The 144,179-nt window shown below is 43.6% G+C and overlaps 1 protein-coding gene across 1 annotated transcript; it reads right to left on the bottom strand.

The window, feature by feature from the left end:
- Positions 1–30,622: 30,622 nt before the first annotated feature.
- On the bottom strand, positions 30,623–132,961 carry Tbx15 (T-box transcription factor 15). The gene is made up of 8 exons (XM_038311886.1): positions 132,757–132,961; positions 76,409–76,622; positions 72,645–72,746; positions 70,825–70,996; positions 69,661–69,828; positions 59,837–59,901; positions 44,902–44,999; positions 30,623–31,407 (listed from the first exon to the last, which is right to left on the bottom strand). The coding sequence occupies exons 1-8, from the start codon at positions 132,959–132,961 to the stop codon at positions 30,623–30,625; spliced, it is 1,809 nt and encodes a 602-aa protein (XP_038167814.1).
- Positions 132,962–144,179: the final 11,218 nt, after the last annotated feature.

The following is a 144,179-nucleotide window of genomic DNA, read 5'->3' as shown; positions in this document are numbered from 1 at the left end:
TTCAGTGTGGCTGGCTTTATGTTGAGGTCTTTGATCCATTTGGACTTGAGTTTTGTGCATGGTGATAGATATGGGTCTATTTTCATTCTTCTACATGTTTATATCCAGTTAATCCAGCACCACTTGTTAAATATGCTTTCTTTTTCCATTTGATATTTTTTGCTTCTTTATCAAATATCAGGTGTTCAAAGATGTGTGGATTGATATCAGGGTCTTCTATTCAGTTCCATTCGTCCTCCTGTCTGTTATTATACTAACACCGGGCTGTTTTCAGTACTGTAGCTCTGTAGTAGAGTTTGAAGTCAGGGATTATGATGCCTCCAGAAGTTCTTTTATTGTACAGGATTGTTTTGGCTATCCTGGGGTTTTTTTTTTTTTTTTTTTTTTTTTTTTTTTTTTTTTTTGCTTTTCCATATGAAGTTGAGCATTGTTCTTTTGATATCTTTGAAGAATTTTGCTAAGATTTTGATGGGAATTGCATTGAATCTGTAGATTGCTTTTGGTAAGATTTCCATTTTTACTATATTAATTCTGCCTACCCAAGAGCATGGGAGGTCTTTCTACTTTCTGGTGTCTTCTTCAAGTTCTTTCTTCAAAGACTGAAAATTCTTGTCATACAAGTCTTCCATGTGTTTGGTAAGAGTTACTCCGAGATATTTTATGCTATTTGTGGCTATTGTGAAGGGTGTTGATTCTCTAATTTCTTCCCCAGTCCTTTTATCATCTGTGTACAGGAGGGCTACTGAGTTTTTTGAGTTAATTTTGTATTCTTATACATTGATGAAAGTGTTTATGAGTTGTAGAAGTTCCTTGGTAGAATTTTTGGGATCACTTATGTAAACTATCATATCATCAGCAAACAGTGAGAGTTTGACTTTTTCTTTTCTAATTTGTATCCCCTTGATCTCCCTTTGGTGTCTTATTGCTCTACCTAGGACTTCAAGAACTATATTGAATAGGTATGGAGAAAGTGGACAACCTTGTCTTGTTCCTGATTTTAGTGAAATCGCTGGGAATTTCTCTCCATTTAATTTGATGTTGGCTATTTGCTTGCTGTATATTGCCTTAATTATGTTTAGGTGTGTTTCTTGAATCCCTGCTCTCTCCAAGACCTTTATCATGAAGGGATGTTGTATAACACATCAGAACCATCATTCACCATGACCAAGTCGGCTTCATCCCCCAGATGCAGGGATGGTTCAGCATATGAAACTCTGTCAACGTAATCCACCATATAAACAAGCTGAAAAATAAAAACCACATGATCATCTCATTAGATGCCAAAAAAGCATTTGACGAAGTGTATCTTTTTACAGTAAGTCCTGGCCCTCACACCAAACCCTCATTCCCCTGGGGAACACCTTTCTTGCCTACTTACAGGTGGTCTGAGTAACACAAAAGCTCTGCCTGAGGTTGGTAGTGCCACCCCCACATGTGCTGCCAGTGGCTGCCTGTAGCTCTGCCAGTGAGCTTCCTGAGTTCTCCTGTTCTCTGGATCAGAGTGTGTCTGCCAGTAAGCTTCCTGAGTCCTCCACACTCTCTGGCCACAGAGTCGGCATCAGTTCCTAACTTGACCGTAACGTCTCCTGTGTCACAGAAGGCGTCATCAGTGTCTCTGTCTTCCTACAAGACTGGTATTTCAAAACTCTGCTGCCCGGCCTGTCCCAGAAGCGAGGCTGTGTCCTCAGAGTAGGATGAGCAGGTGCCCCAGTTCATGTGAAGCAATTATTCTTTACCATTTTTAGGATGGTATAGCGGTGCCCTTTTCAGTCAATTATTCATGGATAACAACTTAACAGGACACCGTTTCTACTAATCCGCTTTTCTTGTGAGCTCCTCGGAATGATAGTACCCAAGGATACCCAAAGCAAGATACCTCCTTGGGTAATACGTCTGAAAAACATCACATCTTGTTTTATGAAGTCAGAACAAAATTTTGGCAAATAAAGGACCCAGAGATGTCCGTCCATGAAGGCGTTTAGTTTTGCTTAGCACCGCATCAGCCCAAGATAAGCATGGCCCCTGGGGGCCTTTCAATAGTTTCATTTGTTTCACTTTTCTTTAATTTTTTTGAGATTATAATTTTGTTTTGTTTTGTTTTGTTTTTTAGAGCTGGATCTTACTGTGTGTCGCTGGCTGTCCTAGAACTCGCTCTGTCAATCAGACTAGCCTTGAACTCATAGAGATCCATCTGCCTCTGCTTCCTGAGTGTGAGAAGAAAGCCATGTGCCACCATGCCCAACTTGGAATTTTAATTAGTTAATACCGTTTCTTCACACCTTTTACTCCTTCCAAACCTTCGCAAATACATCTTCCTGCTCTCCTTCAAATCCATTGTCTTTTTCTTTAATAATTGTTATTGTATCCAAAATGTATATATTTTTCAAAATATAGCCTGCTCATTCCATATAATGCTACCTGTATTTATTCAGGGCTAACCATTTTTTAATAAATATCTATCCATAGATTCTCAGAAAACAGCTCACAAATGTTTCCCAGAGGAGTAAGGTCCAGAGCACGGCTTTTCTCAGATCCCAGATGTCAGAGTGCTCCACGAGGTATGAGTGATCATCCTTGGCCCAGAACCCTTCCTGAATCATCTGTGTTGGTCACAACCAGATTTTTCTCATTAAAAATAACAATAATTGGCAGTGAGATGGCTCAGTAGGTAAAGGCACTTGGTACCAAACCCCAGAATCCACATAACAGAGAGAACCAGCTCATGTAAATTGTCCTCCAGCCTATATGTACTTCCACGTGGGCACGGTGGCATTCTCATACACCCATCCACCCACCCACCCACACAATATTTTAAAAATGAACATTTAAAGAAACAGATGCTGTGGTTGTGCCTATTGTCTGACATTATCTGAAGCTGAGGTGAAATGTTTGAAGTCAGGAAGGACTTCAGCGAACTCCAGTCTTTTGTATACTTTCCTGTCTCCAGTCTCCCTAATGATTGACCTAAGGGCAAGTTTTCAGCCCTTCCCCAGAGACTTGGAGGCTTGAAAATGTCATACTGGTGTTTCTTAGAAGCATCTTAAAGAAAGAGAAGTTCGTTGGCTCAACATACAATGTACACGTGCCTAGGAGCTTAAAAACAAAAGAAACGGAAGTGATTGAAACAGCAAGTTCAACACAGAAATAAGGTAGATGAAGAGGCCACTCGGGGATGCTTAACTGATCACCACCAAACTAATGAGTGTAAGACATTGCAGCACCACTGAGAACTATGAACAAATGAGGATGTGCTGAGAGACGGGAACGGCGCTAGAACGCCCAAAGGCATACAAGCAGACAACCGAGGCCATACCACTTAATAACATCAAGATTCATGACTCTTTTCCTCCAAGTTGTCACCAGCTTTTATGCCATGAGATGACAGAGCGTCTCTTCGTGCCCATGTCAAAAGCTCAAAGTGGAGGGTCAAACCCAAGCAGGAAAGAAGACAGCGCTGATGAATTTCCCTGCCCAGTCTAAGAGGATCCGTCTGCTCCCTGGAAAGTGGCTGCACTGGGGGCGGGAGGGTGTATATGTGCGCCCCACGGCCTTCCTTGAGACTCACAAAAGATTTTCCAGACAAATGGATATTTGATCCAGCCCTCAATAGCCCTGCCCTTAGGAGGAATCGTACTGGTCACTGGCCCAGCTTAATGTGCCTTGACCGTACCTCATCCAAGCTGCCTTTAGGAGGCTGGCTTGAATCCGAAGCCTGCAAAATATCACGGTGTCACCTGGTTAAACAAAATGGGTGTCAGTTTGTGGGTTTCTGCTGGGCCAAAAACCAGTGTTTCTCCAAGCTTAAAGACAGAAGCGCTGAGAGCAAACCGCCTGAAAACCGACAGCTATTGCTACATATAGCTTGTCAGGGAAAGCAGTACGGTGTTGTATTTCCAATAGCCAACACTCTGAGCAGAAAGCCCAGATGTTGCTGTAAACACACAGGCTGGTAAGAAACTGGCGTAGGCACATCCCAGGCCTCCCTGCACGCTTTCTCAGAAACATTCTGCTTCCCAATAGCTCAAAAGTCACCTATTAAATAACACAAATGACAACATCTGCAAAGCCAGAGCGAGTTTCTGTGGCACCAAGTCCCACAGATACAGGAATTTCTTTTCTACATTATTACTTGAATGATCTCTTTTTTTAAACTTATTCTGCCAAAAAAATTGTTTCTAAGTTCATCTTGTTTGCCCATGTACCAATAATTCTGCTGTTACAAAGACTGGCTTCATGAGTCATATACTTAGGCTACCTCACACTTGATTTGATACTCTGCTGCTATCATCTTGAAACTTTTGATCAATTTGAGCAAGGGACTCTACATTTCTGTTGTCCACTGGTCTTAATATTACATCATGGTCCTTGGTGCAACCCAACCACCACACTCTGGCTTTAGAGGAGTGTTCTTACATTTCCAGTGGGCTTCACGTTGATTTTCTCATTTGATCTTCATGATAAAACATTCAGATATGGGAGAGGTAGAGAGAAGACAAGCCCTTGAAGCTAGGAAAGACTTGCTTCCAACCCGGGCCCTGCAGATGTTATTAGACACATTTGTTGATTTCTCACCCAGAGCAGCTGTGAACGCACCTTTCTCCCCTCCTTTCTTCTAGATTATCTTTGTGTTTTCCAGTTTATGAAGCATAAACATTAAAGCCAAGAGGTTCAGGAACAATATTTTACTCTGGGTCCAGTGAAAATCAAAGTCAAGCTCAGATTAGATATGTATGATTTATGCCTATATAAGCAAAATGAGAGTCATTAACCCAGGAAGTCTGATGTTAACTGGGGAGAAACAGGAAGTTGAGTGGAAGTGTTTTAGAGCACTGTGCCCTCTAAGAAAGATTTGGAAGGGGCCACTGGGGAATTCGTAAGCCAGCCAGTCATCTCTCAGAGGAGTCCCGCGACTCCCAGAATGGTCTTTCCTTAGTTTCTCAGCAGCATCGTTACTCCCTGGAGCAGCTCACTGGAGGTATAAACTTTCAACAGAGACTGTTTTCAAAGGTTGGTAGCTAACCACTTGCTGTCTTCTGCCTGAGTTTGCTGGTCTGTGGTATACATTTCCATGGCCACCACATCTGACTGACTTCACATTGAGTCAGTGGCAAAAAAAAAAAAAAAAAAAAAAAAAAAAAAAAAAAAAAAAAAAAAATCCACCCCATCCATTCTTACTTGCGAGGAATTTATTTAGCCCAACATCCGCCTTTAATGTAAGAAAATGTCTCTTGAGTGAGTACTTTGTTCACCAGCAGATGGGTCTGTGTTGAAACTTGCAATTGTTGGTCTGGTAAAGGGAGTCTGTATGCTGAACAGCCTTTGGTCCTGTCTTTCTGAGGAAGGGAAAAAAATATTTTGCGAAAACTGCTGCCATTGCTCAGCTCCAGGGTCCAGGACAACACCCCTCCACAGCCTCCAGCTGTGAGGCATTAAAGGTGGTCCAAAGAAAACTCTGAAAAAGGTAAGTCTCCATTGCTTATCATGGGCCATGAAATAATTTTAAAGGAAACAAGGGGGAACTGGGGAAGAAAAACCCTTTTTGCTAGCAAAGGATTTTGCATACATTGCATTGCTGATGCATTCCTTGGGAAACGGGTGGGCATGAGGTAGCTGATCTTACTGCCCCTTTTCTCAAAAGATGGAAACTAAAACAGAAAGTCTGAGGCACTTGCCCACATTTTCATAATGTTAAGAAAGGCAGAACTGAAACCGTAGCCTGTGCTCTCTGCCTGTTTCCAGGATACCTGGGCTCCTGGAACATTAGCAAACGCTTCGAACAAGTCACAGAAAATGTTAGGGAACTGTTCTGTCAGGTGGAGGCCTTTTCCCTGCTCCCAACACTTCTTCTTAAGCTTTTTCAGAGTCTCTGGAGCTCAGGTTACATCATCTCTGCCAGCGTTTATGGGATGGAGAAAGAGATCACACGAAACCATGAAGTTTCTTAATCAAGAGTAAGCAGATGTGTGCAGATAAAGAGGAAACGAGATACCTGATCCTATGGAGAACAACTCCAAATAAGAGGATTTTTAAATAAATTCACTTTGTTGTTCGCATCCAATAAGAGTGTAGTGTACATTTTGGAAACAAAACTTATTTGTAATATCCATTTCTCAGTAATCCAAATTTCCCTATTCAGGGCTTGAAGTCTTAGGAGGAGATCAAAACTTTGACTTTCATTTTTAATACTTAACTAAGGAAGATGAATTAAATCAATTGGTATTATTATTATTTTTTATTATTATTATAACAATAAGTATAGGGGAATTTATACTATGTCACTTTGAATGAAAAACATTTGAAAAATCCATTTACAAGCATAGATTATTTGCAAAAAAAATTAAAATGCACCATGCACAATAGGTCAGGCTTGCTCATTAAATGTAGACCTGAAAAGGAAGTAAGGTTAATCTGGTTGAAAACAATAGAATAAAACCAATTTTCTTCTTTTAACACATGGTTATGCTCATTCTTAAGAGTCAGTCCTGGGCAGGTTTTTTATTTTCTACTTCCTCTCTGCCACCACCTCCACAAATTCACACTTACACACCCTACCCTATTTAGACATTTTATTGTGTTTGCATGGTAATTTGTCAGACTATTTCCACACAGGATGCCAAGTGAAGAAATGAATGCCAATGAGAAAAGGTTTAAAGGCACTATGCCTTTTTATTTCCCATCAGAGGACCGAATTTTCTACCCAGCTTGCTTGCATTCCCTCAACAATAACAAGAAAAATTCTTAGACAAAGAGCTCTCTGCGCTAGCTCCTCCTTCCAGAAAATCGTTTCTTCACACCAAGTTTAAAGTCAAATGCTTCAATAAGGTCAAAGGTATTATTATAGCATGTATTCATCACGTGCTTATGAAATCATACACAATTCTATTGACGGTTCTTTATTAAGAGTCAATTTCATATATACAAAAGCATATGACATTTATAAAAGCACCTCCTTTTTGAAGCATATAACTTGTTATCATTTTATTGTTATTGTTATTGCTTTTTATTTATTTTACATACCAACCACAGTTTCCCCTTCCTTCTCTCATCGCTTTCCTTCCCCCACCAGCCCCCTTTCTACCCTTCCTCTACCCACCCCTCTATCTCCATTCAGATGGGGTACAGCCTCCCCTGGGGAGTCAGCAAAGCATGGCATATCAAGTTGAGGCAGGACCAAGCTCCTCTCCCCTGCATCAAGGCCGAGCAAGGTATCTTACCATATGGAATTGGTTCCAAAGAGCCAGCTCATACACCAGGGACAGGTCCTAGTCCCACTGCTAGGGGGCCCACAAAAGACCCAGCTACACACTCATCAGATGCAGAGGGCTTAAGTCAGTCCCATGTTGGCTCCCTAGCTGTCCACCCAGAATCCGTGAGTTCCCACAAGCTCAGGTCAGCTGTCTCTGTGGGTTTCCCAATCATGATCTTGAGCCCCCCATTCTCCATAAAATCCTTCCACCATCCCTTCAACTGGACTCCCTGAGCTTAGCCCAGTGATTGCCTTGGATCTCTGCATGTGCTTCCATCAGTTACAGGATAAAGGCTCTATGATGACAATTAGGATAGTCACCAATCTGATTACGGGAAAGGTCGGTTCAGGCACCTTCTCCACTATTGTTAGGAGTCTTGGCTGGGGTCATCCTTCGTGGGTCCCTGGGAGTTTCCCTGACACCAAATTTCTCCCTAAGAGCATAATACCCCCCATCAAGATATCGCTTTCATTACTCTCCCCATCCATCCCACCCTCAACTTGACCATCCTGATCCCTCATGTTGCCAACCATCCCTTCCCCTCTACTCCCCCCTCACTTCCAATTTACTCAGGACATCTCATCCATTTTCTCTTCCCAGGAAGATCCATGCATCCCTCTGAGGGTCTTCCTTATTACCTAGTTTATCTGGGGCTGGGGATTGTAACTGGTTATCCTTTGCTTTGCATCTAATATCTAATATGCACTTATGAGTGAATACATATTTGTCTTTCTGAGTCTGGGTTACCTCACTCAGGATGGTACCTTCTAGTTCCATCCATTTGCCTGCAAATTCCATGATGTCATCTTTTTTCCACTGAATAATACTCCACTGTGTAGATACACCACATGTTCTTTATCCATTCTTTGGTTGAGGGGCATCTGGGTTGTTTCCAGGTCCTGGCTATTATGAATAATGCTACTAAGAACAAAGCTGAGTAAGTATCCTTGTGGTGTTGTTGAGTATCCTTTGGCTATTATGCCTAAGAGTGGTATCACTGGGTCTTGAGTTAGACTGATTGCCAGTTTTCTGAGAAACTTGCCATACTGTTGGTCAAAGTGGCTATACAAATTTAGACTCATATCAGCACAGGAGGAGTGTTCCCCTTATTCCACATCCTCTCCAGCATAGACTGTCATCAGTGTTTTTGATCCTGGCAATTCTGACAGTTGTAAGATGGTGTCTCAGAGTCGTTTTGATTTCTATTTCCCTGATAGCTAAGGATGTTGAACATTTATTTTAAGTGTATCTTGGCCATTTGAGATTCTTCTAATTGAGAAATCTCTGCTTAAATCTGTACCCCATTTTAATGAGATTATTTGGTATTTTGATGTCTAGTTTCTTGAGTTCTTTATGTATTTTAGATACCAGTCCTCTGTCCAATGTGGGATTGGTGAAGATCTTTTCCCATTCTGTAGGCTTCCCATTGTCTTACTGACCATGTCCTTTGCTGTACAGAAGCTTTTCAAGAGTTCTAATTTATTAATTGTAAATCTCAGTGTCTGTGCTACTAGTGTTATATTTAAAAAGTGGTCTCTTGTACCAATGTATTTAAGGCTATTTCTCACTTTCTCTTCTATCAGCTTCAGTATAACTGGATTTATATTGTGGTCTTTAATCCACTTTGACTTGAGTTTTGGGGCAGGACAGTAGATAGGATCTATTTGCATTCTTCTACATGCTGCCATCCAGTTATGCCAGTATGTATTGTTGAAGATGTTTTTTTCTTTGTATATTTTGGGCTTCTTTGTCAAAAATCAGGTGTTCATAGGTGTGTGTGTGTGTGTGTGTGTGTGTGTGTGTGTGTGTTTGTTAGGATCTTCTATTCTGTTCCATTAATCCACGTGTCTGTTTGTATGCCAATGCAAAGATGTTTTAATTACTATAGCTCTATAGTAAGCTTGACGTCAGGAAGGGTGATACCTCCAGAAGACCCTTTATTGTACAGGATTGTTTTGGTTATGCTGATTTTTTTGTTTTCCCATATGAAGCTGAGTATTGCTTTTATTTGAGTCTGTGAAAAATTGCATTGGGATTTTGATGGGTGTTGCATTGAATCTGTGGATTGCTTTTGATAAGATTGTCACTTTTACTGTGTTAATCCTACCTATCCAAGAGCATAGGAGATCTTTTCATTTTCTGACCTCTTCCCTGATTTTTTTCCTCAAAGACTTAAAGACTTAAAGGTCTTGTTATACAGGTCTTTCACTTATTTGGTCAGAGTTATCCCATGATATTTTATATTATTTGTGGCTGTTGTAAATGATGTTGTTTCTCCGGTTTCTTTCTCAGCCCATTTGTCATGTGTTTATAGGAGGGCTGCTGACTTTTTTTTAACCTTGAATCCGACTATATTACTGAAGGTGTTTATAGCTGTAGGAGTTCCCTGGTAGAATTTTTGGGGTCACTTATGTATACTATCATTTTATCTAAAGATAGTGAAAGTTTGACATCTTTCTTTCCAATTAGTATCCCCTTGATCTCCTTTTGTTGTCTTATTGCTCTAGCTAGAACTGCAAGTACTATATTTAATAGATATATAGAGAGAGGACAGACTTGTCTTGTCCCTGATTTTAGTGGAATCACTTTGAGTTTCTCTCCATTTAATTTGATGTTGGCCATCAACTTACTGTATATTGACATTTTAAGTTTAGGTATATTTCTTGTTATCATTGTTTTTAAGTATAAAAACTTAATTTGAACTGTGCCTGTCTGTAACTGTTTTCCCTTCAGCAGGAGTGAGTTGTACTATTTACCTTGTAGGTGCGCATTGGATATTAAAAGAAATACTTGAGATTGTGAGTTCTTCCAGTACATTTGCTTCATCCATCCTCATGGACATACAACTGGAGTTGGTCCAGATTCCCGTCCTTCAGAAAAGCCATGTGGCAGAGCTGTAGGTAATGAGATATGAGCAGGTGTGGTTCATATCACTTTCAGATTTATTGTCCTGAGCCTGTTCAATAGAAACAGCTCCAAGGACACCAAAGGGAAGAACCACAAAATAAAAAAGTAGCTTTTATATGACTGCCTCCTCAGCCCCTCCAGTCCCCTGATCTATAGTGTATGTAAGATAGGCAATGATAATATATTATATTACATCACTGAGATTTGAAAGCTGTCATCACCATTCCTAACATGGCTGTATATGTTAGGTTGATATGAAAAACACAGTGTCAAGCATAAAAATGTCTATCCATGACCAAAACCACTAACAGTGACCCAGCACTGCTGTTTCCACATAGTCTGACTGAGTCCCGCATATTAATCTGGCCATTTCCACATAGAACTGAATCCACTGCTTCAGGGCACAAGTAACAGAATTACTCCTCTTTTCTGACATTAAATTGAGTTATTTACATATTCTGAACATCAAGCCCTGGTCCATGAATAGTCTGAAAGTTATTTCTCTCACTCTGAAAGTTGTCTCTTTATTCTGGCTACTGTTGCCTAGTATCAGGAATCATATGAAGAAAATCACGCCAGAGGCAATGTTCTGAAGAATTTCTTCCATGTTTCTTTCCTAGCAGTTTCACACATATATTAAAGTGGTTGCTCCATTTTAATGGATATTTTTAACTTGGGAAAGACAGAGATCTTGATTCATTTTGTTGTGAGAAGTTTTGTCAGCATCCTTTATTACAGATATGGTCCTTTTTATACTGTGTGCTCAGGGTATCTTTTAAAAAATAATCAGTTGGTTATAAATATTTGTTATTTCTGGCTCTCTGATCTACATATCAGTTTTATGATAGTTCCATGCTGTTTGATTGTTGTAACTTTGTAATGTATTTTGAAATCAGGATATATGATATGGCTAGCTCTGTCCTTTTTGTTCCAGGTCACTCTGGCTACTTGAAAATCATTTGTGATTCCATATGAACTTAAATATTGTTTTTCCTGTGTCTGAAGGATATGGTGTCTTTAGCAAAAGAGTTTTACCTTCAAGTTTTGGAAGGAGACCACCAAAAGAAATAGAAATAGACTACTTTGTTTTAGGAGACACTTGTATTCCTCTGACCGACAACTCAAGGAGAACTTTCTCATGCCTGTTACTGTGTTTTGTCACATAATACATAACTATTGTAGGGTACATCATCATCCATGTAATGTAACTGTAAACACATACATTTTTAAAGAATATTAATAAAGGATATGTTTCTCTTTGAGTTTTTCAAACATCCTTGGTGTTATTATCTCTTGATGGAGGACTCTCATTGGTTAATAAAGAAACTGCCTTGGCTTTTTGATAGAGCAGGCTTTAGATAGGTGGAGTAGACAGAACAGAATGCTGGGAAGAAGGGAACTTAGGCAGATGTGATGAAGCTCTGGCCCAAGATGGACGTGGGTTAGAATCTTCCCAGTAAACCTCTACCTCGTGGTGCTACACAGATTATTAGAAATGGGTTAACCAAGATGTGAGAATTAGCCAGTAAGAGGCTAGAGCTAATGGGCCAAGCAGTATTTAAAATACAGTTTTCCATGTAATTATTTCGGAGCATAAGCTAGCCAGGCAGCCAGGATTTGGGCAGCAGGAATGCAGCCCGCAGCTCACACTACAATCTCTCTTTCCTCCCTTTCTCCCTCCTTCCTACTCTTCCACATCCCTTCACAGATAAAATCTGCTCCCCATTTTTCAATCACTCCATTCATAGAACCTATCTCCATTATCACCCTGTCAAAAACCTCTTCTCTCCCAGGTTTCCTAGCCCTTTCTAATTTGCTAGCTTTTTCTGTTACTTCGGGCTGCATATTTAAATCTAACTATTAGGAGCTAGAACACATGAATAAGAGAAAACAAGTGACAGTTGTCTTTCTGAGTTACCTCACCCAATATAATATTTTGAGACTCCACCAATTTATCTAAAGATTCGGTGGTTTCTGTCTTCTTTGCAGCTGAATAGAGTTCCCTTGTATATCCCTACAGTTAGAACTGACCTAGAAGCTTCATTTCTGGAGACTGGCTTCATAGTATGGAGAGGTGCTATGTTAAAGGGCAGAAGCAATTGGTAGTTCTGCCCAGCTATAAAGCCTACAGTTCACAACAATGATTTGGCAGGCCAGATGCCACCAATGGTGCAACAGTGGTGCTTTTGTCTTAGGAGTAACCAACCGCTGTCTAATTGGATTTAAAGCCTACTCAATAGGAAGGACTTTGTGCCTAGCACTGTGAACTGAGCCGACCACCTGTGACTGGAGAGGACATAGACTCTTTCCATTTTCATAAACTAGTGTAACTTCTAACTATATTCCAAAGATTCATTGCTGTCATTACCAGAGCTTCACCCAACAAGATTACAATGCCCATGGTGCCAAGATAAACAACTGAGGCAACCATTTCAGAAAGCAGTGTCTGCTTCATTGCAGGTGAACAAATGCTTACCCAGTGGCAGCCTGGGCACTGTGATTGGTTATCACATTGCCTCGGGTTGGACAGTGAACACTCGTCCCACCAGGATCTCTGTGTGGAAGAAGCACATGAAAGGAGATGCGCAGAGTGCAGGCTACTCGTCTGTAGGGCAACTACTACCTATGCACACTACTTCAGAATTCAGTGTTCTGACTTCTGGGATGCTCGGGGGTATGGTATGCCATGCCTCTTATTTAGGAGCACAGAGTGCCAGGTAGGTTGGCCTCCAGGCCATGCCAGCATTTTCTCCTACAATTCATCCTTATCCCCACAGGTAAGTGTAGCTGTCAACCCCTCATCAAAGAACCTTCTTTTTGTAATAGTGGGAGACTCTCACAGAGACACACAACTGCTCAAAATGCAGAGGCAAAGGGACTGTTAGGTGCTCAGTCCCATTTGATACATCTAGAATGCATAAGATTTAAGGAAAATCACAGAAGGAGCAGAAAATTTGGAAAAGCCATAGAAACAGGTTACCTGTTGCCTGATAATATGCCCAAAACATAGCAGGAAAATGCATCTACGAAATCTCATCAATTCGTTGCCTGAATGAAGGAGGCCTGCACAGTGACCACACTGTTAACACACCAGAGTGGATGGAGCAAAATTCCAAAAACTTTTACCTCTGGATGAAGAGGCACAGTTGGTCATGGGCTGGTGTGACAGGAAGAAGCGGTCTCCTCTGAGGATGGATTCCTTCTCAGGTTGTCCAATTCTAAGTGGTCATCCTAGGGATGTGTACATAGAAGCAATGCAAGTTTGGGGTCAATAAGGTGGAGGGGAGGACACAGCAGAGTTAGAGGAAAGGGGGAGAGTAATGGAAACACAATGTTCAAAGTTCTCAAATATGTTTCAGAGAGTATTTCTTCTAATTTGGTGAAGAACAACTTGAGTATTTTTGATGGATCAGGATTTCTTTTAACCTCTGAAAATACTAAATCTTTTTAGCCATGACCATGGAATATCTTTCCATTTATTTGTATAATCTTTAATTTATTTCATCAATGTTTTCTAGTTTTGTTGCAAAGATCTTCTACTTCCCTTGTGGATATTGCTCTTATATATTTTAATTTTGGTAGCCATTGCATATGAGACTGTTCTATTGATTTCTTTTTCAGTAGCTCACTCACTTTTTACATATAGAAAATTGCTTAGTTGTTATTCTACTACTTTATTGAATTTCTTTATTGGTTACAATGTGTTTCATAGGTTATCTAGGGTTTCCTGTATATAAGATCATTTTATTTGCATACAAACACAATTTTGTGCTTTCCCTTCCAATATGGAAGGTCTTTCTATTTCATTCTTGCCTAATTTTTGTGGCTAGGACTAGCAGGGCTAAGATCAATAAAAGTAGTGAAAGCGAACATCCTTCTCTTGTTCTGGATTTTAGAGAAATTCATTCAGTGCTTTGTCATTCAGTATACTGGCTGTAGGTGTGTCAAATATGGCCTTCAGTGTATTGTCCCTTGGTGATTTAGATTGGTCTGCATAACCAGTATTTGAATTTTGTAAGCTTTAATTGTATTGTCATTCAACCACATGTGTTGCGTGTTTTCTTGATGATATATGAACAAATCTCCCTTTACCATAGATAAAAGTACCAATGAAAAACAAAAAAAAATCCCAACCAAGTCTAAGTTGGACAAACAGTGAGTTTACTGGGTTACCTATAGGAATGTCAGAGAGAGATTTTGCAGTCATGGAGACCCAAAGCTCTGATTCATCAAAAACTCTACCTCAGCATGACTGATGATTTACAAAATCTGCTGCTTTGGAATTCTCTGTAGAAAGTGCATGTATCTTTTGACCAATCAGAAAGTTTTATTTCTCAGGATTGTATACTGTTTTCCTGCTCATGGAGAGAAGCCTTGTGAATCCTGTAACTTTCTGAAGTTCCTGATCCTTGTATATTTTGTTAGCTTATGAGTCTCTCTGAGCCCTGCAGGAGGGAATGCCCCAATTTGCAGGAGATTACTATAGAATTTCATGTCTCACTAACTTATCCACAAAATTAATGTCACATTGTATAATTAATCAAGTCACAGAATTCTCCTATTCAATTATAATTTAGTAATATTTTAAGATAGATTTTTGGTGTGTTGCCTAGACTGGCTTCAGCCTTGTTGTGTAGCCAAGGCTGGTCTCCAACTTTCAATTGCCTTGCCTTCAGCTCCCAAGAGCTAGGATTATAGACATGTGGCACTATGTCTTCACAGCTATAATAGTTTTTGACAAAAAAAATAATGGTAGTTTCTTGGAACAACTTTTTCTGAACAATCCTTGACTGACTCCCTAGTAATTATTTCTGTGTTCTTGAAAAATGATCTCAAATCTTGTTCATTAATGTATTCCAGAACATTCCTTGGACTTGACAAGGCTGCATTCTTTCTCCGATTCTTATTTTGAAAACAATGACATCTGTCTACCCTAATTTTTATGGGATCACTCAATAGCTATCATTTCTTAGTGCTACCAATTATTTCCTCATCTCATCTACATATTTAATCAAATAAAGAATTTTTTAATTTAGAGTCTGAGTAGATGGCTCAGAGGTTAAGAGCACCTACTAAGATTAGTTCCCAGCACCCTCAATGAGTGGTTAATTATCTTTTGATGGAGGAGGGTCATCTGTCTATGTGTTACTATCATTGGTTAATAAAGAAACTGCCTTGGCCCTTTAATAGGACAGAAAATTAGGTAGGCAGAGTAGACAAAACAGAATTGTGGGAGAAAGAAAGCAGAGTCAGGCAGACACCTCAGGCAGTCACCATGCCTCTCCTCTCTGAGTTGGACGCAGGTTAAGATCTCTGCTGGTAAGCCACCACCTCGTGGTGCTACACAGATTACTAAATATGGGTTAGTCAAGATGTGGAAGTTAACCAATAAGAGGTTGAAACTAATGGGCCAGTCAGTGTTTAAATGAATACAGTTTCCGTGTAATTATTTTGGGTAAAGCTAGCCAGGTGGCGGGAAGCAGCCTGCAGCTCCATCTACAATCTTTAACTCCAGTTCCAGAGTGTCAGAATCATATTCTGATCTCTATAGATATCTGCATCCACACACACAAACTCTCACACAAACACACACATTAGATGCATAATTAAATGTCAAAATAAAAAGATTTGAATTGAATGATATCTAAAGCACCTTCCATTTAATACATGTACCACTTGCAGCTACCAACAGCTATAACCATGACTACCAATAATTTTAATAATAGATCATGGAAGTTTATTATGAAACTTGCACGCCTACCCAGCTATGCCCAAACACTTAATAACAGATATAAACCATATAACTCTAATCAAATTCCTACCAAAAAAATTAAGATGCATAAAAGAAAACTGGCTAGGGCTACACAGAGAGTCAGGAGGAGGCAAGTGTCAGTCAGGTCTTTGTAACCCTAACACAGATCCTTCTCATAGGCTCACACCTACCATACAAGGTCACGCCTCCCAGATTTTGAATTATGTTATGATTTTAGGGTTGAGATACGCCTGTCAGACTTCGTGAATATTCCTTAGGACATTCCAGCAAAAGATTTCTCGTTTTCCCTAGCTGCACGGTCTCCTGTGTCTTCACTGTAACTTCACCCCCATGCCCACTATTTAGCCTACAACCCCACTGGCCATGCTGTAGGCCTTAGTTTTACTGGGTACTTAGGACCACACCCTGTACTTCTTCTGAAGGGCATCTTTCTTCGATCCATGCTTTGAATTTATTTCTAATATGCGATAATTTCAGTTTTTGAAATTTTAATTTAATTCCATCATTTCCTTTTCCCTGTCCTCCCTCCAACCTGATGTGGTGAGATACAATGATTTCAGCTGAATGTTGACTCTACCACTATTGTCCTTAGCACGCTAGAGTGGTTTACCTGGCCTCTCTGGGCCTGAGTTTCCTAATTGTATGGTGGCAATTTCAACTCTGCTAGGAAAAATACTGGGACTACAATTGTTGTTGTTTGCTAGATGAAGAAAGAAATGCTTGATTATCACAAAGTGCACATTCCGCTTGTGGTTGACTCTTCTGCTCAGCAAGAAGCAGAGCTCCCAACTTGTGGGCGTTATCACATTTCACGCAGGGGTTATAAACATCAGTGGCACAGACCAGAAGAAGCCTGTCCACCTGGAAAGCCCACAACCTTCCTGAAGAGGGAAGACCCACTCGGCTTCTTACAAAGTTGTGGCTGTGCCAAATCCACTTTTTATACAAGAGATACCAGAAATCCAAACTTTGGGGGATAAAGAAACTCTCTATTTAAAACATTTGACCAGTTATTTCCAAGTGTATCACATTGTATCTGCTAACATTGGACCGTCAGTCTGCCCTTTCTGGCGGGAACCCTGAAGCCTGAGCTCTGCTCTCTAGTCATAGGCCAGACTTGGGCCCTAAGCATGCAGTGACCATGGCTACAGATCATCTGAGATAGGTCAGGAAATTTTATCTTATTTATGGGGCAGCTCCAGGCTGGGAAAGCTGTGTGCCTCCTCAGCTATGTGCTGGGGTCACCACTTTTTTGCCACGGATATTGATTTACCACAAGGCTACTCTTGTCGGATCCCCCAGAATCTACAGGTCAAATTCCTGGCCCATCCCAGGATTCCAACCACTCACCGGTGATCTTAGCTATGGTGTCAACTTCTAATGGTCCAGAGATTAAGAACTCGATGACACAGATGACAGGAAAAGCTGCAGCTAAAACAGCCTATGTATGGTAAGAGAAGGAGAGAAGCCTTCCTCCGCCCCGTGTGTCTGTAGAAGAGAAAGGAAGGTTATTGGAGGCAGCATTCTTCCAATCTGTCCATGGCCAAGTCTGCTAAAGTTCACACGATGACCTCTTTGGGGAAGGTGGAGCTAGTAGCAGCTGTTGGGTAAGCCTTAGTAATTTTAAGAGTATGGGAGGGCTGGAGAAGCCTTGACAAGTTGCTAAGAGCCATGTCTATCTATGGAATCCAAATAATTTTCCAGTAGCTTTCATCCATAAAGAGTCGGAGCTAAGGCAAGATAATGTCTACAAAGTCATTAAAATATATATTCAAAATTTTAGCTTGGAAAAAGTGGCACGTGCCTATAATCCCAGGACTTCTTCGAAGGTAGCGTCAGGGTGATCATGAGTTCAAGGTGTTCTTGTACTATATAGTGAATTCTAAGCAAGCTTGGTTTATATAGAAAGATCTCTGAGAAATTATTTTTAATGGGGCTAGAGGAATTGCTCAGAGGTTAGGAGCATTTGCTGGTCTTACATAGGACTCAGGTTTGGTTACCAGTACAGAGATGCTGGCCCACAATCATCTCTAAGCCTAGTTCTTAGGGGTCTGACACCTTCTTCTGGCCTCTGAGAGCACCAGGCCACACATTTAGTGCACATGCATGCAAACATGCAGGCAAAATGCTCACACACAAAAACAGAAATAAGCAAATATTTTGAAAAATCTTTTATATTGAAAAAATTTAACTAAACCAATAAAAACAAATTAAACATTTATCTTCAGAGAAAGAGATAAAATTGAGACAGATTTAGCCAAGCATGATGTCCCATGCCTAAAGGAGAACGCTGGGATTTTTGTTTTTGAGGATGGCCTAGGCTGTAGAATAACACTCTGTCTCAAAAGAGAATATGAAATTATCTATGTAATAAGTAAAACTAATTTAAGAGACTACTCATAGAATAATACATAGTCCGGCAGTAATGACACATGCATTTTATTCCAACACTCAAGAAGCAGAGACTGGCAAATCTCTGAATTTAAAACCAGTATGATCTACAGAGTTCCAGGACATTCAGAGCTGCAGAGAAACTCTGTCTCAAAAACACAAACAATAAATAGATAAAACCATATGCATGCTGTATTTCTTTTTAAATAAAGAACAGATGTAAAGAAATGAACCCCTTATAAATGTATAATATCAAGTCTCCATACTCAGGTCCCAATCACTTCACCTGATGCCCCCCTCACTAGCCTCCAGGCCTCTTTTGAGCCAATGCTTGATGCAAATGTTGTTGTCTGCGGCATGAAGATGGACATAAAACCCAAGTACAAACTCTTGGGTCACCTCACAGAGATGAGGGCTTTTGTTGCATATGAACTTTACCCTTAACAAACTGGGAGGTAGGTTACAACCCCTGTTTTATTGTTGATAAAGGATTAAGCCAAGCACTCAAGTTCAGACTTCTTAAAAAATAGTTGCAGGAGCCTGGCGGTGGTGGTGCACTCCTTTAATCCCAGCACTTAGGAGGCAGAGGCAGGCAGATCTCTGGGAGTTCGAGGCCAGCCTGGTCTACAAGAGCTAGTTCCAGGACAGACTCCAAAGCTACAGTGAAACCTGTCTCAAAAAAAAATAGTTGCAGTGATTTTTGCCTTTGTACTGCTTTCTCTAGTGTGGAAGAGAAAGCACTGCATTTTGTCCAAAGGCTGTAGCTTCTTTTGAAACAAAACAATGCTAATAAAATCTGGGCTTCCAGGGAAAAGTCGTTGGGAATCAAGTAAGAGTGCATGTCATTCTGTCATCTCCTGATCTGTAAAACTGAGAAGACTAAACTCCTTGAGAGTCACTGCCCCGGGCCCTATAGGAGTCTGCTCATTTCTCACTGAGCCAAGTCTGTGAACCTGGTCCTCGGGCCTGCATCCTGGCCTCTTGTTACAGCGGCACTCCGCCCCGCGCTCGGGAAGTCTTTGGAAACAACACTTCTTTTTTAGAGTGAATGGAAAATCTCGGGTTTAAAAATTCTGCAAACTTTGTGCTTTGGGCTTCTTGCAGAGGGTATTTAGGAGAGCTGAAGGAAGTAATGGATGTGCATTTCTGGCTGGAGAAATGACTGAGCGGTTATGGGACTCATTACTCCTCCTGGGGACCCAAGTTCAACTCCCAGCATCCACATGAGAAAGCTCACGACCCTTAAATCTATCTCCAGGGGATGTGACGCCTCTGGCCTCTGAAGTCATCTGCACTGATGTATACAGAAACACACACACATAATTTTTAAATAATAAATTAAACCGTTTTTAAAATAGATGTTTATTAAAGCTGAGAGTTATTCTGTTAACTTGTAATTTTTAACTTTTATGGTACTCGGGATTAACCCAGATACTTGAGCATGCTAAGCTAGTCCACTACAGTCAGACTGCATCCACAGACCTCTTTCGAGAGATAGAGGAAGACATGGTCTGTTAAATTGCCTAAGCTGGCTTTGGCCTCCCTCTGTAGTCCGGATAAGCTCTGAACTTGTGAATTTCCAGCCGCAGCTTCTGTAATAGCTGGGATAACAGGAATTTCATCATGTACCAAGCCCTCAGCTCCTTCCTAATAATACCTACTTCAGAGCAGGGTCCTAGGGGGTAGAAAAAAAGGTACAGTGTGCTCACATGAGGAGGTCCTATTCAAACTGCACACCTGTTGTGGAACTTGGCTCACAGCAATATTGCCCAAGAGATAACCACTTTGATGTATTCACCCCCCGACTATCGGGTCTTCTTTAGCTATTACTCCAAAGAGAGAAGATTATGTCATTGTAAGCATAAAATTCACCTTAAAAACGTTCTACAGCGAAGTTAATAGAATCAAGGTGTGACATCCCCGAGAACAGCCAAGTCACAAAAGAGCTAGTCATACTGAAAGCCAAGTTAAATAACTCATAATTTTGGATTTCTGGGTCCCACTAACAACCTCAAGTACAGGCCTATGAAATGCCTGACAGCCCCTATTGAATCTTGCTTGACTTGGCCCTCACAGGGGTAGCTAGCTCTTCTGTGATTTGGCGTTCCCTGTGGGTCTCACACCTTCCCACAAGTGACCTTTGCACTCTGCTTGGATTTTTCTATGGTAGGCTAAGAGTCCACACACATTCACATTATCAGGCTCCTTGTGGGGAGATGACCTGGCCATCCATAAAATTGTTCTTAAGATAAAAAAAATCAAGATCCAATTTCTCCTCAGGATCCTGACATAATTATGATTCTGAGAACATGGCCAGAAGCAGACAGTGCTTTCTGTAGTCTCTCAGGCTGCACTGCCCTCTTCATGGAGCTAAACCTGAACCTACCTGATAGAGCCTAGTTACTCAGACTGCTAACCTTAGGCCAGCGATGTCATTCCCTAAACATTAGGAGCTGTTTCATTAGATGTGAGATTCCCCGGTTCTGAAACATATAGCATGGTGCAGCAGCTGCGAGTCTTTGGAGCATGACTGCAGATTACTCTATGTGGTCTGTAGGCCCCCAATCTCTTCTGGGTCAATATGAAGTGATCTGGTTTCAGCTACGCGGTGTCATCTCCAGGTAGCCTGACATGAACTCTAAACTGGCCCATGTATGTCCATCATGGCCACATCTATTTCTATGACATCGTTCCTCATTGCAATAGTGAATGTTAGCTGCGGCTGCACTAGATCATGATCTTGAGACTTTAACGGATTGGCTCCCACTTATAAGTATGGCTAGTGTTGACACTTAGATAGGACCTACACCCACATAGAATTGTCACTGTAGGAAGGCTGATTAATTTGTTCCTCAATGGACAACTTTATATACACTCCCTGACCACCAAGCATTAGCCTATCTTATACATAGACAGAGCCCCAGATAACGTCTTTGCCAATCTTGAACTGGCACTTCATATGTGACAGCTCTGCTCAGTTGTACAACCCAGGATGTCCCCGAGAAGAGTACCAGGAGAACAGTGCATCCCTGTGCTTTCAGAAATTCCAGATTCTCTGTCTTTTCCTAGGATGATTTTACCGGGGGTCTTAGTCTTTTTTTTTTCCAAGACAGGGTTCCTCTGTGTAACAGCTCTGGCTGTCCTGGAACTAGCTCTTGTAGACCAGGCTGGGTTCGAATTCACAGAGATCCACCTGCCTCTGCCTCCTGAGTGCTGGGATTAAAGTCACGTGCCACTTAGTCGTCTATAGTACTAAACAGTAGAGGAAACCTTTCTCAGGTCATGATTAAGGAGAATGAGCCTTTCACAACTGAGGTTTAGGGAACCTTGATGAAAAACTGAACGTAAAGCAACATCACAAAGATACAAAACCAGCACTTAGGAGAGGGAACAACTGGTGAAATTGAAACTCTCCCAGACGGCTGCCTATGGGTATGGGAAACGGACTGTGGGTTAGTTTACCTACAGGCTCTGGAGCCCTTCTGAAGGAAAAGATGACTCATTTTCCCCTGGGAAACTAATTGGCTAATGGGAGACCATCTGAAATGCTGGTTTGCTGTCAGGTTTCTGACTCTGTGTGTTTGCTTTCTGAGGGACACTAGAGGCCACTGGCTTGAGCACTGTCACAAGGTTCAAGAAACCCCAGTTCCAGCGACTCGTTTCAGAAATCCTTTAGGAATGTGGCTGCCAAGCAGATTTGACCTTTGGGCAATGGGGAATACACTGCAAGCCCATCTTCCCACACTATTGCTTTGGGATAGCAAGTGTCATCTAAAAACCTAATGAAACAACACCCTATATAGAGGGTGATCCTAACAGCCCAGGGTTGACATCCACATGAATTTCATGATTAAACGGCTTCTGGATGAAAGTGAATGAGAGGTGACTCTTGTTACTATGGAAATTTTCAAGGCACACAACATGAGGTACCAGGGCGATCGTCATCATTTTACCTAAGCAAAAAACCAGTCTCATTTTTATCTGCAGTGCAAGTTCTAAATCAAGACTTCAACAAGATCCTTAGTCTTCCAGCATTGGTATCTCTCACACATAATGTGAGTAATGTAAAATAATAATAACTAATAATAATAATATCAAATTTGGGACTGGGGAGATGATTCAGCAGTTGAGGGCCCTTGCTGCTCTTGTCCTGGAGCTCAGTTCAGCTACCAGCATCCGTATGGTAGCTCACAACTACTTGTATCCCAGTTCCAGGGAATCTAATGCTGTCTTTTTGCCTCTGTGAGCACTGCACACATGTATTATACATAGGAACATGCAGGCAAACACTCACACACATAAATAAAAATAAATTTAAAATTTAGGCTATTAATATTATTTAATAAAGTGATTACTCATAATTAAACAAGATGAGGTGTTTAGGGCATTTAATTGGCATATGATAAGCACACACACACACACATACATATATACATATATATACACATACACACACACACACACACACACACACACACACACACACACATTCTCCTAACTTAAGAAAAGTCCAAGTCTACATTCTATGAATCTTGAGTCTTTGAAATGTTTTAGGAAACAAAGAAGAAACTCCTATGAGAGATATCCTCTAGATTAAATGAATGCCAATGGAGCTCAAGTTGGTTATTCCAGGTTGTACTACAGAGAAGCTGAGAATCTGTGTAGACATTAGACTTAACCTTCATCTCCTGGGTTGACAGGGTCATCAGATTAAATTAGCTCAGGTAAGATTGACTGAAGGTCTCCTAAAACATCCCCAGTGTGTAATTGATATGTTTCTTTTATCCTCGATGCTCAGCTAAGCTCTATTTCTTCCTTCCCTTTCAGTTGGGAGTGGTCATTAGAGTCCCAGCCACTGGAATACACAACAGGTCATCTGCCAGTTCTAGATCTGGCTTCAAAACTCATCCAGACACAAACTTTCATTCATTCTCCATCTATTGGCTGAAATGGAGAGTTAACCATTGTGTGGAAGCTATCAGAGCTATAAAGGGAAAGGTGCCTGGTTTCCAGAATCACTCTGCTACCCTGGAACCCTATGATGGAGCAACAGGAAGGGAAATCAGTTCAAAAAAGGTAAGATTTGAAGGAATCTATTCCAGACAGTTTAAGACAGTTGAGGAAGGATGCACAGTGTGAAAGAGGAGAACTCTATTAATCCTCGTTATGGAGTAAGTACCAAACTCGCCCTCAAATGAGAACCGTGCGAGGTTGCCATGGCAATCCCTTTCCAGGACCATATCCACTCTGGTTTGACAGGGTGAAAATAATACCAAAAGGATTCAACTGCCTTTGGTTTTCTGTGCCTGGGCGGGGCTTGCAGGCGAGTCTAATAAAATCGAACGTGTGAGAAGGAACCATCTGAAGTGGGAAATGCCACTAGGCTCCCCCATAAAAGAAGAGTGCTGTGGGCAGTAAAATGAGCTCAGAAGGAAAACATGATGAATGTTTTCTTGGCTTGAAGAAGCAAAGTCCCCTTTCACCGTCCCACGTGGCTGGAGAGAGCAAGGGGCCCTGTGGAGAGCCTGACTCAGGGAAGGTGGAGGCTGAACTCTCCCTGGAGCCCTGGCAAGGGGCATGGGTGGAGGTGTTAGAGACATAGCTTGACTCCTCCATCACCTCCCAGACACCACAAGTCTTTTTGAGGTTGAGGTTTCCACTCAGACATGGGATGAAAACCTGAGCTTCCCAAGTCTCACAGCCAAGAGACCTCCCATTACAAGAAAAAGGGAATCCAAAGTCACAAAACAACAGGGAGAGTTGATGAAATTTGACCTGTGAGGATGGACATCTTCTCCCTCAACCAGAGCTCATTCATCCCAGTAGTATGTCTCTTCTATGAGTTGCCCACCACCAGAAAAGCTTCTGTTATCTTCAATTTTAACATTCCCACAACGTTTTTCAAAGTAAGATTCAAAATGCCTTTCCCATCAACCTCTCTCTCTCTCTCTCTCTGTTTTGCTTTCTGTAATTCTTGGTTGGGCCTGGGCTGGAGTGCTGTCTTTGTTGCTTGCCAGTTCTTTTGGTTTTTGTCATTTTCAGTTCCCTCAACTATAAAATAGAGACTACAGGACAAATCCTAAGGGGTGATTACAAAGATTAGAGGATATTGCCTTGCATAAGGCATCACATGTAATAAACACTCAATAAAAGTTAGTTTCCTCCTGAAAGCCGGCAGCTTATGTGCTCTTTGCCACAACTTAACACAAGTCCTGTCCCCCTTTCATGTGACGTCTTAACTCCTCAGACAGACTGAAGTCGTCCAAGGTAGAAATTTTCTGCATCCAAAGATTGCATAGACTAGCTTCGAGCGCATTGTTGGCTCTCAAACCATCTTCCTGTAAGTGCACTAACCTGAACAGACAGCAGAGATGACTCTCATTCTCTCCCAAGGAAGTTTGGAAAATAAAGCTGTATTTTGGCCTAAAATAGGTTATCGACACAGATTTGAAAAGTCCTGAAGGCTTTTTCAAGTAATAATACTAGAAAGGCACCTTGGTCTTAGCATAGAGTGGGGAACCCTGATGGCTCCTTGGCCTTGAGAGGGAGGGAGGGGAGGTATGGGTGGAGGGGAGGGGAGGGAAGGGGGAGAAGGAGGGGAGGGAAGGGGGAGGAGGAGGGAAGGAGATGGAAATTTTTAAATAAAAAAAATAATAAACCATAAAAAAATACTAGAAAGGCAGTATAGGAACAAAAAATGTCTGGTTTCGACTGAGCATGTCTTCTAGTGAAGATGCCACTGCCCCCAGCAGGAGGACAAGTAAGCATATGCGTGATATCTGTATTTATGCTGCTTGAGAGTCCTTCTGCAAAGGTCTATGTCCCTGAACAACATTCTCATTCTTCAGTTACTCCCTAACCTCCTGGAACCTTTATCTTCCTCAGAGTCATTAACCAAATCTAAAATTACACTATTCAGTCAGGTCCAGATGCAGTCAATGTCTCCCTTTCAATCCTGGGTTCCTTAAAGACAGGATTATGTCCGGTGGTTCACTCCCGCATTGTACTACCTAAGGCATCATTTGGAAGAATGGTCCTGGAATAAACTTTTCCTGAGTTGAACCAGATGGATGAGTTGAGATAGACATAGGTGTGGAGACCAATCTCCAGTAATTAATGATCATAAGCAAAAGAGGTTTGGGAGAAAGGTACCTGTGGCCAGGCTTCCTTGAAGAGACCATCTCCTGAAGCTTAACGAAGGCAACCCAGTCCAGTAGAGCATCTCTGAAATCATCCGAACTAGAACTAAGAAACTAATCAAATGCTGGCAGCAGTTCACTTGTGCTCTTGGTTGTCAGCCCTCTAAACTCCCACTAATGAGAAAAGTGTTCATGGAAGAAGCTACTGATCTCTAGTATCCAGGAACCTTCTGGGAGGCTAAGGCTATTCCTTGATGGTAGACTGCTTGCTTGCCTGGAATGTGTGAGGCTCTGCATTTGATCTTCAAAACGAAAGGGGGTTGGGAAGAAGAGAAGGAAGGGGAGGGGAATGAAGGGAAGGAAAAGTAAAAAGAAGTTTCTGAATATCTCTGCCTTGATTAAATTGTTTGCATTTAGTTGAAATACTACATTTGTGATTCAAAAGATGTTTTCTTGCCTTTTAAAGTTGATATTTCATTCTTAAAGCCACTATTTTTTTTTTACATCTACAAGGACTCTGAGCTTCTCCTAAGTTCAATTAAGCCCAGTTTTCTTAATGAGTCTTGACCTGACCCTCTTATCCTGGACATCTTCTCTGAATTATAAGCAATTTTTATAGCATTTTTCACACATGAATGAGTAAAAAGGAATCCCTTTCAAGAGAGAAATCGTCGGGGCTGGAGAGATGGCTCAGTGGATAAGATTTACAGCTATACCAGATTGCAGCACCCACACAATAAGCCAGTTATGGTCCCTTGCTGAATGCTAGCCCAGGCAAAAAAAAAAAAAAAAAAAAAAAAAAAAAAAAAAGACAAGCGGTCTAAGTTCAGGGAGATACTCTGGCTAAAAGGAATAATACAGAAAGTGATAGGAAGACATATGATGGGTACATATTGCATCGACGCCTACAATTGCACATGCACATACACTCACACTAAATACCTAAATACACATACGCTTGTTTGGTTTTTACACTTCATTATATACAATGCTGCTAGTTGATACATAAGTTAAATTTATAGTCATCTCCAGCATAATGCTCTATGAAAGAACAGCATATCTTGACTAATTTAACTACCCTTATTGTGAATTCAGCCATGAAATCATTCTGTACTATTCCTGTAAAAACAAATATGGTTGACAGATTCGGCATGAAAATGTTTATGAACTAAGAATCTCTGATAGCCCAGGGTCTGTCCTATGGATTGAGAATTTACAAACAACCAAAATGAGCTTTCCCTTGGGAAAAAAATACCTGAGCAAACTATATCAACCTATTAAAAATACTTTTAAAGAACACTCTATGGGCATTTAAAATATAAAATATAATAATGTTTTATGATTTCATAAAAAGCTAAGAATATATTCTTTTTTATTTTTGAGAAATAATTTAATTATAACATTTATCCTTCCCTCCAACTCCTTCCACATGCTCCTCCCTTCTCTTTTTCAAACTCATTGCCTCTTCAATCACTATTATTATGTACATATGTCTACTATATGCATATACACTCCTAATATAGTCTATTTAGCTCTTCTAATGTTATTGTACTTGTGTTTTTAGAGATGACCATTTGGCACTGGACAACTAATTGGTGTGTTCTTTGCTGGAGAAGGCCACCTCTCCAGTTTCCAGATTTCTTTATTTGCCTAGAGCTCTTTGCATAGGGTTGGGTCCTCATGGGCTTTTCTCCAACTAGTTTGCCATTAGAATATATTATTGACAAATTTTTTAGTTACTTTTTTATTCATTTTATGTATCTTTTGCCAATGTTTAAGTATGTACAGCATATTTATGTATGAAGTTGATAATGGGTAAAGACCCCCTTCAACTAGAGTTTCCAGATGGCTGTGATCTAACATGTGGGTGCTTCGAATCAAACCTGGATTCTCTGCAAGAGAAACACATGCTCTTAACTGCTGAGCCACCTCTCCAGCCCAATCTTGAAAAATGCTTTATCCAGTATGTGTTGTTCTTTCTATTACATCCTCAGGTACAAAGGAAACCCACATCATAGTATAGGCATAAGTGGTATAGGCTATTCTAAAAGAGATAAAATTACAAAGATATGTCTTAGTTAGTGCTCTAAATTTTAGAGTACAAGCAATTGTTAAATTATTATTCATTCTAAATGAAAGCACGGAAATGTCTATGCCAAGTTTGTTGCATGCAATATTACGGTTATTACCTAAGAATTCGGAGGGCACGATGAACAGTGCTTGGTCTGCTAACAGATCAGAAAGAAAGAACCAAATGCTTCGCATGTAGTAAGTTTTGTTCCACCCGTCTGCAGAGAAGTAACTTACAGTTTCCTGATCAAAGGTTCTTTTCGTGTTTTGAGGCAGGCCATGCCCAAACAGCCTAAAATTTGTGGAGATATTGAGTTGGCCATTGTCTCAACTAGCCTGGCAACAATTGGACCCTTAATGGGATTGACTCGCATGCCACTTTCTGAGTTACTTATAAAATCAAAGCAATGATTAAGAATTTGTTCCCTCAAACCTAAATCCAGTTCCAGTGAATGAGTGCTATGGCCAGCATCCCATGCTTCCCACATCCAATACCAGGAAAAAGAGTCCATGGGTAACCAGTTTGACTTATCCAATAGGATGCAGTGCAATGAGGAGGGAAGAACAGATTTTTATGCTCTGATCTGCTGTTTTCTAATCGCATAAGCAGGGCAGGATTCATAGTCCCGTGTCTTATTAAAAAAAAAAAGTCTGTGTCCCCTTTTCCCCATTTATGGATATTGTGGGGCATGCCTGATATGGTATGTGAAAGTTCTTGGGAATGGTATGACCCTTGCACGTCATGGGGCTTTATAAGTTGATCTTATGCCTGACAGTTCAAAGCCCCTCCTCCCATGCTTCAGTGATGCATTCAGAAAGGAACATAAGTTTATTATTAAACATATGAAGCAAACTCCAGCCTCAGAGGCATTCTCACCACAATCTCTGTGAGTATACCTTTGTTTCTGATTCTCCCAATGGCACAATGCTCTGGCATAATGACAAAGTGCTAATTGCACAGGCATTAGAGGGTCCTACCAGGTCTATCACTTGCTAGCTGAGGACCTTTGCCAAGTATTTAATCTTCTGTAGAACTGCTTTCAAATCTACAAATATAATTATTAAAATCACACCCATCTCACAGAATTGTTGGAGGATGAGTCATTATAAAAGAAATCGTCGGGAATGTGGCTGTGAGACCATATTTGTGCAGTTAACATGTAGGTGAACATCCTGTTAAATGTGAAAATCCAGTTCCAGATCTCAGTTCCCTCTCTGACAGCTCGTATGATCCTGGATAATTCACCAATTTTTGAGTAGCTCAGCTACAAGTCATAAAATGAAGATAATATTGACTTTATGATGGCCACATAAAACTCACTGATAACTCATGTGAAAATGTTTGACTGGGTTGCAAGACAGAATGCAAATGCACACAACTGTTATTTAGTTTTTCTATATGAACAAACACACGAGAAACAATTGCAAAGATTTTATTTAGCGGCTTTCTGTGCTTGGCACTCAGAAACAGTTCCGTGCATAAGGGCAAATTTTTATACACCTTTTCTTCATACATATTTTACATACCCTTTTATTGCCCCCTTTTTAATATTCATAATATTGAATACTCCCACTAGGCATATAAATACATTTATCTACAACACCTCAAAACCAAAAAAAAAATCTTAATAATATCTGTATTATCTTACTGGGTATCATTTGCGTTTCCACAACATTTAAAAATTTTAGCTTGCAGCAAGCTTCGCTTGTTTCTTATCATTAAAGGATTTGAAAGGAAAAAGAAAGAAAAAAACAATCCCCAAACTTCAGAATGCAATGAACTATTTGATCAAAATGGAGAGCTCCAGACAGGTAGAAAGGGGGCAGAAGACCCATCTGCAATTCTCTCTGGTGTGTCAGGGTTTCTCTTGTGTGGGACCAGGGGCAGATCATCTAGGTCAGCACCTTGAATCTGGCATTTGAAGCTAAGCCTGTCTTCCGTGACTGTTTTTGATATCACCTGGGAGATAAAGCCATTCTTCATTCTCCACCCCCGTTTCCCTCACCCTGCCAGGCTGCCGTGGAATGGCACTCCCATACGGTGCACCTCTCTCCTGGGTCTTTATGGTCAGAGCTGTGGAATCCAGCATTCCTTGTCCTAACCCTTCTCATTGGTACCCTTGACTAGAAGCTGGGTCCCAACGAGGCTTACTCTCCAGTAACACCATCATTCTTTCTAAAACTTTAGGGGCTAACCAAACCCAAACGATTCTCCTTGGCGAATTCAGTCTCCTCCCTTGTTCACATCTTCTCAGTCTTGCCGTCCGCTTTCCTCTGCTGCTGTCGATTCTCTCTCTCCCCCGCCTCTTCTCACCCTGTCCTTCCACAGGCACTGTTAGGACGCCAGGGATGGCGCACTGAAGGAAGAGAGCCGAAAGTTTCAAAGCAATTTCTCTCAGGAAGCCAAGTCCAGCTGATGTCTTTCCACCGCAGTGATGTGGGGAGGTTCTAGGGTACATGGTTCATTCCAGAAACATGGTTAAGCTGCAAGGGAGAAAGGCTAATGGCTACTGATGACCCAATCCATCTAGGGTTGTATACAGACAGATTGTTGATGTAAGCACCCACTCTGGGCCTCCCTCCATAGAGTTCACCCAGTTCAGAGTCAGTGTAGAGAATGTTTGTGTTTGTAATACTTTGTGTATGCATGTGTGTGCATGAATATAGGCATGTAAGTTTGTGTGTGTGTGTGTGTGTGTGTGTGTGTGTGTGTGTCTGTCTGTCTGTCTGTGCATGAGTCCTATGTGTAACTTTTCTTGGCTGCTACATGCTAGCATCTCCATCAATATTATTATAAAATGATTATTCGTCTCTTCAAGGCCACTCTGTCATACACAATGCTTTTTATAAAACTAAGAGTTTGGGAGGCAGAAGAATGACCACTAAGTTATGGATGATGCACTCCAAGAATCCTTCAGTGGCATCTATTGCTCTTCTCTGTTTTCCTTATCCAGAAAAAAAAAAAACAAAACAAAAACAAAAGCAAACGCACAATTCTTATTTTCCCAAGGCATGGGATTCCCAAAGAGGAAATTCCACCCACAGAGATTCTGGAGTCTTGACTGCCATCACCTCCGTGGTGCTCGGACTGCTCTTTAAACCATGTGTACGGACATCTGGGAGGAGGAGCCTGGGACTGCCCCATACTGGCGCCCATCGCAGGCGTTGGCAGCCTGCTGACTGTTAGCTGCAGGGCTGATCATATGCATGCCGTGTTCCATCCCTGTGGGCAGGTACTGCCTCTCTCCAAAGGCCCCGTTGGAAGGAGAAGAGCAGAGTAAAGTGCTTTGAGATGCGCTCAGTTTTTCTGGGCTTGCAGCTAGCCTGGGGGAGGTGGGGAAATTGTATCCATACAGATTGTAGGGATTGTGCAGGGAGAAGGCATTGTAGGAGCTCTGCTGCATGTGGCTGCCACCAAACATGTGCGGCGATGAGGAGCTGGACGCTGCATTGCCTGCCTGCATGACATACTGAAACTGGGAAGTGGGGAAGGACCCCAACTGGCCACCGTAGGCTTCCATCTTGCTGTTGCTAGGCAACGAGGGAGGTGTTGGTATTCCTGAGATCAGAGATGGAGTCCTCTGAGGCATGAAGGTTTCAGAGGGCTGGGTGGCTGAAGCTGTGCCACTCTGGAGCCTGTTGTAGCCACTGTCACTCAGCCCTGGATAGCTCTGCAAGGCAGCCATGTTGCTTCGGGCACATGGTGGATACTCGGAGAGATTCAGATTACACAGCTGGCTTTCTCGACAGCCCACATTGAAAGTATTGGGGGCCAAATGAAAAGTTGGAGGGGAGCAGGATGGAGATAAGAGATGAGAAGAAGCCGAAGGGGACGGTGTCCCCGTGCTGGAGGTGGTAGGGGAAGTACCTGTGCTGCCCCCTGAAAAATAAAACATAAATTCCATTGATTAAGATTATAGATCAGTTGCTTCCTTTTACATCAGAAGGTGATGTCACATGTCTGAGCACACGTTACAAAGGAGAGGACAAAGGATGACATGAGACCCCTAGTCTTTGCATTTCTTTCTGGTCTTAGTCATACTTTAAAGGTTTAGACCAAACCTTCAGTGCTCAGGTTTTTATATTCTTACCATCAAAGCTGCTTCCTAATAAGACTTTCAGTGATCCTCAGCAGAAGCTACTAGTTCAGCACTTCCATGGTCCAGGCAAATGGGTAAGGTCTACATTTCATCGAGTAACACTTTCCTGTCATGCGATCTTTAGTAGAATACCAAAGCAGGATGCTAACCTTATCAGGACGGAGCATGGTGCCAAGTCAGGACTAAGGCCTGAGAAAGCACAGCAAACGAACCTGAGTTGCGGAACCTGGGACATTATTTTGGAGGTCTGGCATATCATATCAAAGACATGTGATAAGCATAGTTATAAGATGCAGACTAAAGTGAATCAGGACTAACTTAAAACCACAGTCCTGAGGATCTGCTGATCTTTTACAGCCTGCCAAGCCTGGGAGGCTGGAAGAAGAGTTGTACACTGGATACATGAGTGTGGATGTGTATAAAGCCAGATTAGCCATAAACCAACCGAGTGTTAGCTGAACGGATTCGGCTCTCGGCTCTGCACACTAACCCTGCAGCCCCGTGACTCCCCTGGCTTTGATTTTCTTCATCAGAGATGAGGCATCTGGTACGATCAGTAGTTCTGAAGCTGAAAAGTCCTGCCATTTGTAAATGCTGCTATGCCAGGATTCAACCTCTAACCAACTAAAGGAGGGTTTCTGGGCGTGAGAATTCCACATCAGCATCATCTCAAAGCTCCTCTAATGTACAGCCGGGGTGGAAAGCTGATGATATCATGTGAGTTCCTACATCCCAGTGCGCAGACCAGTGCTTCAGAAATGCCAATGATCGTGCGTGTCAGCTGGAGGGCCTATGAAAACAGATGGCGGGCTCCGTTTGGTTTCTGAGTCTGTGTATATGGGGAGGAGCTTGAGGATGTACATACATATCAGGCCCAGAGGTTGTACTTTACAACAGAAAACCTCTACAACTCCTATTTCCAAATGACCCTGTGTCTGCCTCGCAAAAGTCATTAGCCATGTAGATGACAGGCTATACTAAGGGTTGAGGCTCCAATGGACTAAGAATCAATCCAAGCCAACCTTCACCAAAGATGTTCTCCAAATAAGAATGCTAAAGGTAACCTTTGCAAAGACTCATCTTTCTCTGGGGCAGAAAGCATCCACTCTCTACCTCTTTTAGTGGACTTCAAAGGCAATAAGTGCTTGGAGTAGCTGAACCTTCACTGAATTCTAGAATATTCAGCTGCTTTGTCCTCTCTATAATCCTTCTTGATGAATTCCCTTCCATGTACCCATATGGTGTTTCTCCTAATTGTTGAGAAACATGCTCCTTAAAGGGACAACATGTCTTAGGTTTCCAATAACTCTTGTTGAGGCTCGGAGAAACTAAGCATCATTAGAAGGGAAGTATTTTTCAGATGAAAAAGAATAGGACTGCGTTTTGCTTTATTTTAATCTATGAAGAAAACCAGGAGCATTCCAGATGTACTGGGAAAACATCTCTAGTATTCTAGGAAGAGAAGAAGCTGGTAGAGGGGAAAAAAAAAGCCTTGGCCTAGATCATAGGCATATTGGGGGTATTGGTGGTAGAGGCAAAGATTGGACTTTGTTAGGATTTTGTTCAGAGTTAAATTTTATAGCTTAATATTATCTCTTCCATGGTCAAAGGGATTTCCCTCAGTGAACTTTCAGATTCAATTGGCATTTAAAGACAACCCAATCAACTTCAGAGTCATATCAAAAAAAATCTCTTTTCATAACAAAGTCCTATAAAAGAACAAAAATGGTTTTGGTTCTACAGTCTGTGACAGTCTGTGATAAGGCTGGCATTGCCCAAAACTACAAGCAGCTGGTCACAGTGGGAGGAGCTTCTATTTAGTTCACAGCCTGGCCCTGAGTTCTCCATAGAGGCAGGAGAAAGGGCTTGAGCCAGTGAGCCTCATTTTCCCTCCCTCTCGTACTGTAGCTGTGTCTAAGGGTTAACGGAAGTATGAATTGTCAACTCCGAGTGCTTTCCAAGACATCATTTTAATCTAAGGAGGGAGTCCCGGAAGGGGAAGCTTCCAGAAGCAGAAGCAGGCCATCTCATGCTTCCTCCCGCTGCTGAGTGTTCGGACACCTCCCTCCCTCTATATCCTACAGAAAGCTCAGAGATTTCTTCCTTCCTCTTTGAGGCACCCTACATACGCTTTCTGCTTTTCCACCCTAAATGCTACAAACTTTACTGTAGTAGAGTGCTGTGGCCCAAATGGAGAAACTTGACTCCAGCTGTAAAGAGATTAGTGGTTTTACGAGATATGAATATAGTCCTCTGTCTTTGAAAACTAGCCCTGCTCTCCCTGGTCTGGTGTTTATGTGAGCCCTGAGGAGACCGCCTGTTCGGTCCACTGTCTCATCCCTGTTGTAGGTGAGCTCCAGCGGGCACAGGCCTCGCCTCGGCCCTGCAGCCGGAAGTGCAGCATGGAGTCAATGACGCTCTACAACTCTAAATGGTTTTCTCAGATGGCCCAAGATGGAACGAATGGTACTGATTTAAGGCCTCAATTGGTTTCACTACAGAAGAAAAAAAAAAGGAGAAGAAGGGAACTATTAACAAGTTACAGGGGTTTCTGCTGAGCAGATGAGAGGCACATGTTAAAAAGTTTGTAGTCAGCTTGCTTTGGCTTTTAAATGACATTCACTGGAAATGAGACTTGGTGGCCTGTTGAGCTTTAGGGGGGGGGTGGGAACCTCCATATGAGCGAGTGTTTGAAGGAGAGAGCAAGCCTTCCAAAAGAGGGTCACGTTGCTCCCATCCACTTTGAAGAAAGATTGTTATGCACTTAAAGTACTCAATACAGATAAGAAAGTAGTTCTCAGAGTCCACATAGAGAGAGAGGACTGTGGTATTTATTTTGTAGAAAGGCAAACTGAGATACTGAGAGGCCTTTATTCTCTTATGATATAACGGCTTGTCAAATGTTAAACAATATTGGGAGTGCCAGCAAGCGCTAAGTAAGCTAAAGGAGGCAGCCCGCCCTCCCTGTACATTTCATCACTTGGCTAACAGAGACCTCTCATCCCAAAACGTCAGGGCAAGGTGGAAAACCAGGCTGGGCTGATCAGTGCTGCCTCTCAGAGCAAAGCTTGTCCCCCTGATCACGACAATGTCCCTTTTGTTCACCCCCACCTCCTCTGTCCCTGCAAGGTCATGGACTCTCTGAGCATCTTGACATAAATTTGCTTAGTAGACAAATGTGGACTGTAGACATGCAGGAACCTGCTATCTAACAAGGGGCCTTGATTGATTAACGTCTCCTCCAAGCTATGGGCATCGTAGTTATATAAGTAGGAGTTCTAATAACTCCTTTCCGGGGATGTTGTGAGAAATTAAAAAGTAACCATATTTTGGCATATAGACATTAAACGTGCTCTTTCATGGGAGAAGGGGTAAAGAATGGGAAAGAAACCTTGAAGAATGCTCACTCCAATGGTGATGGCTCCCACGTGTTGGCTTCTGTTTGGGGAGAGCATGGCATGTGGGCTTCTAAATACCACTAATGGGCATGACATCATAAGATGTATGTGCCACAGTATTTCAGGCTAAAAGAACCTCTGTGGTGTGAATGATGAGAGACATAGTGAATTGACAGCTCTGGGCCACCTGAGCCATATACCCAAAGGCACTCCAGTTCTCTTTGAATAGTCTGTCCGTCCTCCCTATTCTGTGAGCCCATGATGAAAATGAACTGTTCCATGGCTCTATTTCTTCTCAGATCAAGCAAAGCAGAACTGATTGAATACAAGTAAGTAACCAATGAAGCCTTCCCCCATTGTCCTCAGAGATGCTTCTAAGACAGGATTAAAACATAATGATATTAATAACTTCATATTCTTAGGTAATCCAGAATTCATCTCCACCATCCCTCCCAGCTCCTACATCATAATTAACTCAGGGACCAAAGTGAGGAGGCACACATTAAGATGCATATGCAACATTAACTTATGCCAGTATTCAAGGCTAAGAGCCAAAACAACCAAGAATGCATATTTAGCGGTGAGCCCATATGAGGACAATAACCTAGAAGACACTTACGTACCATGAAGACAAGCTAAATGTGTCCATGGAAATCCTGAATACCAAACCTGCTGACTTTTGCATCTTTAAATTGATCACTTCCAGATTGTAACATGGGGGATTTCACAGACAACTTCCTTTGGAGTTTATTTCGTTGTGCTGTACACACACACACACACACACACACACACACACACACACACACACCCCACCCAATAAGATAAAACCCCATGTGGGTGAAGAAAGAATAAATTTCCATGTAATTAATTACTTGCTCTCCTGGCGAGACTCTTCTCTCCTTATAACCTGATGCCATCCGTCCCTGAAGAGTGCTGGTTCCCAGTGTATTCAGACACGGAAGAGGTAAAACATCAGCCACCCATGAACTGATCCCAGTGCAGAAGCCCAGAGGCCATAAAGTTTAATGAGCATGGCAACTGAGAAATTTCCCTCAGCTGAAATGAGAACTCTTCTCAGGACCCAAATGTGAGCATCACGGTCCTAACGGGAATTGTCTGGGTTCCACCAGAGAAAGATGGAAACCTCCCTCATCCCTTTCCGTAGCTCCAAGTATATTCTCCTTCAAATAGCCTCATCTGCTCACTCTGCTCTGTTCCTGATCCGATGTTGCCCTGTTCCCTGGGCATTCCATCCCCATGTTTTCGCCTCCTTCATTTGCTTTCCATGTTCGTTTTCAGCCTGTCTTGTAACATGCATCTGTTGTTATTGTCACTTCAGCTGCCTCTCTGGGGGAACAAAGCCTGCTTTCTTTCTGGGAAGCCAGCCTTCTTCCACTCCCACACGTCACCTCCAGGAGAGGCGTGTGTACCTGGCCTGGAAAACGCACTATCGTATTTCCCCTACCGCTACAGTAATTGATTCTGAGGGGACCCAATTAGAATCAAAGAGATTTGGTGAGATTTTGCTAAAATCCCTTGATCACGGGCACATGCCCTTTCCCTTTAGAGGGAAAGCAAAAATATCTAGGGCCAAGGATACTCTCTAAGCTATCGCAGGGGACAATTGAAACTAAAGTCACCGTGGAGGAAAGCAGCGTGGAAAGAAATGGGGCGTGTTCCGGCCAGAATCCATAACTTAGGCTTTGCCTAAAGAAACTGCTTGAATCCTTTCTGCTTTACAAGCCAATGAGTTTTGCTTTTATAATTTGCTATTTTTTATATTTACATAAAAATTCTAGTTGATATATTTCTCTGATTCTATGAGGTTTTTTCTGTGAATCTGAAGGTCTGAGAATATTAGGATGATGATGAGGAAGAAGAAGAAGAAGAAGAAGAAGAAGAAGAAGAAGAAGAAGAAGAAGAAGAAGAAGAAGAAGAAGAAGAAGAAGAAGAAGAAGAAGAAGAAGAAGAAGAAATGAGAGTGGAGGGGAAGCTCTGTGGACCCTTTGTCAGGTGGAAGTCATGGGTGAAGCCCATGACCAGCTGTAACAAGGGATTTGAGATTTGAACTGTTGAGTGCCTGACAGATACCTGGCCCAGCTATACACACACACACACACACACACACACACACACACACACGTATATGTGTATATATATATATAATCAGCTACCTGCCTTAATTTCAAAATATGCAGTCTCTTAAATGGTGATCCAAATCAGAGGAGTTCCTGCTCTTCCCTAGTTCTCCTCAGTAAGATCAAATTAATTGCATACACAGGCAGGTGGTTTTCAAAAAGATGACTTTTCATATATGCATATTTATACCAAATAAGGAATGCAGTGTCGAAAATGGAAAAACAGACACTGTTTTAAAAAATAAAAAAAGGTCTAAAAGTTGGCAAGATGGTTCTGCAAGTAAAGGGACTTGCCACCAAGCCGGATGACCTTGACCTGAGTTGGATTACCAGGGCATAGTGACGGAAGGAAAGGACGGACGTCAAAAGTTGTCTTCTGACTTCTGCGTGCACGATGTGGTATAGGAGTGTGGGTGAGTGTACACACAGACACAAGATAAACGTAACGAAAGAATTTTTAAAAATATTTCTAAGTCCACGGGACAGACAAATGCAAGCACAGCAGTGAAGTGGTTACAACAGGAAAGGGATTCTGAACCCTGGAGTAAACTCACAAATGATATGAAGACCAAAGGGGGCAAATTACAATACAAGGTGTTACATTCTTCTGCGAAGCACGGCCAAATAGCTAAAAGATGGAAAGAAAGATGTATTTCGAAAGACAGAAATAAACAACGGCAGCGTCTCAACGGAGTGACGTTGAGAAGCCCAGGATAAGGGAGGGCTGTAGATGACGAAGACGGCGACATCTTCTCCTTCTGGGTCCGTCTCCTGCAGACATCCCTTCACTTTCCTGTTCTTTATGTTCACCAACACGACCACTATGATTTGATATGTGTCTGTATTCTATAATTTTTAAATCGTTGTTAAGATATATATTTCCTCCAACATTTACTTTGTTTTGCTGTTTTTGGTCTTGCTGGGTTTTACTTGTCTGTTTTGCTTTTCCTTTGTCTTTTGGGGGCTTTGTGGGAGGGTTTTTTTTAAATGAGAGGGAGAAAGAGAAAGAACGTGAACTTGGGTAGGAAAGGATCTGGGAGGACTGGGGGGGAAATATGGCTAAAACAGACAATTTCTTTTAAATAAGAACCTAATTTTTAAAAATTAATAATCCTTCTGTTTGGTGTTTAATATAAAGTACATTAACGTCAGCCTTAGTCTCCCTACAGTGCCATGGAATAGTTGAACTTCTTCTCAATCAGGTTTCACCATCCCTTCCCCCACCAACCAATTGTTACTTATAATTCTCTCTGGTTTTCATTAATCTCTTTTCCCTTCAAAATTGAGCATAAAGTTGAGGAATCCCTGACAAGCACATTAACAATCTTCCCCTAGTATAGCACCTAAGAGAGTCTGTGTCCTCATCCCACGGCTACGTGAGTTTCAAAGGTGAACTGGATATAGTGCCTGGACCCAGGAATGTAATCCCAATGGGGAAAGTACTGAGAGAAACATCGGTAAAAGATATTAAACGAAGAGCAAAACAAGTGGGGGGGGGGGGGGGCCCTGTAAGACTTTAGCCAACTGCTACTTGAGCTGAGATTTCCAACAGGGACAGTATGAAGAAAGCAAGTGAGGAATAATGAGCCCTCTAAGCAGCATGTGACCCGGAAGAGCACAGCGGGTGTGAAAAATGAGGGGCCGAGACAATGATTCAGGAGCAGAGGGGAGGTGGGTTAGGCTAAAGGATACAGGGATCCTGTTTGAGCACTTAGTAAGGCCCAGGTGCTTCTGTAAAAAGAAGGGGAGGATTGGGGAGAGCTTGGGGGAATGGGATGGTTGAGATGGAGGAAGGGCAGATATGGGAGCAGGGAAGAAGATATTAATTAAGGGAGCCATTTTAGGGTTGGCAAGAGACTTGGCTCTAGAGGGGTTCCCAGGGGTTCCAGAGGATTTCCCCAGCTAGGTCCGTGGGCAGCAGAGGAGAGGGTGCCTGAACTCTCCTTATCCCATAGCCACACTGATGAATATCTTGCATATCACCATAGAATCTTCATCTGGCAATGGATGGAAATAGAGACAAAAACCCACACTGGAGCCCTGAACTGAGCTCCCAAAGCCCAGATGAAGAGCAGAAGGAGGGAGAACATGAACAAGGAAGTCAGGACCGCGATGGGTGTGTCCACCCACTGAGACAGTGTGCCTGATCTAATGGGAGCTCACCAAGGCCAGCTGGACTGGGACTGAACAAACATGTGATCAGACCGGACTCTCTGAATGTGGCTGACAATGAGGGCGGACTGAGAAGCCAATGATAATGACACCGGGTTTTGATTCTACTGCATGTACTGGCTTTTTGGGAACCTAGTCTGTTTGGATGCACACCTTCCTAGACCTGGATGGGGGGAAGGGCTTGGACTTCCCACAGGCCAGGGTACCCTGACTTCTCTTAGGACTGGAGAGTGAGGGGAAGGGGGAGTGGGAGGAGTGGGAGGAAAATGGGAGGATAGGGGGAGGTGGAAATTTTTAATAATTAAATAAAAAGTTTATCTTTTTTTAAAATATTTATTTATTATGTATACAATATTCTGTCTGTATGTCTGCAGGCCAGAAGAGGGCACCAGACCTCATTACAGATGGTTGTGAGCCACCATGTAGTTGCCAGGAATTGAACTCAGGACCTTTGGAAGAGCAGGCAATGCTCTTAACCACTGAGCCATCTCTCCAGCCCTAAAAAGTTTATCTTAAGGGACCCACTTACCGAATCTCTATTTTAGAGGTCTAGCGGTCTATGTCAAGGGGACAAAAATAAATGTGGCAGCCGAAAAATTTTAAGCAAGTTAGGACATGGAGTTGGTATGAGGAGATGTCTGTTTTGAAACACTGACCAGAAGCACGACGTGCAGAATGTCTTGGAACCGAACAAAGATGCTATGGAGAGCATAATAAGCAGCTGGGTCAGGGATGATGACACATCAAAGCCAAGTGGTGGCATGGGAGATTAGAGATGCGCACAGATTCAAGATCATTGACGATAGGCTATGGGGATGGTGCAGGGAGAAACACCCAGATGACAGGCTGTTGAGGCACCCTTCTCTCAGGAGAGGCTCTTAGGTCAGTTTTGAACACACTAAGCCGAAGTGAGTTTAGGAGAGTGGTCCTCAACCTGTGGGTCTCAGCCTCTTTGGGGTCCGAATGGCCTGTTCACAGGGGTTGCAGATCAGATATCCTGCATATCAGATATTTCCGTTATGATTTATAACAGTCGCAAAGTTGCAGTTATGAAGTAACAAGGAAAATAATTTTATGGTTGGGGTCCCCACAACACAAGCAACTGTATTAAAAGGTTGCGGTGTCAGAAAGGCTGAGAACCACTGTTTTAGGGAGTAAGTGTGCAATTTGTTATCAGCTACGGGGTTGAGTATCTTTGACCTGAAATTCTTGGGGCCAGAAAAATATTCTGAACTTGAAGTTTATTTTTCAGATTTTCAGAATATTTATAAATACTTCTGAGACAGTCCATGAATATAACCCTAAATCACAAAACATTAAATCCATGTTTTGTTTCGCATATACCTACACACATAACTGGAAAGCAAGTGCATGCAGTGTTTTTGATAATTCTGCAGCAGAAGAGCTGCACTGTCCTCCACTCAAAGGGATCTGTGCCGATCAGCCGTCTTCACATCATTGCGATGGCTTCACAGTTCAAAAATTAGTGTCCGTTGAACTATTTTCTCAGTATTTCTTAATATCTTATCTTTATGTGTGTATGTAGGGATAGCATGTGTGCTCATGTGTGTGCAAGTGCTCTTGGAATCAGAATCAGATCTCATGGAGCTGGAGTTATAGACAGTTGTGAGTCACATGACATGGTGCTGCCAAGACCAGTACATGTTCTTAATTGATGAGCCTTCTCTCCAGTCCCTCAATATTTAACTAATAAGATTTTTCAAGTGTCTAATCCCCTCCACTAGCCGCTTCTAACTACTACCAGTCAAATGAATAAAAATCCAGTTACCAACAGGAGCCCTCCATAATTTTAAAGCTTTTACTATTTGAACAACACTAAAATATCCAGCAGTGTTGAAATCTATAGTGAAGTCAACTGGCTCTTGAGCAGAAGAGAGGCTTCTGAAATGCTAGGTCTCCGGGTTTTCACAGAGGGAGGTAAAATACCCGAATCCTTCCTTCCAGCATAACAACTGCCAAATCGCTTGGCTCACCACTCACCAAGATTCAGTTTTATCACACAGATATCTCAACTGCATGCATAGGGAAACCAAGACATAAACATAATTTAAAATATCCATCAGAGAACCATAGGATCACATTGTATTTGGCCATAATAGGCCTGGACTCTTAGTTTTCTGTCTCTATTGCCTTGGTCACCTTCACCATGTGTGAAGGTCAATCCCAGCTCTCAAATTGATCAGACTGAAACACACCTAGTAAAGCACATTTTCAGGTGTCTGTGGGGTTTGTTTCCAGGAACAATTAGGTCATGCTGTTCTGGACCAACTCAGTTATTGACTCTGTGAATGGATTCAAATCCAAATGGGCGATCAGGATGTGGTAGGACCATGCAAGAATGAGAAGGAGCTGGGCGGTGGTGGCGCACGCCTTTAATCCCAGCACTCGGGAGGCAGAGGCAGGCGGATCTCTGTGAGTTCGAGACCAGCCTGGTCTACAAGAGCTAGTTCCAGGACAGGCTCCAAAGCCACAGAGAAACCCTGTCTCGAAAAAAAAAAAAAAAAAAAAAAAAAAAAAAGAATGAGAAGGAATTGCTGGCTTGCTTGCTCTCACAGAGCCCTGTCAAGTTATTGCCTAATTGTGTTTCAAATACATAATCTCGGAAAAACAAGTTCCCACTCATGTCAGACACCTTTGTACAAAGGAAGAGAAAATGAGGACAACCACGATGGTGACCACGAAGGTCTGACCACTCTTTACCACACACTGAGAGTTTATTAGGATTTTAAATACCTGGCCTCATTTAATATTTACAAGAATACACCATGCTGGGCGGTGGTGGCGGACACCTTTAATCCCAGCACTCGGGAGGCAGGGGCAAGTGGATCTTTGTGAGTTTGAGGCCAGCCTGGTCTACAAGAGCTATTTCCAGGACAGGTTCCAAAGCTACAGAGAAACCCTGTCTCGAAAAGCCAAAAAAAAAAAGAATACACCATGCTCTTCAGTAACATGCAGGAAGAAAACCTGAGTGGCCAAAAGGCCAAGAAAGTCAGAGAAGGTCCCAGCACTAGGAGAAAGTGGTTCACACTGTCCAACTTGAGTTATGTTGCTTATTAGGAATTGAAACTGAGTCCTCAAGCAACCGATACGAATGTTCCACAACTGAATTGAGCCCCTAGTCCGTTTTACTTGTGTATAAGTGCAGGGTGCTGATTAACTTGGCTAATGTGACATAAACTTAAGTCAGCTGGGAAGAGAGAACCTCAGCTGAGGAATTGCCACCATCAGATGGTCTGTGGGCATCATGTGGGGCATTGTCTTGATTCATGAGCAATGTGGGCAGTGCCAGCCCTGGGAGTGGTTCTGCGTTAGATAAGGAGAACTGAACATGAGCTTCTGTATGAGCCAGAAAGCAGTGCTCAAGTCTCTACCTCAGTTCCTGCCTCCAGGTTCCTGCCTCGAGTTACCTTCCTCCATAATGGACTAAAGCCTGTCAGCAAATAGGCCCTTTCTTCTCCACATTCCATTTAGTTAGTATGACAGCCGAGAAACAAAATGGGACAGACAGGCTCTCACTAGGTTGTACACGCTGGCCTTGAACTTGCTCAATAACCCCCAGACAGGCTTTTTCACATTTGTGATCTTCCTGCCCCAGCCTTGAAAGCAGCTGTTCCAGGAGGTACCCTGTATGAGTCTGGGCTTTAATTATATCCATCTTGAAAACGCAAAATATTTTAGCAGTGTTGGTCACAAACCAATCCCAGTGTGCAAAGTATTAGCTTCTCCCCTGAGAAGAGCATATGGCGTCAGATATAAAGTCCTGGAATGGACTCCCAATTAACTAGCAATTCAAAGATTAGGCTTCTGTCAATGCTGAGAATTTCCAGGAAAGGAATGAACTCAACCTGAATGTTCTCCCAGGGTCACCTTTTGGAAGAGGAAGACAGGAAAAGGAAACAAGCCAGCCTATGCTCTGGGAGACTTCAGCTTAAGAACCCAGTGAACAGGCCTCAGAACACGGCTGGATTGACACAGATCCGAAATCCTCTGAGCCTTCTGTACACCTCATCAAAGTTTCCCAACCTGAGCTACAAGCGAGGGGACATTGGGAATTTGATTTAAAAAAAAAAAATCACAAACAAGTGGGGCAAAGTCCACATAACCCACCAATGTGGCAGGGCTATTGTTTCGAGCAGACAAAAAAATGGCTAGCTTACACGTAGCAAAGATCTGGGGGGGTGGAGGGGCTCTGAAGAAGCCCCTTCTCATGTGAGGCCTCGTTTAATTCAGCTGAGAACTGAAGCTTCTCACTACAAAACTAGAGGAAAGCTGATGAGGTCTCCGTGAGGAGGAGATGGAGAGATCATGATGGTCGTTTCCAATGGCAATGCCTGGGAGAAGGCCTAGCACTAGTGACAAGGACCCAGTCGCAATCATTATCATAGATAAGTAACTAGCGGGCAGCAGAGTGCTTGCTTAGCAGATTCCTAGTACCGCAGGGAGGGAAGGAAGGAAGGAAGGAAGGAAGGAAGGAAGGAAGGAAGGAAGGAAGGAAGGAAGGGAAGAAGGGAAGAAAGAAGGGAAGGAAGAGAGAGGAAAGCAGGAAAAAGGGAAAGGATAAAGGAAGGGAGGGAGGAAGGACAAGACGAAAGAAAGAACAAAGGATGGATGGAATAAAGGAAGGAAGGATGGAAGGAAGGAAGAGAAATGAAGGAAGGAAGGAAGGAAGGAAGGAAGGAAGGAAGGAAGGAAGGAAGGAAGGAAGGAAGGGAAGAAGGGAAGAAAAAAGGGAAGGAAGAGAGAGGAAAGCAGGAAAAAGGGAAAGGATAAAGGAAGGGAGGGAGGAAGGATAAGACAAAAGAAAGAACGAAGGATGGATGGAATAAAGGCAGGAAGGATGGAAGGAAGGAAGAGAAATGAAGGAAGGAAGGAAGGAAGGAAGGAAGGAAGGAAGGAAGGAAGGACAAGACAAAGGAAAAAACGAAGGATGGATGGAATAAAGGAAGGAAGGATGGAAGGAAGGAAGAGAAATGAAGGAAGGAAGGAAGGAAGGAAGAAAGGAAGGAAGGAAGGAAGGAAGGAAGGAAGGAAGGAAGGAAGGGAAGAAAGAAGGGAAGGAAGAGAGAGGAAAGCAGGAAAAAGGGAAAGGATAAAGGAAGGGAGGGAGGAAGGAAGGAAGGGCAGAACCATGTGTGGTGATTTTAATGAAGAATACTTCCAATAGATTCACTTCTCAGTCTTGCCCACAAGACATGCCTGCTCTTACTATTATGAACTCCAACCCTCTGAAACCATAAGGCAGGCAAACTCTTTCCTTCCTGAAGTTACTTTTGATCATGGTATGTTATCAACAGTAAAGAAAAGGAAATAGCACAGAAATCTATGGCTTTAGGAAGGAATTCTGAATACAAATGGCAGGCTGACTCTGGGCCCAACTCATTTGCTGGACGGGTGGTGCTTTGTTATTCACGAAGCTGTAAGTTTTCTTTGTTCCCAGAGAGTCCATGCAACTGCCGAGTTGGCTTAGGGCCAGCTGTGCCACGCTCAGTTCAGCTCCCCTCATCCCCTGTCCTCGGCAGAGCAGAGGCCTTGCCCAGAGCCTTACCTTGCTGCTTTTGCATGGTGGTGAAGTCCTCAAAAGTCAGGGTGCGTACAGGAGGTCTCCAGAATGCATACGTCTCCATAATGGCTTCGAGTCCAGTTCTGGAACAAGAACAGCCAGAAAATCAACTTGTGAGCAATCGCAAACAATCAGTGATAACTGAAGATGCAAGGGGAGTTGTGTGATAAGGGGCATACTACAGGCACCGGGAGACACACCACCAGGCTACATCAGTCTGGGAAAGTCCAAGGTCTGGATGGCGCTACGTTGCTGGAAGAAGAACAAAGGGAACTAATTCAGCTCATTCACAAGAAAGTCCTTAACCATGATGAAATGTAACTCCTATTTTCCTTCCGAAGAGGTCCAATGGGCATGATAATAAAGTGTATTTAAGGTCAAGGCTATCATGAGTACAGTTGAGCAAAGAGTAGCACCGACTGCTTCTCATGCCGCCACCATTACCTCACCGTGGCTGACACATCCTGCCCCAGAGCCAACTCCACATCCAGAGTGTGGAAGGCTCAATGAAGTTGTCAAGCTGCTGTGACTTCAAAGGTCCTCCTAAGTCAACAGGAGAGCGGGACAGCAGAAATAGGAGGAAGGAAACAAGTGCACTCAAGATTTTACTGTAGTGAGAAATATCCACCCGAAGGAAAAGAGAAAATAGACAACAGGCCAGAATAGTCCGTATCTCCAAATGTTTATCTTTATTTGTAACCTAATAATTAAATGGCTATTGGGAACCCTAAACTGTTAGATTTTAGAAAAGACCAAATATTTTTAAATTACATTTATGTAGAGCTTCTGGTTTAGTCACGTTGTACAACTGTGAAATGGACTGTATGCCTACTATTTCTTTATCATTCGAGTGCATCTTTAAATGAAGTATTGAAAGAACTGCCCTGGGGACTCCAGCATATTGTCATGATATGCAACATCCTCAAAACAGAGTGTAGTTTGGAGCTCTGCTAATAGCTTTGAGTGGCGCTTTTGAGTACTTACTACTTTGAAACTCTGTGTCAGGAAGTGGAGGTTGGGGGACAGTGAAGAAGAAGGGGGATCACAATGGCCTAGTTCTCTTTATGTGATGCCATCGCAACGTGCATGATGTGCCTCTCAGCAAATAGATCTTTCCTAATGAAGAAATTATGCTCTCTGTCCTGCTACCTAAGTAATCCACTTGCTCAGCTCTGTTATATGCTAAGAATAAAGTGAGAGGTTTTATTTTAAGTGAAAACAAATACCTTCTCCCTTTAACTGATGCTAATCCCTCCCCCCCTCCCCCGCCCCGGCATGGCATGCTTCTCAGAGGAGCCACTGATGCATGGACGGTCTCTCTGTGTTGGGAATTTTGCTTTCTGGGTAGGCTTTGCTTGCACATTTCTCTTTCTAAAGGCTTCCCTGGATCCTGGAGGCTTTAAATACACTGACGCTGGCAAACCAAACTCTGTATTTTAAGAAGAGGTTCACAGGAGAGAGCAGTGCATGGTGTTTATTAGCTGTTAATCTGCGAGAAGCAGGAGCAGACTTGATCTGTACCATCAGTCTACATTGGTGCTGAATACAGTTCGTGGGACTATTTGTGGAGAGAAAGAGCTCGGGCAATTAAGGGAGTTCAGAATAATAAGGGGATAGGCAGATAAAGCCATGTTGAGCCTGGGTGGATAGAAGAAATAGATAGGCCCAGCTTAGCTATGACTGCTTTGTCCTGGAATGTTGGCAGCCCACTAGAAGAGCCTAGGGTTCCCTTTAACGGCCCAGGAGGCTCACTGCAGATGGCAAGGGTTTGTTATTCCACCTTCCAGTGTATCTTTTCCAGGGACAAGTGGACAGCATGAGGACAAAAGCTATCTCAAGGACAAAGAACAATCCCTTCTCGTTTCATAATAACGTGGTAGGAAACTGGGAAGTTTCAGTAGTGTCACAGTATAATGGCAACACTGTATTTTTTAGTAAGTAGAAGTAGATTTAGTTTCTTTTTCATAATACTATTTCCAAATGCCATGCATGGAATGAACTATTTTGTTTGTGCAGTCAATTTTATACTATGCTATAATATAATGACTATGTGTCAATTACCAAATTTAACTTTTTAAAAAAAAAAAAAAAGTGATGGAATCATAGATTTTAAACACAGGAAGATTCGGAGACGTTGTGTATTCTGTCTCTTCTGGCATTTTCTTCAGTGGTTTCCAGCCTCTGTCGATGCGTTTCCTTGGGAAGACATTTTGAGTTTTTGTTCAATCTGTTATTAAGCTGCTTCTGACAGTGGGCTGAGATTTCTGGTGTGAATTCCGTCCTCTGGTGAAGTGATGAGAGAGTCTCATACATCGCTGACAAAGCTTCTGGCTTCCACACCCTCCTCTAGGAGACCTTCCTTGGCCTAAGAATCCAGCATGCCATCCACAGACACACCCGCGGCCATCCAGGGGTTCAGAGAGCAAGGGTTATTCTCATGGCAGAGAAGTAGGGATAGCATGTATAACTCCCCAAAAAGTAGTGACAAAAGATACCATTATTAGTCACACTTTATTATTGAACCATATCTTCCATAGATTTTTACTGTGTAGGAAAAATGTAAGCTAAGCTTTAGTATATACGCCCCTATATAGTGTGATAGAAATCTCAAGCATTTATGTTCCTTGATCTGTTTTAGGACTCTGAATATTTCCCTTTTTAGGAAAAGTAATTCTGGCCGGGCACTGGTGGCGCAAGCCTTTAATCCCAGCACTCGGGAGGCAGAGGCCGGCGGATCTCTTGAGTTCAAGGCCAGCCTGGTCTACAAGAGCTAGTTCCAGGACAGGCTCTAGAAACTACAGGGAAACCCTGTCTCGAAAAAACCAAAAAAGAAAAGAAAAGTAATTCTGTTTTTTGCTATATGCCTTATATTCTATTTGTCTCAAACTCTATCAGGCTTCACTGACTAGATCGATGTATTCAAAATCACTAGTAATGTATCTCAGAATTTAGTATGGGGCCATGGCACAATTTAGTAATCCACCTCTTTCTACAGCTCGCTTGTATGTACTTCAAGTGATTCAGACCCAGGGTTTTTCTTTGCTCAAGTGCCTAGCATAATGATTGCTGTATAGTATGTCTCAATTTGTATGCACTGAATTAGTAAACAGGTGTCATTATTTCATAATTTTACCAAGACTGACCATTTTCTCAATTGACACATGTTGGATTAACTAAGTAGAGGAACTAGTTCGTAAGTTTTAACTAGTAGCCATTCTTTTTTCCCGGTTTAAAATTTTTTATACCAACTTGGTATAAAAGGTAAAATCTCTGAAGGTAGAAAGAATTCTCTAGGGCCAAAGTTTGAGGCCTTTTTCTCTGTGTCTGACAGGACTTGTGTCTATTTAGGCCAAGGTCTCAGGAAGGTTTTCCTCTCCCTCTGGCTTCTTTTGTCCTAGACTTAGACTTTTTGACCTTCGATAGAGTCTGAGCGCCCTGACAGAGTTCAGGCACTTCTACACTTGTCTTCTCTAAGAGTCCTTGTCAATGACCCATGAAGGTCTTCAGCTGCTGGGTGACTACTCAGGGAGCATCTTGGGCTAGCGTTAGCTAGTGTGTGTTTGTGCACTGTTATCTTGCCCTAATTTTGTGAATTTTTATCTCTAAGCCTTACAAAACAGACTCATTATTTCATGCATGTGAAAAGCTGTGTTGGGTAGTGTTCAGTTAACACATTCCCCATGGTGGGCCTCTGTGGGCTGTGGCACAGCAGAGACCTGGCGTCATCTCTGTAGCTTCCTATCAGAAACAGCCAAATCGGCAATTGCTCCCTCTTGCTGCCTTTTCCCCGTTAGTCCAGTGACAGCAAAGGCCACATCTAAGCCCCCTTTCTTCAGTCTTTTGGCTGTAACTTCCTCTCTGGTTTCCAAGCTGATTCTCCTTCAACTTGGCCAAGCCAAAGGCTATGCTGAGGGAAGAAGAGGAAGGAGGCTGAGCTGGCCAAAGAGCTCCTTCACAAATGAATGTTGCCTCAAGATCAACTGATCTGGAATTGCAACCAGATTGGAAAGAAATACCCTCCCAATTGCATTTAAAGAAGCGAGGAAGAGAAACGTCTTTTGAAGTTCAGCAAACACCAGACAATTGTAATAATTATCATTAAAATATCTGTGATCATAGTTAGTAATAACTGGACACAGTTTTCACATTATCCTCGTTAAACCTGCTTATTTTCTCTTTATCTCTATTTTTTCTTAAGTTTAACATCTCCCTAAGCTGTGTGACGAGATTATTGTAAACAAGAGAGCGCATGCAATAGATTGAGATGGCTGTTGTTCCTCTCTCAACAGAAGGAAGTCTATGGCTAAAAGTATCCTAAGGTAGCAGGGATTTTGAAAGCCTAAAGGACTGTTCAGACTATAAAAAAGTCTTAGCTGATATAACAGCAAAACAGACATAGAGTTATTGCCCTTAAGGAGTGTCCTGTTCAGTAAAGAGAGGAAGAGAGAAAAAGCAACATGAAGGGCACCATTTTATAAACTGTCAGATACACTGCAGATATAAAAGAGGTGCTGGGAAGCCTTGAGCAAGAAGTATTTAATAGACCTGGGAAACTAGAGGAAGATTCCACAACCGGTCATCTAGTTAACCTAAATATTAAATGACCCTCTCAGCAATCTTCCACTCAGAACAAGAGGGGGCTTTTACAGCAGCGTCAACAATGTGTGCAAAGACTTAGCAGTGTGAAGAAGAAGGTATGTTCTGGGCACTTAACAAACATTCATGGTGTTATTAAAACTGTTTGTGTACAGAGGGGGGTGCGTAAAATGGACATTCAGTCCAAATCTAATTATATTATCTCAATGCTTTTAATCTAGTCTTGCTCCCTTGAGGATAGGTCAAAACTTCCACACTTCCCTCTCTCGCTACTTTGTAGAATCAGCTCTAACCTCCACTTATTTAAGACACTTTCTATTCAGATGTTCTAAAGGATCTCAAATCTGAATTCTACAATTTAAGGACAAACTTATCATGTGAAATTTGGTTTCTCAGTATACAACGGTTCTATCAACACAATGACGAAGCTGTCGTCAATAAGCCTCCTTCACTGGCTTTGGAAGAATGAGAAACCTATGGAAATGTAATCGACTGGAACTGAATGAAAATTGCTCATCACCTGGTGGTCCCGAGAGGTTCCGTTCCCACTGTCCTTCTTAGAGTTTGCATAAGCTTGTAATCGCAGTTCCTGGCATTTTCAATGTCTCAAGAGTAATAAAAAAAAATTGTAACAACACTAAACAGTTTAACTAAAGCAATAAGTTCCTTTGCATTTGACTGGAGTGATCTAGCTTTGTTATTATGCACACCACACAAGGGACAGGTGAACATTCTAGTGAAGAGCATAGACTCTAAATATACATTGCCTGGCTTCTGATTAAGGCACCTTTAGCCAAAACACTTTAACGTCTTCATGCCTCTGTCTCGCTAGTTTTAGGATAGAGAAGTCTGTATTATTTCACATGATTGTGACTTAATAAACACAGCCTGGCTGAAAACGAAACTTCTCAAGGCAAGTGAGAAAGTAAAACAAAGGCCACATCAACATTGCTCCACTTCGAGCAAAAGCAAGCCAGTCATTCTGCTCAAGTGGCAGCCTGGTCTAGCAGATACAGTCCGACTTCCCTGGCATTCCCAGTTCTGTCAGTCCCCTGGCTGGAGACAAAAGGAGGAAGGAGCTCCACGTTCCCTAATTTCACTTCTCATTTCCTCATCAGAAAACCAAAAGTGTGTCCCTCGAGCCCCTGGAGGCCTCATTATCTTGCCGATATCTCCGACGGCAATACACTCGCCATTAAAAAGACAGACGCCACGGTGTTCAATGACACCATCCTTGAGCAGGAGCCATAGATAATAAAACAGTTGCCAACATTCCCTGGCAAGTCCGTATGGCCAGGAGGACAATGGTGGAAACAGTTCATGACAAGGGAGGAGGAACACATAATAAGGCCGAGAAAAGTATTAAATCCCGGTGAAAAGGCTACACCATGAGCCGTGACAGGCAGCTAAGGCTCGGGTGAATAGGAGAAACACAACTGCCAACGGGAGGGTCTGCTGCCAGCAGCTAGAACAGGGCCAGTTACCTTGAACGACAGATGCAACCGTCCCTCTGAAGTCCAACACTGATTGCTTCCCTAGACCTGCTGAATGGCCGAAGTCCCCCACGCCAGGGATAACAAGAAAGTATGCAAAAATCTACAGGGGCCTGTAAGGCTGCCAGGAAAGAGCAGGATGAGGTTGGCTGGGAAACTACAGCCAATGGCTCTTGAGGGGACAAATGAAAACACAGCAATTGAGCATGAGGGGGACACTTGGGATATACTGACAGTTGAGAAAAGGCAAGTGGTCAGCTCATTGGCTCTAAGCTTGCTACTTGAGACTCATGAACAGCGGGGAGCCAGAAGTGGTTGGAGGCTTGGTTTCTGCTGCCTGCCCAGCTGGGCCTGCAGAGGACAGTGGAATCATTCTCTGGACACTGTGACAGGCTGGGTCTGCAAATCCTGAAGCCAGTAGCTCAAAATGCAGATTGCCATCGGTGTGAAGAGAAGCGCTGGGAGCGAACCTCAGCTCCGAGACAACAATGAAGACTGTGGACCTCAGCCAAAAGATGAACTAAGTACTACTATTAGTTTAGACTCTCAATCGATTAGCTGGAAATAACTATAAGATTGAATTCTAGAAAGTCAGTGGCATTTTTTCTTTTTAACTGTTAAACAGCCCTTTCTTCTGTTTAACTTAACAGATAGATAAAGGAGCAGACAAGACATGAGAGATCCAGGTATCAACTGGAATACATCTACTGGTCCCTTCCTCCCAACTCTCCAGGGAAAGCCATTTTAGACCAGCAAAGATGAGCCAGGCTGGGGTTACTGTATAGCTGACTTCTCTTTGTCTCTCCATTCGGTTAACTGGGAAATCCCTCCCTTTACACTCCTCTTTCTACTGAGCATTATGGGCCTGTAACAGAGAAAGGGTCCTGTCCAAAACAAGAAAATCATTCTTCACTCTATAGGCAGGGCCTTAGGACAGCAGGTGCTGAGAGGGCATTTTAGGAAAATCTTTACTCTTGGGTATGTTCTCTATCACTATTCAAGAATGATTTCTTCAGTGAAGAAGTGACTTCACTGAGCATCCTTTTAAACATGCAAGTCTATCCACTCTCCTGCTGCAATGCCTACTATCCCCTGAAATATCTAAAAAGGAACAAAATTTAAAAAGATTTCTACCAAGTAACTCAGAGAAATCATATTGCTGGCTCAGAACATCCGGAGAGCAGAGACAGATCCAGAAGTCCTCTTGCACCCCATCTCTTTCTGCAGGTCCTATGAGGGACAATCTGCTAAAGAAACTACTTTCATGTGTAAATCGGCCTCTGTGACACGTGACCCCTCTCCGACTACTCCTGAGTTTGAAATTAATGTGCCCTGACTCAAACTTCCAATGATGAACTCCACAGAGAAGAACATATCCTCCTAAAATACTACGCATCTCCAAGAGCTACAGAAGGGTCAGTCTACCTGGGACCTGGCATGGGATCATCAGCAGTAACTTCTAGAGTGCCATACCAGCTAGACATAGATGGAGGAAATGACGAGGCTTTCAGTTGCCATCCATACAATGGACCTGGTGGTAAAGATCAAATCCAAGGTCAAAGACAGAATGAAGGGTATTCGTGGAGCACCCAGTCTGTCACCATCTAGTACTTTTGAGAAAACTGTATAAAAGGAGTTCTCACTCCCCAGGTGGATCCTAATTTTAATCTTCTCTTTTTTTATTAATGTTTTGTTTCTGAGGAAGCCTCTGGGAATTCCATAGAATTCACCAAGCAGACTTGGGCCTTTTGTAAAGTCTGGGCAGCCACTTCTAAGAGCAATCAGATGGGATTTGAAAGACCCACACAGAGTTCTCTTCCTCTATTTCCTTGACTTCTCCAAACAAGCAGCATCTGAACAGCTGTCTTTCCCTGTAGCTGAGCAATGAGGGCTCCCAAGGGCAGATGTGTATCCCAAGTCTACTTCTGGGGGGTGAGACAGCAAAGGTGCCGCCTCTCCTCAGCCTCATGACCCTTTCCTTGCCTTTGCTTCATGCTTCCCCAAGGCATATTTCACTTCTCAGATGACTACCAAACCAAACTTCGTTCTGCCTTAATTCTGCCTCTGGAAACTCCTCCTTGTCTAAGACTTGCAGACACTGAAATTCTGTGAGTGTCTTTTCCATGGATATAAGAAACACATGGATAGGGATTAGGCAGATCCTATGTCCCCTGGATGTGTGTGTGTGTGTCTAAGCAATGATGTGGTCAAATCGGAGTCTATCAGAAGTAAACAGGCTCAGACATGTATCTTAATTGCCCTTAGCTTTTTTAACTAGTCACATACTCTTTGTTCCCTCTCTTTCAGCATCTAAACCAAGGCCATGGCTTCTGGTCTCCTTAATTTGCCACCTGTTGGAATGAGGCTTTCTTAGGTTCCTTTTTCAGTGTATCTCCCACTCACCAATACTGTTCTGTAGCCAATTTCTATTTCATTCTATACTCCTGGCACCGTGAGGGAAGGAATACCTAAGAGAATAAACTTGAAAAAAATTACAGGTCTGGATTCTTGACTCAGTCAAGAGAAAGACACAGGATCCTAGCACAGTGGAGATCAAAATACCAATTTCATGGCTGATAAAATTGTCTGCAGATCATGGCATAAGTGTAGGGCTGAAGGAAGCGTTCAGGACTCCTCTGGAAGGTGCTGACTCACAATTCTACAGGCCTCCTCTGCTAGATGTGCCACACAAGAAGCCTGAGATACGCACTCTGCATACAGGTAGGTTCTTGGGGTGGGGGGGCCTCCTTTAGAGCCCAGCCATTAGATCAGCCCCTGGTTCTTCTGAGAAGCAGAAGAACAGGACAGTTCTAGGAGCCAGGAGCCCTTCTTTCCAGAGAGTTCTTTTCTTAAGAAGGTAAGGAATAGCCGCTGGAGTGCTCCATCATTGCTCCGTACCCGTCTGTATATTTCAGAAGAAGCCTATCATCAGGGTCACACTCTTCTGGGACTCGGTGTGAGAGTCTCACAGGCTGGGAGGCACTGCCAGAGGTATCAGTGGAGAGTGAAGTGGGTGGTTGCATCCTCCCCATCTTTCCTCTCCTCCCTTCTCCAGCCTCTGGACTGTGCTGGGACGGATTGAGATCAACAAACCTGAACGTGTTTTGGTTTGAGGTTTGGCAAACTCTGTGACTCCAAAGTATTCCACAAATGTTTTGTGTTCTGCGAAACCAAAAACATTGGCCAAGCACTTTCCCCTCTAATTTTTAAGCCCATGTGTTTTTAAAGGAAATGTAATCCGTATGTTTTAGCAACATTTATATGCAGCTCATCAAGCCCTGCTCCTCCGCATGAGTCATTTGATGTCTAAAATGCATGGGGAAAGCAGGCGTTGAGAAGAACTGTGTTAGCCTGAGAAAGGCCACAGCTGGGATGCTGCTCAGAAGGTGGTACCCTGGTCCTGATGCTAGCGCAGAACCACCAGGTTCTCCATGTTCTCGCCCATCCATCCTTTCCATCTTCATAATGACATCAAAAGTCCTCACCTATATCAGATCCAGCAGTCAACTAGTGAGAACCAAATCACTAGGCAGCTAATGATAGAATTGGGTAATTTTGAATTTCTGAAAGAGGAAAAAACATTCAAAACTTTTATAATTGCCTTAACAAGTCTATTGTAATGTAGTTTCCCAGAGTGCTAGAGAAAAAAGCCACACATCCTTGTCCCATTGTCAGACACCAAGGATGCATCCTCGCTTCACCTGTCAGAAAGGTTAGGCTTGGTTTTGTGTCCCAAATCCGTGTTTCTAGGGCAGATGAAGTAGATGGTGAAGCTGTGAGCAGTAGTCTACAAACACAGGCTAAGAATGCACAGGTGGCTTTATCTGAGACCGAAACAGTTCTGGGTAGTTGAATGATGTTTTTAGAGGAAGGACTCTGCTCTCAGTATCTGTTGAAGGTGAGTTAAGGCAAGGAGAGCATGCTAGCTAGCATCATAGCATGGGATGCCCAGCTCTGAAGCCAGCCAGACGCAGCTGCTCACCAGCACCTCAGCTTTTGCTCCGGGGTGGTGGAAAAGCTGCTTTCCTCCTGCAGGCCTCAAACCTTTTGAAGATGCAAGCTTGAAAATCAGAGAAAAATGAAGGATGAGCCTTTACATGGTAAGTGTTCCTTTGTAGTGAACCGAAACAGTTACTAATGGTCCTTAAAGTAACCTCCGGGGGTGGGGTTAAATTTTTTTTAATTGACACATGGTGTATAGGTGTTTATGTGTTGCGGTCTGATATCTCAGCATGGGCGCACAATATGCAATAGTCAGATCAGGGCAAGATTTCATTCTCCTTACACATTTCATTTCATTCGATCAGGAAGTTTTGACCTGTTCTAGATCTTTATAAAAAATACGATAAACTGTGAGCTTCAGTTATCCTAAAATGCTGCGGCATATTAGAACTTATTCTCTTCTGTATTTCGGTATTTACCATCCTGCTTTTCCTGTCCCTCCTCACTCTCTGCATCTAACTTCCAGTAGTAACTGCTCTGCTTCTCAGTCCTACAAAACTCAACCAGTTTAAGTTCTGCATATGTAACATGCCACTTGGATTTTTGTGATGGTTTATTTCACTTAATTTTCTTCAGTCCCATTGATTCACAAATGACAGGACTCCATTACCCTTTTTTTGTTTTTTAAACGTGGCTTGCAGGCTTTGTATGACAAAAAAAAAGAAAGAATTTTCACACTATAAGAAATAAATTAAGCATTGAGATGGGAGATGGGCTAATGCCCGACTTCAGAGCTGTGCACTATGGTGCTCGCCGTCTGTCCTTGATTTACCCCTAATTCCACTTTGAAGGAGTCTTACAGAGAAGAGGAACCCAGCAAGCATGACAGAAAAATAAGTATATTCCTAAGCAGCACAACATTCTCTAGTCTCCTGGGGGACCTTCCCTCAGGACTTCAGCTAAGAGGGTCTCAAAACTCCCTGGCCGGTGAAAATCCTTCCATATTTGGCAGTTCTCGTCTCTGTGTGGAAGTGGACTCCACTTCCTGAAGCGTAGGTCCAGTGTTGGTCAGCACAGCTACTTTGTCACCCCTGGGCACCTTCCATCCTATGCTGCCGAGACATAGTTACAAACATGTAGGCCCATATTTCGGTATGGCACAAGAGCCATAGGCCCGGCCTGAGGTGGTCACGTAGTTTTGCAGACAAGCTGTCTCAGCCTAACAACAGCCTGGATGTGCTGCTCCTATTTTCTTTTGTTATTAATGTAGATCACCTGAGGAGAGGTGTTGGCTGAAGCTGATCAGGATGTTTGGTGCTCCTTCCTTTCGTAATTTGGAGGATGTCTTATAGAGATGCTAATTCATGGCCTAAGTGACAGCTAGCATACTTGCAAACAGGTAGATGCAGACGTGACAAAAGGCCATTCACCTGGTTACCTAGGAGACAGCCTAATGTATTTTCCCACTCAATTGATGGGATAATATATAAACTGTTTGGAGAATAAACGAGAGATCTTGCCCTTCAAGGATGACCTTGCAAGCTGTGTCTGATTATTCCTCGCAACTCCGTTCCAGTCTAGTTAGGGAAAGTAGTTATCTATGTTGGAGCTCACACGGGCTTCGACACAAACAGGGCCTCGCTCTGGAGCCACAGGTGTCCTCAATAGTCAAACATAACAAACACATATTTCTCTTTACATCTTCTGCAACCCCCCTTCCTGATTCATAGCATTTTGTCGTCGACACTAACCCCAGCCACCCTCTAGAAACAGCTTCGACTCCCTCTCGACCCGACTACATGAAAATTGGCATATTTTTCTTGATTTCTTTGAAACATGGCATGAACATTCCAGACAGCAATCTCCAGGGGTGCATGCCTTCTACTGTAGCTTGCAAGAGTAGGGTGGCTATCAAGAGGAGGCACTGGCTGAAAAATTAAAGTCAAGTTTAGTAAAGTAACTTGACCAAATCCTCCAGATTGCAAGGGCTCCCCTGGAAGACAAAGGAAGGAAAAGGAGAGCAGTACATTAAGCATCTGTAAGAAAATAAACAAATGCTAAACATTACTAGAGACCACCCTCCTCCAAAAGGAAGGAAGCGCGGAATAAATGCCATGGGTGTGTCTGGCCCTGAAGACATATATTTGGGTATAGAACAGAAATTCTTACCCTGGGAGATAATTTTTTCTAAAACTAAAAAGAGCACGACATGCTTATTTTTCAAATGTACAGCTGCTCATGTATGGTGTCACACTTACATACTAGGAGCCTGCAGAACCCTGAAACGCCATCCATGGACTCCAAGCTCCAGGTTTCAAATACCCTTACCATACACAGCCTACCTAGCCTGAGCCTAATGTCACTTTTTAACACTCTGCCATTAACTCGGTCTTCAAGAAGCTCAAAGTGCAGAGTCTTAGGAATGAAGAAAAGGAAGAGGCTTTTGTGACCTGGGCTATGAGTTAATGGTGGGGACATCTGAGATAGAATGAATGTCCGTTTGTTCTTTTCGGGCGACGCTTTGAAGATGAAGGCCTTTGTAAAACGGAAAATCACTTGACCAGGAGCCACTTGTTCACGGGTTCTAGAGTGCTTTCCCATTGACTGTGGCCTAGAACACATTGCTTAATGTTGTCTTCTAAAAACGGGAAGACTGTCTGAATTTTACATTACTCAACGGGTGTGACCTTATGGAGTTTGAGACAAACAAATTCTACGGGAACCTAAATGGCTGATGAACATAAACTAAGAGTTTAGTAAAGAAGCGCTTCTATAAAGCACTTAATGGGGGAAAAGATCACCAGAGGTGGTTTGAGACATATGTCTATGGCATCGTGAGGTATTGCTTGGTGAAGGCACAGTCAGCGAATGTCGTGATGCAGTTCGGTCATCATGTATACATTATAGGATGGCCCTGCACAGATCTAGACATATACGCTCTCCACACCTTTCCTGTAAGGTAGACACCATCACACATGGGGTCTGTTCACGCCGCGGTGCCTGATTAGATGATGCATCCCATATTTCATGGAGTCGTTCTAAATATAAATTGTTGGTGTATCCAAAAGCTGCTGGAGAGAGAATACCAAAGATAATTCCTGACAATCTGCTGGCCAGATGTAAAGCCATCCTTGCAGATTATTAAAGAAGTCTGGTCCTGATGAAAGTCAATCGCGTTGCAATGCCTGCGCTACACCAGACAGACGCGTCACACTCGCTCAGCCTGCATTGTGGGTATCTGATGAATTTGCCTAATTGGAGACTGTGGATATGTCTGGTTCCCCTAGCCATCTCAGATGTCTCCTAATTTTTCATAGATGACAGATTTGTATTTTATGTAGGAAATCATTTAGAGAGAAGAAAGCATTATCAGTCAGAAAACCAGAACAGTCTCTAAGGCATTTGACAACAGGACACAATGATACTGCGAACATCTGCAACTCCTGGAACTGATGGCATGGGTCATAAGGAAAGGTGGCATTCCCCTTCATCACTGGAAACGTCCCTTTTCTGTAACAGATGGAGACTATCATGGAAAACCACACTGACCAAAACACAGAGTTGTGAGACCAAGTTCCAGCTGATACATATACAACCCAACTCCTACATCCAAGGCTCAGGCGTCAGCTTGGAAAAGGGACTGAAAGATTCTAAGAGCCAGAGGAACAGGAAATTTGCTGTGAGAGCATTTCTCCTAGAGATATCAAAGAAGCGACATGCATGAAGTCTCACCAATGTAGCTACCTAAACATGACCTGAAGAAGGATGACACAAATAGGCATGCTAATGGGGAAGAACGGATGCTCACAGCCCTGAATCAAGAACCACAGGCCAGGGGGCTGGAGAGATGGCTCAGTGGTTAAGAGCGCTGCCTGCTCTTCCAAAGGTCCTGAGTTCAATTCCCAGCAACCACATGGTGGCTTACAACCATCTGTAATAGGGTCTGGTGCCCTCTTCTGGCCTGCAGGCACATACACAGACAGAATATTGTATACATAATAAATAAATAAATATTAAAAAAAAAGAAGAAGAACCACAGGCCAATGGCAAATGCAGAGAGAGGGAGATATAGTCCTCCTGCAGAGAGGAGCACATCACTCAGCTACCCAGTATCACAGGGCCAGCATGGAAACATCCATACACATAACATTAGACAGACTGTATCCTCAGCAATGAAACACACACACAAACACACGTGCACGTGTGTGTGCATGCATGCCCATGCAACAACAATTGAAGAGAAGAACGAATTTTAGAGAGAGCAAGGGGAGAGTGCATGGGAGGACTTGGAGGATGGAAAAGAATAAGAGGAAATGATATAGTTATCTCAGAAAAATAGAAAAAGGATTTTTACAAAAGGAACAAAAGAAAGAAACACTCCCCCTTAATAAAGCCAAAAGTGTACATGACCCGGGGGAGTATTTCCTAGGGATAAAATGATTACATTTGTTTTCACAAAGTTCAACTCACAAAGGTAGTAATTTTCTGGAATATTTTATTTTTCAGAAATGTGAAGTACCTGAGACACCACTGCAGCCAATACGGCAACCTTCAGGGACCAGAAAAATATACCAGTCCATCAATAACAATAAGTGATCATGTGACTTGCTTTCCGTGGACTGAATCACACAGTACAAGGTAGGAGGTAAAATAACATGAAGGATTGGTTATGGAAATTTAGGTTGTGTAAGAAAAAAATTGGGAGACGTGTGTTTTGTGGGAGCAGAGTTGGGGATTCTTGAGTTAAGTCACCAATTTCTTGTACCCTGAGTCAACATGGCTGCAGAGTATACAAACCCTCTCTGGAGCCAAGGGCCACCAATGAGATAAGGGAAAAGGAATTCTGAAAAGAAAAGAAGCTTGTGAGTCCCCTGTCCTGCTGGTCTTACCTGTTTCTTCCAGAATCTCTGAATCCTTTAGCAAAGGGATTTCGGTCGATTTTTAATCTGGTGATCTGGAAATAAACAGATAAATATCAATTGTTTTGTAATTAACCAATTTCCTTTTGTGTTGCTCCTAGCCAATTAGCAAAAACTCACTCTATTAATAACATCTGTTGTTTTCATTTCGTTTCCTTTTCGTTAGAGATTTAAATTTCAGTTTGACATAGGGCTTGGGCCTGGCACCCAGATGTGTGACTCGCTTCTTTCTGACAACCAAGACTTGCCCTCTGCGTGACTGGGATCTCACTCCTACTCCCGGTCCTTCTCCTGAACTAATGATAAACACTGTGTGTGTACGGACGCAGGGAAAGGGAATGACTGACGGCGAGGCCCGTTGCTGGTGACATGCAGGAGGCACTTCAGGCGCACTTGTTGGACAGATACTGTGCAAGGGAACAAGTGATGGAGAGATGGTTACATGGATTGACTCAGTCCCGCAAACAACCCACAGTCAGCCTCAGCCTGAGGGAGCCAAATAATTGGCTGCATTTCCCACGTAACCTAACGTGTGCCTTTCCTGCCACCAGAAATTGCACATTTAATGACCTAAAATGTTCGTAGAAACGATGCAAAAAGCACCTCGGTTCTTACCCAAAGTAGGGAGCCTCCTCAAATATGAAACTGCACCTCATTCGGTCTGCAAGACTCATCAACTCATCAGCAAATGAGCAAAAGCCAGCACACACACACACAGACACACACGTGTGCCACCCTCTCGGCCAGGTCCTCAGAATCCTCCTATTAGTACATCAGAGCCCATTGATTCCTCTCTTAGTCCCAGTAAACCCTGACACGGTTAGACATATCTTCCTAATACTTCTAGACTAAAAAAAGCCTGAACAACATATTCCATATGAGCGCTAGTGTTTCTGCTTTCAGTCTTGGCCACGGGAGGCATTTCTGATACCTTTATGTCTGAACCAGATGTAAATGACTTGCTCTACCTAAGACACAGACACTCAGGCTTCCAGAAGCCAGCAAGCCTTATGTCCCATGTTAAAAATTAAATTATACACATTCTTCAAGACCTGGCTCTCTAAGATAAAGATACAGAGCCTCTCGCAACTTCTTGATTCCTCCTAGATCTCAGACTAATTCAAAATTTTGAAATTTCAGGTTAATTTGAAAACACTTTATGAAATTACTTCTCCCATATCTCATTGGGGGTCCTAGGCTCCTGATTCCCAGAGAGTCCTTGGTCCCATACTCTGCAACCACACTGATTCGCAGAAAGAGAAATGGGTAATTTAGTCAGGACTCCCCAAAAGGCACATCTTCCGAATTCTTTATTACACAACCTGAAGGCTAGAGAGCTCAAAAGAATGGAAGAGACTCTGAAAAGCCAGTCTAGAAATATGGAAATCTTGTCCGTTAAAGGCAGACTCCGATTGCTGCTAACTGCAAGCACATTCTCACGAAGACAAGGAAAGTCCTTTCCTACGCCTTCTTCCTTCTCACCTCGTCAGAGAGGAGTTTCCCACAGCCGCAGACTTTAAAATGTCTTTAAAATGCAATGTGAGATTCTCACAAACAGACTCTGACTTGAAAGCGCCAAGCTGGCTTCCAGGTTAGTTTGTTCCCTAAACATTCCTTGCCTCGAGAATGGTGCACTAATAATGTAGCAAAGGCAATTTTACATCTATTTTATAGACAAGAGCAGGAGCCTAGAGGTTCGCCTTTCTGAAGTCCAGTGTCTGCCATGTGAATACTGTATTGAATTTAAAGAGTGCCACTGCTTCTCTGTGGCTGACTTAAAATCGGCTTTCTTCCCCCATAACCCACCGCAATAAACCACACGCCATATTTTCTTTTCAAGTTGAGGTTATAATATTTTATTTTCTCTTTCAAGTTGGCTTATCCTGTCCAACTCATTTATGATAGTGGTTTCTGATATACAATCGCACTGCCGTGTTTGGGGTACCTCCACAGACCCCTGTAAATATAACGACATTCTAGTTCATGGCCTGGGAGAAAGAGTTGAAAATCTGATTCCCACAGCTGAGTGTAGCCAAGGCGAAAGGATCTGTATGGAAATTTAATAGAAAGGGGCCAAAGACGTTGGGGGAAAATGGCACTCCTGTTCTTGTTCCAACAATTTTAATGAGAAGTTTAGAGAGATTTATGAAGAGTGTGGTTGTGACGGTTGCTATTTATCAAATATCTTTTGTGCACTAAAGGTGACAGGTGACACCGGCGACAGTTTGGCGAGTAGTCAGTAGACGGCTGTGCTGCCTCTTTGCTCTCAAAGAAACTTATAATCCAGAAGAACAAAGGGCAGATATGCACAGTGGTAACAACATAAAAACAGATCATGATTAGATCCACAGCAAATTAACCTAAAAATTCTGAAGACTCAGCAAGCTGAAAGACTCCGAGATTTCACCGTAGAGGTAATAGAAGAGCCACCTTGAAGAATATGAACAATTTCATTTTTAAAATTGGTCACAAAGTCCACTGCCCCCTGGAGGACGAGGATGAGCACAAGGTGAATATTCATGAAGAACTTGGAGTCCTCTCTTCCTCGTCCATCAAAGGAGCCAGAGGATAAGTAAACAGTCGGATTGCCTGTGCCTGTTATCCCATTCAGACTGAAACCTAGAGGGTGTTGGTGGAGACTCAGAGAGGCTGGCAGGGTTCATGCTGTATGTATGTATGTATGTATGTATGTGGAGGTGCCTAACAATGACCCAGACATGCTGCAAACTCGGGGCTTAAACAGAATATTTGCGTGAGTCTTGGTGGAAAGCTGGACCAAGAAAGAAACCCAAGAGGCAAGAAAACAAGGTTTCACTTCAGCATTGTTGTCAAAGAGTGTCAATACCAGGGACCGGGCAACAGCCCTGGCAGCTGCTTCAGGACTGCAGTGAGCCCAGAGATGGTAAAGGAACCCACAAGCAGCCATGAAGATATGGAAATCTCTCACTTCCACCCACGTGCACCATACAACCAGAGGCCGGAAGTCCTCTGGGGGAAGAGGAAACTAACCTGTGCACACAAATCAAATCAAGGTATGATAAGAGATATAAACTTAAAATAGAAATGCAGAAAGGCAAAAGCATGTGTCCCTACCCTACTCCATTACAGATGAGGTCCTTTTAGGGAAAACAGCTACACAAAATTTATATACACACATACACAGAGAGGGGGGGGGAAGGGAGGGAGGGAGAGAGAGAGAATGCAGAGAGGAATAAGAGAACATATTAGTGATTTCCAACTCCGTGTCATATTATCTTTTACCAGTGAAATTCAAATATGTCTTCTCATCTCCCTGCCACGAGCCAGTTATATTCTTGACTAAACTTCTCTAAATGGCCTTCAGACTGACCCCTTTCCTTCTACTTCCAATCCAGTCTAAACAGCAGCCTGAGGGATCTGCATCTAGACATTTCTACAGCGTGCTGGTTTTTCCCAATGACTACCCCTGTAGGGAATTCAATCCATCCTCCTTGACCAGTCCTGCAGGGCCAGCAGGCTCTGGCTCCAGCTCAGGCTCCAACGCTAGCACATTCCTCTACCTTTGTCCCCTGGCTCTAGCTGAACTGAACTGAACTGTGGTCCATGCTGCAACGTTCCAAGCCCTTTCCTGAGAGGCCTTGCAGGGTGCTCTGCTCCGTTACTCGACCTTACACAGAGCTGACTTCACACTAAATCTCATGCTAAAGCTCTGGACTCAGGAGGCAACACCCCTGACCACCTCTGACGGCCTCTTCAACTGTGCTATCTTTAAGCCATCTTTCCCCTTAATCCAACTGTTTGTTTTAGCTGTATGTTTGTTACTTACTTACGTGCTTACTGTCTCTTCCCCTGTGTGACAAGGTCTATACATAGTTTAAGCACTGTCTTATCAAGTGGGGCCTAGAATGACATGCATTTGGCGCCCAATGTGATTTTGTTAATGAAGAATAATTGAATGGGTGGTTACGTGGGACGGTTCATCAAACCCAAAAGAAGGATGAGATTGAGCAATTCTTCAGCAAGCCCTGCCTCAACTCCCAGTTCTGTGTTCTGCTTCACAATGACTGTTCGTGTCTTTCCAGCTAGGATAAGGTCTATTAGTATGAAGTGGACGCTGTTCAACAGCAACCATGTTTAAACTCGGTTGTGTGCTAAGAAGACACGGAAAAGGTGAGAGCCGTCAAAGCAGTGTCTTTTGCTGCCCTGATTTTCCTAACCTTACTATTGTTCTGTCTGAGGTATTAAGGACTGGAAGAGAGTAGAGTACTTGTGGGCTTGTCACCATTAATTTTACATTGCCACTGGCTTTTTATTTATTTTTTGCCTAGTAACACGAGCAGTTAATAAATTAAGTATACCTCACTATGCATAATATGGTGTGGACATAAATGGCACAGGCTCCAGAGAGGTAGCATGAAGATGTGTATTTTGATTAGATAAAACCCGGGTCAAAATAGTCTCCCTTATTACTGCTCCTGATTGTTCTTATTTTTTAGCCATACATATTGGCAACTTTTTCATCAAGAATGAAAAGAAAACTGCTTGAGTTGGTGTGTTCAAAATAAAAAAGAAATCCGCCTTGGTCTAATTGCAAAGTAGAGGGAAACTGGCTGGGCCGTGCAGGATATAAGAAGTGGCAGAGAATCCTGTTGGATTTGCTCCCACAAACCTGGCAGTGGTTTCAGACTCCTCTCTGCTCATAGAGCCAATTCTCGCCGAGTATAAGATTGTTACCTGGGGAGAGCACAGCTATGCTTTTCTGAAATCTAGTTTCCTGCCTGAGGAAAAAAAAAGATAAAATTTCAGAAGTCTTTTCCCTCCGAGAAGACAAAGGCCACAGTGGAAATTTCCTGCTAATTTCCACGAGGACATGCTGGCATCAGTATCTTCCAAGAAAAGGGATAGAGTATTGCATCACCTTTATTCCCAGTCTACCAACTTACTCTCCATGAGGAGATTCTGGGCATGGTGTACCATTCTCTTTCACAGATCTGCCAAGTTGGCATTCTGAGAGCAAATATTGGCAATAATAACGTCAGTGTGTTAGGAACTCTGAGAGTCTATAGATTGGAAAGGCCAGTGTGAGGAAGGAATGGAAAGGGGGAAGAAAAACATAAAATATTCCATGAACATAAAAACGTTTAATTCACACTTCACAGCCAAAGGAGCAGATTTCTGGGTGTATAAGGAAACCAATATCAAAGTCATGATGGCTCTCAGGGATGCGGTCACTTACAAGACACATGCCCAAAGCTATACCACCAAACAAATGTAAATACTATTAAATTATGGAAACATCCTTCATCTTAACTCATGGATTCTAGACCTTAGAATTTCATAAACTGCTCTAATCGCTCCTCCAACATTTGAGAAATCAACACTTATGTTCCTATTTTTACTCAATAGAGTGAAAATAACCTGAAAAAAATTAATACCTACCTACTCTACAGGTATCGCTATTTTATAAAGTAAGTAACATTTTGCATCAAAAAGTAGACAGGCCAGAACAGAACAATGTAAGTGAGTGTTTGTAGCTGTATTTTCCAATGAACTGCTTCTCTACAGACACGGACACTGACTCAGACCCAGCTATCAGCAGGCAAACTCAAGCACTGCAGAACAGGGCTTTACTTTACCAGAGCAGTACAGCTTGCCAGCAACACAGTCCGGCTCACACCTCGGAACCTCCAGCTGGCGTTTTCTCCCATATCACAGGGTAATGTTTACTGGTTCTCAAAAGAAAGCACTCTCAAGTTGGAGGAAGATTAGCTAGAGCTCGGTTCTTCTATGAGGAATGTCATGAAAGGGGCACAGAGCCCGAGTAGGGCTCTGAAGGCCAAGCTCATTTGCAACAGGAAAGACAGTTTTAGGGTTCAGTTAGAAATTTCACCTAACTTGAAAGGTGCAAGGATGGAGACAGTCCTGGGGAACGACCTATACCAACAAGGCAGTACAAGTTCAACAAGAACTTCAGATAGATCCCTGCACTCTTGCAAGGACATGGTGGGAATAACAGGAAATGAGCTCAGGAATGAAGTCAGTGATTAGACATAAAGGGTTTTAATGGAGAGACTTGAGGTCCTAGACTTGGCTATTCAGGCCCTGAGGCCTCATTCACAATTATGGTGGGTAAAGAAGGGAGTCAACATTGTGCTTTATCCAGATCCTTCTAGAGATGATGTGAGACAGTTGGGGGAATATTCCGACTGACATCTAAGGAACTCAGTAAGAAGCCACCTTTCAGAGTCAGAGCACAGAGAGGGCAGGGCAGAACAAGGACAAAGCACTGAGATTAGAAAGAAGAAAAGAATTAATAGATGCAACAGAGTCCAAAGGAAGATTTGTGAAGAGACTCCAAAGTCTCACTTGAGGGACTGGAAATAACTCACGGAGGCCTTTAGTGAGTTGAAGATCATAGAGAAGTTTGAAGTTCTTAGTCAACAGCAAAATGCAAAGTTCCTACTCTCAGGAGTAGGCCTGCTAAAAATATGATCTGAAATATTACAGAAATCTCTTAATATGTTACAAACATGAGAATGTTAGGCTGCCTTGGGTGAACTACAGGACATTGCTCTCAATGCTCATTGGGGGAGGGGGAATAGGAGCAAATTATTATTACCTGTCTAGCAACCATCCTTGGGAAGCATAGGACAACCCATTTTCTAGAAGAAAATGAAATCCAAACACAGAAAGTTACTTTTGGGGGTGACTTAGATGCTCATGGAGATCTAGGGCTCTGATCCAGTCCTCCAAACATCTGATCTGTTGCTGTCTGAGCCATGGGGCAGAGCTCTTCATTAGAAAGACCCACTGACACTTCAGCTGAGTCCCATCCCTTTTGCTGGACTCCCTTCACTGTGTCCCCCCAGACATGTTCCTATGCACACCGAAGACCCACCACTGGCTCTTACCCTACACAGGCCTACTAACCATTTTTTCTGAAAGATCAATAAAAACAACTTCATCCGAAAATATTGATTGTGTTCATTCTGGAACATAGAGGTTAATAAGAAAACAGCAATGAGAAACTGTATCTTACAAAAGAACTATTTCTCTTCCCCAGAATCTTCAGGAAAAGTCTGAGGAAATCACTGCTAGGTTGCCAGTCCTGATACGTAGGATACAAACTTCATGACGCCCAATGGGAACGACCTGGGGTTGCGGGGTTTTATTAGAAGGCAACTGTATTATATTAAATCACATCTACACAGCCAACGGGAGTATTAAACAATCATGCTGGTTGATTTATGCAGCAACGGGGGACTTGTTAAATAGGCAAAAGCTGTTGCCTTGATCTCAAAACAAGCGGAGCTGAGTAGGACCCATCGATTTTGAACATCATCACATCATGAATTCATCAACTTTTCATGAAGACAGAGATCAAAGTGGTCACCTAGTCACCACAATCCCTTCACGAGCCAATGCGTCTTGTCCAGTTCCCAACCATCAACTTTTCCCTAATGAACAATTGATTCTTTAAACTTGCCTCTGTCCCCTGCTTGCCTCCCTGTCTTTCTATCCCAGCCATATGGCGGTGTTGGCTGATTCATATTCATCCTCTGTCTGCCCCACGTAATTCCTTGAGGCAGGCACATTTGTGGATGCAGGAGGCACAGACTGAAAGGAGTTAAGGACCCTCTTCAAGGTCACACAATCTGTCAGATTCGAGCAGGTGCACTCATGGCCTGTCCCAACCCACCTGCAGGCAAAATGTGTGTCTGAACGAAATGCACTCTGACAGTGGACACATCTACCCAAAAAAAAAAAAAAAAATGAAGCAATGAAAGATATCTTGTACCTGTGTTGAGTCCCCCTTCATTGTCAAAGCAAACTGAAGCTCTGGCTTTCAGGTAGGTTACAGTAATAGCCCGTGTAGCCTCTATAATCAACTCGGATGAAATAGTACTGGGTTTATTGTTTAGCCTTCTTTTTCTACCATGTCCGTCCTGGAGTTCAAATACTTATTACCACAGCACTGCCTTTAAAAAAAGAAGCTACCAATTAAAACAGTAACTGGCCCCCTGTTTTGCCTCTTCTGAAACACAGCGAACTTTGGGTTCCAGTTGTGCAAGGGGCCACGTCCATATGGTTGCTGTATCTTGCATTAAAATTTGAAATCTTCACTGAAGATTTCTGCACAGCTTCGCTAAGACCTCTGCAACCTTTCAATGTAAGGAGCTTGGGTTGACTTAGTAATTTAATCAGCACCCAGAACAAATTCTTGTTTTCCTCTGCCTTAGATAAATCATGGCATCCATGCAGAAAATCTGAATTTATGAGCACTCCACACATGCTGAGAAAGTCGGACAATCAGATGTTTAATCTCCTCAGGAAATAATTTGTAAGGAGTGCTACCCAGATACACCGAGAGAGAGAGAAATATCCTGTCCATGTGAGATATAAATTATTTAAAAACCCACCACAATCACCTAACTAGTATAAAGAAAATGCTTGATAAATATCTAATGTTTCCCTCAGCTGCTTAGAGGACAGAATAGAACATCTGATTCAAAAGGCATCAAATGTAATGATACTGTAAGTTCATCAAAAGGCATCAAATTTAATGATATTGTAAGTTCATTTTCCTTCTGATCGATCCCAAATGAAAGGATGTTAATGTGTGAGCTTATGAACTTAAATCTCCTCGTTTCAGCAAAGGATTCGCTCACTGCAAGTATCCTACTAATTAGACAATTTGATAAATACAAAATATGCTATAAAATGGGTTTGATTGTGCATTTTGGGGAACTTCATAAAGTAAGATTACTTATAATCCCATCTAGCTACCCTCCTCAAACAACAAAACAGAGACTGGGTGGTGGTGGTGGCACATGCCTTTAATCCCAGCACTCAGGAGGCAGAGGAAGGCAGATCTTTATGAGGTTGAGGTCAGGCTGGTCTATGAAGAAAATTCCAAGAGAATCAAAAGCTGTTACACAGAGAAATCCTGTCTTGAAAAAACAAAAAAAAAAAAAGAAAAACACACACACACAAAAAAAAAAAAAAAAAAAAAAAACCTGAGTAATGTTTAGAACAAGACAGTGATATCCTGTCACTTCCTCTACCATTCTCCTAACCTCATATCTTCTATGTTAGCCTGGCTGGTTCCTATGTGTGTGTCTAGCCCAGAAAATGAATCAACACTTCCAGGAAAACATCTGTATTCGACAAATCAAGAAATCCTCTGTGTCTCTGTTATTGAGTCATTCTGCTGTTACCATTGTGTAGGTACATGTTTTTCTCTTAACTAAGGCTATCCATAAGGAGAACCGTCATCCTAATTACTCCTTTAACCAGCTCTATTTTCTCTACAAAGACTAGACCCTAGTAACTTCTCAATACCCCACTTAGTAAATAAATGTGTATGCCTTAAGTAAAGAGCTCCAGATCCCTGGTAGGTTTTTAATCACATGGAAGTGCACAGAGTCTGGAAATGAAGCAGTGAGTCACACATTTTTTAGGCCTCATGGCTTTGAGATCACATGGAAGAGAAATACACACAGGAATCTTCAGATAGAGGGGAGAGCATGACTCAATCCTGCACAGCCAAGAGGTGGGAGAGATCCTAACATAGGAAGCCATGAAGATAATGTGGGAGCTTGGTGCACTTGAGGAGGAAGGGCCCTTGTGTCTGAACTAAATGTAGACCATGCCAGCTGTCACCGGGCATCACCACGCTGTCGTCACCAATGCGCCATATGTGCTGCAAGCCTGGTGTCTCTTGTTTGGACTTTTCTGTGCCATTCCTCCCCAATAGCAAGACAAAGGTTTTTTGAAAGCCGGGAGGCAGCAGGCTCTCCAGAGAAGCCCCTTACCTGCTGGTTCTGGTAGGCGGTGACAGTGGTGAACACCGTCTCAGGAAAGTTGAAGGTCTTCACCCCGTCCCCTACAGGCACAGGCTTGGTGGGTGAGAGATCGCTGCTGAAGTCTTTGCGGATCACATGGACTCGAGGCTGGTATTTGTGCATAGAGTGCAGAATGATCTGAAACAGAGAGAGGGAAGATTATGGGAGGTGTGACTTAGAGTTTCCTGCATCTTTTTCAAACTCCTGTGCGAAATAAATCACAAGACGGAAGCATTGGAGGAAGAGGAGGGCCAATTAGGAATGGACCGCACAGGAGGCTGGAAATCAGTGCACTTCCTTGTGGCGAGAATTAAGTCGCTGGGTAGCTTATACCTAGAAGCATATAATCAAGTATATTCATCTTGGATGGTAGATGTGTTTTCTTTGTTTAATTGGAAAAATGCTGGCCACCCATTCTCGTGTTAAGATGACACTCCACTAAAACTTCTCAACCTCTGCCAAGTGACATATTTTTCCTGCCACCTTCAGTTTCTCAGCAGGTGCCCATGCTGTCTTTAAATTCTACACATAGCTATTTGCACTCATTGAATTTGTGGATGTTATTTTATGTCACAGAAGTGTAGATGGCATATCTGTGACTTTACCACCTAAGAAGATTACTGTCCCCTTGAAGAAAATAGTCATAGCAACCAGAATGAAGGTTGGCATTGATTGAAAATCCAGTACATCTTTTATTGCCACAGATAGGTTAATAGCATCCATTGTTCTGATTATACCAGCAAAGCTTAAGACTTCTTTTGTAAATTCACAGCTTTCTTAACCAATCAGCCAAAATGGTCATTCATTTGTTTCTCTTCGGTATTGTGAGTTATCCTACTGAATACTGTGGCTTCTCTTCCAGTGCTAAATCCGCCCTGTGTTTCTGTCTTACCTCCTTGACTGCACTGTGAGTCCCTGGAGCAAAAAGAACTTTGTCTGATAAATTCACGCTGATGCATAGCAGATGTTTGCTTAATGTTAGATTTGTAATAAATGAAATTTAAGTGGAAAAAAACATTCATGCTTAGTTACTTCAATGGCATACAGATTCTTATTTTACCTATTTGAAAGGGCCTGGGGCTAATCAGCTCTAGAGCAAAAGGGGAAAGAGGTAAATGGAATTCTTTAACTCACATGTCCTTGATCGTCCAGCTCATTGTTGGTCAGCTTAAGCTTGTCGAAACTAACCACCTGTCTCATCCAGGTGTCTCCAGACGCCAGGGAATCTGGGTGTATATAAACCCTTGGAGGCACAGGGGAGTCAGCATTGCCAGCTACCATCCACTTGGAGCTATGGTACACATATCTGAGACACAGAAGGAGAGGGGAGAATTTAGAGACAGATGCATGGAAGAACGGAGGACCAAGAAACAAATAAGAAGGGAACAGGAAAGATGGAGAGATGACAAGAATGGAAAATTGATGGGACTGACATGGAGAATATAAATGAGACAAACAGAAATATGGATAATGAGGAAAAAATGAAGTTGAGATGACAATGGACAACGGGCTTGGGCATGAGAGAGAACTGTTGTGGTTAACGACCAAAGCCACGGCTCTCACGAGGAAAACACGCCCCAAGTCCCTTTTCTTTCTCCTCCCTCTCTGAGCCGTGCACCCCTGTGTGCACACGGGCATCCTGAACCCATGTGTTTAGCTAAAGAAAAGGTATTTTACTGCAACCTTTCACCTTCCAAATGCAAACCATACAGTCTTTAGCCACTTGTTCAGGATTTTGTTCCTTATTAAAAACATCTTCCATATTGTCCTATAAAAAGCAGCCATGTGCAGAGACCCTCCAAGCTCTCACTCGTTAACCATTTCCTCGCTAGCCGTCTGAATCCTGTGAGGCATTTCTATGGGAACCACTCCCGGAATCAACATCAAATATTTACTCTTGTGTTCACTTTAATGGACTTGGTTTGGAAATTTTTCATTGTTTACATCATTTTCCCAGAATGCCCCTGTACATGACATAATGGTGGCAGCAAAGGAAGTCTATTTTCCCAGGCTCATCAATTTTCCTATGGTCCTCAAGACCCATCCCATGTATATGGCACCTCCTTGTGTTTCCGTTCTAAAGGACCACATGGGCCCAGAACTCTGGCAAACAGAAGCACTCAGGCAGAATCACAGCCTCCAAGAGTCTCTTTAACTTACTAGAAGCATTTTCTCTCCCAAGCCTTACAAGGCATACCATGGCTCTCTTGGCCAGCTCTCTCTTCATATCATTATGGTCCTGGCTTCCCCATCCATATTTTACCTCCAAGTTCAGAGGCTTAGAACCAAATTCTCATATATTATACATTTCTAAAATATGCACCTCTGATTTGACTGGTACTTCAAGACACTGAGCAAGCCGCAACTTATTTTATAATAACAATATATATATATATGCCATCGAAGAGACATGGAGAATACATTGAGATAAATCTGAGATAAAGTTATTTATCAAACTTACTCGCACCCATATTAAGGACAGTTGATCCCCTGATAAGATTGTCTTCTTAAATTCTTTCCAATTTTTCAGTTTGTTTTTCTCCATCTTCTCAAGAGTGGCACATTAGATGGGCAACTGAATACGTCGCACTTTTCTACTTCCTTCTCAGAAAACCCCAATATTCCAACTCATTTACCATCTCACAAGACGGATCATTCCATGTGTCCATCATTTTCATCTTACCTCAGTTAAGTTCAGATTCAAGAAAAAGCCACTTAATATTTGCTCCTGTAGGGGACACTGTAAAATTCTATCCTGTCCAGAGACACGGGGAGGATTTGGAAATGCACTTATTGAGTTCTGCTTCCCTACCTTTAGTTACTGTTTCCCGCCTGGTACTCCACTACACCGACCACTGTCCTATCCTCTGCCCTTATTTGCCAAGCCAAACATGTTTAAGGAATTGCCTTGGGATACTGGTGACGTCTACAATTCCATATTCCAGAATCCTTACCTGTATCTTTTATTGTCCACAGGTACAATGTCCATGGCTATGTAGTATTGCTGGTGGGGATCCAGGCCAGTGATTTTCACTCTCATGGCGGGAAACATCCTCCTGTGGAGATGAACAAGGTCGTGAGCTTAGGACAGGAGGGAGGTAATGTGGAGTATAAGCTTACAGTGTCTTCTCCCTGGGTATTTTAAGCACATCAAAGTTCAATATCCACTAATTCCCTGAATTGACTGATTATGATTTTACTGTAAATGATCACTGTGAACAATGATAAAGACCATTATTGCTGAAATTGCATCTCTTATTAGTGTAAATTTAACCTACCTCATGATTCGCACGCTCAAACAGTTCATACCTGGCTCTGCTTTATATTTTACTTAATTTTTAGTAGTATACATAAAATATGTACTGAGTTCATTTGAACATTATCACTGAAAATTAATTTCTCAAGCAAATAACAAAGCAAAATGAATTGCTGCTAGTCTCCAAAAAAAAAGGGCCACTGAAGTATTTTTTTTTTCAATGCATAAAACTGAACAAAAATCTCTGCAATTTCTCAGGCTGCCAATGTGTGTGTCAGAGGAAGGACCCCATGGAATAAGAAGCAAATACCAAACGAAGTCTGGTGGCCTCTGGGCAATACCTTGCTTCCACCACAATGGCTTGTTAAACTTGCCAAAAGAAGTGAGGTCAGGATATGGCACTTTATAGCTTCTCTCATAACTGAAGAGTGCAGAGGGCACAGCTCAAAAGAGGTATTGGATTTCAACAAGTCTAGAGTTAAGCTTGCCATTCTCTCCCCCCCCAAAAAAAAACTCCAAGAAGAAAGAAAAGACACCAAGCTTATTTGCATCAAACCAGACATTAAAAAGTGCTCCCTTCAAACATTTAGATTGCCCCGAGTGGGCTTTAGGGTACTTGTACACAAAATACAACATTAAGCTTAACCATCTGGGGCTAGTTAATCGAGCTGAGCCAACCACGGTGCTAATGAGGTCAAGGTCACACGCTTGATCCACATATGGCCTAATTGGCTTTGCTCCATTTCACGGCCATAGACCATGCCCTGACCTCAGACAGTCGTCTTGCAAATGTGTGCAAGGCTGTCTATACAAGTCTCACATTCAGTCCTTAGTCAGGAAAAGTAACCCATAAAGCAAATGCTCCTGGCAACAATTCTGTGCCATGAGAATCACATTTGAGAGGCAAGAGATCTTTGATGAGGATGGTAATGAATTCTGAAATACTTGCACCAAATGCATAGCCATTCCTCCTTCACACTTGATTATTTTCCAGTCATTTTATATTTTTCTCTTCCCATCCTCACAACTTTAATGAAGAGGCCTTGAATTTTAGTCTTACCAATAAAATGTGATGAGTGGCTACACTCAATAACATTCACTATGAGTTACACACTTTGATCTACACTAATTCTTCCAAACATCTGAGAACCGAAGTCTATACTTTTAAACACAGATCAATGAGTGCCTTCTTAACAGCAAGAATTACTATTCGCTTCTATGTTTTAATTACTAGAGGGCACCTGGTGAGAGGCAGAGAGAAAACTTACTGTCGGAGGCAAGAGGATGTGCCTCCTTTTAGCCACTTCCAAAGGCACACTGAAAGTAATAGATTTATTTTTGCCTTAATAACTTCAAAGAAACGGCACTAGATATTTTTAACTTGATATTCTTTGGGGGAAAGTTATGTAATTCTAAGTATTCAAATTCTAAGATGACTTGGGTAAATAATTCCATTCCTATCATCTCTGTAAGACAAAGCAAAGGCAGTAGATTAGATTGACTGCGCACCTGCTCTAAAATTCTGCATGAATTTTCTGAACTCTCTAGGTACTGCCCATTTTTGTGTTAGTATTTTAATACTTTATACAAGATAAGTCATAGAACAATTAAAAAGAAACTATCTTTTATATCTTATAAAAGGCGCTGTGTTTGGTATTAATATTATGGCTAAATGTAGGTCAGTTCTGTCTTGTAAATCCATTAATCCCAACAAGCAGCTCTGTCCATGGTGCTGATTACACTGATTGGTTGAAGTTTCCCAAATTGAGGGCTCTATACAAGCAATTGTTACAAATCAGCAGGAGGACAGCTTGGTGTGTAGCAAGACGTACATGGTGAATATTATTTCCCTAGTTGTAATAAGACATGTAATCCTACCTACCTAACAAGGAAAAACAGAACTTCAATATGACTAAGAAAGAAACTGCTAGGGAATATGATGGTATTGCCAAGAATCAAGAGGATTTTGTGAAAATGTGTGTGCAGAAGCCCTGAAATTAAACAGAGAAAGGTTGGAGGTGCACCAATGAACTGAGCTCCAAAGTGTGTAGAGTGAGGGATGGTATCAGGAACAAGACTCTATGGCAAACACAGACCCAACAACAAAAAATATTAAATCCTACTATGTTTCTCTCTGTTCAACCTCTCTATCAAAAGAAAATTCCCTTTATTTCTTTGTTTTTTTCCAATTTTCAACATCATAAAAGTAGAAGAGGAGAACACTAAAATTCAGGTAATAAGAGGTGGCACTGAAGATAATTCTCTTTCAAAGTTGATCTACACAATAAGCATTTCCTTACTATGAGAAGTTGCCATGCAATAAGTCTACCAGGAAGTAAACAAGCAGAAATTCAGGTTCATGTAATTCATGGTTTTCAGAATTTTTATTGAATTTGTTGGTTTCTCTATATTCATGGAGATGAACTATCCATAATAAGCATTTCCATGAAATAGTGTGTAGGCAATGAGGTGGCTGGAGCCTTTTCATTCTTTTGATGTATACATCTATATAATACATAGATCTCCTTTGAGAAATAAAATACTGTAGTCATGATTCATTTCAACAGCTATTCTTATATACTGAAAGGCCTAACCCGAATTCAGTTTTATCTACATCATTTTTGCTTTGAGTCAGAGGCAAGAACTACAACTACTAAATTGGAGAATTAATAAACAATTATGATCATTATTTTAGAGCAACCCAGATGCATGAATTTGGAAGCCACCACCATTCGATATCCCTTGCCTTCATCAAGATGATTAGCCTTGTTCAGTCTTCCTTGCCTTGTACCCATACAGAACAGTCAAATCTCACTTTGTAGGATTTGTGTGAAGTTCAAGTATTATGTATCTATTCATTGCCTGGCCCAAAATAGATGCATAGCTATGGAAAACGGGAAGATGCTAGTCAGGTCATGATTTGACTAAAGGTGCCTCTTTTAAGAGAGAGAGTACTTTCCAAACTTTTATTATCTGGGGTAACTAGGGTCATAAGAGACTCTCCTAATCATCATGAAGTTTATATGATAATTTCAAGCCAGCAACAAAAACACTCAACAGGTGTACCAAGCCCCACTCTTTTGAAGGTGCATGGTTACTTTAGTCTAAAATCAGATATATACTGATTTTAGAAAAGGTTTCTTGAAAATACTGCATGGGGGGGTTAAGTACTTGCTTTGGACCTAACTTTCCTCTATTATATATCAAGAATTAGATGAAGAAGTATGTTTGAAGATGAGAAATGTTTGTGAGTGTAGAGGTGATGTTAGATTTGAATGCTTAGAAAAAAATAGCACAATATAATAGCAGACACAGCAAGACCACAAGAGCAAATCTAAGTGCAGAAAAGGAACTTCAAGATGCTTGAGCTTCACTGATTCTGCCACAGAAAGTGGGGATGGGAATAATGAGGCCCACTTCTGTAGTGCCTTTGGGTTTGGTCACTCAAAGGAACATCCTTACCTGCCTGCTTTGGTGATGATCATCTCTGTTCCAATATCATGGAACCTCTTCCAGAGGTCAGCACATTGTAGCTCCACCTGAATCTCCTCCATGGTAGACATGGTAGCAGGCACTGGGCCTGCAGCACCAGACGCCAGGTCAGCGTGAGCACTGAAGGAGCAGGAGGTCCGCTCAGTGAGCACCTCGGAGTCTGACCCAGTGCTCTGCTCAGAATCTGAAAAGGGAAAAATCGAGACTGAGGTGAGAAGCTGCCCCGTGGACCCCATACCTGACTTTAAAAGAAGGGGGAGTGGGAGACACGGTGGGCTTGGGGGAGGAGCGAGCAAAAGGAGACTTGAAGCTGGGAAGCCCCAGAGCACAGTGCTCGGGGAATTTTATTATTTATTTTATGGTTTGTTTTTGTGATTTATGACCTTCTTTCAGGTTTCGTGTTTCCAATGTGACATCGGGCATTTTAGTAAGTTCTAGCCATTGATGAAGAAAATTGGTCTGCAACAGGCAAAATAAAGAGTACCAATGTCACCATGTGGGAAGAAATGAGGCCAAACTGGAGTGACAAAATAAATGCCACAGAAGCCGGGCGGTGGTGGCACACGCCTTTAATCCCAGCACTCGGGAGGCAGAGGCAGGCGGATCTCTGTGAGTTCGAGGCCAGCCTGGTCTACAAGAGCTAGTTCCAGGACAGGCTCTAAAAAAACTACAGAGAAACCCTGTCTCGAAAAACCAAAAAAAAATAAAAATAAAAATAAATAAATAAATAAATAAATGCCACAGTAAATGAAGCCCACAAGCACAGACTATGTCTTGATTAGACTGTTCGCTTATTGCCCCCAGTGTCATGTCTTCTCACTCCCTGACACTTGGCATCACAAGTTCTTTTTAAACATAGAAATATTTCTTTTACCCCTTCTATTCCCTGATCACCAACATAATGAAAATAAGGGCTTTGGCATCTTTATAAGCAGTATGTCACATATTTGAGTTAACAGTTTTTCCTAGTCCCCAATCAGACGGAGCATTTTTGATAGGAAAAAAAATTCTTTTGTGAGGCAAGGATTTAACCATATGGCAAAAGTTACTAGGGAAAGCAGCTTGAAACAAAAAGAATAAATGGGGTCAGGAGACACCTTGATTGGTTTCTGAAGGATGGGTAAGAGGAGGAGTGATCCAAACAGGAAGGTGGGATTCAAAGCAACCAAATAAAAGCTGCATCTGATGTCCTGGGCCACCCAGGGTTTTCTTGTGCCTTATGTCCTCAGGAAGAGGAGGTGAGCAAAGGGACCAGGAAGTGCTAAGGGGGTAGGGGAAGACTGAAATGAGATTTTCTAAGATGTTTAAGCTTTACTTTCAGGAACTTGATATCAAAACTCCTAAATCCTAAGACTGTCCACATTCGAGTCATCTTGATATACTCTTCCTAGGTCAAATGATATCAAGCCTCAGGGAACTGTTTATCTAACCAGCCACTTAATATCAAAGATTCTGATACCATTCCCTGGAAATAACACATGAGTAGAGGCTTTAGGAACAACATAATGCTTCAATAAATGACATTTTTATTTTCTTCCAAGAAGGCCATTGACTAACTTACTACTTACTTACTTGTGTACTATTTAGGGTTTCTTCAAGTCAGAGTTTCTCTGTGCAACAACCCTTGCTGTCCAGCGACTTCCTATGTAGACCAGGATGGCCTTGAACTCACAGAGATCTATCTGCCTCTGCCTCTCAAGTGCTGAGATTAAAGGTGTGCACCACCCCCGTCCAGCTATAGACCATGTATCTTGACCATATGAATTTCCCTGCTCTTCCAGATGACCTGAGTTCAATTCCCAGCACCTGTGCTAGACAGTTAGCAATCACCTGTAACTCCAGATCCAGGGGATCTCTTGGCCTCTTCTGGCCTCTGAGGAAACTGTACACACGTGGCAAACAAGCACACACATACGTGCATGCACACACACGCACACACACATAGAGATAATAAAAACATTTTTAAAATCTAGAACACCAGAATGTGTTGTTCCTCTCTGAGTGTAACCTAGTAGTCATTGATGAAGTTTCCCATCCCTCCTTCCCTCTGCTCCTAGGAGCTTCAGGTAACCACCATTCTAAACTCAGTTTCTAAGACTCTGACTTTCTTTAGATTCCACATGTAAGTGAGATCATGTAATGCTTGTCTTTCTGTCTCAGGATTCTCTTAGTGAAACTAATGATTCCAGATCTATTTGTTGCTGCATATGGCAAGATTCATTCTTCTTATGGTGATATAATATTTCATTGTGTAAATGTTCCACATTCTCTGTACTCATTTGTCAGTTGATGAGCACTTAGGTTCTTTCCAGTTCTTGTCACTTACTATTGTGACTAAGTGTAGATGTCTCTTTGACATGTTGACTTAATTTCTTTGGGTCTATACTGTAGGCAGAGTTTTTGTCAAGACCATGATCAATTTTGTTCCACCAGCCACTTCCCAAATAACCACTCAGAGACTTATTATTTATAAATGCTCATCCAATAGCTCAGGCTTATTATTAATTCTTACAACTTAAATTAACCTTAACCCACTTCTATTAATATATGTGCTGCCTAGAGGCTCATGACTTTTACCTCTCCTATATATGTGAATATGTCATTGTGACTGGTTTAATAAAGAAGCTTGACTGGTCACTAGCTGGACAAGATAAGGTTATGTGGGAGAACCAGACAAAGGACACTGGGAAGAGGAAGAGCAGAGTCAGAGGAGTCACCAGACAGACAGAAAGGAAACAAGACAGTGAGTTAATTTAAGTTATAAGAGCTAGTTAATAATAAGCCTGAGCTATCATCTGAGTATTTATAAATAATAATAAGTCTCTGAGTGGTTATGTGGGAAGCAGCTGGTAGAACAGAGCTGATAGTAGTCCCGACAAAAACTCTGTCTACACTATACCTAATAGTGAGATTACTAAATCATATGGTAATTCCCCTTTAAAAATTTTAAGACCTTCCATACTGTTCTTCAGAGTGGCTGTATTAGTTTACATTCTCACTAACATATTTGCAGAAGTTCCCTTTTCTCTGTGTCTTGGCCAGCACTTGTTATCTCTTGTCTTTTTTAAAATAATTTTTCTTGCTGGAATAGATAATATGTCACTAGAGTTTTGATCTCTGATTATTAGTAATTTTGAGCCTTTTTTACATACTCTTTGGCCATTTTGTCTCCTTTTGAGGATGTCTGTTTATATCAATTGTCAAATGACTTTTTAGTGTTGCTATGGGTCAGATCTTGGCACCAGTAAATTGGGGAAAGGATGAGACAGAAAGCCAGACCATGTTATTGCCATCCATATTTGCCTATAGCTGATTTCTAGACATGTGACCAACACATCCCATTCTCTCCAGCTCCAGAATTTTCCTCTCCCAAATCCAGACATCATCTCTATCAACAGCCACAAGTTTGTCATCATCCATAAGGAAGAAGGTGCCCACAGGAATCAGAGTGTCATTTCTATCCAGTCTCCCTCATCCATCACTTCTGAACAGAATCAAGTTGCTGCATGATCAACCTACTTCTTACATAAAAGTTGTTTCTAACCAAAAATGTTAGTTTATCCATAATCTGTAGTTCAGTATCTATCCTCATTTGAAATCACTGAAAAATTTTATAGATAGATTCTACATGTCTGGGTATAGTTTTATGCCTTGGACTAACAAGAGCTGTTTTTTTTAATCTCCCTCCAGCACAGTCTAAGATGAGAGTAGCTGCTGAGTGACAAGTGTCCTTCCTAGCTTGATTGAGATGTCATTCAGAAACAGAGCCATTTTAATGTCACATAGTCACAGACAAAGATGGGTGTCCAAAGTCCATTTATCTCTGATACCAAAAGCTTCTTATTTAACATGAATAGTGGAACATGTTAAAAAATCTTCTCAAAACAAGATTTTTCAAATAGCTTTAAATTACCTATGACCAATGTGCTAAAATATCTTCACCACTAAATGATATAATTATAAAATAAAACTGGGAGTAGACACTGAAAGTGGGGTCCAGCAGAAGTTTTAGACATGTGATTTCATCAGTAAGGGGAACAGGAGAGGGGGAGAGACACCACCACACTAAGTCATAACGATTATCCATGTTAGTGCATTGACATGAGGACCATGGCTGGGAACTAGAAAATAAGAGACTTTCCCCTGGACACACAGTCAGGAAGAAGACAAGGACTCAAATGTGTTACTAAAGGGATTAACACATAGCCTTGGCCAAGTCACTTGACCACAAAGGATCTATTTTCCCATCGTACCCTGGAAAGGGCAAAACTGGAAACTTTTAGAATCTCTTCTGTCTCTGATGACGTGGAAAATGTTAGGGTCCCCTTCAATGCGAGGAATACCCAGGAAGGCTCAGTTAGGAGCAAAGTGACTTGAACAAACCAGATTGAATGGAGAAAAAGAATAAAGGCCCAGGATTGCACTGTAGAAATTAAAAGATTGACTAGGGATCCAGTGAGTAGCTACAGTTTCAACCAGGATGATCAATTAGCACCTATGAGCATATGGCGCCATTATATACCACATAGATAATTAGAAACAGAATACAGACGATGAGGGGTTTCCAGTTAGTGTTGATTAACTATGGGTTCACAGAGTAGTTACTGTGTGCTCAACACTGTGCTAGATTCTGAAAAGTGCCAAGGGAAAAAATAGACTCTTTCTAATGTATTACAAGACAGTTATACATAGGAAGAAGTTTGAAATATTCAAAGACCAACACACTACAGCACGATTTCCATCCATTACATAGCGTTTCATATGTGTTGTGGAAATCTAGAGGGCATAGAGGTTTGAGAGGGCTGGGAAAGATCTTTGGAGAACCCACTGCTACTTTAAAAAAATGGTTAAATTATGGTAGCATAAGCAGCGCTTACCTACGGAGAGCATTTTCAGAAATAGCTATTGATATTACTAGAAATATTCTAAACTCGCAACATCCCATGTTCTCACATAAAAGGAGCCCATGATCTTTTTACAGATTGTAGGCTCCAGCCTATGAGTGAAATTATTTGAATGCACTCTTTATTGTTCATTTCTCCGTTGTTCTCTTGCTGTCATCATTCAAAAATAAAATTGACCCAGTATGTTCAACAGTTTAAAAAAAAAATGACAGAGGAGTAAAAGTCTGGTGAGATCAACTACTAAACAAGAACCTTGGATTGTAATCTCAGAGTCGAGATCAAGATCAGCAGTCTGCAGAAAAGTAAAGTTTAACTCTTTGTACAAATATATTCCTAAACCAGAAGTACATAACGCATTTAGGGGCCCAGCAAGACGGCTCAGCAGTAAGTGTGTGTACGCCTCAGGCTGGCAACCTGAGCTCAATGCCTGGAAGTCATGGAACGGTGAAAGGAAAACACCAACTTCACAAAGTTGTCCTCTGGCCGCTACACATCCACCATGGCACACACGCCTTCCCATCCTAAGAAATAAATGTACTCCGAAGAACAGTTAAACTATTTGAATCAATACTTTTCTCTATGAATCAGAACATATAATCACATTTGCCTAAGGGATGCATTTAAGAAGCATGTAATCAGTTATATTAATCGAATCAGATCATCCATTCAAAAACACGACAACCCTCTATCATTGCAGTCCCAGGGAATCTGGTGCTCTCTTCTGACCTTCTCAGGTACCAGGCATGCATGTGGTACATAGACATACATAAAGGCAAAACACTTAAACGATAAAATAAAATTAAGGGAAAATTTAATGATGAATCCCTTAAAGATTAAAAGCATCTCTAGTTATTTTTATTTTGGCAACATTTGCTCTCTTTCTTAATAAATTAAATACCAGAAACTAATCTGAATTATCCATAAAATTTTTTATAAATAATATTTCAACAAAGGTATTTCAGTAAATAAGGAGCACAAATGATAAATTTTCACTCAGGGAAGGTAAAGAAGAAAAAATTTTGTATCCAACATTTTGTGTTGGTTACATCGTATGACTCGTAGGGCAAAACAAACATATGTATGTAAATAACTGCTCCTGTCCAAAACGGGCTCCCTGTCACAGTTTGGCATGCCGTTCATTTCCTTCATCTAGCCAATTTTGCTTTATTAACATGAATACCATGCACTAAGTTCCCACCGGGAACTAACTTTAGTTTATGTATCACAGCAATAAGCATGCAGTTTAGGCTTCTAGTAAACCCACTGTGGGTGTGGGTGGGTGTGTATGTGGCCGAACACACATATACTCTTTCCATTTTGTGGATCAGCAACTTAAAACCAAGAGACGTAGAAAGTCACCAAAGCAGAACACAAATCTTCTGCCTCCCGATTCAGTGACCTGCTCTCCCAAGATCATGCTAAGTTTGTCCCTGACCAAAGCAGCTGACATCTGTGTAATGTTTGTTAACTATCTTAACTATGCACCACTGAAATGGCTTCGGCAAGTTAATCTTGTCTAAGACACATAACCACTCTGGTGCTCAGTTTCCTTCATCTCCATAACATAGCACATGCGCATTCATTAGAGGGGCTGTAAAGTCCCTGCTAACGCTGCTGTCTAATGGATGGATAAGGAGTGCAGCTAAGAGAGCACCAAGACTATGGAAAGAAAAGGGCCACAATAAATGGTTGCGTTACCGTACATACAAAATGCCTCAAGTGTATACACTTAGTTTTTGATGGTGCTTAATATCAAAATTAGGCATTACTGAAATGTTTTACAGTGAGTTGGTTTTGTTCTGCAAAAATGCACACACACACACACACACACACACACAAGCATGCCCTTATTCCGTAGCCCAGACTGGCACCCAGTAAATAACTTCATTTGGCCCTGAACACACAACAATCCTTCTGCTTTACCCTTCCAAGTAATTAGTTTACAGACATGATTCACCACACCCAACTTCAACCAGCAATTTTCTTGACTCAGTTGACGTACAGTGAACAAAGTATATTTCCACCTGTGGCTCCCCTTCTCCTCAGATGGGACCTGCGGAAGTCTCTCTTGCTTCACTGGGCCTCAGTTACCTTAGCTTTATTATCAGGAGCTAAGGTTTTAAGATATGGTGCTGCATCTAAAATCATATTTCTGTTCTGATGATGAAGCAATCTATTGATTCTGCTTAGGGCAATTCAGTCTTTGATTTGGGGCACTTGAGGTGAACACGGGATCATGAGAACTGTTCCAAAGCATTCAGGTTTAACACCAATAGATCTCTCACTATATGCCAGGTACTCTGCTAAGTCTTTAAGCATAAAATAACATCATTTGATACCAAAACAAAAAAGAACTATCATCTCCATATTATATACCATTAACTCTAGGTTCAATCGTCAGTTCTCTCATCAAGGATTTCAGGTACATGAGACTTTATTTAATTTCATCTTATTTTTCCAGTCTGATTCATATAGACCAGATTATATGTTAACGGACAAAGAGAGATAAACGTTTCTGCTCTTAAGCTACCAGAATCCGGTAGGAAGGACATACAAAGTGTTAAAGATTGACTATGATAGAAGCTACACAAACACAGGGAGAAAATTTTAGGAGCTCTGAGCCAAAGACGAGGCAAATGAATATCAAAAGACTTCAGGAAGTGACATTGAGTAGGACAAACTTAAATGCAGGTTCGACGGCATCAAACAAATGACGAGAGAAAATAGCATGAATAGGATTTGGGTGCTTTTGGAACACACACAATGGCCAGGCTTTAGCTTATGTAAAGGTAGAGTGTGAAGAACAGGAGATGAAGGCAGAAAGTCAGGTTCAACTAAACGAAATAACTGTTTACTCGGCATTTACTATGTGCGTACCCTACTTCTAAACACTTGGGATGAGATAACAAAATACATGGCCATGTGGAGTTCAGGACTTGTAAAGACCATGGGTATCAGAATGTAGACTTTAGCCTTTGGCCTCTGCAAACTAAAACTTGATTTTCCATGAGCACAATGGTTTTCTTTCACTTTCAGACTAGAAGCCACGTTGAAGTCTTTGTCCTGTGTCCTGTGTAAATGAAGGGTTATGATAGTCTAGCTTCAGAACGGAAGATCGGAGACAGGAGACAACCACAGAGGCTGAACTTTCTGAGATTAGATGCAAACTATCACTTCCATGGGCCTACAGATGAGTGCTTATGCTTCTCCTAAAGGAAATAAATTTGAAGTGACTACAAAAAAAAAGATGCAACCCAGATATTAGTGAGCACTTAAGAACGTACTGAGTTTTTTTTTTCTACCAAATACTAATGTGTGACCACAGATCAAGACCACTCGGCTGTCTCAGGAGTCTCATTCCTATCAGAACAGATATCAGAATCTTATAATCCAGGTAGTGCTCTCTGTATCAGGCACAAGAAAACTGTCCCAGAGTCCCTTTGGAGTGGAGGTTGGTCCTGGGCTGCCAAACTTCAAGGTAGCTTAGAGAGAAAGCAGGTGATGAAATTTTTCATAGAGTAATTCTAAATATGGAAAAAGCACAGTATTTGGCACTAACCTGAGTACAGACTGAGCCCAAATTTGATACACCATCCTGAGCTTCAAGAGACTGACCTGTAACCCAGGTTGGATTAAACTAAAATCATGATGCTAGCAAACACTCGAATGAGCCTCTTCGATGGCGTCTGTCACGGAATGGAGTCCCCAAGCTCTCCATGCCCTCCAAGTTCTATTTGGGAGAAAGGGGACGGTAACCTGAAGCCTGCAATTCCTGTGCCAATAAGCCAATTAAAGAGACTAAGAGCTCTTATCTCTTTAGCTGCCCAAAGCATTCTCCACCTAATAAGCAACATCTCTCCCCATGACACATAGAACCACATTAAGGCGCAGTTGCCTCTAGGGTTCAACACTTGTGAAGGAGATTCATACAGCAGTGACAGCAGTCACTATTTTTTGATCTATTTCTTAATGCCATGGGAGGTTGAGCCTTTCAACCCTCTGGGTGCTTCAAAGTGGAAGGGGAAATGCCTCCAACACCAAGCTAGAGGTGAACCTACATTGTTTTGTTGATTTTCACGGCACTCTATGAAGTAGGGGTTTTCTGGTTGAGGTATTTTACAAGCAGATAAGGAGGCTTGCTTGTGAATAAAGGTTTTTCTTCTGTAGAATGGCTGGTGTTAGAATGGGGTGGGAGTTTGGCTGCCATTTGGGTAGGTGTTCTTTCCAGCCTACACTGTTGCCCGTGTGAAGATCTGGAACCTTCTAAGCTCTTCAGTCACAAGACAGTTTCTCAGTAACAAAAAAAATGTTGCCAATTCCTCCAGGAGAAAAGAAAAGCCAAACAAAGTCACATGATAAATTTTCCTTCTCCACCACCAACATAGTCATAATCAGCAATATTTACCATCTCTCCACCCTTTTAAAAGTCATTTTGTCAGGAAGTACAGGAAGTAAGGCCTCTTGTATTCCACTTCCTGTCTCCAGACTACTGGTTGAAAGACCCAAATAAGACAGACAGTGAAGGTCACTGTCAACATAGACTCCTCCCTTTGCTGATAAGCAAGTAACAGAAGGTGTGGTGGTTGGAAGGTGTTTGGATTTTGAAAAAAAAATCAATGACAGCATTGAAAGGCATGCAAGGAAGTAGAAACAGCTCCCATTTATGCAAATTCTGGTTTGTTTATGTTTAATTCGGGTCACATTTCAGGACCTAGAAGTTTCCCATAGTCCTAAATGGATAATTTGCTTAAAGACAATTTAGCTCATGGTAATGGCTATGAAAGTACTTCATAACAGACAAGAGTCAAACCAGCATGCAAGAGGTCACCAATGCCGAGAGAACCAAGAGAAAATAAGAGACATACATGGGTTTTGGATTGTTTGCTTGTTTGTTTTTCAAGACAGGGTTTCTCTGAGTAGCTTGTAGACCAGGTTAGTCGGGAACTCACAGAGCTCTGCCTGCCTCTGCTTCCCAAGTGCTGGGATTAAAGGCATGGTTGACCATGCCCAGCTGGGCCTTGGATTTTTTTTAAAACAACCTTAATTTTAGGTTTGTTTTACTCTCGCTACAAAATTTAGTTTTGGGAGACTGTTTAGTTCAGATAATATTCATGAAATATAATACACAAATAAAATTATCAAAAATGGGACCACAAGCCACGGGACAATATCCGAGCTAATCACGTTGCATCAAAAGTCCTTCACTAGTTGACTCTGACCAGCTGGGTAGTCTTCAAACTTTCCCAGTGAATTTTAGGTTAGCTGCGCTCAACACAGGCCCCTTCCTGGGGCTCCTGGCATTTGTCCGGACTGAAGTGGCATTTCAGCTCATACTCCAGCCAGACCATCTTTGCTCTTTGCAACCGCGACTTCCATCCACTCACTGACACCCCGATGCCAGCCCCCGCTCACATCAGCTGTCATGATACTTCCTGAGAACTGAAAAGCAGGCCTCAGAAGCACCTGCACTACAACTTTCTAGAATGTTCCCACTAGGCATAAATTAATGTACAAACATACTAATGTGCTAAAAGGTAAGACCTGAACACCCGATTTCTAAGCAGTAAGTGTAATTTAACTGTGACTTCTGGGGACAGGATTCTTAGCAGTGCTAATTTCCAACACAGGAATATGATAGACATTTGAGCACCCCAGGAATGCAGAGCCCTTTAGGTGACACTCAGAAAGACCTTCAGCTACATGTTTAAAACCCAACATCCTCATCACGTAAACACAACAGCTTCTTCAGTACTCTGAACCTATCCATCATTCAATCACGTATTTGTCTAGCAAATAGTTATTGAGGATATGGCCTGGGCTGGTGGTGTGTAGAAGGCACTGGGTTGGATTTTTACAAAACTGTTCAGAGAAGGAGGGTAACTCCATGGACAAGTCTAAAACAGTAGAGTGCCCCAAACCCAGCTTGGCAATTAGGGTTTGGTATCCAAAGGAGGGCATTCTAGAGTTCATCTCTCCTCCTTCCAACTGCCTACCTTAAGGAAGGACTTCATCTCAATTATTTCTATCATCTATAGAATACTATATCATTAAGAACTACTTTGCAAACCTTTTATCAGCTGCTGGCAACATATGTATATACATGCATTTCCATATTTTCATTACCAGTATTTTTTTTAAAGTCTGCATGAAATACTACTTTTCATGTGCTCTTAACTGAAAAAAAAAAAAGCACCAAAATGCCATGGGAATTTAGTGGTGAGAGGAACCTCTTTACCCAAGACATCTTTTCTGAGCAAAAACACATTGGCAAAGGAGAAGGAAGATCTTCCCGAGTAGGGGATTTGAAAGCAAAGCTGTGGCAGGAAAACCCACCAGAAATGCAAAGAACAGCAACCTGTGCTGTCCAGATCACACCTGTATCAGTCCCTGGAACATTGTACACCACCTGCTATAGTCTCAGTAAAATACTACCTGTTACTGAATGGATGAATGGATGGATAAAATTCTATATTTTAACAGAGCAAGATGAAAAAATACAGGTAGAATGTGGGCTGATATGAAATTAAAAGTTTTAATGTTATTTTTCTGATCTTCTTCCAGAAGACAAATATATCCCCATAGTCTTAATTGCATACCATACTCCCAGCAAAATCTCTACTAAATCCCGAGGTTACCTGCCTCCTGACTTTGCAGCCTGAACTTTGCCTGTGCACTGTGTTAAACAGATTGGAGAGATCTGCCTTGAAACAGTTCAGGGGCTTCTAATGAAGGCAGAGAGTCCAGCTGCTTCTGTAAAGCAGCAACCATTACCAAGAGCCAAGAAAGCACCCTAATACCAACTCTCTTCCATAAGAACCTGACAAGAAAAGACACCTTCCATCATTCAGATAAAATGGATGGAGAATCAAGTCCTGTAAATATTAGACACAGTGAAGCTAACGGTGGAATGCAAAGGCAAAGACGGCCTCCTTCGGAGAAGGAGCGGCTTCTACACAGACAGCAGCTGAGCCCCCAGCTCTGCTGTACAGCATTGTGCCTGCTGCCTGCAGCAAGATGGGTTTGCAGAAGTGCCGTGAGGTAAAGGAAGGAGCACCAACCATGACTAGAGCCACACAGACTCAAATACATGGCTGTGCAATGCCCTTTCTGAGCAACACTTATTTAGTTGGAGATAATCTAGAGATGCTGGTGACTCGGCACAGCCTGAGTAGGACAGCATCGAGTTCTTTCCATCATTTGGAAAGGTCTATGGGCTCTTTCAGTCTCTTTCCTGTCTGTCGCTGTGGGAGAGTCTGTGCGCTTACAAACGAAGAAAAGCATATGCGAGCGAAAAGCATAAAACACAGGACAGAAAAGGATCACTGATGAATAAAACATTTCAGGACCAACAGAAAAAAAAACTGTCGAAACTGGATGGTGTTAGGATACAGGTCAAGAGGCAGGAGCGATGCGAAGATGCAACGCAACTGTCCACTTAAAAAGACCATTTCTATAGGATCCACTTAAACGCTACTCCCCCGGGCACATCTGGGTCTGAAAGCAGAGAGAAGGAGGACTGCTGGGAACAGAGACTCCCATTGGTTATTCATAAAAAAAAGGGGGGGGGGCAGGAAAGCAAACTCTAGCCTTGAGCAGCAGAGAAAGTAACCGATGCTGAAAAGGCAAATAAGGCCTCATCCAAAGAAACAGGTAGAGAAATAGAAAAATGTGGGAGACCCTGACTCCAGCTGACAACCATGTCAAGGATGCTCACCCCCTGATTCAAAAAGAGGAATATACACATTGTGGGACGAAGGAAGATCAGTGTGTAGATGAGGTTCCTATTGGTAGAGAGGGGAGACCAAGAATGGACATTCTAGGTCTTTGAAAGATGGACAAAGCACCATGCCTAGTGTCTCCAACGCAGAAGCATTAAAAAGAAAAGACCCTATGAGGTTCTTAATAGAAAGATTAACTCATCTACCATCCCATATGCAAACATCAGGAATCCAGCCAGATGTAATGGTAGTATGTACCTGTGATCCCCAGACTGGGGAGGTTGAGGCAGAGAGGTCACAAGTTCTAGGCAAATCTGAGATGGGCGACATAGCAAGACAGAGACAGAAAGAGACAGAAAGAAACAAAGAAAAGAGATGGAGGAAGAGAGGGAAGAAGGAAAGGAGAGAGGGAAAGGGGAAGGAAAAGAGAGAGAGCTAAGATTGAATGCTTTAATAGCAGAAAATGGTTCCCTTTGTGGACACAGAGCAAACTCTGAGGCAAGAGAAATTCCTAGATTCGTGCATGGTTTGTCTTTGTCTTCATAACTTGCTGAGATTAATACACTAGCAAATCTTGAATTCTACCCTCATACTCCACGTCTCTGGGACAAGTGAAGCCCCTTGTGTCTTCCCTACCTTTCCTTTCCCCCATTCCCAAAAGGGAATGCATCATCAAAGGTCCCTAACCCCAGGGTGGACATTAGGTGACAGCCAAGAAGCAGCAGGTGGAGTGAGTTAGGAATTGCTGATCTGTCTTCTGTGTAGAAGACTGATTTGGGAATCTCAGAGTCAACGTGTTATTCCTAACCCTACCCCTGACTCCTTGAGTGATCTGTCCAAGGTCACTTGTTCCACCTGCTCCTCACCCAACGACTTGGCCACCGCACCCTCAGTCTTTCCCCAGACCTACCTACCTTGACGGGTCAGAATGACCTTTGAAGCGACAGCGTCCTCCAAGTATGTCAGCAATTCAGAAACTGACGGCTTCTAAAATAGCTGGTGTGTTTGTGGGTGTCTGCTGCTCTCTGAAGGAGTGGCAGTGTCACCGGCTGCTGCTACATGATTTCCATGCCAAAGTCACTCCTTCCATTCTCCCCATAAGGCTCCACGCTGCCTCTTGCCTCCTGGCCTAGGAAGACTTGGAGCCCAGAAGCCATGGCATTTAAGTGCTGTCAGAGTTCCCACTTCAGCTCCCATGATGGTGCCAATTCAGCAACTGTCATGATGACCCAGCCTGAACTGTATTTAGAAGCTACAGACATGGCACCATGTTCCAAGCCGTCTCAGAATGACAAGAGATTTCCTGAGCATCTGGGCTTGTGATTCCAGTGTCCCCTCCTCCAGGGGAATGGGGTCAAAATGACTTTCTGCTGGTCTGTTTTCTCCCCAGGAAGGGAAGCCCCTGCTGGAGTCTTGCCTCAGAGTTACTTTCTGGGGATGTTATTCTATAATACTATTTTGAAAGCCCATCCTTTTTAAAGTTTGTGATAGATGTCAAAAGAAAGAGAGAATAGTGAGAAAACCATTCTGAAAACGAGTTTAGTGCTGTACTAATGGACAGCTAATACAAAGATGAATGTCCCTGAACCTCCAGGGCCCTGGATCCAGATGTTTTCAGTGCATCAGGGCACTCGCTGTGGTTGGACTTCATGGGGCAGTGGTAATAACTCAGTTCATCTTTTTAGCAGCTTCTACGTCTTTCAAAAGTATCCTGGTAGAATCCCAAAATAACTGCAAGATAATCCTCTAGTGATAAGAGAAAGTCTTACACAGCTACACTTTAATGTAGAGTCTTACCCAGGTACATTTAGTCTTACACACTTATACTTTAATACAATGTCTTATACACTTGCACTTCAATATAGATTTTATACATGTTTACTTTAATGTAGTGTCTTACACACTTAAACTTTTATGTAGAGTCTTACACACTCATACTTTAATGTAGAGGAGTCTTACACACTTATACTTTAATGCTATGTCTACCCAAAGAAGCAGTCTGATTGCTCATATCCCTAACTGGGTGGGCTGTCAGCTTGGGGGCTTGCTGTGCACAGAACAGCTCTAGGCTATCCGTACTGAAGATCACAAGAGAAAGGAAGATTGTTCCCCAGCTCTCCACCCACTCTGACCAGAGTCCCTTAGAGATACCCTGTCATTTAAAAGGCAATAGTGTTTGGCCTTTCCCCATTTCTGGGCAAGGAACCAAGATGCAGAGAATGTGGTTTTAGGCTCCTGGCATCTAATCCATTCGAGGATTACCCCCACCCAGTACCGTTCAGATGGGTGTTAGTCATCACCTCCCTTTGTTCTATAATAAATTCAACCCTGGCTAATTCCAAGCCTCTGTGCATCACTGAAGTTTAAAGATGGCATTTTGACAGGTCAGCTATTTAGAACCAATGGACCACCAACCACTCAAAAATTTTAAGTCATTTTAGGAACACGTGGAAATAATTTTCCCCAAGAATTCACAAGTCTGGAGGATGAGATCTTATTGATGGCATATGAGCAGCTGTATATGTTAAATTTTTATTGTATGTACTATAGTCTTTGTATAATCTAAGTTGACTTAACAATGAAGGTGGGTTTTCCTTAATTAAATGAAGTAATTCGCAAGTGTTATCAAATACAAATGCAGTGCACTGGAGATCATGTTTATTAATGCAATAAAGGACTGAAATAAGCCTATAAACAGATGAGTATCTATTTAAAAGTCATATGTCATAGGTAAGGTTATTTCAGATATCCAAATAAATTTTTTTTGTGAGACAGTCTCTCATGCAGCCCAGACTGGCCTTGAATTCCTGGTCTTTCTACCTCAATCTCCCAAAGAAACACAGGTAGTTTCTGTACCTGTGTCTTCCTTTCCCCTTCCACTCCATGGTAACCATTCATGCATGTTTCACCTAATTCAGATGCTTCAGGGGAGGCAGTGAGATGTACTCTCTATATGGGGCTTTTTCCTCAAGACTCTGCAACTACCCTTTTCTTACCCTCCTTCCCCATATCTCAGAAAAACATTAGTGGCACAGGAGTCCTGTGCTCACTAGGTTTCTTCTTTCTCATTTGCCAAAACCACACCAAGTTTGCTGTAATGAGGTGAGTAGTTCAGTTGCCTGGTCTGTCAATGTTCTCTATCAATGGTTCCAAGACCTTAGCAGAAGCCCCTACCCATATTCCCTGAGTGTGTGTATGTGTGTGTGTGTGTGTGTGTGTGTGTGTGTGTGTAGTGTGTAGTGTGTCATTGGCACTGAGGACCTGCAGTTCTCTGGGGAAAGCTAGACACAGTGGGTGGTAAGGCTGCCCATGCCAAGGCTTTCCTAAAGGCTGTGGTGGCTGCGTCTGCCAAAGGAAAGAACACTGTGGTGAGCTCAGTTTGTTTGTTGCCGAGAACCTCCTTGCCCTGGAGGCTCAAGGTCTATTTTTACCACCGGGTGACACTGGAGACACTTGGCTGTCATCAAAGTCAATGATAAATGGAGTCAACTCTGAACTCTTTATCATTTTATTGTGAAAAGGTGCCTTGAATTTTGAATCTGAAAGCCAAAAATGTGAGCCATGGTTCTTTCTCTTCAGAAAGAGGTCACGTGGAAAAAGCCACCTTCCCTTGCCAGTGCTCTGCTGGCCCAGCCGGGAAACAGAGACAAGGACTCCTGCCACTTGCCCAATGTGATAAGCCACAAGAAGAGTACAATAGTACATGTGAAAGCACTTTGTAAATTATAAAGTACTTACAAATTCATGTTATCCACATCACAGCTGATCTCTGCGTGCACGGCCATCTAGTGACGTCCTTCAAACATGGCTAAATCCAAGCGCCATGCCCATTAAAGATGAGGAGACTGGGACTCGGAAGTGAGGTGGTTTAGTGAGAAGCCATTTCTCTGGATCCCGTCTCCTCACTCATCCTCATGCCACTCAGTCTCCCTCCTCCTCACATGCCCTCACGTGAGGTGTTTTATTTTCTATTGCTAGATAACTATTACCAGGTTTGTACGATGGAAATGATAACCATTTGCTTCTGTGAGGCAAAGATCTGACAAAATGATCTCCCCGGTGTCTTTTTCCACAGCCTGTGATTTTTGTAAGGTGTAAACCAGTCACAAGTTACCTGTGGTCGACTGGAAACAAGAGGTCAGATCTGCGGAGCAATGGGCTTACTCACGTTAGCTTCACTGGACTCCGAGCCATCCTCCCCCCCCCCCCCCCCCCGCCCAGTGGTGAGCCATGGAAAAAACCAAAGTGCAGAAAGGCTCTGTTTTACCCTGAATGCATTCTGCAATCTGATTTTCTGTTTCTCCATGTGCAAAGCAACCATTCACTGGTAAAGTAAGTACCGCATTACTCAGTGGGACAACCTGGTATCTTCTCTAAGGAGGGGTGTGCAAGTATCTTCTAACACACAAGTCATCTGATCTGATCAGTGACGGCGTTGGGGGCTCAGACTTGAGACCCAGGAAGCCAAAGTTAAGATCAGAGGTAGCAGATTGATTAGTGATGTCTGTCAAGAACAGAGAGGGCAGAACTGTAGGATCCGTGTTCACTATGTCAGTCTTCCTAAGGTTCCACTGAAGGCCGACCTCAGTTGTCACAACATCCCCTCTACCTGATTTCAGAGAATAAAGCCCATGATGTCACTGCCCATATTGTATGTTGCTCTTTCCAAGTGGTCCATGTTTGCCAGGGACCTCAGAGAGGCCACTAATCTTTCTCCTCTGGTGATAAGGTCATCACGTTAACAAACTTCTGCTCTGACACAGTTGTGGTTTTAACGGAGAACTAATGTCTTCATCAGTATCTATGCTATTTCACACTTCATTTCCTCCCCAACTCGTGGATGGAAACCATCCGGTCCTGATGATTTACTTTGTGGGAGTTTCTTTCAAGTGAGTCTCCTTTGCTAAGGATGCCACGCAAGCATCTCAGGGCTCCAGCTGGGGAGCACCCAGCCTTGAAACATCAGTGTGTGTGTTCGAGTCATTCAAGAAAGCCAAAGGCCTTGGCAGCCAACTGGCAGTGAGTCCCTCAGTCCGAGCCTTCAAATGTGAAGCGAACAGAAGCAACTGCTACACCTTCCTCCCCTCTGTCAGTGCTGGATTTGTAGTTTAACGTGATACAGACTGCCAGGGCTAAAAAGTGGGAGGATATGGGAAGAAAACAGATGTTCTGAACTCGTGATTCATAATTCAGTTTCTAGATCTCTCCATGAGCTTCAAAGTCTCAAAATTGCCTTAAGGTGAGAAGGGTCTTCAATTTCTTTCATTTGACACACAGCCTACCTATCATCCAGCCTAGATTGCCCAAGAAAATTTTGATATCTATTCATCTGTGCTCAGGATATATCTACATTCAGAATATTCTGCTATCAACTGGCTTGAAATACCAGCCCTTAGAATGAGTACACAATAAATACTTTGATTCTTTTTTACTTAATAAAATTCTAGCTACATGGCCCTTAGAGTGATGTGGGAGTCCCCTCCATGTGCTGTGATTACCATTAATTAATAAACTGCTTTGAACCTAGAGCAGCATAGATAGGCTTGAAAGCGAAATTGAATGCTAGGAGATAGAGCCACTGCCATAGTCAGACATGCTGAAACTTTGCTGGTAAGCCACTGCCACTTGGAGATACACAGATCAATAGAAATGGGTTAAATTAATATGTAAGAGTTAGCCAATAAGAAGCTAGAGCTAATGAGCCAAGCAAGGACTTGGTTAATAGTTTCTGTGTGATTATTTTGGGGCTAAGCAGCCGGGAACAAACAAGCAGCCTCCTTCCAACATTTAGAGGAATGTTTTGGGAAGAATAATTAGAAAGTACTATAACCACAGCACTTGGGCTGTTATTTGAGAGCAAAGACACCAGGTCTAGGAGAACTGGTTTGTGAAAGGGAGGTTCTTCTGGTGACTTGAGACCCATGACTTTATCAGCGAAAGCCTTCCACTGGAGAGGGCAGAGTATAGGTTTAACAGAAGAACTCCAGATGACACCAGCCAATGCACCCCCAACTTTCACAGGTGTGAAGATGACCCACCCTTCAGGCAGCATCAAAGCGGACATTCTTAATATGGTGTCAGTTCTGATCTTCAACAAAATGACTTGAGGACAAGAGATTGTTGGACCACTGATGTATTTACCAAGAGCTTCAGAAAACGGTGTATGAGAACCTTGTCACAGAGTGAGCTACAGAGGCAAGCCCCAGGCCAGCTTTCCCAGAGAAGTCTGTGTGAAGGTGCTGGCCTAAGAACTGTGACCCGTGTGGTCCCTTTGTTGTTGTTGCCATCGTTGTTGCTGTTTTAAATGAGTACCTGAATTCCATTTCTTCTTAAGAACGGGCCTGTATTTGTCCTCCAACACTCACGCCAGAGCAGAGTATAAAGTTCCACGGAATACCAAATACAATTCAAAGACTTCTGAAGACAAACAAGATCCATGTAACCTAGAACCCCAGCTCAGGAGGCTGGGACGAGAAGACTGAGTAAGTCCCAGGCCAGCCTGGACTAAATAATGAGACTCGGTTTCACAGAGTGGCACTTAGTGACACAGCAGCCTAGCATGCACGAAGTCCTGGGCTCAATGCCCAGCATCACATAAACTGAAAATGGCAGTGCACCCCTATAATCCCAGCACTGCAGAAGAGACAGTAGGACAGGAATTTCAAAGTCATCCTCAGCTACAAAGAGAGTCAGAGGACAGCCTTCGATACAGGAGATAATCTCAAAAGAGAAACAAATGCAAGGGTGGGGTGTAGCTAAGTAGTACAGTCCTTGCCTAGCAGGCATAAGAACCCGAGTTTGAACCACACTGCAAGGAGGAAGAAACAAAAGAAGCCGGGGGGGAGCATTATTTTCTCCAAACTTGCTGGCACCCCAGAACAATATTCCAATATGTTTCCTATTTGTCGCAAGATGAGCAGCTGGGTCAGTCTATGTGTGAGTTTGATTCCTTGCCAAGGAGGCAGTGAGAAGAGAAAATCCCAGCAGATTGTGATGGCACCCCCTGAAAAGCCCTGGCACCAGTTACCCCCCACCCCAATGCGACATGTGGCAACTTTCATACCGCCATAAATTTAAACTTGTTAGAACAGACAGAAACATGACTCAATGCAGAGGCCAAATGGTGGCAGGCAGTGACAATAGCATATTCCAGAAAACAAATAACTAGAAATTACAAACTGATTACATCTGTGATGTCATAAGACACGTAGCTTGAAATAAATTTTCTCAGCAGGGAAAAAAATAGTCTCGTGACCCAGTGACTGAAAATCAAACCCCATCTGTGAGGACAGCAAAATATTGGTAAAGATATTTATCTCCCCAACAATATGAGGTTCCTCTTCTAATCAGCTAAAGTCTTAAACTAGCCCTGCATTCATTTCTGTAGAGTTCCATACCAGCAACAATGACAAATGAGTCCCCTCAACAGGAAGCAGGGACAACCCTATGCTGAGGAGGAAGAGTGGCTTGTGTGTCCAAACTTCTCCCAGCTGGAGAAAGGCCACCAAGGCCTTTGTGTAACAATAATAACAGCTGTTGTCTCCCTGCCCAGGGCAGAGCTGTGGAATCCTGGGCCTCTGCCCTCCTCCTCCCGCTGGCATTCTCTGCACTCCCCCTGGCTGGCGTTAAAGTTCACCTGCTCCAGCCGCAGGTGCTATTTTCTGCCTTGCCTCATGGCCTGGATTGTGTCATCCTAAGGACAGGTAGGAAAACACACAAAGGTTAGCGTGACCCTGGGATGAAACTGTGTTCCCAGCCTTGACGAACTACGCTGTACAGTGAGCAAGGTTGCCTACTGTATAGCTCCCTCGAAGGACCTCGCTCTTCCTCCACACCCACAGCCTTGACTGGGTTATGGCTGTGGTTTCTTCCTTCCATGTCGTGCTGCAGTCTGAGAGAACCCAGAGTCCCCACCGGTGTGGGGACCCCGTGTGACTTTCAGCTGGCAGGAATGTGGGGCTCCTGCGGGAAGTACTACGAGTATACTGTTAGGTGGCAATAGAAAATACTAATTTTCTGTACTTAAAGCCAACCGTGTCTTGAAGCTGAAATCAAGACTCAATTCTTAAACCTTTGGGGTGCAAGTTTTCATTTTGCCAAGAGCAACAGTCTCTACCTACTCATTTTTAGAGGGTCCTTTTACATTCCTGAGCAGCACTTTCTCTTTCTCCTGAGCCATCTTCCCTCCCTTACTCCTAAGCAGACACCACACCCTCATGAAGGATGGCTGACCTTCCCAGGGCGAGCTGGGCCATAAGGATTTCAGCTCATAGGCACTCATAGGCACTTCTCTTTGGCTCAGAGAGAAGAGAAGCCACCGGCTTCCTTGTAGTAGGACCCACAAGAGACAGAAATAGTGGAGTTTGTTGTCATTTGTTGTTTTACTCAAAACTCAGTCCTCTGAGAAAGTGAGGTGCATAAAACCCCTAGGAGAAACTGTGAACCAAAGGCCTCAGCGCTTGAAAACCCCATGTTTCCAAATTTAGATCCTCCTTCAGCTCAGGACTCTTACTAAAGTGTATAAATAGGAAAAGCAGCCGTGAACATGAGCTGGAAGGAAGGGAGCCATTTCATTTTTTTTTTTTTAAATAAAAACTCCATACTGGCATTTTTCCACAGCGCCAGGGACTGGTTTCTAGGGAAAACCTATAGCTGTAGCTAAGGAGCTTTCCACTGAGATTTGATTCCTTCACTAAAGTCATTGTGGGCATTGATCTCTTTTCCAGATCAGCAATTTTTTTCACCTTATTCTCATAAGTGAATTGCTGAAGTTTAACTCATTCTAAACATCCCCCTTGGTCTTAAATATCTGGTTCAGTCGCCCAGCCAAATAGAAAATGCAAGCTGCTACCTAAATGTGGAACAGAAGATAAAAAACGAGAGGTGAAGAACCGGGGCTCTAGCCTTGCTGGGAAGAGCACTTGCCTAGAGCGTGAGAGGTCCCGCTCTGTCCACAGGACCACAGACAAACAAAATGAAAAGGAGACAGAGCAGAGTATGAGGAGACGCTAACTCCTCCACGGCCTTCACGGTCTTCCCTCTTCTCCCTTCTTCCGGAGTCCCCCACTCAGAGACATGGGACCCTCAGCATCCTGTTCCTACTAGAAAGAAAGATACAGATGGGGCAGCTCAAAATTCTAATTATAAAGTAAATATGTAATTAAAATCTCATTATTTCATAATTCACACAAGAAGATTTCAAATGAGACCGGGAAGAGAGTCATGAAAAGGCCATGTGCTAGGGTTGGAGAGATCACTCCGTGGTTGAGGGCATTTGTTGCTCTTTCGGAGGATCTGGGGTTCCGTTCCCAGCACCCACATGGTGGCTCACAACTATCTGTAACTCGAATTCCAAGGGATCAAATACCTTCTTAGTAGCTATGAGTACTAGGCATGCAAATGTGCCTCTTCATACATGCAGTAAAACGCACATACATGTAAATGTATTTATTAGCATGTGTATGGGCCTTTCACCCAACATGTATCTTTATACCACCTGCATGCATTGCCCGTGGAGGCCAGTAGAGGGCATCAGATCCCCTGGGACTGGAGTTACAGATGGTTGTGAGCCACTATGTTGGTGCTGTGTATTGAACCTAGGTTCTCTGAAAGAACGGCCATTAAGTGCTGAGCCATCTCTCCAGCCCCTACAATAATTAATTAAGATCATGTGCTTATCACATGTGTGATGTCTCACGTAAGGGAATTATCTAAAACCTGTCTTCCTAACCCAGGGCTCACGCTGTATACACAGAATTTGTTTCCAACTTGTTTTAAGTCAACTGACCACCACTCAAGTACTTCGGTCCAACTTTTAAATAAATTTATGATTACTGTTCGTATTCTCTAAAGGTAGACATTGTTTCAAAATATCTGGATTGGTTGTGAACAGGAATTCTGAAATGGGCCGAACTAAAGTGTTGTCTGTTTTAGAAGTGGAGCACGTCTAATATGGGCACTGCAGGCTACCTAGAGCAGCCTTTGCCTGAGAGACCAGGCAAAGTCTAGATCCTAACTCTCAGAATTTGTCACCAGCCAGGAAGTGGCCGAGGTCACTAATACGCATGTGGACACCTGGAAAACTTCAGCCTGATCAGATACCTCGCAGAGGGTTTTCAAAGCCCCAATCTGCTAGCATGTCAAATGGTAAGGAGAAGACTAAATATCACAAAGTAACAAAGTCAGATGAACTCTGGGGTCCAGGGAATACTAAAGGAGCTCCCTTACTTGGCTTGCCAAAGCAAGGATCAAAGGAATCTTGGAGTAGGTGCAATATCACAGTTCTGGAACAGAGGTCAGGTGTTTGGCCTTCTCCTGGCTTCCAGTGATACTGAATACAACAGATAAATTAAGAGCAAGGCACAAGGCAGTTCTAAAAGCACCAGCTTGTCCCCGGGAGATCCCAGGGGCGGAGCTATCATCTACCATGAGCCACATTGTATCCTCATTTGGAAGAACGCCTGTTAACACGGGAACATGGGGGTACATTATGTACAGCAGTGTCTGATCAAAAGCCCCAGAGTATGATCCCAAACTCTTTAAGAACATTCGCTTGGCCTAGCAAGACACTCTAACGCAGGGCAGGACAAGGTCAATGGGATTCACTATGCCCTAGATCTTGGTTAAGCATATGTGTGTGGAGACAGTGATTACCTAAAATAGCAAGAGAGCTCGTGTGCTTAAAGAAAAGTCTGACCCTTTCACTGAAGGCAAAAGCATGCCTCCCAGCAAATCTCAAAGGCAGAAAACATTCTGGGATTACTAACTCAAGCCCGTATTCATTTCACCTTGGGGGAGTGCCCTCATCCAACTGTAGGTTTCCACAGTTGAGTGACAGGGGAACCTCAGCTGGGTGTTCACGTCACTAGATAGCTCTTTGTACAGCCCAGTTCTCACGCTGTTCCCGAACCTGCCTTCAGCACAGGGAGCGAAGGTCCCAGCATCTCGGGATTTTGTGCTACAGACTTCATCAGGTCCAAGAGTAGGAACTGACGAAAGACAGAACGCGTGTAAGACAGAACAAGTGCAAGGTCTTTGTAGAGTCCGTTTCCACAAGACTTTGAAGACACTTGTGCATTGTCATTTAGAATCATGACGAGGAGCTTCCTTCCCCTAAGCTCGCCCAGCATCCACCAAAGGAGATCATCTGGACCACAGCTTTATTTCCATTTATTTTGAATTTTTGTTGTTGTTTTGTTTTTTGAGATAAGGTTTCTCTCTGTAGCCCCAGATGTCATGGAATTCAGTAAACCAGGCTGGCCTCAACCTCAGAAATAGACCTCCCAAGTGCTGGGATTAAAGGTGTGTGTCACCACCACCTGGCTTAAACTTGTTATATAGTGTCTCTCCCTTTTAAAGAAAATCCCTTCTAAGGAATTTTTCTCTTTTAAATAGAATGTTGGTAAAAGAGAGAGAGGGATGTTGATGAGAAGCAAACTTTGGAATTGCTTTAGTGATTTTTAACTCCCCAAGGAAAGTTCAGACCAATCCCAAAGAGTGCTAGTTAGCACAGCAAAGCCTGTATTTCCAGGAGTCAACAAACCTCATACATTCCAAAGCAATTGGAGCTGCTCCAGAGAAGCAATCAATGAATAATTACTAAACATATCCAATATGGAAAGCTAACAAGTATAATTCAGGTCTTTTCCCCCAAGGCAATCACAATACAGTGTACAGTGTGAAAATATAAAACTATTAGGCCATTAGGGGAAAAAATAGAGAATTATGTAAGCTTAGTCTTTTCTGACTTAATTGCATATATAACCCTACCCTAGTACCTAAGGAAATTTTGTGGCAATTTAGTGGACCCAGGGCTTATTGACAGCAACCCATACTTCTGTAAATATGCCATGATGAGATCTACAGTACAGATATGAAAAACAATACTTATAAAATAATCTATCTTTCAAAGCAAAGTAAATGTGCACAGATTTCCTTTTAAAAAAAAATCAATGATCACCAACAAACATATGGACCAATAGAAGTGTGTTGAGTGAAGAGGAACATTTACTTCGATTCTTAAAGAACACACCCAAATACACCAATTAAATCAAAATGATACTCAAGTGCAGCTGTGTGCAAAACAGTGGATTCAAAAAGGGCTTTCTTGGGCAAATAAGGATTCCATCTCATAGCAAATGTGCATGGTTCTGTGACCATGTCAAGAGGCATTAAAATTATCAGTTTCCTACATGAAATTCAAATTCCATCTCCAATTAGAATCCAAAGAATGCAGCTAATAAATCAAAATAAAACCATAATGCTCTTGGAACAGCCTGATGCACCAGAAGGAACAAAATTGCTCAAAGAATGGACGGTGCACAAATGAACACACAGTAGCAACTTTGGAAGGAATCCCCCAGACCAAATCAAGGAAGAGAGAGAGAGAGAGAAAGAGAGAGAGAGAGAGAGAGAGAGAGAGAGAGAGAGAGAGAGAGAGGATGAAATAAAATAGGTAGCATTCATCCTATAGAAACTAAATAAATAAATAAAGGAAAAATTGTTCCTTGTAACACAAGTAAAATTTGAAGTGGAGACAAAAATGGCCAACGAATACTAACAGAGGTAGTGGAAATGTGATTAGGAACAAGAGGTATGAAAATGTCTCCCCAGAGCTGCCCGCCAGCTTCCCGGTGTAGCAAACTACTTTTGCACAGTGGAGAGACTCGGCTGACACCCGTTAATCAAGTAACATCACCAAAATTAGCATAAAGCAACATCACCAGCTTTTGACACAGAACACTGAGGACTCCTCGCCCTTACAATATGTCTATCACACAAGCCCTCGTCGTTGATGGCGATCCGCAAAGCAGGTCATCCAGGCACTTCATACCTTAACAAGGTCAATAAAGAAGGCTGAGTAAGAGTAACAGATTAAAGGGGATTAAAGGAACTTTCCACCATAGGACCCTGCTAGAACCCAAATGCTAACAAGAGGACAGGCCGACATCAGATCCTGAGTCTATCCCTGCCATGATAGGAGACTTCCCAGCCTTCAGAACCATGAGGAAGATAACCCTGTTCATAAGCTGTCCTCTTCACAGCATTTTAGCTGGAGGCTGAAATAAATGAGACAGCAATGCCGGATTAGGGTTTGGATGAGGAAAAACAGTGCTCGTAAGGAATACCAAGAGTAAATTTCCAGAGTGTGGCGAGATCAGCCGTGGCGGTGCTTGAGATCGGCATTTTACTGACCTGCGGGGAAATGCTCAGGTGTGAATGGGTGCACACGCACACAGAGTAACAAACGGAGGAGGCTGCCATTAGCTAAGCAAAGTACAGGAGGTGGGGCTTCTAGAGACAGTTCTTACACTTCTGTAAATCTGAAATCACATCAAAATGACCATTTTGAAAAAAAAAAATAAATATATCAGAGAACTCAAAAGCATTTGTACTCTTTAAATATAATGATAGTCCAAAGTTTCAGAAGTCACATCACAAATTTGCCTAACAAACCCGAAAATTTAGAAATGGGTTCTCTAGTTCCCAGATTATCCCATTCATAGAAGAGATCTGGGGAATTAAACTTGGCTATCGTGTTTAATTAATTACATCAGTGTTAAATAAAACCCAAACTGCTTACAGCAAAACAAAAGTGTATTGAGAACGCAATCATGCAATCCAAGATAACCAAGGGAGAAAAAAAGGAATGAAATATACAATCAATGTTGGGCCAATCCAATGAGTGGGCAGACCTCATGCCTCCAACTCAGAGTAATGTTTTAGCGGCTACAATCCCAAATCTAGGTTTTTCCTGGCAGGAAGTCTAGCATGTGGTGAGTAAGGCTTTGATGTAACATCCAGTATTTGAGATAAAATACAATGAAACATTCCAAAATCAGTAAAAACAAAAAAAAATAGGAACAAAGTTATTAAAGTAGTAAATAAGATAAAGACAATATTAGGATAGTCTTCTCCCTCCGAAGACTCATTACCAATGAGTAGGGTTAGATGAAATTACAAGGAGCCCCTCGTCTGATTGAATTAGTGCCTTTACATAAATACCAGAGAGGTTGTGTTCCCCCTTTTTACCAAGGAAGGACACAGGAAGAAGGTATGTATTTAAATGTCATGCAGAGAGCAACTCTCCACGATTACACCTTAATGGTGTAAACAGTAAGAATTTATGTTCTCAGTGTGGGATACTAAGGCCCAGGTTAGTGTGTGGTAGGGCTAGTGTCTCTTCCTGGCTTTTCTTATCCATGTCCCTGCTGTGTGTTCATAGAGTATAAAGGGAAAGTACAGCCTCTCTGATGCGTTTTTGTATACGGGCATTAATCCTGCTGAGCCAACGTCCCATGATTCACTGATGTTTTGACTTGTTAGGCCTCGTTGAGGAGCTAACCAACTCTCTAACAGCTCAACCTGGCTTTCCCATCCTGGGAGAAGCAAACCATGGTTGGAACAGTAATCAAAAGGAAAGATTGTCAAAGTCTTGGTGGAGCACCATGTTTAGTGTTCCAATATTGTTAATATTAGCAGGAAATATAATCTCAAGAGTAGATACCTGAGAATTTGTCAAATGGTTTAACAACTTCTATTAGATAGATAAGAGGTAGGTAGATGGTAGAGAAATAAACTACATATTCTGGTCAGTTTCCTTGTAGGAGAAGGAGAACAGTGCTTTGTAGAAGAAAGGAAGGTAGGGACTTAGTGACTCCCTGTATTGCCATATCATCCCACTCAAAGAGCTGGGCTGTGCAGGATGCCTCTGCTCAGATGCCAGAAAATTCAGGCAAACAAGGTCTGTACTTAGACATCTGCCGGAGACCACCTCCTCCCCCTCGGAAGGCAGAAAGCTGTATTGCAGAAGTCCAAGGCTTCTGCATCTAAATGTGAAACGTACAAGCTGTCTCAGGCTTGTGCTGGAGAGAGGATGTTCCTTGATGTTTCTAGTCCCTGCCCTCTGTCAACACTGCTGGGGCTCCAGTCCTTGAATATGGGGAAAAAAAACCAACACCAACCCTGCCAATCTGGGCCGAGCCCTCCCTGGGGTTACTCATGGGCAGCACCTGTTTCGTTACGTCTCCTAAAATTCCCTTAGCACTCGGAATACCAGCAAAGCATGTGGCAATGTCACTTCCACTCCAGCCCCATAATTTATCATTAGCAAAGAGTGAACGGATTCAGCGTAGTGAGAACTGCATATAGACTGAACGAGACATTAATGGAACCTGAAGGCAAAGCCAGAAGCACATGCATCTGTAGTAACGTCAGCACATCTAAAAACACTGATTGAAACTGGGGTTAGGAGCCAGTTGCTCCTGATTGTACAGACACCTGCAGAGTGTTGCCTCGGAGTGCAATAAAGAGGCATGTTTCCTGCAGCTTCCCCGGAAGGAAGGAGTAGCCCTCAGTGGAGGCCAGCTTCTCTCGCTTTCTCCTGTACTCCCAGAAATGGCCAAAAGATCGGAGGCACAATTATAGCCCCGTATGGTGGCTGAAGAGTCCCTGGAGCCAAACGAAGCTTGGGAGTGAAAGAAACAGAGAGAAAGCGGCAAGGGCAAACAAGGCAGAGTGTCTGGCAGGAGCCAAGACCTGAGGTAGGCAGGACAGGGGACCCCCAGCTATTTCTGCTCCGCATTTGGCAGCCTCTCCATCTTGCTGTGTTTATGGCCCCGACGTGACTTTCTGCCCAAGTACACCCACTAGGCTTGTGCTGAGAAAAACTTACCATCTTCCACTCAGTTCAGGTTTCATCTGGTTCGCACCCATGAAGCTCTGGTTTCAAGAGCTCCGCGCATTTTTGCGGCTGAATGCAAACAACTGGATACAAAGCAGACGTAGAGAACACCTGCAGTACTTCATCCTTGACACCAGTTCCAGTTTCAACGTGTGTGTGTGGGCATGTGTGTGTGTGTGTGTGTGTGTGTGTGTGTGTGATGCACGTGTACATGTGGAAGGATGCTGTGCTCCGCATGCACATAGGTAGAGGCCATGGGTGAATATCTGATGTCTCTCTCTATTCCTCTCTCATTGAACGTGGAGCTGGCTGACTGGCCAGCAAGCCCTGGGGAGCCTCCTCGCTCCACATCCCAGCCCTGGGATTACAGGTGCTCACCATCACCCAGAGCTGTTCCTGAGGGTGCTCCGGATATGAAGGCAGGTCGCTACGCTTTCACAGAAGATACCTTACTCACTGAGGCATCTCCCTGGAATCCCCATCTCCTTTCGTTTGAAGTGACCGATCTGAGTGGCCAGACTTGGTGGCCCGCCTTCTCCAGGCTTTGATGTCCACAACTGCCAGCTTCCTAGGACACTAGAAAAGGAAACTAATCCTAAGAAGTTCCAGCATTTTCACAACATGGCAGGGTGACCAGGGGCCACTGTGGGTAAAGAAGGGAGGGGCTTCTGAGAAGGCATGCCAAGCACAGAGCACAGGTTGTAGTTTAGAGAAGATAACATAGCCAAGCATGTAGGCTATGGATAGAGCCAGCAGTTTCTCTCCAGACTGGAGCTGCATTTTCTAAAGCTGAGAGGGTGTGGGGGGGACAAGGGCTAGTGGTCACTCTGACTCAATCATCCCAAATGTTATTTAGTGCTTTGAAGGGAGAAGGGAGGGCAGAATCTGAGGTCTGGTCCACACAACAAGGACTCCAAGTGCAAGTTAATCATCGCGGACTTCACCCAACCCATCCTGTTGGTGTGAGAGCGGAACAATTTGTTACTTCTGCTGTCATCGACACTGGGAGGCCACAGTTAGAGATCCGCAAGCAGCAGGAGCAGAACCAGATGCAGAGAAGGAAAGTGGCGATGGCTGTCCATCTCCGCTGAAGGGGCAGTAGAGAGTGGTAGCCTCCTGGGTCCCCTTCATCTCAGGCCCTACTGCAGGGAACCGGGTAGAAGTCAGGGGGTGAGAAATTACTGTTTGTCTTGCCTCTCCTAAACCAGGCCGTTCTCCTAGCTTCTGTCCGTCCACAGCCTGCCAGGATATACATCAGCTTATGTTTCATTTATCTGGTTATGTTATCTCCTTAAGACAGGGACTTCACTTACTCAACTTGTCCCTCACAGCATTTTTCACTCTGTGTGCTGACTGGGCACAGGAGACACTGCTATGATCAAAGTGCGGTTGGATTTCTCCGCTGAAACTGAAGGGCATGCTGGGGCTGCGGGTCAGTCTCTCTGCCTACACAACAGTCATTGGTTGGGATAAGATGCCTGTCCTCCTTAGGGCAAAAGAACTTTGTTTTAAGTGTATGGGGAAAGGCAAAATGTCAGAATAACTCCCCATTCCGTATTTAAAAGTCGGAGTCTTAGCTCTTCCAGTAACTGCCTGCTGGTAGGGGGGTGAGGGAACTCTGTAGCTGAGCTCTGAGAGAAGCATGCAAGGACAGGGAAGGCTCCATCACTCTCTTTAGTGTATGTCTAGTCAAGGTGGCCAGAAACAAGCACCAGTCTTCCCATGTATTTATATGGCAATGGCTCTTTGTCCCAAGGGCCTTGAAGTCATCTATATGGGCAATAGAACTGATGAGATTCTAATAGATGAGATTCTAATTCAGGTATTTCACCAAGGGAATCTCAGAAAGAACTATGCCAAAGAGTTAAACTGCAGCCTTCGGAGTCCCATAAAATATAACTTCTAAGTTTTTAAGGCCCTTCTCTCTGTGTCTCCCCATGGTGGAGGCACGGTACCCATTTCTACCCCAAAGCAAATCTGTTAGATTGGTGCCAGGGATGATCTTCCAGGAGCCATAGGTATGTATGTTATCTTTGTAAATTTAGGAATGGTTATCACACAGTTAGGAGGATGACTTCAGAAGCAGAACTAGTTTTCATCAGTCCTTCAGTTCCATTAAGACTGAAATGCTCCAGAAAAGAGATAAGAGGTTACTTCTCCGTTAGATGAGCCTTGTTAGTTAGGAAGTCTGTGCTAGCAGCATCGAGAAACTACATGGAGAACAGAGGGGACCACCCAACATTGAGATGAAAGACACACATCTGTCAGTCTGTCTCAGCCATCCTTAGGAGGCAGCCCAGAGGAAACCTGTGACACCTTGAAGCACAGGGAAAGCATCGTGCTGCATCCTGGATGCCTGGCCACAGAATCATGAGCAGACAGAACGGTTATTTTGAGCTGCTGAGTGTTTTGAATCAGTAAGCACCTAGAGTTGGTAACTAGAGCAATGAGCGGTGGATAAGGAGTCATAATTGATCAATGCTAAGAGGCCTAACTGTGATTGTCCCATCTCTTCAACCTCATTTCCTACTTTGGCCTCTTATTCCTTAGTTGCATGGAGTTTTCTTAAGGAACTATGACTTCATGGTACCAGTGATTTTAGATCACTGGCTGTGGTGACTTAATATAATTCTTTTTTTCTTTGCTCTTTCTCTTTTTTTCTGAGACAATGTCTCTCTGCATAGCCCTGGCTGCCCTGGGACTCACCTTGTAAACCAATCCAGCCTCTAACTCACAGCAATCTGCATCCTCCTGCCTCCGCCTCTCAGGTGCTGGGGTTAAAAGGTGCATGTCACCACATCTAGTGACTTTCTAGAATTCTTGGAATAAATAAGAACATTGAACTTAGAAGTAAAAAAAAAAAAAAAAAAAAAAAAAAAAAAAAAAAAAAACCTACCCAGGTTTGGAGAACGTGTAAGAGGCAGAGTCACACTTCAAATCCACCCCATGCTCTTACCCCTATCACCAAAAACTCCCAGAAGCTCCAAACAACCACTGAATTAACTTGACATCCGAAGTTTTAAATCTTTAAAGGAGACTGCTGCTTACTCGGTTCCATGATGTAAATGTCCAGAAAATGCTTGCTGACTTTAACTGAATGGACTGCTTGTCTCGGGCCTCTTATAAAATGAGTGGATGCATGTGTGCCTGGGTCAAAGGAAGCCTAAGCACCGGGTCAAGCACAGCATGGCTCATAACTTCTCACAGCCGCTCCTTAGAGTGGGGTGGCCAGAGTCAGCCACAGCCATTGTCTGGGTCCCCCTCCAGGCTTTCCAGCAGTTCCAATTCTTTCCTACTACAGGAAGGGATAAACACCCTTCACGTATTTCCTCTCACCCCCAACTGCAAGGGAAACAGTAACACTAATTAGTTGTAACAGGGTGTTCATTTCACACAGCTCTCAGCAGGTCGTCCTGCCGTTCTTTGAAATGGTCTGGAAACAGCCTTGATTCTAAACATCTGAAGATAATTGAACCGAAGTTGCAGTCACTCCGAAACTCTGAGTGACATGCCTTTTCTTCTCTCCCTGGCTAATAAGAAATGGTTGGTGCCATTTCTTATTTACTCAACACCTTGACAGCCTCTGGCAATGAAGACATGAACCCCAGGATCCTGAAAGAATATGTTAAAGTCATGATTGGTAGTAAATGGAGGAGCAGGGAAGCCTGCGCAACATTAAACCGTTTAAAGAGAAGAGGGAATTGCCTTGGACACCTATAAACTTGAGCTCCATACCTAGAAAAACATGGGAAACTGATGGAACAATTGCAAGCGTGTGACAAAAAGAAATTCATTTGCAAGCACTTTTGAATGGCAGGAGCATATCTAGCAAATATGTGACTTTTTAAATACAGTGTTGGTGGAGGAGGAAGATAGATGGCCATACACAATGATCAGAAGTGTCAATTGACATGCCCTTTGAAGAGTTATCTGGACTCTCCATCAAAATGTTAAATGTCATAGTTTCAACCACACAATTCATCTTCTAGAATTTAGTCTATGAATGCCAACACAAGAGTACCCAAAGGTAACCATAGAGCTTTATTTAAAATACCCTAAAGGCTCACTAAAAGTAAGTTTGAGAGGAGATATCATAGATCCATAGGATATAGTGCCTTTATGACTTTAAATTACGGGGCAGAGGGGACCTGCAGGTGTGGCTCTTACCATTCTTCAATCCAAAAGCTCAAAAGATGAACAGTGACATCCAAAGCACCATGTGTCTCAAAGCACAATCTTGTTTTGTGAGGTTTGCAAATACATATGCATGGGTATGCATATGGTCACACACACGAGGCATTAATGTGATAACACATAAATACTTCTGACGTGAAGAAAATGAAACTCAACATAGCTATTCTGAGATAGTAAGCTGGGAGTTTGGGGAAGGGAGTTGGGGAGTTGGGGAGTTGGTTCTGTTGGAGTGCATGTGAGGTGGGGGAGACCTTCGATATCAACCCTCCACCTTGATTGAGACAGGTCTCTCGTTGCTCATCATTGTGTATGCCAGGTACCTAGCCCTTGAACTTCCAGGTATTCCCCTGTCTCCACTTAATATGCTGCCCTAGGAGCAGGGATTACAGTTAGGCACTCCTCTATCTTGTTTATGTGGGCTTTAAGTATCTAGAACTTAGTCCTCAAGTATGTATAAAGTGTTTCACCTAACTAACCTATCTCCTCAGACATAATTTTTAATATGTGTACAAATGATCTGAATTGTTTCTAATGAAAGCAGAGCTAAATAGCAATTATTAATATCACAGCCTTGTAAAAAAAAAGCAGAAACTTAAGAGGCCGTCTTGATCTAAGACACAGAGACAGCAAGCAGTAGATCGTCCAGAGAACTGGAAGAGAGGTCATCATGAGCTTCGAGGCTTTGACTCTATCATTCAGGAACATTCTATGAGTACTTTGCTCCTCAGATATTGGTTCAATGGATGTGGTGTCATCAGAGGCCCATTCCCAGGAGATACTTAATCACCATTGCCACCCCTTAAGGGTTTGGTAAAAGGTAAAATGCAGAACAGATGCTTCTCGAACTATTGGCAGCAGCATGAGAAACACACAGGCAAACAGCCCAGACTCAGACACCCTGGGGTTGGGGGCGCTCTGCTACAGCAGGACCATGTGCCGCAGACCCAGCCTTTGAGCAGAACCCATATAACTAAGAGAAACCCACTGCACATTCAGACGCCCTCAGGTGGAGAAAACAGCATTCTATCTGCTGGAGTGCATCCTTTGTCCTCCTTCCCTGACCGCCCAAGGGAAGGGAAGGAGATGGCCAGCCTTATCAGTAAAGCCCTGCGGGTTGGCCCGCCCACCTGACGGTGACCTTGAACAAATTATACTCATTTGTTTTCACATATCTAATATAAGATGACTTCATTTTTTATGGCTTTAATAAATGTAATTTTTAATGTGATTTTTCTGTCTATTCTGGGACAGACAGTACTTTGAGAAAACAAATATGAAATACTAGCAGTATTACACAAGTGATTCTTTTTTGGTAGAAAACCAACTATTTGTCTTAATTTTCCCGGCAGTTGGATCAATCAGAGTAGTTACTATGATAACCCAGCACAAACAAAACTCAAAATATGATGGAGTCATTTATTGCCACACCAATTTATTGAGCATTTATTACAGGTCAAGTATGATATGAAGACTAGAGATACACAGACCAAAATTAAAAACATAGACTCCTGATGTGTGGGAAAGACAAGGCTTAGTGCATGGTCTAGACATAAATATCCGTGTTCTAATACTGTCACCGTAGTATTCTATTAACCGTATAGACAACGAACCACCATGAGAAGAGGAGTTGACCCTGTGAAGCTTGCTGTTCCAACCTTCACATCGAGACACACCACATACCAAGGTACAAGAACTCACCATGCTGCACACTTAATTGCTGAGGAATCTGCAAGCTATTAGTACTAATTTTTATAGCTGGATACTAATCAACGTGTTTGTGGGCATTGTTTTGCGTTAGCCGAGCATCTAATTGAATAATTGCAAAACTGGAGGACTAAAATAACTCAATTAATTGGTGGTTATTTCAAATTTCACAGTGGTAGGAACACTGTAAAAATTACAGATGTGGCTCGAAAGTAGCAACATTATTAGACAATATTTCTGTGGAGATGATTTTTAAAAGTGTGTTTCCCATCATTCGCCTCAGATTTTGTTATCTGGGGCCTAATGGACCTAACTGTAGTCCATCAAAACAATTAGCTGGTCTATCCACTCAGTGAATCGAGCCCCTCAGTCAAAAGTCGTGCGACACACAGCAAACGCGGTAAGGACAAAAGATGAATCAAGTATTTCTGTTACGCATGTGTTCTGCTTGGTGCCTCAATCGGACCTAAGTAGCCTGAGAGCTGCAGATACTGGGCAGAGCTTCCCGAGTTAACCTGCATAAAATTAAATTTAATTCTAACGTAATTTCACTTCCAGCATGGTATTCTGTTGTCAATGTTTAAACCCCGAAGGAGTTTCGTTTTTCGTGACCTCTGTAGAATAACAAGATGCATTTGCCACAAGCAGAAAAACAGCCCGCGCTTCATTTGCCTAGGGATCCTGTAATCAGATAGTGTTTGCTGCCCCGCATTCGTTCAACAGCCACAAATCATTCCTACTAAAGCAAAAATTCATTCTCTGACCTTGCTACAAGAATGCATTGTTCTCAGCTATGACATTTGTTTGGGTTGCTGGACGAATGTCTGCCGTAGTCCTGGAATTTTGGATTCCAGAGTACTCTGATCAGACGCGCACTTTGAAGCGTGTGTTCTCACAGGCATTCCTAAGACACAGTTCGTGGCATTCAAGGCCAGCTTCCAACAAATTACCTAAAGACTGCCCTAAAACACAGTCTGCTGCCATCATATCCCATCTGAACGCTCTGGAAAGTATTCTGGCGGATTGGAGTAGCGCACCTTTCAGGCACGTTAAGTAAGGAACCCCACACAGACCTCTCATGAGTTTAGTGACGCACTTCAAATCACTGTAGATCAGAGGAGAACTGTTGGGGTCGGTGAGAGAGCCTTGCAGTTTCTGAATAAATCAGGGATATCTGACTATGGACTAACTAAAATGACATCAAGGAATTAGTATAAATTGTATGTGATGATGGTATTGTGTTTTGGTCAGAAAACAACTTTTTTAAGAACTCCTTGAGTAAAGTTTTTAGTAGTGAGATGGTATGATACCTCAGGTTTATTTTCCAGTATTCCAAGACAATAAGTGTATGTGGCCTTGAAGGCAAATAATGGGTTCTGGAAAAGGTGGTACTCTCATGGTTAGAGTTTCAAGACAGCTTTTTTTTTTTTAACTACCTGAAAGATGGCAATAAAAACTACAGCCTACCGATGTCATGTAATGCCACTTGTTTGTTGGTGCTGTTGTATGTTTTGGCTTTTGTTTGTTTGTTTGTTTGTTTGTTTGTTTTGGAAATTTGTCAAGACACAATTTCCCTGCGAGCTCTGGATATCCTGGAATTCACTCTGTAGTACAGGATGACCTTGAACTCAGGAATCCGCCTACCTCTGTGCCACCCCATCCCTGGTGATACGATCACAGATGTGCACCACCACTGCCCAGCTGAGCCACTTATTTTCTACACCTCCGAAAGACGGCTCATCAATCATGCTGCACTGTCCCCATTGACGGGGACAAGTGATGGCTCTGATAAGGGAAGTGAGTCATCGATCCTGCCAGCTTCTGCTTCCAGTAGATATACCTTACATCTTTCTTCAGGAAGACCTCTCAATAGTCTCTGAAAACAGAGTTGGAGTTTTTTCCTTAGTCATGATTTATGGACTGCTGTAAAATATGACTCAGTAAACTATTTTAATTTTTTCTCCTGACTTTAATTCCAGAACTTGGGATGCGGAGACAGGTGGATCCCTGAGTTGGATGCCAGCGTCTACAGAGCAAAACAGCCAGGACTACACAGAGAAACCCTGTCTTGAAAAGCCAGAAAGAAAAAGAAAAGAAAAGAAGAAGGAGAGAGAGAGAGAGAGAGAGAGAGAGAGAGAGAGAGGAATAAAGAGAGAGAGGAAGAAAGAGAGAGGAAGAGAGGGAGAGGAAGAAAGAGAGAGAGGAAGAAAGAGAGAGAGAGAGGAAGAAAGAGAGAGAGGAAGAAAGAGAGGAAGAAATAGAGAGAGGAAGAGAGAGAGAGGAAGAGAGAGAGAAATTAAAGTGCTGCCTTTAATCCCAGCACTCGAGAGGCAGAAACAGATAAATCTCTGAGTTTGAGGCCAGCCTGGTCTGACTGAGTTCTCAGACAGCCAAGGCAATGCAGAGAAACCTTATCTCAAAAAAAAAGAAAGAAAGAAAGAAAGAAAGAAAGAAAGAAAGAAAGAAAGAAAGAAAGGAAGGAAGGAAGGAAGGAAGGAAGGAAGGAAGAAAGGAAGGAAGGAAGGGGGGCTGGAGAGATGGCTCAGAGGTTAAGAGCATTGCCTGCTCTTTCAAAGGTCCTGAGTTCGATTCCCAGCAACCACATGGTGGCTCACAACCATCTCTAATGGGGTCTGGTGCCCTCTTCTGGCGTGCAGGCATACACACAGACAGAATATTGTATACATAAGAAAGAAAGAAAGAAAGAAAGAAAGAAAGAAAGAAAGAAAGAAAGAAAGAAAGAAAGAAAGAAAGAAAGAAAGAAAGATTTTTTAAAAAAAAGGAAGGAAGGGAGGGGAGGAAGGGAGGAAGGAAGGAAAAGAAAAGGAAATCTCCTGAAATGAAATATTTTTAAATTTCAAGCATAATTACACGGAATCTGAGGGCTAAGCAAAATGGGAGGTAAAAGTCACATGTACATAGTTTTCCAGCCTGAACTAAAACACATGCAACTTGTAATAAATTTGGCATATAAAAATTCAAGTATGTCTTTGCCCTCCCTTGATCACTGAAAATGTCTGTCTGTCATCATGTCTCTCTAGAACACCACACCTAAAAGCAACAAAAGTTCCTTTTGCAAAGAAAATTAATTTGTCACCCCCCAAAATTTATGTATACATATTTAACGAAAACTCATATACTTCAAAAAGTGAGCTCTGATAATATATAACTATAAATCCCACCACTGAAAATAGAATAAATACAACTATATTCATGGAGACTGCTCAGAATATTTGAAGAATGGGGTAAAGATATTTTACACATATAATAAAATACTGAACTGATAAATGAAAGGCAGTCTCAGAAGCTCTCTGCATGGAAACTAGTTTGAAGTTCTGATCTGGACTTTCACAACACGTTGTTAAGGTCACGTGTACACAGTATGGATGTAGGGCTATGTCTAGCCCATGCATACCACAACCCCAGATCCAGACAGAGGGAATTTGCTCCTTTACCCAGACTTGTTTCAGACGTTAATCTCTCCTTTGTTTATCAAGCATATCGATCTTTGTTTAAAAACCATAAATGATATTGGAGCTAACAAGTCAGTTTCCAGGTTTCCAGGGATAGAATGGTGAGGTACTGTAAGTACATGAGAGCTAGCATAGATTAGGAGCAAGACCCTGGCTAAAGAGATGCCCTCCTGAAAGTTACGAATGGCAGCTGGTGTAGCAGCCAGAGAACCTTTATCCTGAATACTTACTCCAAGGTCCTTAGCATCCTGGACAGATTACTCATTTCCTATAGTTTGTGCAGCTTCAGGAATAAGCTTTTCCCTAAATTCTATGGCTGCAAGTTATCCCATCTCCCCTACCCAAAGGACAGCACAGTCTGTGTGCTCACCTCAAGATATGGGGCTTCTGGAGTTACTCTCTGTGGATATTTATCCTTACCCTCTGGCCTCTGAAGACCTGAAGGATAGCCCATAATTTAACTGTGAATCAGGCTGCTGAACAATGGGTGGGAACCCCCAAATCTTTGTGGCTAATGTATACTCCTCACAATGAACCTCGGCACCTGCAGTGCCTCATCATCGAGACGCTCGCAAACGGAATTTTCGATGATTTAGGACTTGATCTTAGGGAGTTTTTATGTGTCTCCCTCCTAAAAGGACCATAATCACTCTCTACAGAAAATAATGAAAAAGCGCTGTGTTGAAGTTGCATGCTCCTCCAAATTATTAAGACATATTACCATCCATGGAGTCTGCTGGGCATTATTATGAGTGGCCTACAAATGCATCTTGAAGAAGTATCTTCATGATTCAAGATTAAAGATATTCAACCAGAGAAAGTCTCAAAAAACAAAAAAAAAAAGAAAGAAGAAAGGAAGGAAGGGAAAGAGGGAGGGAGGGAGGAAAGGAGGGAGAGAGTGAGGGAGGAAGGAAGGAAGGAAGGAAGGAAGGAAGGAAGGAAGGAAGGAAGGAAGGAAAAAGCAAAGACTCAGCCATCCTTATTGTTTGTAGGAAAAGTGCAGAGAACTCATGCGCTCAAGACAAGAGCTGCCCCTGCTCTGTTGGGGTGCATTGGAAGTTTCACACTACGGGTCCTATCCAGTTTCCACTCCTCAATGTTTCAAACATATGACAATGGTCAAAAGTCACCATTTCCGCAGACTCTGCAGTGGTGCTGGGTGAGCCCTAGTAATGCACCACCCCTGCGGGCATAGCAGCGGAGTTCAAACAAAGCACATGTAGAAGCCTTTCTTTTCCTACATCCAGCCCCAGTGACAAACAATAGAAAGAAAGGTCAGAAGACACACAGGAGGAAAGGAAACAGAAAGCGATGCTGCTTGCCTCCTCGTTTCCTAAGTCAGACCCAGGACAGTCCTAAGGGGACCAAAGTCATCTGGACGTGTGTATGTCCATCCCTAACTGTTTATGGCTAATGACCTATTGCTCAGCCCTCGGGCTTGCTCAGAGATTTACATTTCTGGATGGTTTTTCTGGACAGTTCTCCTGGCCTCTGCTAACTACCTGTGGGATGTCCCATCACAAGGCCGGGACTGCCTGTCAGCTCCCTTGCATATTCCTTGCAACTCAAGGGAAGGGAAAAACCAGAGAAATTCCTATTGCTCCGCTTGATCTCGACCCATTCCATTTTCTCAAGCATACGCAATCTGTCTTCCATTGGCAGATATGTTTGTGCACTGCTCTTGAACGCTGAGGATTTTTGAGTTTTCTTCTGTTCCATTTCTTTATCCCCTCTGGTGGGCAGAAACATAGACTGCTGTGGACACAAAGCCTAAAACCTGTAAAGAATGGTAGGTCAAAGAAACACCCTCAAACTAACCATGCCTCTAAATATTAGTATCTCTTCAGGGAAAACAAGGTCCATAATAAAAATTTCTCCATGCAGAGGGCACTCGGCAGTTTCGGACTACAGAAATGATTTGTCGATAGGATGATAATAACGTTTTTTTTCTCCTTACTCAAATCGAGTGCTCTCGTCCCCGTTAGAGATGGAGACTCCAAAGTACAGAAAGATCCATTGACTTGTCTGAAGTCATACCTAGAAGTGACTGGCAGATAACTCATGCTAGGTCATCCTGAAGCCAAGCCATGCTTACAGTGGCTGTATTGGTTACAAAACACATCGCCAAAGTGGGACAAGTGCTGATTCTGTTTTGGGAATTTTGTTCAAAAGAATCCAAAGATGAGTACGATGGTGTTCTTCGGTTAAAATGGGGCTTGCAAAATACAGATTTTGGTATTTTCAGGGGAGTGTTTGCTTGTTTGATTAATTCATTTATTTTTATTTTATGGAAAAAGGACTCATTATATAGACCAGACTGACTTTGAACTCATAATCTTCCTTTTTCAATCTTTTTCTATTACTTGTTCTCCTATATGGTCAGTTCCACGTTGTGGGTAAAGAACAAGGAAAAGTACTAAGTGGGTATGGATATGTATTTATATGTGCTCAAAAATGTCCACAGGGCAGAAAGACCACAAAACCATCTCCTTGGGTAATGCACCAATTATCAATTGCCCAAGGGTCTGAAGTTAATACCAATTTAGTAGGGCAAAGGGATACTCTCTCTCTCTCTCTCTCTGTGTGTGTGTGTGTGGGGGGGGGTGGGTGTGTGCCATGCGTGTGCGTGCACTAGTAAGCAGTACGCAGTCTGAAGTATTCTGTGAAGGCAATGGTATGGTAGGAACTTGCTCAGAAATGGTTTCCTCAGATTACTGGATGACTATCTCCCAGGAAGGGCAGATTTTTAAAGACGATAGCAAAAGCATGCACCCACCTTCGCATGGTCTCAGTTACCCCTCTGAGAGCTACAAGAAGTTTTGCTGTGGTCTTTCATCACTGTTAGCTCACAAAAGCACAGTGGCATCAGGCTGAGAGAAAATCATGCAAATGTATCTAAAAGAGCCGCTCCCTATGGCAGACACCATGCAGCATCCATCCACCTACTCCTCCCTCACGTGGGTGCTGGGCATCAAACGCAGGTTCTCCTGAAGAACAGCTAGCGCTCTCAACCACTGAGCCTTCTCTCCAGCCCCCTCAAGTCTCGTCTTAAACTCCCAAGATGCAGGGATATTTCAAGTTAGAAAAGGACAAACGATATAGATGTTAGTGTACATGATGTCCATCCAACTCAGACCTGTGACAAATTCAAAAGATTCCATACGCCAGTGGAGAGCCCACTCTCCTCCCTCCAATTCCAGGGGACCCAAAACCCTCACACAGACACACATGGAGGCAAAACAGCAATGCACTAAAAAAGGAAGGAAGGAAGGAAGGAAGGAAGGAAGGAAGGAAGGAAGGAAGGAAGGAAGGAAGGAAGGAAGGAAGGAAGGAAAAAAGGAAGGCAGAAAGGAGGGAGGAAGGGAGAAAGGGAGGGAGGGAGGGAGGGAGGGAGGGAGAGAGAGAGAGAGGGAGAGGGAGAGAGAGGAGACCTGAAAGAAGAATGAACTTCCCTCAGAAAGAACTTTGGAAGAGAAATATGTTTCAGACAGAAAGAAAGCAGGAGCTCTACAGAGAGAAGCAGCCCATGAAGGAGCAAGGGCTGTGGAGAGCATGCAAACGGAGTGGGAAAAGGAGTCTGGCGCTTCCCGTGTCCAACACTCTCTAAATGCTCTCTCATATATATTCTGAAGAGTTTTCAAGTTTTCTACTTTACCAAAAGTAAAATTTGGAGCAAGACATGATTTTTTTTGAACACTTCCCATGTTCTAGGCACTAAACAAAGTTCTTGAAACCTATCTCACTTAATTCTCACACCAGACTTAAAACACGTATGACTACTCTTATTTTACATGCATGTAACTGAGACACAGGGTAATTAAATCACCTGTCCAAGGCCATAGAGACAGAATTAGTTTCAAGTCAGAACCTTCCCACCAGCCCCCATTTCTAGGTTGTACAGTGCTGTCTGCTCACTCTCTCTGGAAGCTGCTTTCTGTCACTGTGACAAAAGGCCCGAGAAAATCAACTTAAAGAATACAAAGTTATTTTGACTCATAGTTTCAGAAGTCTCAGTGCTGTGTCATTGTTTCTGAGCCTGTGATGAGAAAGAACATCCCCCAAGGGAGGGCAGAGCATGACACACAAAAGATGCTCACCTCACTACGATGAGGAAGCAAGGAGACAGGAAGGAGTGAAGGCCCTGGAGCAGTGTGTCTCCAGGGGCCTAACTTTCTCCAGGTAGGCCTCACCTACTAAGTGTTCTACATAACAAGCTACACAGGCTAGCATCCAAGCCTTCAATATATGGCCTCTGGGCCCAGCTTATATCAAACAGCCTTCACGTTATGTTTCGGTGTCCCACACCATCCGATATCTTCTGCTTATAGAGTGTGAAACTTGACTGATTTTCAGAATATCCCATACCCATCTCCTAGATGAAGCTCCAAAGTAGTAAAGGGTGCCTACGTTAAAAAAAAAAAAAAGTCCTCAAAACCCAGAAAAGAATCCAGGTGAAAACTCAAACATCTGTATATGTGCACATCCCCCAAACTTACCTTTGCCACAGAGAATAACTTTCATTCTCAATACTCACTAGCAGGGTTGAAGATTTGGCTCAATGGTAGAGTGTCTGCTTAGCAAGCCCAAGGCCATGATTTGGTCCCCACCCAATGCCAGGAAAAAAAAAAAGAAAACCTCAATATTCTTTAGCAATGAGCCACACAGCTGTGGAGGCCCAACAATGTGGGCAGGAAAACAGACAGGCAAAGAAAAAGAAGAATGTAGTCAAGCCCCAAGGAAAACATGTTAACATCCGGAACCAATTCACCCGCACAGGCTAGGGAGCATTACACCCAGATCTCCATAACACCCCGTGTCACTCCAGCCCTACACATACACACACACACCACACACACACATAAATGTGCATAAGCCAAGGCTTCATCTATTATCTTCTCAGACTGGCCTTGAAAATGCCGGAAGCCCCTTCAGCAGTACCTGCCACCCAGTCAGAATATCACAGAACCTTAAATCTCTGTGACGTCACACTCTAATGTGTAATGGACAGATGCACCAGATGGCCTCTAATGCTCCCCGGATTTAAGCCAGTTCTGCAACTAGTGCTCTGAATGCTGGAGAGACGAAAAGACAAAAGAGCCAGAGCCAGGCTAGCGGCACATCTTGAAGGATCTCTGTTTCTGCTGGTTCTCAATGATGAGATCCAGAAAAGCAGCAAGACTGTAACATTCACCTCTTCATTAGCACCTCGAGAATCTGTGCATTCCTTGGGAAAGGAAGTAGACCCAGAGAGTCATATGCTTCTGTTGCTGAAAGAGCGGATCGAACCCCCTCAGTTAGCTGCCTATGTGGAGTAGGGCTGGCAGTGGGGGAGAACGAGCCTGTAAAACGGAGATGAACTTTACATTGTGCCCATTTCAGCTTGTAAAAGCCACTTTTCTATCCCCAGACACAGCAGACAGGAGTGCAACAGACTGTACAATTAAACAGCCCAAAAATGCATTAATGGTAAAAATCTATACATGGAAATCAGGAAGGTAAGTGGGTGTAGATTTTCTCCAAATCCCTGTTGGAGACATCTGACTCTTTAAGAGAGGAAGGTTACATAGAGTGGGAGGGAAAGTGATGGAGAAACAGTGAACAGGTGGAGAGAGAGAGAGAGAGAGAGAGAGAGAGAGAGAGAGAGAGAGAGGAAGAAGAAGAAAAGAAAGAAACTCTCTGATAAGTCCTTTCTTGCTGGCATCTCATCCAGTTACAGCAGGGCAGGAGAAAATGAAGTGTGAATGTAAGTGTTTATCAGGGTGACAGATCCCTGCAAGTAGCAGACCCTGTAGCAAACAAGGCTGTTCCAAATAGAGCTGTTACAAACAAATGAATCAGAGCAGCCACTGAGAGGTTAAAGCCCTGACTGGAAGAGTGGGTGTACTTGCAGTGGGCCCTCAAGGCAGTTTCCTAATCCTCAGGCATTAAAAAGAAGCCACTGTGGAAATCAGAATCTCTTCCTTTGTAAATTCAATCCATGGCAAAGGGATTTCAGCTGTGATTGCTGAGTTTGAGAAAATCAACAGTACTTAGGATCGCAGGAATTGCCTGTCGCTGCAACTGATACCTTCCTAAGCTGTTCCATTTTGAATCAATTACCAATAAGACTCCATCCACCCCATTGTGAGTGGAGAAGGGGAATGGGTAAAACAGAGCCGTTAGTTGTCTCTGAATTTCACTGTAGGGGAGGGGATTTAGGATGAGGAGGCTTTAGGTCGAATTCAATATGGACCCACTATCCTTCAGACTTGAGATTTCTGTTCCTTACAGTCAAAAAAAAAAAAAGAAAGAAAGAAAGAAAGAAAGAAAAAAGAAAAGAAAAAGGAAGGAAGGAAGGAACCAGAACACAGTGTGAAGGCTGACCATGTCTCATTCCAGAGATCATGACTTAGAAACCCCACTGAACCTTCAGCCACTGCCCTCTAGAGTGGGTACCATTATAGCCACCTGAAGACAGAAGGGACTAACAACAACAAAAGCACAGAGACTTAAAATGTAAATAAGCTCTTACTACGATTAATGATCTGTTTGGGGTATAGCAGGCAGTAAGGTCAGAATGCTTTCCCTAAGCAGTTAAGAATCATCTCCAGAGAGTAGCGGGCAAGGATGCTGGCAGTTGGCACAGCAAGGTTCAGAATCTAGCCAGACAGGTTAGGGTAAACTGGAGTTGTATGGTTGCAGCTATCATATTTAATCTTTTGAGAGTTAATTTCCTGGTCTGCACAATGGAGAAACAATTATCTTTCTCTGAGGTGTAACTGGTAATTGTAGCAAGTGAGTGATTAAGGCCTCAATAGGTTCCTGAGTGTTTAGAAGCACTTGCTGCTCTTGCAGAGGGCCTGGGTACCATTCGCAGAACACACATGAGCCACACACGACCCCTTGTAACTCCAGCTCTGGCGATTCTGATACTCTCTTCTGGTCTCTGAGCACCTGCATGTATGCGTGCATGCACACACACAGACACACACACGCACATACACACACACAGACACACACACACACACACACCACACATAAACTTCTAAAAAAAATATTTACAGAGAATGAACAAACCGTCTGACTTGAAAAAACTTTCAAAGTCCTGACTTGTCTGCAGTGCCAGGGCCTGAGAGCTTGTCGGGAAAGGTCCCAGGCTGCCTGAAAAGACTCAGAAAGGCCTCGCTCCTCTGTCCCTCTTCCTCGGAGAAGCTGCCTTCTCCCTTCACTGCCAGGGAACAAGATAGGAAGAAGGTTTAGGGTGCAGCAACAGTAAAAACAAAAAGAGCAATTGATGAGCGCCTAACATCTGGAAGCAAGAACAGGCAAAGGGGGCAGTCAGATGTGGGTCCAGTCTGGGCCCCCACTGCTTCTCTTTTAAAAGATCCCCAAGTTCTTTCCTCCTCACACTTGCAGGTTTTCCTTTAAGCTAAGCTTGCTCAGTACTGGAGACATGGTTCAGCATTTAAAAGTGCTGGCTGCCCTCCCAGAGGTCTAGGGTTTGAAACCCAGTGCCCACAAAGTAGCTCACAACTGCCTGTAAATCTAGTTCCAGGTGATCCAGTGGGCTCTTCTGGCCTCCATGGGCTCTGCACACATGTGGTGCACAGACATACATGCAGGCAAAATACCCATGCACATAAAATAAAAGTAAATGAATCTCTAAGTGATCCCTTCAACTTATCCCTTAACCCCTTCCTCACCACTTCTTCCTCCTCCGCCTCTCCTCTCTTCTCTTCTCCCCCCTCCCCGGCCCCTCACACACCTGTCCTACCTCTAATATCTTAACCAAATAGTACAGTAATCCTAAACTACTGTACCCTCAACTAATTATTGCAGCCCTGGGGTTCCGTCAGAATCTGTTTTTACAAAGAAATAGTCTTCCTATTTCCTGTCAGGCCAGGGTTAACCTTTTAAAGACTCTGGGCTGCAGATAGACACTAACCAGAAAGCTCTAGAGTTAGTCTGTCTCCCTGCCTCCAGACATCCTGCTCTGGCCCCCGGAACTGAGTTCTTAGAGGAGCCGGTAAGTTTGAGTGGAAAAGTCCAGTCATATCTCCCACCTACCCACCATTCCCTCCTGCTGTGGGGCAGCATGGATCTCCATGAACATCTCCACTTTCTCCCTTTGAACTCATCGGCTTCTGGATTTTTGTCTCAGTGGACTACTGAGTAGCTCAGTTCTACTTACGTTTATTTACCATACATCCTCGGGCTCTATGCTGCTTCCAATCATAGGCTATGGCTATAAATGGGCGAGGAACCGGCTCTTACAAAATAAAATAGGGAAATGTACCCTGTCTGCTTGTAGATTACAACGTTCAGCGGTTGCTTATCCAGGCTAATCACTAAGGTCCAAGCATTGCCAACTCATGTGGAAAGAATGACAGACGTTAAGCTACACCTTTTCTTCCTGTGTGTGTACTGTCTCAGCTGATCCTAGTGACAACCATCGGATAACCACATTTACGGATGCTGTTCCACGGATGCACACACTTGTGTTAAAGGACATTAAGGGGCCCGTACAATTAAGAAGCGTTAGAACCAGAGCACTAAAGCAAGCAATGCAACCCCAAGCATCTGAGCTTAGAACCAGGATCCCGCATGACTGATGCGGTCACTACACCAGAAATAATAACACAGGACTGGAGAGACGGCTCAGCGGTTAAGAGCACTGGCTGCTCTTCCAGAGGACCCAGCTTCAATTCCTAGCAACCACTTGGTGACTCCCAACCTTGAATAACGAGCTCTGATGCCCTCTCTGGCATGCAAGTGTACAAGCAGGCAGAGCACTTTTATACATAAATAAATACATCTCTTTTTCAAAAAGAAATAACACAGTAAGAGTAACTCTGTTTTCATATATGTACTTGCTGCATATAAATAATTAGAAAGTGTGCCTGTGTGTATATATATAATGTATATATATATGTGTGTGTGTGTATATATATATATATATGTATATATGCGTGTATGTATATATGAGTGTATGTGTATATACATATATATATACATAAAACTTTAAATATCAGCACAATGACTGACACAGTTACACATCCAATGAATGCTGCTATTTATTATCATTTGTATTGGGCTATGATTCTCATTGTATTTTTATCATTTCCTAAATGCTAAGTTCTCAAAAAAAAACCAAAAGCAATGAAAACAAGGTCCTTTTCCTTTAGCAATTTCTAAAACAGAAATGGGTCAAGGGGAAGTAATAAAATTTGCATATCCCAGGATTACAGGAGTCCAAACAGGGTCTGTGCAAAATGAGGTCCTAGACGAGGGTGGGAAGCCAGCCCTCGGGTGCAGATATCTGCAAGGAAGCCGGATCTCTGCAGACAGAAATGGGAAATGTTGCTAGGTGTGTGCTGGGCCCGGTTTCTGCCGCTGACCCTGCCCTCGAGTTCAGCGGCTATGAATAGAGGTCTTGAACGCTAAGCTGTCTTCTGATCTATCTTGTTGACAAGCCTTTTGCCTGTTACTAAGTCATCCTTTTAGAATTCTCACATCCCTGCCAGATCAGGATCTCAGCTTAGCAGGCGAGACATGGAAAATAGTTACTAGTGCTCTCCGGCAGGCTCAAGCAGTGTCAGAGGGCAAGCAATTTCCCCCATTTCGATTCACCGGTGATGCGGTGATGCCTTGCTTTTCTCAGTCTTTATTTTTCAGATACTTAGTTTTTATGATTGTTTCTGGGAAGTGAATGATACATTGTCAAAGCACGAATAGTTCCTGTTTCCTTTCCATTCACCAGTGCCCTAGAGCCCTTGTTGGCCTTTTTCAGTTAGGCATCAAACACGCAGGACTGGAAATGACCCATCTCTGATTTCTGAACATGTGATATTAATATAATATAATTTCAAGAGCTGCATGAAAGCACCTAATTTTAGCTCTAAATGTTTTTGACCTTAGCTGCAACGTTCCACAAGTGCAGTAAAATTTCTCTCATTCCAGTGGTGTAAAGGGCAGGTCAAGTATTGGCCAAGGTGCATTAGGAGAAAGTGTTAATATTCAAAACAAAAGCTAACGGGGGCTGTGGAATCTTGAAGCTAAATGGGCTTCATGTTTCATTTGAAACTGGCTCTCTCATCTCACAAGCCAGAAACCAAGGCCTCACTAGCTGCTATGAAACAGTTTTAAAACTTTCTTTCAACATTAATGTGTCTGCCTTTATACGGTATTTCACCATTAATACCAAAGCCAGCACTAGAATTTAAGCCTCCTGCTTTAAGCCAGTCCCACCCTTTTCCTACTGAAACACAGGGCCATAGAATGGAATATGGAGACCGTGTGTAAAGCCTTTGGGCAGAGTCACAAACAACATCCTTACTTGGGTTTCTGAACCCTCTGGTCCTTTTGTCTTCGATCCATATTGCTCCGCCATCTTCTTTATACCTCTAAATTTCAAACTAAACCTTTTTTTTTCCTCTCTAGATGTTCTATAAACACAACCCTTGGGCTGTACTATTAACAACATCAACAAAAACAAATCAAACAACTGATGAAGATTCTGAGTTGAAAAATGTTAAATTCGGGAAAAGCATTGCTGTGTACACAGTTACCAGTTCAAAATGCTTTGCCCCTTCCCACCCAGAAGACCAGTTGTGTTTTTTAGAACACAGCCAAGATACCTAACTCCAGGTTTACGTCCAGGCCATGTGGGTCAACTTTGTAAAGTTGAGGGGGTTTTCTTTTAAGGAAGTCACTACCTCGGTGTGCCCCATCTTCCCAAGGACAGCTGAAGGACAGTCATTTTCGGCCCCTCTGTCCGCAGGGGGCGACGCAGGGTCCTGAAAGGACTCTACCTTAGGCAGGCAACATGACCAACAAAATGCTTTTCTTCCTTTTCAACAGACTGGCTACAATATTTACTGACCCTAGAATCACCCATTTGGAAATGGTTAAGGATTAAAAGTTCTTCAGGCCGAGGGACTCGTGGTTTCTAATTGCTAATGTTTGAAGTCAGTTTGATTCCTCGGAAATTTGTTCAGCCTGATGAAAGCAAAACTCAAACTCCCCTCAGGGCGCGAGGTGTAAGATCTTTGGGTTCCGTTGTTTTTCTTTCGTTGTTTGGGGGGAGTCTGATTGTTTTTGAGGAATGGCTTCTCCCAAGCCTTCCCGGGTTACCCGAGAGCCCTCTCACTTCTCCCGTATGTAATTAGAGAGACAACGCACAAGACCCATCTCTGGAGACCGGACTCAAGACTCCACAGTTTCAAAGGCTCAGAGCTGCTCCCCCTTACCCTACCCGCCATTCCCCACACCCGGTGCCTGCTGCCCCGGCCCCTCAGGCCAGGATGGGAGCTCAGTCGAGCTGGGCGCACCGCAGCAGAGTGCACCCCGCCCAGAGCTGTGCAGGGGTCTCCCGCGATCTCCATCTCTCTGCACCGCCGAGCCAATCGCGACTGGGCCGGTGTGACCGACGCGGCCACTGCACACTTGTGAAGGTCACCGAACTACGGATCCACCAGGAAGGATCCAATCCAGTTCCTTCCCTGGTGAAATGTCAGCTGAAATTCCTTGAGAGGCTCGAAAGACTGCCGTTTTCCCAGTGACAGGGAGGCTGGGGCGTCGAAGTGAGGCGTGAGAAAGCAAAGAGCAAGATTAACTGTCCCCATTCATAGGTGAGGTCTTTTCCTTATGCTAGGGGGACAGGGAACAGCAGAGAACGCCGCCGCAGGCTACGCGGTTCAGGAAACCTGTCTAGTTAATATACAGACCGCTCCAGGGCTCCCACTAAACGTAAGGACCACTGAGGACGCGTTTATTTTCAGGTTTTTGTTTCTTGTTTTTTGTTTTGTTTTGGAGACAGTGTCTCACCATGCAGCTCTGGCTGGCCGGAACTCTTAAAGATCATGCTGACCTTGAGCTCATATAGGTGGGACTGCCTCTGCCTCCAGATTACTGGGATGGAAGAGGAATATCCCCAGGCTGATATATCCAGGAGTTTTTGCGCTTGCTCGGTTTCGTACAGTTTCATCCTATAAAGTATGAGGCAGTTTTCACCACCCGTCTTGTCTATCTAAACCTTCGCAACTATGTGGGGCTAAAGAGAGAGAAGGGAAGAAAGAGGAGAGGGAAAGAAAGAACAGAAAGAAAGAAAAGAAATAGAAGACAACTAGGAGATATATTTCTACATGTGTTTCATGGGTTCCTAAATTCATTTTCCCAATTTGCAATGCTTATCTCAACTCTATAAAATATAATTATTATCTAGACTTCTCCGATTCCACTTACTTCCTACTTGGGTAGGGGGATGATATTACTCTTTAGAATTGAAAATAACATTCTGGTCATACAGACTAAAACCACCATTAGCCACAAAATTAAATGACTGAGGGGAAAAAACTTGCTGCCGGTGCCTGATATTTAATCAACTTTATATGATGTCATTTTTCTGATATTTCTCCTAGAATTTGTTCAAAATCGTTAGGTGGGTCTAAGAAATAAATGAAAATGATCCGTATCTAGAAGCTTCAAATCTCAAATTCTCTAGACTTTAAAGTATAGATAAAATTGATTTAAAAAACCTTTTATTTCTCAAATAATGTGTTCCTAATCTGTTAAACTGGCTATACCCTACACACTCACTCTCACACCCACACCCACACATGCCTGTGCACGCGCGCACATGCAAATACACACTGAGGGGACAGAGAGAGAGGGGGGAGCTTCTTTCCCTGAAATATTATCTGTATCCCACCATTCACGTATGTTTCCGAGGTTTGCTATGGTCATAGAGTTCATAGGGTGCCATGGTTTTCACACGCATAAACTTGTATTATTTTTTTACACCTTTATAAAGGCCAAAGCTGGATAGCAGTTTGTTCATTTGTTTTAATACAGCATCCATGTAGAGATTGCCTGTTTTCACTTCTGGTATCAAAAACTCCTTAGCAGTTTGTACTCAACAAAACACCCAGCCTCTAAGCGAGGCCATTAGTGGTGCTGAATAAGCTTTGATTAGTGCTCTCCAGTTGCTTAAGTTCCCCACTTCTTCCATTTCACAGCAGGTCCTCCCCTCCACGTCTCATTTTCCACCCGGATGCTTGGAGCAAGGGCCTCACTTAAATTAACTAATGATTATCTTTCCCCAAAGAAGTGTAAACAGACCTGATTTATAAATTTGCTAATTGCTGTTCCCAGTACAGACCCGGGGAGTATCTCAATCATGTGCATATAAAATTCCAGGCTTACTAGAAACCAGAAAAGACAGAATCAAAATAAACCCTGTGCATGAGATTTCACAGTCCACAACTGCCTGCTTTGCCCTGCTTTTGCAAAAGTCAAAATTTAAGCCTTTGGTGGGAGGGTGAGTTTAGGAATAGGTAGTTGGCTTTTGAAAGCAAGAAAGAACCAGCTCTACTTTCAGGACCCTCGTCAGAAGGATTTCTGCATTTCCAATATAGAGAAAAGAAAGTGACATACTTATACACACATTTTAAAAGTAACTCCATTTGTTCTAAGTATAAGAACAGAGTTCTACCAGGGTTCATGATTAAAATCGCCAGACTTTGTCTCTCATATTGATATTGCAATTTTCTGCTAGACTGTCTGTGATGGATCCGGAATAGTCGGCGTTTTAGCGAAAGCAATGAATGCCATCGGGTAGGTTTGAGCAAACAGCAGTTAAGTCTTCTGCACCAGGCTTCATCTGTTTTGTCCTTCTCTCTGTGTTTGTCTAGTTCGGCAGGTGCGGTTAAAGATGAAGGGTACATTTCCGCTAGGTTTGCGGCCCTATGCAAAGAAACTGGACAGAGAAAATGGAGGTACATCTCTCCAATATTCTGAGTTTTCTTGGGTTGACCCTCAGATTAAGCGTTTTAGACCACTGTTCCCTTTCTCCACACAGACCATATGTATTAAAAATCGTTTACACTAACAATTTTCTTTCATAATTAAAATTTTACAGCTTTGGGGCTTATTGATACGAGGATGCGTGGGGTGTAAGAGAAACGTCATGAGGTGTATATCGGTTTAATTTCTGCCTGAATTCCAATCCAAGAAATTTCTTTCCTCCTCCCTAATTTAACGTCACCCTATGAACTTTTCTTTACGGGAATTTCATCTACAAAATCAGTAAACCCAAAATGGCTAGCTGTAAACTCCAAAGCATTGTTCAACGAGAAATGTAAGAAACTCGGCGTTGGAGAAGCGCGCGGTGGGGGGGGGGGGGGCGGGGAATAGAATTCAGAGTTTCAAAGCCCCTTGGTTGTGCGCGGATTTGCATAGGAAGCTTTTGTCTGTCATTAGGTTTGTTCTGGACGAGGGACGGGGCGGGGGGTGGTTGGGGGAGGGAGTCTGAGGTGCCCTGCGGACTGTGGGCTAGAGGTGTTTGAATGAGCCTTCCAAACCCCGCGGCGGCATAGTGAATGTGCTGTGCAGTCCTGAGCCTAGTTAGTGCACTACTGCCTCGGCGGAGCTAACTGCTAAGGAATTAGCCTCAGGTTCACTGGACCGCCAGTCACAGGAAACTCTGGCCATCTAAATTTCCCCATTCCCTTGCCTCCCGGCGCAGTCAAGTTGTTTACTGTTGTTATTTCTTTGAGACCGACTGAGTTAGGATTATTTTCCTCCCAACCGTCACTCCCAAGGTTTCTCCCACTGCCGGGATTTTACGTAGCGTCTGCAAAACCAATTCCCATTGCATAGGAGCAAATGATGAGATGCGCTCTCCAAGCCCCGCGCATCTACAGACCGTAGTCTGTAGTCAGTGTCTGCAGTGTCTGTCCCGCGCTCGGAAACGCACTCTTGACCTTCATTCTCCCGTGAACAATCTCCAATCAATGACAAATTCGCTTCTTACCTCCTCCTTTGCTTCTTCACAAAAGGTCACTTACCAAAGGGGGTAGCCTCTGAGGAAGGCCGTATGGACGGCAATTTTCCAAGGCCCACTTAATTCCTTTTCTGGTGCCGGCCGCACCCTGGATGCCGGCTTGTGTGTCAGGGGCAGCGCACTTAGTGCAGCACGAAGAAGTTACAGTGCTGTGGGCAGGCCTCTACCCCAGGCAGACCCTCAACAGCTTCGTAGGGTTCTGTACACCTTGCCCCGGGCATCTGAACCCATCTTGGGTCTTGGCTGATGCTAGACATTAATATTCTTTGCGATGACATCCAACTCATCCCTCTGTATCCGTTTCTTAAACGTCAGTGCAGAGTCACTTCCTCCCTTTCACCCCATTTCTCTATTGGGAATGGGGTGGGTAACGTCAGGATTGAAATCCCCGTTTTGCTCTGAGCAAACAAACAATACACTGGCAGATTAATGAATGTGACCAGTTAGTCTCAGTGCTAACTCGGAGGAAACTAGGAACGAACTGCTTGCTCTAGGGCAGCGGAGGTTCCTGCTTGGGCTTTTCCCCTGTCTCGTTTCACCAGGGTTTGCGCGCGTGGGTGCAAACGAAAATGTTAAGAAATTCTGCTTATGCACGAGTGTGCGGAGTGTCTATCCGCCTGTACCTGCATGTACCTGCCCACCCGCAAGGGATGCCACCTCCCTAGGCCCGTAGAACCCGGGCTGGCCGCAAGGCCTTCGGCCTGCAGGCTGAAAAAGAGGGAAATTCCTTCCCAGAAGGTTTGAATTATTTCGCTCCGCAGGAGACCGGGCCTTGGCCGGCTCTCTGCTGAAGATTCGGGCGGGAAATGTCTAAGCCAGACGTAGGGGGGTGGGGGAGAACCAGTTGAGCGTCCGAGGGGTCCGAGCACCGAGGGCGCAGCCGAGTGCCCGTAATACATTTTCAAGGCCGCAGCCACAGCAGCTGTTCAGCCGATCCTGGGTGAAAGTTTCCTCTGCTGAACTTAGCCAGAGGCCAGGGCCTTGAGACTCCCTCTTGCCCGTGGCCTCTACGCCCTACGTCCCAGCGTCTTCTCCAAAAGACAGGGAGTGCGGAAGCGAATGCCAACGGGAGACTAAGGCAGGAGTCTGAACCCGCAGGCCTAGAGATTTGAGAGACTATGAGGATTTGGTGGAAGTTTTTGAAATAAATATTATGTCCTTTGACCAGTGAGTTGCCTGCAGAGAGAAGGCCTTGACTGGCTGGTCGCCCGCTGCTACAGGTTGGCTCCTCAGGCTTGGGATGCTCAGGGGCTAACTAAAGCCAACTTTGTCCAGACCCGGAAAGAAACTCCGGTTGTGAAAAAGCAAACGGCTGGCGACGACTCTCGGAATTAAAAGTTTGCTTTACAGTTTAACTTTACCAGTTCAAGTTGTATGAGGGTCCTGATGGTTTCAGGTCGGGTAAGGCTGATCGAAATTAGTTGAATCGGCTCAAAGAGAAGATGGTGAGAGGAACGAAGCTGGCTTCTTTGGCCCGATGAGTATTTAATCAGGCCCCAGGCCCGAGGCAGTTTTGGTTTTATTTTGTATTTATTTTCTCCCTTTGCCTAGGACTAGCAACCAACACAGCAACCTCTCCCACCCAAATGGAGAAAAGACAAATTATGGAACCCAGTAGGAGAAAGACACTGCTTTGAACAGGGTGGGTCAGTCGCCTAAGCAGTTCCTCTATACATGTCTCTAAATGTGGCCTTTTGATGGGTCAGGGTACTATACTAGAGGAGAAAACAAAACTACAAGGCCCCCAATTTCTGCTCACAATGTCTACAGCTGGGTCCAGAGTGGGCAGCTATGACACCAGGGCTCAGCCTGTCTCCACATCAAGGGGACCTTTTTCCTGAAGGGTGATTTCTTACTCCAAGTCTAAAGAAGAAGACAGCCTGTAAGCCATTGCCAGAGCTCCAACCTGAGGGCCCTGTCTTCCCAAGGCCATGCTCCTGAAACCTTTCCCATAGAAACATTTTTCTGTTTTCAAACTCCGATGTACCCTTTGCCTTTTTCAAACAAGTGATAAAATAACAGGACAGACAAACTGAACTGTGTTTTGTAAGGTTCGCTCTATAGTGCATCTTTGTCAGGCAGGGACTAAACAAACTTCTAGAGACTGGCTCCCCACGTCTGTGTCTGGTATAGTCTCTTTTACAGATCCCCTCTCCTTGCTCCCCTCACTTCCGGCTAAGAAGGATGCCAGAAGGGGAAAGTTGTGAAACTATGCCCATGTTTTTGACCCCACATGTTGGCCATGTCTTTTGAACATAAGACCCTAGCCACGCTCCCAGCAACCTAGATTCTCCCCAGAGATAAGCTCCTTTGACAAGACATCAGTCTTGCTAAGTAGAATAATTTCTCCCTTCTCCACTGTTAGGGAAATAAAATAAAAGCGACTCCCAAATCGAAAGTTGTCAGGCCTGCAACACATTCCGTTAACTGTACCGATGCCTTAGCGAAATTCTCACAACAGATAATTTCGGAGAGGAAAGGGCTCTCGCAAAAGAAGGGACGCGCACATTAGCCATGCGTTCCATCCTGTCTTGACCACGCAGAGGTCCGAGTGGACCTGTCCTCTCTCCCAAAGAGAGAAAGTCGTGAATGGACAAAATAAATCTCCTTTTAATTTTCTTTTCATCGACTAATAAAAATAATTCCCCAGCACTAAAGCGAAATTCCGTAACGGGCTGCAAGAACACGGGGAATTTCTAAAGCTGCCTCCGCGGGTCTCTGGCTAATCGCGTTATTATTAGCCTCGGGAGGGAGCGTGGAAACTGAACTGGCAGTGCCGAAAGAGAAAATGTAAGCGACAGCTGTCCCTCTTCGGGCTTTGGCCAGCTTTTAGGCCAGGATCTCCAAGCTCTCCAGCCCTACTGGCTTCTCCCATCCCTGTGTGGGTGGTTGCCCTACTTCACCCCCTCCCCCAAGCCACAGAACCTGGGTCTGCTACTTCTGGATTTTTAGCTGGTACGCAGGGACACCTCCGGCATGGTTTTATAAGTGCGGACTGAAAATATTATTTGCTCTCAAGCCGCTACCAAGTTGGGACTGTGGTGTTCGTGTGCGTGCATACAGGATTTTGACAACAGCTGTTCCCCCAGGCCGGTTTGCCCTGTTGAAATCTTGGCACTTAATAGAAAATGTGAGGCTGTTTTCCCCCTGCTAGGGTTTTTTAAAATACACACATTGACATCCGCCTTCAGTTTTAACTGTTATGTGTATAATGTAAGTGTATGAGACGGATAGATCCAAGACAAATTAGTTAAAACATTCACCCACCTAAATACAGAAATGAGGGCCCTGAATAAAGACCTAAGTTTCAGGATATAGTGTCTAATATGTCTCCAGTGAGACAGAAATACAGTTATTCTCCGCCATCTAAATCTTAGTTGGGAGAGAAACAAAATGAGAAAAACGGAGCATTTCCCACGACCGCAAAAAGGGCTTCACAGGCCAGCACCCGGGAGCTCTCAGAAGCAAGTTTCAAATCAACTGGGCTCTTTCTCCAGCGTCTTTGACTGCGCTCTTCCTAACCCAGGGACCCTCAGCCCTTCAGAGTGGGCGCCTCAAAATGCTGCTTGCTCTCTGCCACAAGAGAAGGGAATCAACGCAAGAAGGCCTGCTTGAAATCGGCTATTAGAATGCAAGGCTCGGGCCAGCCCCCCAAATTGGTTCCGGCGAATTTAGGGAGGCTCAAGTTATTTATGCCAAGAAAAAGAAACCCACGTCGAAGCGAGGCAGGGAGTCAGCGGGCCGAGCCTCTCTCCACACGCGGGATTATCATTTGGTATTCCTTGTCCACCCTCCTCCCCTTGTCCGATCTCACACACTCACCCGGGTGGGGCTCCAGGCCGTGGGTCGCCGGGTCGTCTGTGTCTCCGAGTGGGCCTGCGGGACTCAGCGCCTCCATGGACAGGTCCAGCCCTTTCTCCTCCCAGTCTCGCAGCTTCCGCTTTTTATTTGAGCCGATCAAGGCTTCAACGGAGAAGGCATGTGCTCTGGAGCTCAGGGCGACTGCAGATCTTCTCCTTTCACTCATTTTAGCCGCCCGCACCCCGGTCCCCTCTCGCCCGCGCTCTACTGAGCTGGCAGCCCAGCGGCCGCACGCTCGGAGCGCCTGCGGGGCCCGGCCCTGAAGAGGCGGCGGCGCCGCGGCCGAAGCTGGGGCGGCGGCTCCGCGGGTGATCTGCGCCCTCCCTCCGTGTCCTCCCCCGCCCTCGACCGCCGGATCAGACCGGTGCCCCCAGCTACTCCAGATTCTAGGAACGAGCGCCAGGAACGCCGCCCGCTCGCTGCATGAGCGCTGAGTCCAGTTTCCCACCCACCCGGGCAGGCGCTCACAAGCCTTGCAGACTGAACTTCATCTTTCTTTCTTTTTTCTTTTTCTTTCCTTCGGTCTTTTTTTAAATTCTCTCCTCCCTTTTTCTTTTTCTCCTCCCTCTCCCCCCTTCCCCTCTCGGTCTTCCCGTCCTTCCCCTGATCCAAACTTCTGGGAAACTTTTTCCCCCCTGAATTCCTCCCTTCCTGAGGAACAGGGGGTAGGCAGTGAGCTCCTGTCCGAGGGGTGAGGGAGAAGGGAGGGGGAGGAAGAAAAAGACAGAGGGGAGGGAAAGCCAGCCCCCAACCAATGGCAAGAAGGGAACAAGAGAAACCTCGAGAGCTCTGGCCAATGAGGAGAAGGGAGAGACTGAGGCTGGGGCCAAGGCTGAGCGCTGGCCATCCCTGGGATGCTTCCCTGCCAACTTTAACCCCTGGCTCCCCGGTGCCCGACCGGTTTCTCTGGGGGGAGGAGGGCTGTCGGAACAGCTGAAAGTCAAACTCTGATCTTTGTCTTTATAGACTCGACCAAACTACAAATCCAGATTACAAACCCGTACGTTTTCCTTCCAAATTCTCTGCGTCTAATATATGGCTACTCATAATCAATTTAGATGCAAATCTGCAAAGTGGGTGCTGTGACAAAATGCTAACCTGCCCCCACTCCAACAAAAAAAAAAAGGCAGAGTAGGTTTCTGATCACGTCACACTTGCCCCCCAGGGTTTTTGAGATCTGCCCAAATTTCCCCACAGAGGTTACTGCTCTGTTCCCGATCAATGCTTTCTAAGCGGGTCTGGTTAAGGCAAAACGAAACAAACAGAAATGTCCTGTTGCCATCCTAAGTCTTCTAAGTGAATATCTCAAGATTTTACTCTCCTTCCTCCTCTACCTAATGAAGGGAGGAGAAGGGCCGCGGAGACCTGAGAGACCAGCTTGGGGCGCTGACCTTACCTCGGGTACAGTAAGCTTACCCTGCTGGACTGGGCCCGCACCACACAAATAGTAACTTCCATAGCGCAGCACGCTCTGAGCTGCCTTTCGCCTATTCCGGGCTCTTATTCCAGAGAACCCACAGCGGGTATTGGAAGAGAGCAGCTAAGAATTTTGATGGCTAAAAAGGAGCCTTTCAAATTTCTTTCAAATCCCCTCACCTCCAGAACTTGGCTCTCACCTCTGACTATCTCCCTTCGTGCACACTCTCACCACCCCAGCCCCCTTAAATCTTTCAGGACAGTTCATTCAGCACAAATAGTCAAGGAACTTAAAATCCAACCTTCCCTACCATTCTTCGCACTCCACTGATTCACAGGCTGTTTACCCTGATTGCGAATAGCATAAAGGCCCCAGCACAGACTTAACTCGAGCAAGCTCAGTGTCCTTCCAGGTAAATAAATAAATAAATAAATAAATAAATAAATAAATAAGAATCTCATATTTCGGGGGCAGATGCCTAAATGCCTCATTTCCCCATTCCAAAGACCTGCTCAAAATAATTCTATCCTAGGGTTATGACGCTGGAAGAGACTGGAAGCTTAGCGTAGAGTGGGAGGCCCAGCAAAAAAGAGCCTATGGGGGCACTGAGCAAGGTCTGAATAATTAAGCTCATATGAAGGGGTGCAGGGCACCGTGAGTAGCTCCAAAGAACCAGCTACAGCGGTAAGAAGTGAAGGAAGGCCGTGTCACCTCTGAAAGGCCATACTATGAAGGCTGCCCCAAGGAAATTTAGTTCCTGCCATTCTCACCGAGGGCCTCTGCTGCTGGAAGTGACATCCACATCCACATGGTGAGTGTGCACTGGTCTTTGGAGAGCTATGCTTAAAGTTCAGTTTTGGAATTTCCCTCAGTTTGTGCTCCAGACTGGCCAAGAGCAAGCTGGTGGCACAGCAAATCCAAAAGGCCTTGTGGGAATGTTTCCACCAGTCCTGGGCTCTGGGACCTTCCTGGGGTCTTCTTCTCTGACTTGCAAGTTCCCAGGTAGCAAGGATAAGAATTTAGTGAGTCTGGAAAGCCAGACACTCCCATGGTTGTTCCTGCAGATTCTGAGAAGCAAGTGTCAAGGTGCACTTACCGACCAGCATTTCTTGCTGGAACTATGGCTGAAAGGGACAAGAGACCAGGTAATCCAGGAGCCCTGCAAATCCCTTCCCCAGCAGCCTATGTGTTGCTCTGGGCTTCTGGTCTCATAGAGCCTCTCAGAACCCCTCATGGTGCCTCTCCCAACTCTATAGCTAAGAGCCAGCCTATATCCGGCTTAGTGAGAAAGCTATGGGTCACCCTCTAGATTTTCCCAGCTCTTTCCTCCACTCCATTGTCTCCCATCTCTCTTTGAAATCCTCTTTCAATTCTTTGAGAAAGGCCTGGCCTGGACTGAAAAGTGGATATACCATATAGGACAGACACCCTCTGAGAACCCACATCAGTCCTGTCCTGGCCCCTCCCACTACCTTGAGTCAAAAGGAGGCCTCAGACTGATGAGCTGGCTTAGTCATTAGGGTGCTTGCCTATTCAGGCCCAACAACCTGCTGCTTTTGATTTCTGTGACCCACAGGGTGAAAGGAGAGTGCCAACCTCTACAAAGTTGTCCTCTGACCTCCACGTGTGCAACATGGCATGTGCATGTACGAGTGCACATGTGTGCATGTGCGTGCACACACAGAGCCCATATAAATGCAATTTAAAAAAAAATTAAAAGACCCTTTAATCATCAACTAGTCCAAATGTAGGTCCAACAGCATGAGCCCACCCATATGGCAGGCCACAGACAGAATGCCTCAGAAGTAGCAACAGTGTCTTCAATATAGGCTGCTGTACCCCACTGCATGGCTTATGTGTGGGAGAGGCCTCTAGGAATGACTTGGCCTCTTCTCCAAGCTGCAACAACTCTGTCCCATATCCACTCATACTCCACAGTCTCACAAAAACCAATCCATGAAAATGAAGACAAGGAGACTTGGACCAATGAGAAAATTGAAGTTTCCCCCAAATAAACTGGGAGGGGCTTTAACATTCTGTGTTCCCATTGGAGCTAATCTAATCTACCCCACTAAAGGTATGCACTCCTTAGTGCAAAAAACTATGTTGATGGGAGATGTGGGGTGGGGGGATTGAATAAGGTGATTTAGTATGTTTGGCTTGGGTACATACTGAAGAGTCAACAGGCATGGAGAGGGAGTTGTGGGGTCTAACTGATTTGAACATGGGGTGTATGTTTTTCTTCTATTGATTGCTCAAAGGCTTTCAAAAACCTACTTTGGCCATTTTAGTTTCTTTACCTTTTAACTTTTAGGGATAAGCATGGGGTCCCCAGTTTTGAGCCAGGCCTCCCAGCTACAGGCTCCACCTTGTGACTTAAACAGATTCTACAGGCTATAACTCCACCTCAAGTCTATTCCAGGCCCAAAATCAAACCAGAGGGATGAACCCAGCTCCAGCTTGAGTGAGAGGAAGAGTGTTAAACCCTGAAAAGTCAGAGGAGATTCCCCAGCATCGCCCGACACCAGAAGGGACATATGTGACCACGAAGTCTAGGCCTAGCCACGACAAAGGACACCAAGAAGAAAAGGGCAGTGCAGAGAGACTGCTCTACTCAAACTGGCCAAGCCCAGTTACCAAAATTTCACAGGTAAAACAGAGTCAGGCAGCAACAGGATAAGACTCATAAAGAAAAGCAGGCATTCCCAGAAATGGAGCTCCCATGCCCATCCTCCATTTCTCTTCCCCCATTATAGCACACTAAATACCACCTTCTAGTCGCTGCCCCCTAATGCTTCTAATGCTTCAGTGACCCACCAGCCGGCTTTGATTTCAGGGAACTTCGAGAGAGTAATTGAAAACAAAGTTAAGAACAACTGGCCAGCAGGACACGTGAGGCTTCCCCTAAACACGTGGGAAGGACATTCTGTGCGGGCAAGGGGATTGTAATGAACTTGGCCATCAGGGGAGGTGTAAAATATTATGAGGCGACTATGGGGTGGGAAAAAAATCACGGAGACTCTAAGATGAAGTAAGCCTGGTGATCAGTCCTACTTCAACCCCAAATTGTATGACCTTAGGCGGGTCGATTAATACGCTAGGACCTCAGTTTCCCTTCTCCAGAGTGCAGAGATCGAAATGATTTGTAGCCAGGAATAAGCAAGTTATTCATAGGGGGCAGAAGGCCGGCAAGACCTAAGGTTTTATTCTGGCTGAGATCAAATCTTCTGGCAATCTGGAGCCAATGTTTACCTCTTTTCACGGCTGCTTTCAAACTGGCGCTCCAGAGAACTGGAAGATCGCGAAATGGGACGAAGTAAGTGGTCTGGAGCCCTACGGTGCAGCTGCAGCAAGGAAGAAGAGTAAATTTTGAGAAGCCCTGCCCAAGGCAGCATGGGCTTTCACATGTAGTGCACACCTCCTGGGCTGGCTTTAGTCCACAGCTAAGACACTGCCTAAGTCCTTGGCTATCCTGAGGTACCCCTGCCCCCCACAACAGATTTTTTTATAAATAAAAGTCCACGGGGGCAAAAGGTCTTTAATGATGTTTTTTTGTTTTCGCGAAATAAAAATCGTCTATTTTTATTTTAACCCAGCAGCGTGCCCACCTTTCGGTCCTTCCAGATGTTTGCAATAAAATCGCAGGTTTTGCCTTTGGGACTTGAAATAAAATTTAACGGCCTTCACCCCGTAATTATTCTCTTAGCTCGCCCTTCATAAATTTATCTGCTTTCTATCGGCGTTGGGGCAAGAGGCGAGCGAAAGGGGGGAAAGCCCCGATTTTATATTTGTGACTATAAAAAAGCGCCACCCGGTTTCCTCGCCTTCGGCCTCCGCCGCAGTGTGGCCCGGCAAGCCGGGCAGGCGGGCCGCAACATTGCACTATTGTTCCCCCGACTTGGGTCTGCTCTGGAGCTCGGCCCCTCCACAAAGGGGGCCTTGTGTGGCCCTGCCCGCTGCGGCCGCGCCCAAGAGGCGAGGAAATCCCTCAAGCTCAGCTCCTCTTTCCCTCCTCGGTTTGAGCTACCTTGCAGGCGGGTTTGCGCCTTCCCTGGGCTTCGCAGGAAGCGGAACTTTTCCATTTTATGCAAAGTTCTTGACTGATGGGGAGGAACCTGCTTGAGGATTCCCAGGCAGGGTAGGTAGGGTTGCTTGTCTACAGGAAAACACAGCCAAAGTCAAAGTGGAGGGGGCACTGACGTCCCAGATTTGGGGCAATATGTGAAGCTGGTGACTGTCTCGCCACCCAAACCCTTGTTTACACCGTGTACATCCCTTTATCCCGCCCATATGCCTTTCTAGACTTAAACACAGGCACAGCTGATAGTTTGCTAGAGTACATAACATCACTGCGCAGGCGTGCTGGGAAGCGTCCTGACCTCGCCCTCCTAGGCTCTCGGAGTCTTCAGAGGTCAGTCTGCCTTTGACATCTCTTTACCCAAACCTCAGCCCCAAGCTCTCCTTGATCTAAAGTTTAATCCGGGTGCACTGTTTTTTAACCACTTCTTCTTCACCTATTAGTGACACCTTTCATGTTCAAACGGTCAAAGCCAGCTGACAAAAGGAAGAAATGAACCCAGCATTCTGCCTCCGGGACTCACTCCTTTGTAGGAGTCACCCGTTCCCTATGGAAGACCCTAGTTTTTGGCAGAGCTCCAGGAACCCAGCTAAGGACTGGGAAGCAGAAGTAGGAGACACTGGCGTTCCAGCGGGGAGCAGCAAAGCTTTTGCTTGCTTTCAATCACATGCCCTGGGATTCTGGCTTGAGCCAGCAGGCCCGAAGCCAAAAAAAGGCAAATTCTGAAGCCACACACTATGGTAGAAAGTTCTTTAGGGGTTCTCTCTGGTTCCAGGACTCTAGATCTTCTAGGTTTACCCCCTAAATGTAACTTTTTCTCCTTCCTGGTAGTCTGGAAGGTGCCTGGTCAAAGAGCTCCCTTTAGGATTTTTTGTTTTTGTTTTCCTGTTTGTTCGTTTATATGAAGAGGGTGAACCATCTAAAAGCTTATTGGATGAAGAGGTAAAGAAATATCAGGCTCTGCAGCCTAACTCCATAGCAAATTTGAGACATAAAGATGGTGCCCCGGGTTTCTTGGGTAAAGGTGAGAGGGTCAGAAATGAAGTAGGCCAGAGGCACAACAGCTAGTGTTAAAATCTGTCGGAGCTCCAATACCAACAGCTAAATAAATGTAAACAAACAGTTTGGGGTATTAACACACTGATATACGGGTGCCCCCACACATACACCAGTCGTGGTTAGAATTCATTTGCCATCAATAAAATAGCCACCTAGGAGCAAAATGTCCTCAGTGGAACTGTGGGAGTCTACCCCCAGAGACCATCACCCACAAAGACTGGCTGAGAACTTTTCCCCTTCCCGTGACAGTGAAGAACAAGCCGTCACTCGGGGGTGGACAAAGAATTATCCATGGTTGACAACTGTACAACTTCTGGGGAGGGGCTGGTGGTCAGACCATCTTGCCTGCCAAGGTCAATGAGACCAGCACTACTGGACTTCTGCTTACATTGCTTCTGGAATCAGGTGGAGTTGCAGGAGCTACTTAAGGAATGAACTAAGTCATAAGGAGCTCTGACTTTTGGCCTCAAATGCGTGGACTACTTTGTGGCCCCAAGACCATACCAAAGCAGGTGGCACTGCCGTAGGCCAGAACCATATTGTTATCATCGGTACTCCTGGCTTCTTCACTATTGGAAAGTTCTACACGACCCCCCCCCCAAAAAAAAGAAAGAAAAAGAAAAGAAAAGGCAATGTTATGCATAGACCACAGCTTCCAGGAAAGCCATCCACAAAATGGATAAGACGTGTGCATCTCCACAGCCTTGCTCTCACCACCCACTCTAATCTCCATTTCTTCCTTCTGGTCTGCATCACATAAGGAACTAATGCTTTAGGCTTTGGGGGCCTGTGCTAAGTGCTTAGCATGGACCAACTCACTCCACCCACTTTGACTTCTGTGAGCCAAGAACCGGTATTACCAGCCACATTTTACACGGGGGGGGGGGGCGGGGGGAGACTGTGAGGTGAAAAAGAGTTATGTAACTTGGCAAGGATCTCACAGCTTTTAGTGCAGGTAATGTCACTCCGGAGGCAGAATTCTTAACCCCGTACACCCCTAGCCTCTCTTCTTGCATGTTTCCTTAAGCAGCTTGCACACCTAGGTTCTCCCAGGCAAAGTTGCTGGAAATTGGGAGGCACCAATGGAATTGTCTTATAAGAGGATGAAGAATGTCTGCCCTGTTATAAATACACACTGGAGCCCTTCCCAGTTCCAGCAGGGCATCTATTTTAACATGGGGGTAAGAGGCAGGCACTCACTTCACATCTTTTCCCAATGGAAGAGGCAGCCAGGTGCTAGGCTAAGTGGATATCATTGTGCTTGTACCCATAATTTCCTGCAGAAAGGTAACTCAAGGCACAGGCTGGGTTCAGTCAAGTAGGATCACGTGGAAAAGCTTGCTTTTGGCTTCTTGGGTTCCAGGCCTGGGCTTGAGCAAAGAATCATTTCCATAGCAGTAATCCATTAGCGATCCAGTCTCAGAAACATCTGTCCCTTGCCTCCCATCCACCCAACTCCACTAATAAGCAACTTAGGCAATGTTACCTATATTTGCAGCTGAGAAGGGTGATGAGAAGTCAACAAGAACTCTCTCCTCCAGATCTACCTCATCTTGAAGAATCTGTCCATCTCAGAAGTGTGGAGGACTGTAACCAAAGCCCAGCAGACAGGCGGGCTACTTCTTGAAGACAGATGTACTCCTGCAGTTTGAGAGATACCTCTGAAACTCCATGGTCACCAGAGAGGTGCTTCTGCCTTGGGAGGAGCCTTCGGTACTGCCAGAGTCCCCACCTTGCTCTCTGCCCCTGGCCCTGACACAGACACACAGGACTGGACTGGAAAACCGTAGTGTATTTTGTCTTGTCTGTGACCTAGATCCACTTAAAATGAAAAGGAAGAACAAGTCTGGTTGCTCATGTGAGTACCAATCACTTATATTTGAGGATCTAAAGCCTCAGAAATCAGATTGGGAGGGAAGACCCAGAGAGAGAAACCTTCTGTTGTTGGTCCCCTCCCACCCCCAGCAAAGAAAAACCATGATGAGAGGAAGGGTGATTTAGCAAGAAGCAGGAGAAAGGCAGTGGTCTGATGGTCTGATTGCCAAAGAGGCTCATGTAAGGTCAAGTAACCCATTTGGGAAGGAGCATACTCGAAGATGCTGCAGTCTTTCCCTGGCCTCTGGATTCTGATACTTCCCTAGTTGACTGGCCATGTTGCAGCATCCAAGTGCTTCTGGCCTCCATCCCTTCCAAAGCTTAGTTCCCCTCCACCTCTAGCCTCCAGCAAGGGTGGGGAATCTGTGAGTAAAATGAAGCCAGCTTCTGGGACAGCCTGGACTCTGTGTCAGCCAGCTCCTGCCTGTGCTGTCTAGAGGAGCGGGAAGAGAGCAAGATGCAAGATGCAAGAAGACACACACACACACACACACACACACACACACACACACATATCCCCTTGATTGCAAATCCTGTTTCATTGGAGAACCAGTTTTCTCCAAAGTGATTAAAATATCACCTCTCATCACGGCAAAGTAACGCTGCCCAGGGGTGAGCTGGGTGCTGACCCTAACCCCGTGGCATCCTTGTCTGCTCCTGAAGGGAAATCTCACCTCTGCAGATGCTGTTTCACTCACACTACCTTTCACCTGCTCCCTTACTGCCTGGAATTTCTGTCTGCCTGTCTCCATCAAATTTGCTTGCATTTGAACGTGTCACTGCGTCATGGTAAGCCCAGCTCCCACATATCCCCCCCCCCACCCGAGCCCTGGCACACAAGAAAAAGTGTGTCCTGGGAGGGCCTGTCCTAGGCTCCAGAGGACGTTAAACACCCAGCTTTGCTTTGCTGGTGTACCCCCTGAGTTCAGTCCATGTTCAGCACGTGAATAAGCAGGGCCATTAGTAGCCTCCTCAAAGGCAACCGGAAGCAGGTGAGCTGTGGGCTTTAAGGACAAAGGAAGACTTGAGAAAATAAAAGCTAGGTGAATGTTGAAGGGACAGAAGAACTTAATGAGAAAAATAAAAAAGGAAATAGAAGAATGGAAAAGTAAGAAAGGAAAAGCAAGAAAAAGAAATGAATTTAGGGCTATGATCCCAACCTAGCATAAAATACATGTTTTCAGCTGCCATCTAATTTACCCCAAGAAGCTGGGCACAATAAAAAAGCTAGGGTGAATCTGCCTGTCCCGAGGGACTGGAAGTCCTGCAAGAGTCTTTGTGAAAAGCAAGCAGTGTCAAAATGTCAGCTAGAGCAAAGCAGGGGCAACCGGGAAGAAGCCTGAAGTGCTCCGCCTAGGGTTCTTAACACTGTGAGGCTCCTGCTGTGACCTGGCAGCCTAGAAGGCACCTGTGAGCCAAAGGAAAGTGAGGCCGACCTCCTGCTCTTCTTCTTCAAGCATTGACTAGCAGCATCACCAGAAAGAAAGAGGCAGCTAAAGTGGGGAAGGGAAAAGGAGAGAAAGACGGAGCGACTGAGGGTCTCGGGAAAATGGGAGCCATGAAACCTGGTTTTGCTAGTTTGGCCTAGCAGAGAGTGTGAGAGCCCCTGAGTTTTGCTTGAAGAGGGTGGTGGGTGGGGAGAAGTGTTGGGGAGGAAGCCAGGAGTGTCTATTGTTTTGTACGTCTGTCCTCCCTTCCCAATCTTTAATCCAGTTTGAGGTTATTAAGCAAAGTATAGAAAGAGGTTTCACGTAGGTCTAATTCTCAGCAAGCTCTTGGCAGCAATGGAACTAGATGAGAGCTCACTGAAAATGGCCCTCCCTAACCCTTGCCCTACCCTCTATCCTCCCAGTTCCCCCCCCCCCCCCCCACACACACACACCCTGCCCGGCTCAAGTAAGGAAGAGTTTTCATCTCTGGCTGTCCCTCAGCTCTTTCCAATTCACTCCAGGGATCTGATTCGCAGTTTTCTCCTTTCCTCAAGTTCCTCACCACACCCCTCCACACCTTCTCTCCCTGAAGGTCGTGGTCAAAGACAAATAAAGCCAGGTTTCCGGCTTCGGCTGGGGGCGGGGCGGGGGGGGATCACACCACCGGCTCTCCTGAAGAGAGAATCAAAAGCCATTGGCAAGGAAGAATGAGTGGCAGGAGAACCCGGGTGATCAGATGTGCCTGGTGCCCTAGACCCTCACTGTTGGCTTGGGCCTGGGCCTGGAAGCTCTTCTTGGCTCTGCACCCGCGGAATTACATTATTTTCCCCCAGTCCAATCATTTTTTAACAAAAAGATATTAAAGAAATATAAATTGCTCCTTTGAGGGATCAAAGTGTCTGTTTCTGGTGCATCTGGGAGAGGGGGGAGGGGGGCGGTCACGGTTGCCCAACTTCAAAGTGTTCCGTTCAGCGAGTTTGGGCCATAGTATTTAAATTCTCTTTCCTTCTAATATTGTGGGCGGCGCAACAGAGAAGTCATTCTCCACGCTGGTTCTGGACGCTCGAAGAAAAGTGAGCCGAACTCACCGCGCTTTCTCCTGCCTCTAGGCTCAGAGCGCCAAGGCTCCTGCAGGTCCCAAAAATACTGAGGGCATAGGGGCGTGGTGAGGGAGAGGAAGGGGGCTGGCTGATCCAAGACCGTAGAGTTAACCAAATACTCCAAGAAATAGTCGAAAACCCCGGGGGTGCCAAGCCGGGCCAGATCTAGCTGTCAGGGGCTCGGGTCAGCTTCCCGGAGCCAACTGCTACGCTGCAGAGACTGGAGAGAAAAAGGTTAGGATTCACGCTATTCGGACCATCCGGGTCAGTTCCCGGCTGAGGGTACCAGGACTCTCGCTAGTGTTTTGTTCCCACATAACCCAGACATCTGGGCGACAGACTCCCCGGGTACCGCCAGACTTTCCTGGGACCCCGGGGCACGTATGCCATTCTCAGTCCCTATGCCACGCCCAGGGCAGTGCTGG

Source organism: Arvicola amphibius, chromosome 14 (genome assembly GCF_903992535.2).
Source record: "Arvicola amphibius chromosome 14, mArvAmp1.2, whole genome shotgun sequence".
NCBI lineage: Eukaryota > Metazoa > Chordata > Mammalia > Rodentia > Cricetidae > Arvicola > Arvicola amphibius.
The sequence above is the reverse complement of the archived record's forward strand: the minus strand, read 5'-3'. Positions and strand labels throughout refer to the sequence as shown.

What these genes read in the sequence shown, in the direction of transcription:
- Tbx15 (XM_038311886.1), bottom strand. Translation starts at nt 132,961, where the DNA reads ATGAGTGAAAGGAGAAGATCTGCAGTCGCCCTGAGCTCCAGAGCACAT. An exon ending in GTGGACAATAAAAGATACAG is followed by an intron (nt 70,997 to 72,644) that starts GTAAGGATTCTG and finishes TCTGTGTCTCAG; the next exon opens with ATATGTGTACCATAGCTCCA. An exon ending in AGCTGGACGATCAAGGACAT is followed by an intron (nt 69,829 to 70,824) that starts GTGAGTTAAAGA and finishes TCTCTGTTTCAG; the next exon opens with ATCATTCTGCACTCTATGCA.